The following is a 144,179-nucleotide window of genomic DNA, read 5'->3' as shown; positions in this document are numbered from 1 at the left end:
GGAGTGGACAAGATTTCTGTTCCAGAGAGCCCTGAAAACCGTTGCACCCCGGACCCAGAGCAGAGCCCAGCCCTGCCTTGGCCACGCAGCACCAAGAGGAGCAGATCTGAGCAGGCTTCAGGGACAGAATCTCCAGCGGCCACACAGGTCCCTCCACCCACAGGTGACAAGGGTCGGTGAGAGGGTCTCTTTGGCTGGTCCAGAGGGGAGAGGGGTGTCCCCCTTGGGAGGCAGCAGGCGGGGGGGGGGGGCAGCAGCAGACAGGGGCTCCCCAAGCAGGCAGGAGCCCAGATTCATTGTTGAAGGTCTCTGCATAAACCCCCTGAGGGAACTGAGCCCCAAGTGGTGGCCCTGCCCCCACCTGAGCACCTAAACTTAATCTCACACTGAATAGCAGCCCCACCCCCGCCCAAAGCCCTGAGGCTGGGAAGCAGCATTTGAATCTCAGACCCCAAGTGCTGGCTGGGAGGATCTGGAGGTGAAGTGGGTGTGAAGAGAATATTCAGAAGTCAAGTCACTGGCTGGGAAAATGCCCAGAAAAGGGAAAAAAAATAAGACTACAGAAGGCTACTTTCTTGGTGAACAGATAATTCCTCCCTTCCTTTCTGATGAGGAAGAACAATGCTTACCATCAGGGAAAGACACAGAAGTCAAGACTTCTGTATCCCACACATCCAAAATAAATATACCATGGGCTCAGGCCATGGAAGAGCTCAAAAAGGATTTTGAAAATCAAGTAAGAGAGGTGGAGGGAAAACTGGGAAGAGAAATGAGAGAGATGCAAGAAAAACATGAAAAGCAGGTCTACACCTTGCTAAAGGAGACCCAAAAAAATGCTGAAGAAAATAACACCTTGAGAAATAGGCTAACTCAATTGGCAAAAGAGGTTCAAAAAGCCAATGAGGAGAAGAATGCTTTAAAAAGCAGAATTAGCCAAATAGAAAAGGAGGTTCAAAAGCTCACTGAAGAAAATAATTCTTTCAAAATTAGAATGGAACAGATGGAGGCTAATGACTTTATGAGAAACCAAGAAATCACAAAACAAAACCAAAAGACTGAAAAAATGGAAGATAATGTGAAACATCTCATTGGAAAAACAACTGACCTGGAAAATAGATCCAGGAGAGACAATTTAAAAATTATGGGACTACCTGAAAGCCATGATCAAAAAAAGAGCCTAGACATCATCTTTCATGAAATTATCAAGGAAAACCACCCTGAGATTCTAGAACCAGAGGGCAAAATAAGTATTCAAGGAATCCACAGATCACCATCTGAAAGAGATCCAAAAAGAGAAACTCCTAGGAACATTGTGGCCAAATTCCAGAGTTCCCTGGTCAAGGAGAAAATATTGCAAGCAGCTAGAAAGAAACAATTCAAGTACTGTGGAAATACAATCAGGATAACACAAGATCTAGCAGCTTCTACATTAAGGCATTGAAGGGCGTGGAATATGATCTTCCAGAAGTCAAAGGAACTAGGACTAAAACTAAGAATCACCTACCCAGCAAAACTGAGTATAATACTTCAGGGGAAAAAATGGTCTTTCAACGAAACTGGGGACTTTCAAGCATTCTTGATGAAAAGACCAGAGCTGAAAAGAAAATTTGACTTTCAAACACAAGAATGAAGAGAAGCATGAAAAGGTAAACAGCAAAGAGAAGTCATAAGGGACTTACTAAAGCTGAACTGTTTACATTCCTACATGGAAAGAAAATATTTGTAACTCTTGAAACTTTTCAGTATCTGGGTGGTGGGTGGGATTACACACACACACACATACACACACACACAGAGAGAGAGAGAGACAGAGAGCACAGAGTAAATTGAATAGGATGGGATCATATCTTAAAAAAATGAAATTAAGAGGTGAGAGAGAAATATATTGGGAGGAGAAAGGGAGAAATGGAATGGGGCAAATTATCACTCATAAAAGAGGCAAGCAAAAGACTTTTCAGTTTACTCTCATCACATTCGACTGAAGGAAGGAATAAAATGCACACTCATTTTGGTATGAAAACCTATCTTACAATACAGGAAAGTGGGGGAGAAGGGGATAAGCAGGGTGGGGGGGAGGATGGAAGGGAGGGCAATGGGAGGAGGGAGCAATTTGAAGTCAACACTCTTGGGGAGGGACAGGATCAAAAGAGAGAATAGAAGCAATAGGGGGCAGGATAGGATGGAGGGAAATATAGTTAGTCTTACACAACACAACTATTATGGAAGTCATTTGCAAAACTACACAGATTTGGCCTATATTGAATTGCTTGCCTTCCCAAAGGGAATGGGTGGGGAGGGAGGGATGAAGGAAGTTGGAACTCAAAAGTTTTAGGAACAACTGTCGAGTACTGTTCTTGCTACTAGGAAATAAGAAATACAGGTAAAGGGGTATAGAAAGTTATCTGGCCCTACAGGACAAAAGAGAAGATGGGAACAAGGGAAGGGAGGGATGATAGAAGAGAGGGCAGATTGGTGATAGAGGCAATTAGAATGCTTGGTGTTTTGGGGTCGGGGAAGGGGACAAATGGGGAGAAAATTTAGAACCCAAAATTTTGTGAAAATGAATGTTAAAAGTTAAATAAAATTAATTAAATAAAAAAAGAAACTCCAATGATTTCCAACTTTCTAGGTGAAAATGTAACTCCTCTGTTGACACTGAAAATCTCACAATTCAGTGCCAATCTATTTTTCTTGACTGATTTCACATTAATTCATCACGTGAACTCTATGTTCCAGCCAAATTCACATATCTAGTATTTCTGCAACAGAACATTTCACCAGTTGTGCCCTTGTACAGAATGTTCATATCTGGAATGTCCTCTTGCCTCACCTCTACCTCTCCAAGTGCCTAGATCTGTTCGAGGATCAGCTAAGGTCCCACCTCCTACACGTGATCTTTCTAGTACTTAGTACTCTTCTCATCTAATAAATATAATACGTATATTATGTACACATACTATATTTACTTATTTATATACATATTGCATCAACACTAGTAAACTCTAAGCTCCTTGAGGATAGGAACTGTTGGTTGGAAAAAAAAATCAGTAAAAACAAAACAAAGAAAAGAAAGGTATTTCTGGAAATCTCATTATTGAATGGGATAATATCTATAAAGTGCTTAACGCAGTGCCTGGCACATAGTAAAGACTTAAGAAATGCTCATTTCCTTTCCTCTCTCCCCCAGGGAAATTTCTATTAAAGGCCTACTGAAGCAAACGGTGCATTCTCACCACCATTTCCCTCTAACTCCAATTGGTCATTTTAACAGATCATGTGATAGGGGAGGAGATGAAAATGTCTGGAGGATGCGGATTTAAGAAATATTAACCAGACACTATTTTCTAAATGCCTACAGAGAAATGAAAATGCATGTATTTGGGGGCCAGGTTATTCAGTTGAAAAGCGATGTAGTACATGGGCAGGGCTCTGTGGAGAATAAATTGCCTTTAGACATCTGAAACTGCTATTCAGGGTCTTGTGGGAAGCAAAGGTCAGACTGAGGAGGCCTGCTGATGATATGGGCACAGTATAATCCTAAATCCTCTAGTTAATTAATTAACATGGGGCTTAAAACAAGGTTGATTTAGCATAAATAACAATATACATCAAGTGTTTTCCAGGAAAGTACCTTCTAGGGACCCAGCACCTGGGCTATCTTCTCTCTCAGATACAAAGAGTCAATAAGACAGGGTCTCTAACCTCATGGAACTCACAATCTAATAGTGGATGTGATATACATAACAGTTTTTAAAATAGTCAGATTGGTTATTTGGGGTTCACCAAATAATGATGGGTTGACAGCTGGTTACTCTCTGTCCCCCAAGATACAACTGTGTGTTCTATTATCTCTCAAACTTCTCTCTTTCCAGTAAACATTCAATCTACTAAGCTTTAAGTACCCACTATGTTCCAAGCACTGTGCTAAACTCTGATGATGAAATTAATAAAAACAAAGTCCTTGCCCTCAAGGAGCTTATTACAGTCTAATGGGGAATGGGGAGGCAGGGTAGAGAAACAGTACACAAAAAGAAGCCAAGAAAGGAATTTCTGGGAGAACACTTTCTATGAGTGCGAGCAGCCTCTTTCCATTGGCTATGAAAAGGCTATATCTTTAAACTACCAGACTGGTCCAATCTCAGTCTCCCTTTCTGTTGTTGTCTGAGTTTAAAGACCTCATTTTCTTACACCATGGGTATGGCGTCCTAAACTGGGTGTGTGTAGGGAAAGAGTCACTCCCATTTTTCTTTCCCTTAATCCCTGTGGCCTCAGAAAAGGGCTTGGAGTTTCTGGTCTGTTTCAATTGTCCTTTTATGGAGAACTCCCACGGGGCAGGCAATCACATGGTGGTCAGAAGAGGTGATACAAGGACACTCTCAAGGTCTCTCTCAAGAACTTTGGAATTGTGTGACATGGGAGACACTGGCACAGGAACTCTCAGCATGGCATGCCCACATCAGAGAAGGTGCTGTGCTCCATGAGCAAAGCAGAATTGAAACAGCTCAAAGGAAACGTAAGATGAGCAAATTTAGAGAATCTACCACAAAAGTTCACAGGGACTATTTGTGCCCAACCTGTAGTAGGGCATTCTGAGCTCGTATTGGTCTGATCAGCCGTAGTTGGACACAGTGAAACTTTACTCTAGTGAAGTGATGTCATTTTGGTCCTCTTCGAGAACGAAGGACAACAGCCAGCATGTGGTAGAGGGGACTTGGGAGTTCCAGTCATGGAGACCTTGGAGCCGCACCCAGCAGGGAAGCCTTAAAAGGGAGGGAGTAGGGATAGGAAAAAGGAGCTTTCTATTTAGAATTTGCTGGAATTATCCTATATAGGAACTGAGTTAAACTTTGATCCTAATCTCGCTCCCCACCTCAGAAGCTGAGGAGATGCAGGGGAAAATCTGCCCCCTAGGTGTTGGGGTGGGGTAGGGCAGAGAAAAGGATGTTTCTTTTTGCTTTGCCTTTGAGGTAAACATTCCTTTGTAAAAAGCTAATCTGATTAAGTGGTTATAGGGAACTAGGGTGCTTGTAACTTTCCAATCATTTCCTAGTCTTTCTGACCCCATTTGGAATTTTTTTGGCAAAGATATTGGAGTGGTTTACCATTTCCTTCTCCAACTCATTTTACAGATGAGGAAACTAAGGCAAAACAGGATTAAGTGACTTGCCCAGGGTCATATAGCTAGTTAGTGTCTGAGGCTGGATTTGAAATAAGGAACATGAGTTCCTGACTCCAGGTTCAGCACTCTATCCGCAGTACCACCAAACTGTCCCCAATTTTGTTCTCCTTCAGTCATGTCCAACTCTTTGTGACCTCATTTAAGGGTTTCTTGGCAAGGATACTGGAGTAATTTTTCATTTCTTTCTCCAACTCATTTCACAGATGAGAAAACTGAGGCAAAGAGGACTAAGTGATTTGCCCAGGGTCACACAGCTAGTATGTGTCTGAGGCTAGATTTGAACTCTGGTATTCCTGACTCCAGGCCCAGTACTCTATCCACTGTGCCATCTAGCTGCACAGCCAGGGGGCCAGAGATGCCTAAATTGAGGGCACATAATCAGTGGGGTCTTGAATCAATGGCAGAGGTTAGCTATTTCCTCCAAATCCCTTAAGGTTTCCTAAGAATACTGGAGCAGGGTTGAACTGTAACACACTAGAACTTCAGGGGCAGAGTAGTCACTGATACATATAGCTGAGAAGAATAAAGTTCGTAGAGGTTTAACTAAGGTACCCAAAGTCCTAGGTAATAGGGAACAAAGCTGAGATAAGAGTTCAGGCTCCCTGCCCATAAATTCAGTGCTCTTTCCACTATGCCAAAATGAAGACTGATATTGTGTTCCCCTAAATCTACTCTTCAGGTTATTCATCTTTAGGTCTATCCTCATCATACTCTAATTTCCATATTGGCAGGGATTATGTGTTGCCTAATAACTCACTATCTAATAGCACCTGAAGGCATTTGCCTCCTGCTGCGTAGAGAGCTGAATCATTCAAGCATTATTATCTTTCTTTGACAGATAAGAACACACATGCCTGGAGAGGATAAGTGATTTGCCCAAGATCATACAACTGGGAAATATGAGAGGCAGGATTCAAAACCAGGTCTGACTCTGGAGTCAGAGAGCTTGGGTTCAAATCCCACCCCTGTCACTTAGTATCAGTGCAATCTTAGATAAATCACTTAACCCCTCTGGGCATCAATTTCCTCATTTGTAAAAGAAAAAAATGAAGAGTTTGGATTAAGTGATCTCTCAAATCCATTATACTCTAGATCAATGATTATATGACTCACTTTGGTATCAGAGAAGAAACAATGATCCTGAAATTAGACAATGTGACTCTGGTGTTCCTTAGACCTATGTGGTCTTCAGCAAGTCACTAAACCTAGTGGAGATTCAATTTTCCCACCTGCAAAATTCGAGGGATGGACAGATGGCCTCTGAGGTCCCTTGTAGCTCTAAGTTTATGTTTCTAGTACTCTAAGTGTAACACTCGTGCCTGATTCTCAATTTTTCCTTTCCTCATTTGATTATCTACTGCCCAATAGCGCTTGATTGTGTTCATCCTTCATTGCCAAAGAAGACCATGCCATCAGAGAAACGATGACATGACTTGCACTTGACTTTGTTTTGAGTGAGGGAGGGCTGTGCAGGTCACCAGTCTCACTTCTTCAGAGCCATCTGAATCCAGTGATCTGATATTCCTCTGGATGAGTGGAGAGAAGAAGAGAGGAGAGGAGAGGAGACGGAAGAATTTGTGGAAGCAAATTGAATTTGGCACTGAGGAAATAATAGTTAACCTAGAATCTAGCAGCCTTTCCACATGGCAAGTCCTCTGTACTAAGAGCAAAAAATTCTTCCAGTCTATGATGACATCTGAGGATACCCTAAAAGGAAAAAAAAATGAGTTGAGCAAAGCTGCCCACAATTGCCCAAGTCTTGAGCAATGTTGTCAGGGTAGAGAATAAGGAGAAATTGCTACAGGAGATGTTGTTGAGTTGAGTCTGACTCTTCATGACCCTGTTTGGGGTTTTCTTGGTAAAGATATTGGAATGGTTTGCCATTTCCTTCTCCAGCTGAGGAAACTGAGGATGAGGAATGAGGAAACTGAGCCAAATAGGGTTAGTGACTTACCCAGGGTCACACAGTTAGTAAGTATTTGAGATCAGATTTGAACTACGGAAGAGGAGTCTTCCTGACTTCAGGCCCCATACTCTATCCATTGTACCATCTTGCTGCCCAAGACTTTTCTCTTGGAGAATTGCTTGACCTGATGTCTTCAGAATATTAGTTCCAGGAAAGAAGCCAAGGTGGAACTTCCCACTCCCACCACCAGGAAGTGATCAGAAACATTCTTATTGGCCTTTGCGTAATCTACATTGTTTTTCTTGTAGAATAGCCATGCGCTGGCCTCCCTCCTTCTTACCATACTTCATGCATGTACCAGACAAGTCAAACCACCACAACCAGCACTTTCACTTTTCAAAGCATAAGCCTAAAAGTCTTGGGAATAGCGATGCTTCCAGCCCACTGGCTACAGCTGTCATCCTGGGAAACAATCCCTGGGGAGATGCAGCTGCTTCTGCAGGTGTTATCACTGCAGTTATTGAAGACCCAGAAAAGAATGTTCTTATGCCCAAGTCCTTTGGCTCTGTGAAATGGTTCTACATCAGAAACTGATATCATTTTATTAGTGTAAATGACATTTAAAAAGAGGTGTGTCTTTCTGCTTTGCCACTGCACTTAAGGACCATGTGACGTTAACATCTGACTTGCAGCTGAAAACTTCCATGAATGTCTTCTCTATTAGGATGTAATCTCATTGAGAGCTGGGGGTGCCTTACTTTTTTCTATTTGTTTCACCAGGGTTTAGCATAGTACTTTACACATAATAAGCACTTAATAAACACTTTCCTCCTTCCTCTCTCAGTCCCTTTTCCTCTTCCTCCCTTCCTTCCTTCTTTCCTTCCTCCCTTCCTTCCTCTCTCCCACTCTCCCTCTCTTCCTTCTTTCTTTCCTTCCTCCTTCCTTCCTTCCTCCCTCCTTCCTCCCTTCCTCTTTCTTTCCTTCTCTTTCCCCCTCCCCTCAGTCTGCTGCTTTTCTTCTTTGTTTTTATTTCATCTCTTGCTAGGGAAGTACAACATTCTAAGGTCACCCTTCACCTTTTCCCAGAACTGTCAAAATACCTTTCTGGAAGGCAAATACAGGGAAAGAGCAACAACAGCTCTCAATTTCTTGGAAACTCTTATCCCCGGATCTTCAAGCATGGAGTCAAACTCAAAAAGAAACAAAGGATCCCTTTACTGATTTATAAAACCACATATTAACATGATCTGTGTTGTATTTAATCACATTTTAATCTTGTTGGAGGCCACTATGGCCTTGGGCAATGAGTTTGACTACTCTAATTTTGTTTTAATTCCACTAAATCTGTCTTCTTACCTCCCCTTTCCATTGAGAACACAAGAAAAACCTAATCCTTTACAAACATGTATCAATCAAGATCATGTAATCAATCAAAACAACTTTCCACATTAGCCATGTCCAAATAAATATTTTTTCCTTCTTAATCAATTTTCTTCTCTATCAGGAGATGTGTAGCATGTAACATTATTGATCCTCTGGAACTGTGGATGGTTATACCACTGATAGGAATTCAGCACAATTTTATTCCAAAACATGTATAATACTACAATTTGTTCATTGATTCCTTAATTTATGAGTACCCCATAAGATTCCCATTCTTTGCCACCTCAAAAAGAGCTATAAATATTTTAATATATTCTTAGAGTTTGTTTGCTTAAAACTAATTTCTCCCTTAATCTACCCTTCCTCTAAGTCCCCTTTCCTGCTTTTTCCTTTTCTCTCCTATTTCTTTGTTAACTGAAAAGTTTTCTGGTACACAGCCATGCATGTGTATACATTCTTCTTTCTTTTGGTCAGTCCAGATGAGAGTGAGGTTCAGGTGTCAGCCACTCCTCCCCATCCCCTCCTCCTTGTTTGTATAGAAGTCTACTTGTACACATCGATTATGGGAAATCATTTTTCCTAACCTTCCTTTTCCTTCTGGTTATCTTCCTATCTCTTTCCATTCTTAAGATCATCAAGACATAACAGAACCACTTCCAGGCCTTGTCTAATTGACCCTCCCCCTATGACCCTTGAGAATGTTAGGATTCAGAGGTGACACATGTGTCATCATTCTCATATTTGAATGTAAGCAGTTTATTCCATTTTAATCTCTTTGTCATTGTTCATTCATGTTTCTCTTTTTATGCTTCTCTTTACTCCTGTATTTGAACTTCAAAGTTTCTGCATAGCTGTGGGCTTTTCATCAGGAATAGGTGGAAGTTCTCTGATTCATTAAAGATCCATTTTCCCCCTGTAGTATCATACTCAATTTTGCTAGGTAAGTCATTCTTGGCAGTAACTCAGTATCATTTGCCTTCTGGTATATTATATTCCAAGTATTCCTCTCCTTTATAAGGTTAGCTACCAGATTCCTTAGGATTTGAATTCTTTCTTTCTGGTTACTTGCAGATTTTTTCCTTTGACTCCAAAATGCTAGATTTGGTTATAATATTACCAGGAGTTTTCATTTGGGTGTTTCTTTCAGGAAATAACCAATGGATTTTTTCTATTTCTACTTTGTGTTCTGTTTTTTTGTTTGTTTGTTTGTTTTTTAATTTCTTGAAATAAGTATCTAGGCTCTTTTTGTGGTCATGACTTTCAAATAGGCCAATGACTTTTTATTTTTTTTTCTCCTTGATCTCTTTTCCAGGTCAGTCATTGTTTCTATGAAATACTTTAGACTTTTTATTTTTTTCCTAGTCTTTTGACTTGGTTTTTATATTTCTTGTTGCTACATGGAGTCCTTGGATTCTTTTTGGTATATTCTAATTTGCAGGGAGTTTGTTGCTTGGGGAAGGTTGTGTATCTCTTTTGTCAAGCTGTTAATTCCTTTTCCAATTCTTTCTTTCATAGATTTCATTTTTTTCCCCTCAAGAGCCCTCATTCCATTTATAAAAACATTTAAAAACTCTTTTAAAAAACTTTTGCATCATCTCTTTCAAGAATTTAAGTTAAATATGTGCCCAAGCTGTGTTTTCCTCTGAGGTTTTGCTTGTAGATGTTTTGGAGTGATTCTCTTTCTTTGAGTTTGTGTCTTAAATTTAAAGAACCACAATAGCTCTTTATGATGGAGTTCTTTTTTGTTTGATCTCTCTTCTAGCTTCCTTCTTATGTTAAACTTGAGGTTAGGACTGTGGCACTTCTGGAAGGAAGGTTGGGGAAGGTTCTGTTGCCACTTTCGTGCAGTATTGAATGTAGTGTTATTCCAGAATTTCAGTGACATGCTGAGTAAAGTTTCAGTGCTCCTAAAGTTGTCTGATCCAGGGCAAAATCTGATTGCTGGCTCCCTGGTCTAAGTTCTTCAAATGCTTTAAAAAAATTAATATTTAATTTTTTCCCCAATTACATGTAAAAATAATTTTTAACATTTGGCTTTAAAATTTAAAGTTCCAAATTCTCTCTTTCCCTCCCCTCTTTGCTCCCTAAGACAGTAAGTAATTTTATATAGGTTATACATGTGCAATCATGCAAAACGTATTTTCATATTAGTCATGTTGTGAAAGAAAAAACTCCTTTCTCCCTCAAAAAAACCCACATGAAAAATAAAGAAAATTTTAAAAAATGCATGCTTTGATCTGTGTTCAGATTCCATCAGTTCTTTCTCTGGAGATAAATAGTATTTTCATCATGAATCTTATGGAATTGTTTTGGATCGTTGTATTGCTGAGAATAGATAAGTCATTCACAGTTCATCATTGTACGATATTTGTTACTGTTTGCAATGTTCTCTTGGTTCTTCTCATTTCATTTTGCATTAGTTCTTGTAAGTCTTTCCAGGTTTTCCTGAGAGCATCCTGCACATCATTTCTTATAGTACAATAGTATTCCATCACAATCACATACCACAACTTGTTCAGCCATTCCCCAAATGATGGACACCCCCTCAATTTCCAATTCTTTCCCACCACTAAAAGAGCTGTTATAAATATTTGTGAACATATTGGTCTTTTTCTTTTTTGCTTTTTATCTCTTGGAAATTCAGACTAAGTATTGGGATTGCTGGCTCAAAGGGTATGCATGGTTTTATAGTCCTTTGGGCCTAGTTGCAAATTGCTTTCCAGAATGGTTGAATCGGTTCATAACTTGACAGACAAATGCATTAGTGTCTCAGTTTCCCCATATCTCCTCCTCTGCAAGTTTTTCAACTAGGTTTGAGTTTGAGGAAGAGTAGACTGTTGTTGGATTCTGCCCCTATCAACTAACTGGAAAACTTAAAGAGTAGCAGAACTGAAGGTTCACTTTTGGTTTTCAGTTCCTCTCGTGGTTATTCCCTAGCAGGAGGGGTTAGATGCAAGAAACAAGACCTTGCTCTGCACCTGGGGTCTGAGCCACACTGCTGGTACTGTCACTACTGCTGGCTTCTGAATTTCTTCCTTTCTTACTATTCTATCCAGGGCCTCCCTCCCTCCCTATCTTGGAATTTCACCTCTATGTACAGATCTCCTTCTCAGTCTGCTCTGTGACCCAGCACCGGGTACTGGACAACAAAGCTGTCAGTTGGAGCCTGTCCCCCTAACTGGGCCTCAGTATGGGTCTAGTGCTGCCTTGTATGGGGTCTGAGACCTTCTCTTACACTGGTGCAGTCTCTTGCTGGGTGTGGGAGTGCTCCATAACCAGCAAGCTCCCTGCTTTTCCCATCCCTGCCCATCTTTCTATGTCAAGCTTAGCTGGACAAATGACTCACTGTGACTTTTTCTAGATTTCTCCATCAGGATTTCATCTGGTACATTTTCAAGATCCTTTTAGAGGAGTTTTTTGGCAGGGAGCTTACCACATGATCTTCTGATTCTTACCACTCCATGATCTTGAATCCATCCCCTCATCTATTATTATATTATTTTTATATAATATATTACATTATTATAGAGAGGAGGTGCTAGATCAGCTCTCAATCATCACTGTGGATGAAACAAGAGGAAATGGCATGGTCACGCATAGGATCCTAACATTTGTAGCTGGAAGTGTTCTTAGAGATCACTGAATTCAACTTTCTATTTTGCAGACCAGGGAAGTAAAGTAAAGTGTCTTGCCTGTGGTCATACTGGTAGTTGTGACAACAACAGGTAGAAATGAAATCAGACAAGAAGAATTTGATGATGATGGAGATTGAAGAAGGATTGTAAGGTCCAGAATTCCCCTGACTGGGGAACTCCATACTTCCTCCTTAACTTTTGATACCAAAGGAAGAGACCACAGAGCTCTAGAGTGATTGTAGGTAGCATTTTAATCATTCATTATGAATACTTAAAAAACAGGGGCAATCTTCACTCTGGGGCGGCAGCCAGATAGTTCTGTGGATTCCTGAAATCCCCATGGTAATTATAGAAAACAAAGGCAAGAGGAGCGAGAGAGTGCATCACCACTGATTGGTAGATATTTTTGGTTTTCTGCTTAGTAATGAGCTTGGAAGTTAAGCCAATGTTATACCCAAACATCAGTTTGTGTATTGATCATATCCCAGTCACAGTATTCCTGTTTTGGCTTTCATAGGTCATAGTATCTTAAGTTTTGATTCAGTGTCTAAGTTATGGTTTAATATCTAAGTTACCATTTGTAAATAGATCACCATGTTTGAGTTTTCACCTTTCATGGAGTTTAAGTTTTATGGCTTTTTCCTTGTTAGTGTATTTTAGGGCTTTTTCTCAATGGGGACCCCAAAAGGACCAAAGAGGGCTGTGGAATCTACTTGGACAGTGACCTTTGGCAAGTCACTTGGCCAGTCTGGGGATGGTTTTGAAGTTTTCTTATACCTTTTAAATATATGCTCTTTTAATCTCTATACTTCAAAGAGATGTAATTTTTTCAGCTCAAGTGCTTTCTCTCCTGACATATGTGATTGCCCTCTATGACTTGGTAGATGGACTTCAAAATCTTTCAGGTTAAAATATTCATTACCTTGTGGCTAACTTTGTGATAAGACCCTCAAGCCCAGGTGAGCTGGTTCTCTGGTAGACAATCTATTACTGGGGCTCTACTAGCTTCGTAGGCTCCAATAGAACTTATTCTCTGCTGCCAAAGCCTTCAAGAACCAAGGAATCATGGAATGACTTGTATGAAATAATGAAGAGAGAAATGAACAGAAGCAAGACAACGTTGTATACGGTAACAGCAACATTGTTTTAAAAATGACTTTGAGCAAATAAGTTATTTTGACTATTAAAAATACCCATATTAACTATACAGAACATATGAAGAAAGAAGATATCTACATCCAGAGAAAACTTGTGAATAGAACTGTGTATAGAATAATTTTACATATATATAAAATACATATTTATATACTTTATATAATATATGTATATATTTATAAAATGTTATATGTATATATATACAATATATGTATATATAATATATGTGTGTATATGTGTATATACATATTTATGTGTGTGTGTATACATGTATATATATGTATATGTGTGTACATATATACATAAACCTATTTGTATATAATGGTAGCCATCTCGAGGGCAGGGGGGAGGGAAGAAAAAAAAGGATAAAAATTTACTTGATAATTTTGTTGTATGTTTGAAAGCAATAGCAAGTTGTACATAGCAGATTTGCAGTTTCATGTGCTGCAATCCTTTTTTTAATTATACTATGTTATGGAAAAGCTTGTTTTATTCCATAAATTAAAAATAAAATAAATTTTTAAAAAAGAACCCAGGAGTCACTGTAATACCGCAGTGAAATTTTGGAGGAGGGCTTTTGTACAGGACAGAAGAAAAGAGAGTGAAAATTCAAATTAATGTTACATAATTTCAACTTGACCCTCCCTATACCCAGGTAATCCTTTTTCACATCCCTATCAACTAGCTATCCTTCTTACCACAGTGAAAGTCCCAAACCTTTTCAACTCTCCTTAGCCTCTTCCCATTCCAGTCCTCTCATGTGAGAACCTCATTTTATACTTCAATGAAAAAATGAAGGGCATTCATTAGGCATTCCCTCTTCTCTCCTGCTCCTCATTTCAAACTACTCAGATGTCTTCCTCTACTATCTCCTCCTTTATCCCTCTCTTATACGAAAAGGTGGTTCTCCTTGAAAAAACAAATCCCTCTACATGCATCCTTGATCCATCCTGTCTTCTCCAGTATATCATCCCATCGACCATCCTCACTCTTTCACTCTCTTTGTTTACTACTGGTTGCTTCCCTACTGCCTACAAACATGCCCATGTCCTCATGTTTAAAAAACCCTCACATGATCAGTCCATCATTGGTAGCTATCATCTTATATCTCTCCTTCCCTTCCCTAAACTCCAGTCAATAAAAGGAGCCTCCACTTCCTCTCCTCTCGCTCCCTTCCAAGCCTCTGCAGTCTGGCTTCCAATCCCATCTTTTAATGGAACTGCTCATGTCAAAGTTACCAATGATCTCCTAACTGCCAGATCAGATGGTCTTTTTTCCATCTTCATCCTTCTTGATTACTCTACACTCTTTGATACTGTGGACCAGCCTCTCTCTCCTGGTACTCTTCTTCACCTTCAGCCACTCTTACTTCTCCTTGGCTGGATCTTCATCTAGATCATGTCCACTAACTATGAGCGACCTTCAACAATTTGTTCTTGGCCTTCTTATCTCTATATACCATCTTACTTGGTGACCATATTGGTTCTCATGGATTCCATTATCAAGCCTTTGCTGATGATTCTTAGATCCATTAATACAACCCTAACCTCTTCACATATCCAATCTATTGCCACATCTTGTCATCTCACCTTTACAGTACCTCATCACATATAACCTCTTCTCTCTACCCACACAGTTGGCACCATGACATAGGCTTTCATTACCTCCTTCCTTATTGCAACAGTCTAAATGATTTTTCTCAACTCTATTCAACTGCCAAGGTGATCCTCTTAAAGCATAACCCTGACTACATCATTCTCTTACTCAGTGGTTCCCTATTACTTCCAAAATCAAATATAAAATCCTCTGTTTGACTTTTAGAGCCCTTTATAATCTATCATCCTGCCTTTCCTGTTACCTCCATTACTCCCTTTTACATACTTTCTAGTCCAGTGATACTGGCCCTTTTGCTGTTCCTTGCTGGAGATAACTCTTATCTTATCATTGGCTGTCTCCTGAAGGAGAAATAAAATAAAATAAACTAGGTAAGGACACAGTAAAGCTAATGAATTCACCCACTGTTGCAAAAATTCTTTGTTATCTTTGGAAAAATGATACCTGTAGCTTTGTAAAAATGGTTACCTCAACACTGCTGCCTTGGATCAGATGAACTTCTTTAATAGCTATGAAAGTTGGGGGCAGAGCCAAGATGGCAGAGTAACAGCATGAACTTTCTAGAGTGCTTCTACCAAACCAACCCAAGTACCTGTAAAAAATGACTATAAACAAAAATTCTGGAGCTACAGAATCCACAGAATGGTCAAGTGAAGCAAATCTCCAGCCCAAGACAGTCTGGAAGGTTGCCAGGAAGTGTCTATCATGCCATACTGAAAGCAGAGAGCAGTGTGGGCTGTATCAGCACAGAAGGAACCTGAGCAGGCCTTGTGGGGACTGAATCTCTCACACCTGTGGTGGTTTCCAGACTTCATGACCCCAAAATACTGAGGACAAATTGGAAAGACAGTGGAAAAAGACTGTGGGAACAGTGCAGGAGAGTGGAGTGGTCTGGCCCCAGCCCCAGGGCGCAGAGTGGGGAGGAGATAGGGAATCTGCAGCAACCACAGCAATAGCAGGGACAGCTGCAGCCACTGTTTCTAGAGCTCTAGGCCTACAGATTGTGAGGGGATTGAGCAGCTGACAGTACACCCCCACCCCACTGGAATCAGAGAACTACATTGACAAAGAGTTCAAAAGTCAAGTAAATGGATGGGGAAATGAGCAAAACCTGGAAAAGGAATCAGACTATAGAATCTTACTTTGGTGACAAGGAAGACCAAAACATGCAAACAGAAGAAAAAAAAGTCAAAGCTCTTCTATACAAAGCTTCCAAGAAAAATATGAATTGGTCTCAGACCATGGAAGAGCTCAAAAAGGATTCTCAAAATCAAGTAAGAGAAGTACAGCAAAAATTGGGAAGAGAAATGAGAGTAATACAAGAAAATCATGAAAAGGGAGCCAAGATGGTGGACTAGAAAGACACACTTACACAGGGTCCTCCCCACAGCCCATAAAATACCTGCAGAGCAGGACTCTCAACAAATTTTGGAGCAGCAGAAGTGGAGAACAACAGAGTGGAGGGGATTTCCAGCCCACGGTGACCTGAAAGGCCCACGGAAACATCAATTGCAGTGGACACAGAGCCAAGCATGGAGCCCAGCCCAGCCTTGGCTGAGTGGCGCAGTGTGAGGAGACTCTGGGAGGAGGACACCTTGGGGGCAGAATCTCCAGTCCCAGCAGCAAGCCCTCAGATCCCTGGTCCCACAGGCACCAAAGGTCAGTGATGGGGTTTTATCAGCTCGCCAGGAAGGGAGAAGGGCCTTCCCATAGCTCCAGCAGCAGGCAGCGCCACAGAGCCTACAGCAGCCCATACAGAAGCTCCATTGTTGGAGCTTAAAAACCCCTGGGGGCATTGAAGAGCTGAGTCTTACCTCAGCCCTGGGTGGAGGCCCTGGGAGAGCTGGTCTTTGTCTCACACTGAATGGTGGCCCTGCCCATCCAGCTTATCTGAAAATCAGCTCCCAGTGCTGGCTTGGGAACTGAAGGCCAGGAGGCTGTGGAGAGGTAACTGCTAAAATTCTGGGCATAAAAATCCCTCTCTGAGTCCAGACCAGTACACGCTTGATTGTGCCACCTTGGAGGAACAGAGATCTCAGATTCCCAGAGTATACCCTACTCTTGACAATGGACCCAAATGTCAAGTAACTGGTTGGGAAAATGCCCAAAAAAGGGGAAAAAAAAAATAAGACCATAGAACGTTACTTTCTTGGTGAACAGATATCTCCTTTCGGATGAGGAAGAAGAAAATCATGAAAAACAAGTCAACTGCTTGCTAAAGGAGACCCAAAAAAATGCTGAAGAAAATGACACTTTAAAAAATAGACTAGCTCAAGTGACAAAACAGATCCAAAAAGCCAATGGGGAAAAGAATGCCCTACAAAGCAGAATTGGCCAGATGGAAAAGGAGATCCAAAAGTTCACTGAAGAAAATAATTCCTTAAAGATTAGAATGGAGCACATGGAAGCTAATGACTTTAGGAAAAATCAAGAAATTATAAAACAAAACCAAAGGAATGAAAAAATAGCAGATAATGTGAAATATTTCATTGGAAAAATAACTGACCTGGAAAATAGATGCAGGGGAGACAATTTAAAAATTATGGAACTACCTGAAAGCCATGATCAAAAAAAGAGCCTAGACATCATCTTTCATAAAATATCAAGGAAAACTGTCCTGTTATTCTAGACCCAGAGGGTAAAATAAATATTGAAAGAATTCACTGATCACTTCCTGAAAGAGATTCCAAAAAGAAAACTTTTAGGAATATTGTAGCCTAATTCCAGAGTTCCCAGGTCAAGGAGAAAATATTGCAAGCAGCCAGAAAGAAACAATTTGAGTACTGTAGAAATACAAGCAGGATAACACAAGATCTAGCAGCTTTTACATTAAGGGATTGAATGGCTTGTAATATGATCTTCCAGAAGTCAAAGGAGCTAGGATTAAAACCAAGAATCACCTAGCCAGCAAAACTGGGTATAATACTTCAGGGGAAAAATGGTCATTCAATAAAATAGAGGGTATATATATATATATATATATATATATATATATATATATATATATATATATATATATATATATATATATATATATATATATGTATATATGTATATATTTATCTATATCTATATATATGTACACACACACAGAAGGCACAGAGTGAGTTGAATAGGAAGGGATGATATCTAAAAAAATAAAATTAAGGGATGAGAGAGGAATATGTTGGGAGGGGTAAGGGAGAAATAGAATGGGGCAAATTATCTCTCATAAAAGAGGCAAGAAAAATCTTTTTCAATGGAGGGGAAAAGGGGGAGGTGAGAGGGAAAGAGTGAAGCTTACTCTCATCACATTTGGCTTAAGAAGGGAATAACATGCACACTCTATTTGGTAGGAAAATCTATCTTACACTACAGGAAAGTAGAGGAGAAGGGAATAAGTGGGATGTGGGGGGATGATAGAAGGGAGGCCAAATGGGAGGAAAGGGTAGTTAGAAGGAAACGCTTTTGGGGAGGGACAAGGTCTAAAGAGAGAATAGAATAAATGGGGGGCAGGATAGGATGGAGGGAAATATAGTTAGTCTTCCACAACATGATTTTTGTAGAAATCTTTTGCATAACTACACATGTATAACCTATATTAAATTGCTTGCCTTCTTAGTGGGAACAGGTGGGAAGCGAGAAAGGGAGAGAAGTTGGAACTCAAAGTTTTAAAAATTAATATTAAAAATTGTTTTCACATGCAACTGAGAAATAAGAAATACAGGTATTGGGGTACAGAAGTCTATCTTGCCTTACAAGAAAATAGAGAAGATGGGGATAAAGGAAGGGCGGGATGTGATGGAAGGGAGGACAGATTGGGGGAAATGGTAATCAGAATGCATGGTGTCTTGGGATGGGGGGAGGGGAGAGATGGGGAGAAAATTTGGAACTCAAAATCTTGTGGAAATTAATGTTGAAAACTAAAATAAATTTTAAAATAAAAATAAATAAAATTAAAAAAATTTAAAAAACAGTTATGAAAGTTTATACTTTAATCTATTCCTTCCTGGAATATTTTTTTTCATTCTAATAAGAAATACTGCTAGATTCATGGCAAATATTCCTCCTCCCCTTAACAAATTTCCTCCTTTTTCTATCCATCTTTCTTGTGTGAAAGATATTTCTTTCCTTCTTTCTCTCTTTTCCTTCTTTCCTTCCTTTCTTTCTTCATTTGTTAATAATAATTTATTTGTTTTCAGTTTTCAACAATCACTTCCCTAATATTTACATTTTTCTCCCCCTCCCTCCATCTTCCCTTCCCACAACAGCATGCAATCTTATGTGGATTCTACACATACATTCTTATTAAATGTATTTTCACATTAGTCATCCTTCCTTCCTTTTTGGTAAAGCATTTTGCAAATTTCATTTTTTTCTTATAGTGCTATAACTTTTTAAAAAATTATTAATTTTAACATTCTTTTTAAAAAAAGATTTGGATTCCAAATTATCTCCTTTCCTGATGCTCCTCCCCCACTAATTGAGAAGACAAACAATATATCAATTATATATGTGAAATCAAGCAAAACATATTTCCACATTAGCCATGTCTCAAAAAAATCAAGAAAATGAAGGTAAAAAGCACTGTTATTCAATATTGTTTCAGATCATTTAAAATACACAGACAGTATAAAATACTGGAGTATGTACCTGCCAAACAGACACAGAGGAACTATATGAATATAAACATAAAATAACTTTTTATACAAATAAACTCAGATTTAAATAAATGAAATATTATTTATTGTTCATAGGTAGGTAAAGTCAATATAATTTCTAAAATGACAATTTTACCTAACTAACCTAATTATGTAATGTCATCTCAATTAAATTACTAAAAAATTATTTTACTAAGGTAGAAAAAAATAACAAGGTTCATTTGGAAGAAAAAAGATCAGGAACTTCAAAGAGATCAGGCAAAAAAATGTAAAGGACATAGATTCAGCAGTATCAGACCATAAGGTATTACATAAGGTGACAGAATTGTTGAAATGTAAAAGAAGACTTTTGATTTTTTAAAAATAATTTTTTTATATAAATGAAATCTATGTAACCAAGAATAGAAGAAATACAGAAAATTGAGGGATGAGGGAACTTTTATAGACAATCTCTTAGATAGGATGTGTTTGGGTTGGAATACTGCTGTGGTGTAGGAAATGATGAGCTGGTTGATTTGGAAAAACATGGAAAGATTTGGACTTATGAAGGAAGATGCTATCCATTTTAGAGAAATAGATGATAGGAGAAAATAAGCATAGTACAGTCTTACATATAAATATGTATATGTATATATATATGAGTTTGTATGTTTATAGATATCTCTATATATGTAGATATATTCGCATTTCTTTAGAGTGATGGAGGGGGGAGGGGAAAAATAAATTAAAAAGTGCAATCCGAGAACAAAAGAAAACCAGTAAGGAAGCAAAGAAATGCTGGGAAACTTTGAAAACAAAGTGTAGTATCTTTTATATAGATTCTCTTGAAATGGAAATGTATTGTTTTATATTGCATCCTTTCTTATGGTCTGCTATTTACGTGGCAATTTTTTTCTTTTCTCATTTTATATTTAAGTTTAAATGTTTAAAATTATAAATAAAGAAAAAGAAGGTAAAAAAATACATTTCAATTTGCACTCAGAGTTCATCAGTTCTCCCTCTGGAGAACCATGATATTTCTTCTCTTCATGAGTCCTTGGAAAAATCTTGGTTCATTTCATAGATCAGAATAGTTAAGGTGTTTTTTATCTATCCTAAATTGCCACAGAATGCTATTGATTATCTGTATACTTTAAATGGGCCTGAAAAGTTGTACAAACCAAATCAGAACCCTAGGAAGCTGAGCAGCCTTCTTTAATATGGGGATGACTCTTTTCCTTTCAGTAGTTATGTGATCCCTAATCAGATCAAGCTGATGGGGCAGCAACCAAACAAACATCCCATTCCTAAAATGCTCTCCTTCCTTACCTGTGCCCCTGGCTTCCCCGGCTACCTTCCTTTGACTCAGATCAGCTTCAGCCTTCTATCTTATCCGCTTTCAGCTAATGTCTACCCCTCTGAGATTATCTCCCATTCATACTGTACATACATATTTGTATGTTCTGTCCCCTGTTAGAATGTGAACTCCTTAAAGTCAGGGATCATGCTTTTGTCTTTTAAAATTTTTATCCCCTGAGGAGGGGAGAGATGGGGAGAAAATTTGGAACTCAAAATTTTGTGGAAATGAATGTTGAAAACTTAAAATAAATAAATAAATTAAATTTTTTTTTTAGCCCCAGCATTCAGCTCAGTGCTTGACACATTTTTATTGTGGTTCAGTTGCTTTTCAGTCTTGATCAACTTTTCATGAAGCCATTTGGGGTTTTCTTGGCAAAGATACTGGAGCGGTTTGCCATTTCCTTCTCCAGCTTCTTTTACAGATGAAGAAACTGAGGCAAACAGGGTTGAGTGACTTGCCTAAAGTCACATAGCTAGTAAATATCTGAGGCCAGATTTGAACTCAGGAAGAGGAGTCTTTCTGTCGCCAGGCCCAGCACTCTCTCAGCTGTACCACTTGACTGCCCTTGCACATAGTGGGCTCTTAATAAATACTTATTGACTGACAACTGGAAAGGAGAAAAACATGGATATTGTGTAATTATGATGGTCAAGCTTGCCTCTCACCACCCTAGTTGAGAAAATACATCTCCCTCCCTTTGGAGAGAGGGACTATGGATGTGAAAGACTGCATAGATTGTAGACTCGCATGCTGAACCAATCTTTTTCTCTTTCTTTTTCATTTTTCATTACAAGAGAAGATAAAGAAGGGATACATTTGGAAGTAAACATGATGTCAAAGCAAAAGATATCAAATTTATAAAGGGAGGAAAGATTACTATGTCTATATGTATATGTAGATAAACCTATCAGTCCTGAAAGAGTTTAAATATCTTTTTGATTTGAAAATAGGGAAGGAAAGCAAATAGTAGGTGATGTAAAATCTTAAGAGTTAGAGATGGAAGGAATCTGAGTGATCCAGTGCAATCCCCTTTTTACCCAAACTGAGATTATGCAGATAAGGAACCTAAGGTGATGAGAAATTAAGTCTGCCCAAGGTTGTATGGAGAGTGAGTGGGCAGAGGAGAGAGCTGGGCTCATCATGTCCACTTGGCACACTGTGTTGACAATAAAAGTGTTAGAGACAATGAGCTCAAGTCTCATGTACTGAAAGCCAGAGGAGAATGTAAGTGAACAGAAATAATGTTTGTATCTGGTTTCAGGAGGTCCTCTGTACTTTGGTTCAAGTCTTACCCCAGAGTATCTTGGCAGAAATCCTTGTGTTAGTTACACAATCTCTTTGCCTAACCCATGCAAACATTTGCTAAAGTTTAGACTCCCTGAAAAGGGCACTGCCCATTGGTCAAGAAAATAAAGTGCCCTGCTTAATGAGCTTAAAGTAGAGATGGTGTGATTATAGTTCACTTAGAGAAGATAGAAGTCTTTTTGTTCTGAGGAGTTGATTTTTGGTGCTGATTAACTGGTCAACCTTCAGTTTGTCTTCTTAATCTAATGGGGAAAAAATCTGGTTTGAATACAGGGAATGTGGCATTTTTATTTTATAAGGGTGTAGGAGGCAGTGTGATATTGTGGATAGACAATCAGCCTTGGAGTTGACAGAGTTTTTTTCTTTGGGTTTAGTTCCTGACTGTGATATATACTGTGTAACTTTGGTTAAATCATTTAACTTCTCAATGCGTTGTGCATTCTCTAAGAATACACATTTTAGAGAAGGTGACAACTTGCAGTGAGAAGTGGAGAGGGAGAGTTTCTTCACAGGCACTTGCCTGCAACAATGAAATCGGATCTAAAATGAAAGGTGCTTAAAATGAATGTTTGCAAAATATTGAGTTGATTTCATTTAGGGAAGAACACCTGTTGAATGGAGGAATGTTTTCATTTCATAGATCAACAAGTATTGTTCTAGTGCCTACTCTATGCAAGTCACTGGAGAGCATTGTAAGGCACAATTTCGCAAAGAGTTTAGAATCTATCTGAGACAGGGGTGGGAAACTTTGGATTCAGTCAAAGGGTCACACTTGAGGACCTAGAGGGCCACATGTGGTCTCGAGGTTCCCCACCCCAGATTTGAAGAGATAAGAATGGAAAAGACAGCAATAGAAAAGAATGTACATTATGTTTCAAGAAGATGTACAGAGCTAAGATTTGAGATGGGTCTTTAAAAGATGCGTATGATTTAGATAGATATCCTGGGTGATGGTGGAATAGACGTAGGCTAGGCTAACTGGGTCCAACAGTCCAGAAGTTCATGTGTGAGAAATAAACCCAGAAAGTAAGAGTGAGGATAGACTATGGTCACTCTTTTTCAAGTCTTTCCCTTCCCCAATCTGCCCTTCAATACCAGCTGCCAACATGATATTCCCAAAGCTTTGGTCTGATCATGTCACACGGCTCCACAAACTCCATTAATTCTCTATTAGTTCTTAAAGCTCTTGCTCACTTTGTCAGACTTATATGACATCGCTCTTCATGAATTCTTTGGTCCATACTGACTGTCTTGTTCCTCACTTGGAACAGTCCTACCTTCTCTGTGCTTTTGCACAAGCTGTCCTCCCTGCCTTATATGTACCTTTTAGAATATCTAGCATTCTTCAAAACAGCTCTCCCACGAAGCCTTTCCTCACCCTTTGAGCTGCTGATGCTTCTCTGTTAAAACTACCTTCAAATAGTATTTATTTTGTTCATCTTTGCATACATTTTCCCTTGTTAAGATCCTTGAAAGTAATGACTTTTATTTTTGTCTTTGTAACCCCGGTGCTTAGTATAGTGCCTAACACATAGCAGGGGCATAATAACTGTTGACTAACTGATAAACTGGAGAATATCCTATAGAGAGGCATCATTTCATAGAGGATTGAGAGCTAGCCTCTGAACTAGACCTGCAGTTAATTTTTGTCTCTGACACCTACTGACTGCACAAGGCACTTATCTTCTCAGTGCTCAAAAATCATAACTAATATTTAAAAGTCCTTACTATGTGCCAGGAGGGCAGTTAGGTGGCACAGTGGGAACCAGGGAAGACTCGTCTTCCTGAATTAAAATTTGGCCTCAGGCATTTTACTAGCTGTGCAACCCTAAGCAAATCACTTAACCTTGTTTGTCTCGATTTCCTCATCTGTAAAATGAGCTAGAGAAAGAAAAGGCAAGCCATTTCAATGTCTTTGCCAAGAAAACCTTAAATGGGGTCATGGAGAGTTGGACATGACTCAACAACAACCATAACAAATGTGCCAGGTCCTGTGCTAAGCACTTTACAAAAATTATCTCATTTGGTTCTTATAACAACCTTGGGAGACAGGTACTATTACTATTCCCATTTTACAGATGAGGAAACTCAGGCACACAGAGGTTAACTGACTTGCACAAACATTTAGTGAGTTTTTGAGGCTAGATTCAGCAGCTCTCTAATACTAGGAATTGCAGAGAAAGTGCCAACATGTATCAGTAGGGAAAATTCCACATCAGGACTTCCCTCCATTAGTGAAATCTCATATCCAACTATTACTCCTACTAATATTTATATAATGCCTTCTGTGTGCCAGGTACTGTGCTTTACAACTATTCTATCATTTGATCCTCACAACAACGCTGGGAGATAGGGAATGTTATTATCTGCATTTTACTGTTGAGGAAACTGAGGCTGTAATGTATCTTGGGGAGTACCTCACGCAACCACTTTATTTTACAATAGGAATAAGTGAATGTACAGCAGGGTCTGTAGTGAGTTCACATCCAGTCTCAGATACTTACTAGCTATGTGAGCCTAGGCAAGTCATCTTGTTGAGGTCTGGGATGTGCTGGGAGACCCCAAAATACCTACACACCAGGTCCTGCTCAAATGAATTTGACACAAGCCTTCTTAAAGCCAAAGAAAACAAAGTTTATTAAAGATTAACCAGTGAGTTGACTCTTAAGGAGCCTAAGCATTGTATTCACAAGCAGGCCAGATAGAATCTCAGCTAGACAGAGTCTGAGCTGGATTGAATCTGAGCGCCTTCATGGAGGCGAAATGGAATTTAAATACAGAAAAGACTGTAGGAGGGATCTGGGGGTGGTCTGGTAATCTAGGGTGATGAGAGGAGGGGTTTAGAGAGGATCTTCAGGAGAAGTCCCAGGAAGACCTCAATGGGACTGGGGTGACTGGTCAAGGGCTGGAAATAGCTGGAGGCAATCAGGAGATTTCACACAATGGAGGGCTTGGGTGGGAAGCAGGTGGGGCAATCCAGAGGTCTTGATGGGAATGACTAGTACCCTCGGGTGAATACAGATCCAATCTAGGAAGGATCTTGATTGGAGTGGTCAGCAGCTTGGGGAATGGGGTTTTGATAGGATCAAGGGTGGTGAGTACAACAGAGACCTGGGCATAGCAATAACAAAAAGCCCTTGGGCTTCCAGAGACTGCCTGATCAAATGGGAAGATTAGCTTTGAGTAAGAAAGGCCAGATCAAATGGGAAGATTCAAGGAGGACTCAAGGAGGTTCCAAGAGTCTGTACCTCATCAATCTTATTGTATTTGCTTCAGTTTCCTCAAATGTAAAATGGAGCTAATAGCAGCACCTACCTCCTAGAGTTGTTGTGAGGATCAAATGTGATAATATTTAAGTACTAAACACAGTGCCTGGAATAATAGACATATAATAAATGCTTGTTCTCTCTCTCTCTCTCTCTCTTTTCCTCACTCTTTCCTCTCCTTCCTTCCCTCCTTCACTTCCTCTTTTGACTATTTCCACTGTACCACACTGTCTTTCACTACTTTATTGCTGGATGGTACAGTAGATAGAGCCCTAGTGTTGGATCCAGGAAGACCTGAGTTCAAATTCTGTTGTACTTACTAGCTCTGTAAACCCAAGTATTTCAATTCTCTCAGCCTAGGTTTCCTCATTTGTAAAATTGGGATAATTAATCTCACTACTTAGTTGTTGGGCTGGATCAAATGGCATAATATACATAAGGCACTTTGAAACCCTTAAATCCTATATAAAAGTTAGCTGTTATTATGAGAGAGGCCTTATAATCTTTAATAGTCTCTTGGGCACCTCATTATTCATGACTGTGTTCTTCTAGTTCTTTGTGCCCTCAATTAGGGCCTGAGGGCAAGTAATTATCAAAACTATCAAATTCTTCTTTTGTATTCTCCCCAGCTTGGCACAATACCATACCCTTGATACTCTCAGGTTTTGTACTTTTTTTTTTTTTAAATTCATAATGCTTAAGCACTGCCATGGCCTGAGGGCCTGGAGACTTCTGGATAGCCTGGCATAATGGAAATCTGACTGCTCTTTCTGAGACCTGGTGGGGCAAGTATGAATTTCTACCATAGGCTAAGCCTCATGATGGGTCTGAAGGTTCCTGTTTTAGGTGGGATTAAGTACTGGCAGAGCTTGCTACAGGTTTGATGTGGGAAGTGTCCAAAGGGAAAAGGAGCAATCTTGCTTTTGACCTCAGAACTTCCATCCCCTGCTGCTTCTGGCCCTTGAGGAAAGACAGTGAGGACCTGAGATTTCTATTTCCCGTTTCGCAGGTTGGACTGCCATCTACTACTACACCATCTCCTGAGTAATCTTTATCCTTCAGAGGGAAGAGAAGCAGTGAAATAGGGCCTCCTATCTGACCATTGGATCACATGCTTTTTATTTCATGATTTACTTGTCCTCTGATTGATCTCCAGGCTTCTTCTTAGTGGTGCCCTCTACACGAAGATGAAAATTCTCATATCTGGTCATGTCCTACATATTCCAGTAACTCTGAACCCCAGTAAGTCACCATCCCAACCCCATTCCCTATTTCCTGTCACCCAATTCCTTATTCTTACTTCCCTCAACCTATCCACTACTCAGTCCCAATCAAACATGCCTCCTGCTCCTTCCACTATGCCCTATGGAATGCCTGTTCCATTGGCAACAAACTTCTCTTCATTCTAAATCTTTTCCTCTCTCATTCCTTTCATATTCTAGTACTCAATGGAGGTTGTTCTCCTCTGATGACACAGGCTTTCTGGTCACTTTTTTCGTTACTGGTTTCACCTTCTCTTATCCCTTTCAGTGCACTGGTTGGGTGGAATACTCCTTGCTCCCCATTGCCACTTCCAAGTTCTCTCTCTGCCTCCATCACCCAAAAACTTCCCCTCCTTTGGGATTCATTCAAATTATATCGACTGCCTGATCAAAATCCTGGTAGCTATTGTCTACCTCTAAATCATTCATTTCTTTTCTCAATAAGGTCAGTACCTAATTCACAATTTTTCTCTCTTTCCCTTATGCCACAGGACTTCAACATACACACTGACTCTTCCTCAAACCCCCTAACCACTCAGTTCCTTAGCCTTCTCATTTTCTATAAACTTATTTCTCCACCTCAGCCACACACAAAAATTGTCATACCCTTGACCTTGTCATCGTCTTTAAATGCACCATCTCCAAGAATTCTGAAATCCCTTTGTCTGACCATAATCTACTGACTTTCTACCTTTTCCTCTGTCTTTCATTACCAGACTCTATTCTTTGTCCACCCTGTGACCTCCAATGCCTTGACCCCTTAGTTCTCCCAGGCCATCTCCCCTGCACTAACCACTCTCTCCTTTCCTCCCTATCTTGGCCTCTTGGTGAACCGGTTCAATTCTCTACTGCCCTCTTCTCTTGAGTCCCTACTCCCCCTTATCCTATCACTGATAGTGCCCTGCAAAATCTCAGCCTTGGATGACTCCCACCATCTTCTGCCTTCACTCCTACATGTGTGCTTCTGAACAAAGATAGAGAAAATCATCCAGTGATTCTGAGTCTACTACAAATTTCTGTTACACAATCTAAACTGGACTCTCACCACTATTAGGTAATTCTATTACACCTCTCTTATCAGCCCACTGTCCCGTTCTCTGCAGTGGCTCTTCTGGACCTTTTCATCCCTTCTCAAATCTCCGATGGTTCCCTGGTTCCCCCTACCCACTCTTCGCTGAGAATCTCTCTAACATAATGACTCCTCTGTCATTCCCATTCTGTAATTTATCTTCAATCTCTTCTTATCTACTGGCTCTTTCCCTACTGTCTGTAAACATGTTCATGTCTCCCTCATTCTCAAAAAATCCTCACTTAATCCAGTCATCTCTGCTTTCTTTCTATATCTATTCTTGCCTTTTGTGGTCAAACTCCTTGAAAAGGTTTATTTACAATAAAAATCTCTACTTTCTCTTCTTCTACTCACTTTTTAATTCCTTACAGTCTTGTGTGGTATTGCTCGGATCCCTAATTAAATTAATTACTCAGAGGCCTCTCAAAATGATGACAGAAAGATTTATTCTATTCTCGAGAAGCAGGACAATTCCTGTACCAGTTCACCTGGGGCAGGAAAAGCCGAAGACAAAGGAGAAGCAATGATATATATAGACTCTAACGCAAGCCCTACCTCCCTCCACTGACCATTATCCTCATTGGCTGACAATATGATCTTACATTCTAGATGCGAAATCTAACCAATCCCTTTTGAAATGAAGACATCGAAGAATTATGAAAGTTTCATCCAATCATTGAGACCCTAATGTACTACACAGTTTTATATCCTTATATGGAATTATTCCACTCTAAAAATATTGTAACCTTGAGCCTCTCGGTCCTACCTCACCCCTGGGAGAAGAATTACAATCTGAGAAGTCTTCACTAAACCTATTCCACTCAGTCTGGTTTCTGACCTCATCATTTCACTGAAACTGCTCTCTTGAAAGTTACTGGTGATCTCTTAATTGCCAAATCCAATGGCCTTTTCTCAATCCTCATTCTCCTTGACCTCTCTTCAACTTTTTACACTATTGTTCACTTATTTATACTCTCTTCTCTCTAGATTTTTTGAACATCATTCTCTCTTTGTTCCCCTCCTACCTATCAAACCATTCCTTCTCAGCCTCCTTGGCTAGATTCTCATCTATGTTATATCTTCTGACCCTACATGTCTCACAGGGTTCTGTCTTGGACCCTCTTCTCTTCTCTCTCTGTACTCTTTCACTTGGTGATCTCATCATTTCCCATAGATTTGATGACCATCTCTATGCTGATGATCTACCTGTCCTTCTCCAAACTCCCTGTTGACTTCCAATCTTACATTTCTGATGTCTTTTTAGACATCTTGAATTGTATGTCCAATAAGCATCTTAAACTTAAGATGTCCAAAACTGAATCTTTGTCTCTAAATCTACATACACACACATGTGCGTGCACACACACACACACACACACACACACACACACACACACACACACCCCACTTTCCTTAGTACTGTAAAAGATAAAACCATCATCGCAGAAACTTCTCAGAGTTTACTACAGTGCCTGGCATTTAGTAAATGCTTAATAAATGTTTACTGACTCACTAACAATAGCTGGTCACTATCAAAGTGCTTGGAAACACAACTTCATCCTTCACTGGAACATTTCAGGGAAGGAAGTGAGGTACCATAGAAAACATCCAGAAGACTGACTGTACTGGACTTCCTATTATTGGACTGACAGTCCAAATGGATTACAAACTCCATGAAGACAGGGACAGTTTTTCCTTTTGTCTTTATGTTCCAATCAGCTAGGCAAAGAACATACCTTGCTCATCTAATACATTCTCATTGGATTGAATTTAATCTAGGGAATTCTTGTCTTTATGTCCTGTCTGATTTTTAAGATGGACTCACTCAACTGCTGCCAGTGATTATCATTATGAATTAAATGTTAGGAAAGAATGACACAAGAAGACCTCCTAGAAACATTAACCTTAGTGTTTTTGTGAAGAGGCAGACAGACAGCACATATGTCGAGGAAAGAAGAAATCTGCTAAGAGGACAGCCAAAAGACCAAAAAAAAAAAAAGTGGTAAGAAAAGACAAAAATCAGTTAGAGACAGAAAGGATACCCAGAGAGTAACAGACCCTGAGAAAAAGTGGGAATGAATATCAAAGAAGCAGAGGGAAAGAGCTAGTCTTCCAGGGAGGGACCTCCCAGATGTGTGACCCTAATTGTGGTTGCCAAATTTTATAGTGCTTGTGATTGGATTAATTAATCATTCAGTGATAATTGTTCTTCAGACATGTTAGCATTCAATGCTAATCACTTAATTACTTGGCTTTTTGCTTCTGGAGGAGGTCTGCTCCTCCTAATTAGATTCTTAAGCCATGGGTCCAGCAGTCACTGAGTCTCCTCATGGTAGTCTGCAGCATGTCAGATCCTGGAGACAGTGATGCCTTCTGACGACCTTCTGCTTGCTGTTACCTTTCATCATCTCAGTGGTTCTGGAACAACCAATGGTCTAGCTTGTTTTAGGTGGTTCTTGTCTTAGTAATCATGTTATGGGATTTATCTGGGGGGTGGGTCATGTGATTAGAATGAGTTCCTATCACAAACCAAAGGCTGAGAAGGAAAGGTCATGGAACTATGTGATAGAGAGACAGTGTTGAATTAGGGGAAAGAGAACAAGTTTCTGAGCAAGAAAAACCAGGGTTTAAATTCTGCCTCTGACACATGCTGGTTGTGTGGGCAAATCATTTAACCTCTAAGTGTTCTAGGAAACTAGACCCGGAGAAGGTGCCATTACCTTGCTAAGGAGGAATACACATCTTACCAATGAAATCAAAGCTCCTGTTCCTCTTTTATAATCTAATGTAACTTAGAAGGAAGAGAAACTTGGGTTCTTTTGTCTTCTGGAAGAAGTCACTCTACCTTACTGGCCTCAGCTGAAAATGGAACCATACTACCCCTCCCTCCCCTCCATTGTAGAGTTCATAGCTAAATAAACTAAATGCAAAGGGGCTCAAGCTCTCCAGAAGAGAGTCATCCACCAAAGGTTAGCTATGCAAATGTATGTATGGATTTATTTCCCTGGGATGCAGGAATTCATTAGGATTGCAGTAGAAAATTATTTGGGGGGATTCTCAGCTCCTTTGGTGAAATGGGGAATTCTCAGCTCTCCTTTGGTGAGAAAGGCTAGCCCTAGGCATATTGAAAAATCTTTTGCTATAGGCTAGTGAGGGAGGGGTATCCCCCTTGCTAATTACAAGTTAAATGCAGCCAGGCAACATGTACTGTGGTGCAGAAGGGTCTCCAACCAGCAAGAACTCAGAGGAGTGTGAAAATAATGATCTTAGCAATTCACAGGTTTTCAATAACATTGCTTAGTAACAGGCTGAGTGTCTTGCCTTGGTGACCCCCTTTCCCTCCCTCCCTCCTCCTATGTAACAAACCAGAGAGCAGACAGACAACTGAAGGAAGACTGTCTGGAGAAAGAAGGGAAAATCTAGATGTGATGCAGAGAGAAAAAGACAATGAAACCTTGAAGTTAGTTTTTAGTTTTAACTTTTAGATTTAACTTGAGCTTAATTCAATTCCCACCATGAAACAACAAAAAAGTAGTCTTTAAAATTCAATTTAATGAACAATTAGCAAGCTCCTACTAAAGGGAAAAGCAGTGGGGAGACACAAAGATGGAGTCCATGCAGCCCTACTGTCAAAGAGCTTATGATCTAAGTGTGTGTGTGTGTGTGTGTGTGTGTGTGTGTGTGTGTGTGTGTGTGTGTGTGTGTGTATGGGGGAAGAGTGGGGTTTGAGATAGAGGTGAGGAGGACAAGGGCAAGCATTCAAGTAACAGAAAATTCAGGCACTCCCCACAGAAAAGGTGCTTATCTTTACTTCTACCCCCTCCTCATCTTTTCTCACCATTCCTACCAATTACATCGTTTTCAGCTGGGAGAAAAAAACAAAGGGGTCTCACATCTCATGCACTTTGAAAGTTTTGGCTCTGGACTTGAGGGAAATTTATCAGCATGATCCTCAGAATACAGCCAACTCAGTAGGTAATGCCACTAAGCCAGGAACCCAGGTTCAAGATAAGCAGCTTCCTGAACCAAACAGAATGTTCCTATAAAGAGTAAGGAAACATATTACCACCATCTAAAAGTCCGGAAACCCTTTCAAATTCTGCTTCTTTTTCCTTGTCAATGTCCTGATTGGAAAAACAATTTGTCAGTCTCTACCTAAGTGATTCACATCAGTAGTTCGCTATCGATGGTGTCAAAGAAAAAAATTAATATTAATAATGTACTCTGTGATTCAGGTTCAAATCTGTCAGGAACAATTTTACTTCATGTAAATCTATATCCAAGCCACTTTTAGTTTGGGGAAAGGAATGTCCAAACTTGCAAAGTCCCTCCACATGTGACTCTGCCCCAAGATTTCAGGTAATAATAGGAAACTTGAACAAGGATCAGATATTTAAAAATATAGTCTGGGTTAACATTCCAGAATTGATCAAGTCATAATCCTGTTCCTATTCCCACACAGTCCTGCTACTGCTAGGTGACACAGTGGATAGAGTGCCAGGCATGGAGTCAGGAAGTCTCATCTTTCTGAATTCAAATCTGGTCTCAGACACTGACTAGTTTTATGACCCTGAGCAAGTCACTCAATCCTGTTTGCCTCAGTTTCTTCATCTGTAAAATGAGCTAGAGAAGGAAATTGCAAACCTCTCCACTACAGTCTCTTTGCCCAGGAAACTCCAAATGGAGTCACAAAGAGTCAGATACAACTGAAACTCAACAACAACACCACATTTCTAGAGTTAAACAAAGGGACTTTCTCCCTTCCTTCTTTATTAATTCTTTCTCAATGGAGAAGGATAGCTTCTAGCACCAATCACTTCAGATGGGTAGGGAGGCTCTTAGGTGAACACTACAAGAATTAAATTTGGTTATTACTCTTAATCTATATCCCTAAGAAAAGTCTTTTATGTCCTGGATCTATCAATCACTTTTCTAAGGATAAGAAAGGCTTCAGAGGAAAATATTATGACTTAACATTTCTAAAGAAACTAAAAAGGTTTTAAATATGCTTCCACAATGGTCATAGGATTCAGAGCCAGAAGAAGCCTTAAAGATCATCTGTTCCTTCCTGCATACCTCTTTACTTCTATAAAAGAGGAAGTCAAATCTTAGAGAGCTTAAGTAATTGGCTCAAGACCACACAACTGAGTAGATTTGTTGTTCAGTCATGTCTGACTCTTCATGAACCCGTCTTGTTTGGGTTTTTTGGGGGGCAAAATTACTGGAGTGGTTTGCCATTCCTTTTCCAGTTCATTTTACCAATGAGGAAACCTAGGCAAACAGGATTAAGTGAGTTACCCAGGCTCACACAGCTAGTAAGTGTCTGAGGCCAGATTTGAACTCAGGAAGATGAGTCTTCCTAGCTCCAGGTCAGTCCTGTAATGCACCCAGTTGGTCAATAAGTAAGTAGCAGAGACAGAATTTGAACCTTTGTCATTCAGTGAATCATAGTCCAGTGGCAGGACAGAGTCAAGATGGCTGGCAGAGGCTCAGGATGCAGTGGATGACCTTGGCGTCTTCAGTGTCTAAACAAGCTCTAAGCGCTCCACATCACCTGCTTTAGCTGCCTTCATGGCCATTGGAACAAATTGTTCTCATCTGCCCATTCCACCAGAGGAAGTCTTCACATGCTTGGGGTAGACACCCCCCTAACTCACCAATGAGTTTGAGAACCCTTGGTTACCCTCAACCTGATTTGGCCCATTTGCTGAAATGGTTTACCAGGGTGTGGCCACTGTGCATGCTACAGCTTCTTGGAGGCACAAGTGAGAGTTAGGTGGGGCAGGTGGACACTAAAGGTTGGAAAGAGCCCCGAAAAGGGCTCAGCAGCCATCACACCAAATGTACTGCTCATCCCTGAACACACTCTATACCCCAAGTATTCAAACTATGCTTCAGAGAGCGCAACTCTGATGGGCTGGCTACATTGCTCTAATGCAAAATGTACGTTTGCCAAAAAGACTATTTTATGAAGAATTTGAATGGGGCAAGTGATCACATAGTGGCTAGAAGAAACGATACAAGGACACTCTCAAGGTCTCTCTCAAGAACTTTGGATTTGACTATGCAACATGGGAGACGCTGGCACAGGACCACCTAGCATGGTATGCCCACCTCAGAAAGGGTACTGTGCTCTTTGAGCAAAGCAGAATTGAAACAGCACAAAATAAACACAGGATATGCAAATTTGGGATATCCACCCCAAATATTCACACAGACTATCTGTGCCCAACCTGTGGTAGAGCTTTCTGAGCTCATATTGGTTTGATCAGCCACAGTCAGATACACTGAAATTTCACTTTATCATGGTGATGTCACTTTGGTCCTCTTCGAAGATGAAGGACAACAACCAACCAAGCATTTATTAAGTGCCTAGTATGTACCAGGCACCTCCCAGTATATCATGCTATTTACATGCTAGGAAATACTATACATGTCCTTCCCATGGAGGGCAGAAAAATACTCCTGACCTTTTTCATATTACTGATACAGTTGTACCCATCAGGCTGGTTTACTTGTTCTAGACTTGGAAGGGCTCTATCATGTACTCCAGCTTTGTAGTATCACCTTTACTGAATCAAACACCTTGTTGTCAGCAGAAAATAGATTACATAGAAGTTAGGATGGGTGGAGAAAGCAAATGACCAGATTCTTCACCTCATAAATTCCTTGATCTAAGAAATCAAAAACTACTCCAGAACTAAATGGGAATCTTAAAGTAAAGGCTTTATAGCACCTTATTACAAGGTGCTGTATTATATCTTATTACAGTGGGAATGGGTCTTAACCCTTGGGAAAACTGGATTGTTGAAGCAGAGAATGTCAAATTTGCAGAACAGATCTAAGAGGTCTTTTGAAAACAAAAGAGAACCTCTAGGGAACCCTCCCCCTTTATTACAAGGGGTCTTCCCAAAGGCTGGAAGCAGCCTGTCTTTCTTTAAGATTCTTTTTCCTATTTCTACCCAGCTCTCATTTTTCATCTTCTTGTGGAATTATGACTTTTATAATAATTGATCTGATATGAACCTGTTAACATCGTTCTGGCCCCCCAATAAATGTGGTCTGTTGGTGTGTGTCTATCTTTGAGATTTTTCTGACCACTTGATTTTTTAAAAAATTGGGCAAAGGGATTTGGGAGAGGATGTCATCTTTAATTAATGGTCATGAGTTAGGGATAGCAATCTCTTTCTCGGAAAAAAGCTAGAACCAAAGGGATGGATAAAGTTGGAGCAAGCCTGCTTATCACCTCCAGCATTATCATGGTATCCAGACCTCTAGAGGACATAAGCCCTTGCTGGTCACTCAAGTGGACCAAGAAGAGATTGAGATGCCCTTCAGAAAGGCAGAGAAACTGAAAATCTCTGGGAACGGCAGGGTCAAGAAAGGGAGGAGAAGTGAAAAAGAAGCCAGATTGTGACCTTGTGGTCTTTGATGTAGTTTCTCTTGTACAACTCAGCCCAAGGACAGAGTCACATCCATTAAGATTTGAACAGCAGACATAAGGCAAGGCAAGAGGAACAAAAATAAACCCGTGGTCCCCCGGCACCTTTGTTGTTTAGTCCTTTCAGTTGTGTCTGACTCTGCATTTTAGTTGTGTCTGACCCCACTTGGGGTTTTCTTGGCAAAGATACTGAAGTGGTTTGCCATTGCTGGCAGCCTACTTGGTCAATTACTGAGTTAGAAAAAAAACCCTCATCTTCAGGGAGGCCCCTAGAGAGGAGGGGTAGAATGGGGTTTTCCAGAGAAGCTTTTTTGATCTCTTCCTCTTAGCCTCAAACTATTAAAAGCCTCTGGGATTCCCCTGTATCTCCTACTGAGTCCTTCATCTCTGCAGAAACCTTGTGATATGGTGCAAAGATTTCAGCCCTAATCTGCTCTTACTAAGTAAAAGAACAAATCAGTTAAACTTTGGGAGTCTCTTGTTTTCCTATCTGCAAAATGGGGCTAATAATACTTACACTATCTGACTCTGGAGATGGTAGTGAAGATCAAATGAATTAATCTGCCCGGGAGAGAGCACTTTGTAAAAATAAAGGCCCCATACAAAGGTAAATTGTTTTCCTTTTACCTTGGACAGAAGAGACACACTGGTCAGGAAGGGTGCTGGGGTAGGTAGCCTAAGAGCCTACCTGGAACTCTGGTGCTTGGACTCCAAATGCAGGGCTCTTTCTTTGGTGTCATGTAATGAGCTTTTAATATCATTATCAATTGCTCACATTTATGTAACTTTCTTCGATGATAGGAGCCATTCAAACCCACTGATGGTCGAAGGTGCCCAGGAGAGGGGAAAGTCACTAGACAGGATGGGGGGGGGGGGGAGGCGGGGCGAGGATCCGATGCCAATGCTTGTCACTTCCCTACTTCCTTAAACCCACCCTCAGCCTGGGAAGGAAGAAGGCTAAGGCTTACACCATATGCCTTTGACACGTCCTAAGTGTCCTATGGAAAGGTCGGGGCTATTTGGTCTTTCATGAGGACAGCCAGCAAAACCAAAACTTGTGGGGATAGGGGGAGGAGACCTCAGCACACGAGGCACCCAAGGGAGGGTGAGGCCTGGTTTAGAAGCCGACAGCCAAATCCCTGCCCCCTCCCCCTCCCTCCATCCAGCTCCCCTCATCCCAACCTAACTAGCCCTTTCGGTCGGCAGTCAAAAAGTCCCAGCTGCCAAACGCCCTCCCCTTTAACGGGAGCGCTGCACCCGGCTCAGGCGACTGGGAAGCTTCGGGGAGTCGGAGCATCCCCCCTGCAGTAGCAGCGGCGGCGGCGGCAGCAGCAGAGGAGCGGCGTCCGCTGCTGCTGCAGCCTCCCCCTCCCCGCTCCTCGCGGCCCGAGCCGGCGGCGTGCGCCCGGTCTAGGGGCCAGCGGGCAGGCTGAAGGGCTCGGATGCGGAGGCGGGGAGGGGGCCGGCGAGGCTGAGCCGGTGACCGGCGAGCAGCACTGCAGCAGCCGTGGGGGAGCTGGGGACGCCGCGCCGGGCTGCGGGGCGGCGTGGGCTCGTGCCTCGCCAGCTCGTGCTCAGTGCCCGCTGCGGCCCCGGCGGGCGGCCGGGATGGAGAGGGAGCGGGGGCGCCGGCGGCTGGGGGCTGGCCGCCGCAGCCGGGGCTGAAGACACCCGCCCCTAGCGGGGCTCCCTAGAACGAGGGGGACCCAGAAAGACAGCAGTCCGGCCAGAGGAAGGGAGGCGAAGTGCCCCGAGCCCCTCTCCCGTATCCAGGTCCTAGGGCCTGCAGTGGGCAGCTCCCGGGGCTCCGTGGCCTCTTGTTGCCTCTTCCCTACCCCCGCCGACGGGCATTGCGCCTCAGTCCCTGCCAGGATGAGGAGGTTGCGGCGTCTGGTGCATCTGGTTCTCTTCTGCCCACTGACCAAGGGCTTGCAGGTAAGGCCAAGCAAGCAGCAGCACGCTGGTGGCCAGAAGTTTGGGAAGAGGGAAGGGTAGTTGGCCCGTTCCCAAGTCAGGGGATCGGGTCTGGGCAGAGGGGGAAGGGTCGCCACAGCTAGGAAGGAGCCGTCAGAGGGGCTACTTTCCTTTTATTTCTCGGAACCATTCTTCGGAGTGTATGCTGTGCAACGGGGAAAGTCATCAGTCAACAATAGGAGATCCTTAGTTTTCTACCTTTCCAACCCACTCCCCCTCCCCCAAATTGGTATCACCCGGGAAATTGGGTACGGCCAAAGTTGTTTCTTCTTATTCCTTCCAGGAAGGGGAAAAAAGGAAGGTACATAACATACTCCCTTCAGCTCCACTCTCCATCCATGGCAAAATCTTTATACCCCTTGCCTTCTTCCAAGCTGTGTAGCCTTGCCAGTCTGCCCAGCCCCACCCCAACCACGATTCTTCCTCAGGCCATGGAGTGAGGAGGGCAAGCCATCACCCAGACTAGTTCTTCTGTTGTCCCTCACTTAGGAGCTAGATTGTGGATACAGCTAGCTGATGGGAAAGACACCTCAGGCTAAGATGGAAATGCTGCCCTCTGCCAGGTCAGATACATTTCCCAGGCTGCAGAAAGGGCACAAGTATTCATTGGCAGCATGTCCTCTAGGTTTGCAAGAGATGCCCCCTGCCTCTGACATGCTTGCTCTTCTGCCTCCCCTTCTGCCTTGTTTTAGAAAAGAAATCTGTGTTATGTTTCATCCAGGTAGGAGCATGGACCCTTAGCACAGACGTTTCCTTTCCCTCTGGCTTAGCTTGTGAGTGGCATTGCAAAAACAGACTCTCTGGAGGGAAGTAGGAGGGAACAGAAAAATAACTGCTGTCATTGGGGCCCTTTTGCTCCTAAAGGCTGAATTCAAGTCTATATTGATGGATGAAGAAGGAGGGAAAGGAAATGATTTGAGAAAATAATTGTGAGGTATGTAAAGTACAGGTAAAGTACAAAAGTTGAGGAGGTATCTCTCACTTACTCTAAGTTTGACAGAGAGGTGAATTGTGTGTTGCAGGGACCTGGTGTAGACTATACAACGAGAGAGGACAAACATCCTCTGATATTTAGTGCTTTCCTACAAAAAGGGGTTGAAGCTTTCTGATTTTTTTTAGTTTTTGAATACTTGTGATAACTAAATAGCCAGAAATCAACCCAACTAGGCAGGGTTGGCAGAGGGACATTGTTCACAGGTTGGTTGCCATGATAGAGATCAATCTAATACATTTTGTATGATTTTACATGTATGACTGATATAATGTTGCTTCCCTTCTTAATAGGTGGGGGATGGGTTGAAGGGAAAGAGAATTTGGCTCATCCTAACCCTTTAGGGGCCAGACCATGAGGAAAGTACCCAGTGCAGGAATGGTTCTGACCAATAAGCCTTCCTGGCACATACATTTCCTCCACTTCTCCTGTTAGAGAAGAGAAGAAGGCAAAAGTATAGTGGGATCCAGGGAGCCCTCTTTTGTGCCCCATACTCTCATATACTGGGGAGAGGGCTTGATATGATTGAAAGCTTTTACAAAATTTTATTTTTATTTTGAACAGCTAACATCAAATAAAGTGTGCATTTTCATATACACTATAGTATAGAAGCAGGAGGGGCTTATACGTGAAACTGTAAATTTCTATTATGTACAGCTTACCTTTCTTTCAAGTATGTAATAAATTCAACGAGTAACTTCCAAAGGTGTCCTATTTTATCAACGATTCCTTATAACTTTCCTTCTGTTTTCTTTCCACTTCTTTTTTTTTGGTTGGGGGAATCCTATCCATACCTTCCCTATCTCTCCTACCACCCCCAATTGAAAGAAAAGTTAAAGGCTTGCAACAAATATTCAGACAGACAAAATGATTTCATATTGGTCATGTGCAAAATGAATGCCTCATTCTGCACCTCTGTATGTTTGAAGGTTTTCCATTGAGGTGTATGTCTATGCTGGCTTCCTAAATCAAGCATCATTAAGCACCCATTATGTGTCAGGCACTGTGCTAAGCACTGGAGATAGGAAGAAAAAGTAGAAAAACAGCCTTTGCTCTCAAGGAGTTCATAATCTAATGGGAAAGATAACATGTACATAACTGGGGCTACAAAGGAACGTGGCCAGCTAGGTGGCACAATGGATAGAGTGCCCAGCCTTTAGTCAGAAAGACCAGAATTCAAATTCAGCCTCAGTTACTTAATAGCTGTGTGACCCTGGGCAAGTCACTTAACTCAGTTTGCCTCAGTTTTATCATCTGTGAAATGACCTGGAGAAGGAAATGACAAACCACTACAGTATCTTTGCCAAGATGGTGTCACCAAGAGTCAGACACAACTGAAATGACTGAACAGCAATAGGGACATAAGGTACATACAGAGTCTGTAGAAGGTCACTTTAGAGAGACAGGGAACTGGGGGGACCTGGGAAGGTCTGCTACAGAGGGTGGTGTAAGAGTGTTGAAGAAAGCCAGGGATTCTAAGAATGGGTTGTGAGGAGGGAGAGCCAGACCAGGGCACAGACAACGAATGCAAAGGCATTGAATGGAGAGATAAATTGTGATGTGTAATGAACAAGGAGAAGACAATTGTAGCTGTTGGCTTACAGAGCAGGTGGAAGGGAATGAGTCAAAACACTAGAAATACAGAACATTTCACATGTACGGCAACCAAACCCCACTCCAGCTCCAAGTTTCAAGAGCAGATGAACTTTCTCTAAGTCAGAGAGGGTGAAGAGGGCACCAGTGCTGATGGGCATTTAAAGGCCTCACGCTGCATTCAGGGCTGAGTAAGCACCAGGACGTATAGGCAGATGAGGAGTCTAACCACCTCTGGGCCAGAGAGCCAATGAGACAATTTCAGTCGCCCATTTCTAATTCCTTTGATTTCTATCAGCCTCTGAGCTGCCAGCTGTGCAGCCTGAATGGCATGGAGAGGAGCTCTCATGGTACGTGGGTTGGTATGCTTCTTTATCTCTTAGGTATTTCCACCTCTAGCCTCACCCTAGTAGGTGAGGCTGCAGGAAGAACATTGCTCTGAGGACCTACCTGCTCATCTTGTTCACTGACTGGAAGGGAAGCTGTGTATACTGGATATGAATCTGCATTGTCTCAGGTTACCAATGAAGCAAGGATCCTGTAGGAGTCAAATCCTTGTAATTTTTTGCCACTTTGGACACTGGCTTCCTGGGCCTCCTGTTGGAGGCAACAGGGATGTGTTCCCAGGCTAGTGGCACTTCAGTGATAGTAGGGCTGGGGGAGAAGGAAAGAGGCTTGGCAGGCTGATTATCCTAGGCTAAGCCTAATTAACTCAGTCTTTGCCTCCATAATGAAAGACTGAGGGCAAGCTGTCAGGAAGAGACCTTAGGGATACAAGAGAATCAGCTAGAGCTACTTGTCTACCAGAAAAAACAAGCAGATAAGGAAAATATACAAGCATCAGACTGGGCAGCCCCCTACCCTTTCACCCCTTCCCATGTTCAAGTCCTGCCTTGGCATTTCAAACCTGAGAAGGCAGACAGGTTTGTGCTTAGCCTGACAGGTGGAGTAGAGCTGTGGCAAAAGATAGAGAAGAGACCAGCTGCCAGGAAATACAGTTCGATGATATGAGAAAACAGTCACACTCCCCCACCCCCATCCCTTTAGCCAGTTACAAATGCTCCTTCATGGCTGGCTGCAAACTGAGCACTCACCTGGTGCTAAGTCACTCCACAACAAAGGCAAGAGGTACAAGCAGGGGCCCTCAAGAACATCCACATGTGCCTCTGAAGAAGCTACAAGCCACGAATACTAAATTCCCCGTATTTCCTTTGGGACTCTGACCACCACAGGGGCCTAAATTCCAGGCCTCTCTCTGGCCCACCCAGGAGGAGCAGTGCAGATCTAACCAGTAGGAAGGAGTCTTTATCCTAGGATGGGTTTTCCTCTTGGCCCCAGCCTGCCCCGTTTTGAATCTTCGAAGCACTGGGGTTCTTGCCACTTTCCTTGGAAGAAAGCCTGCTCTCTAATGAAATGACTGGCTTTTCTCTCCTCTGGATCATTAGCCACCCCTTCCCATTCCTTGCCTTGTATCGTGTTCTTTTCTGGCATTGTTCGCAATAACCATAGGGATGTTAGCTTAGCTTCTCTCTCCTTGGTCAGTTTCCTTAAGCCTCCTGAATCTCATTTATTTGTTTAATAGGCATTCACCTGGTGTCTGTGAATGCACAATATGGGGCTGGTTTTGGAGGGGGTGGAGCAAAAAGATGAGAGCTGTCCTAGTTGCCTAAAAGCTCCAGCACTTTCATGTCAATCAAACCCTACTTGCCATTGTGCTTATGTGTAGAGAGGCAGGTTCTCTTTGATCCAGGAGATTAGTCAGTTCGTCAAGATGCACTTTGCATAGTGGCCCATTTCTCCTGGATTCTGACAGTAGGAAGAGCCACTGAAAACCACAGAAATAAAAGGAACCCTTTCTCCTCAACATAAAATTCTTATTAAGCCTCTCTTTCCTCCAGCTTCCCATAGATATTTCCCAGGATTCATTTGACTTCACGGGCAGAGCATTTTGTCCAAAGGGGCACTAACCAACTATGAGTTAGAGAGTTAGTTAATTGGTTCCAACCCCCTCATTTTATAGTTAGGGAAACTGAGGCTTAAAGAAGAAAAATGGCTTCTCTGAAGTCCTGTGGGAGGATAGTGGTAGGACCAGGACAAGAAGTCAAGGGCTCTTTCCTCCTTTCACCTAAAATGACAGAGAATTTCAGAAAAGTTAAGTAAAGTAACTGAGCATTTATTAAGTACCTATTATCTTCCAGGCACTTTGCTGAGTACTGAAGAGGCAAAGAAAGGCAAAATCAGTCCCTGTTTTCAAGGAGTTCATAGTCTGTTGGCAGAGACAACAAACAAACAGCTATGTGCAAATAAGATACATACTGGATAAATTGTATATATCCCTCAGTGGGAAGGCACTCAAAGAGGAAATATCTACTTTGGGGAAATGGAAACTGCTACATTTCTGTGTTTTGATGTAATCAAAGGCCCTTGATCCTTGACAGAAAATTTCATCCATTACATAGTGAGAAAGGATAGAAGCAGTGCTATGCGGTAGGCAGCTTGTAGAGGCTTTTGAAAGCTGATTATTAAATTTTCAGTGCAAGCACTTAATGCTATGGAAACAGACAAATGCAACAAAGCAGGGCTTAATTTATTGGTTTGTTGATTGCTTAAACTTAAGAAAGTGATGGAGAAAATGTTTAAAATGTAGATTAAATTTGAAAGTGTATTGGTTGTACAATCCCCCACCCTCCACCCTGCCCTGAGCCAGTTGTTAAACATTTCCTGGCATGCCACTGGATAGAAAGTATAAACATAAGCAGCATTCAACTTTGTGAAACTGTGGGCACTTAGCTCCCTGCTCCACCCTATCAGCTTATTGTTTTTAGCCAATTAGATTGTGACTCACCAAAAAAAAAAAAGTGTCACTATTCCCCTAAGTCTCTGTATTTCTTGCTTTCCTGTTTTTTTAGACAACAGAATCATGGGGAAACAGGAGTTAGTGCTCATGGAGATGACGGGGCTGTGCACAACGATTAGCACTGTGCACTGAATCCTAGAGGCATTCTGAGAATCTTGAAACAAGGCTTCTCAGCACAGCCCACCCTTTGCCATTGCGTGTTGGAGGCACACACTGCCTCTGTTACCTACACACATCTTTGCCTGTGCTGAGGGGGTGGGTGGGTTTGACTGCTAACATCCTCCCTGAAACTGCAAATAATACAGCTAGGGATTTACCTAGCACCTTTCCCTCAGAGCTCCTGGCACATATCCTGTATCTATAATCTCCTACATCCCCACAGATGTTGAATTTCAACCTCTGGCAGGGATGACTCAGCACCCCAGAAGGAAGGGGAGGAGAAGTCAGTGATTCAGCTTCATAAGACAGACACACAGAAGGTTAAGGGACTTGTGCAAGGTCATAGAGGGCTTGAAGTCCGACCTCTCGCCTCGTTCCCCCAACTGTCTCATTCTGCCTTTGACAGGTAGGGAAGGAGAGGAAATTATTTTGACTAGAGTCTAATGAGGGGAAATGAAACTAGAAGCTAGGTTTCAGGCCACTCCATGCTGGTCATCAAGTCATACTGCCTTCCTCAAAATGTGGTTTGGGGAACCTCTTACGGTATTTCTTTCATTTGCTCCTGTCACTTATGCATCCTTAGAATTTAGAGATAAGGCCAGTGATTGGCAGGGAAGTCAAGGTCTGTGTTTATCAGAAGAAAGGTAGGACCCAGTGGTAGGTCAAGGAGCTGATGTTCCCTAGCCCTCTGGGGGAAACCCAGGCCCCAGGCATCATCAGAACATGATACTTTGGCCAGGTGCTGCTGGGAGAACAGACGTGGTTTTTCTTTAGGACTTTGAAGTCTTTCAGTCCAAGAAAGTCTGAGGCTTTTCCATTTGACAAGACCTCTGTGTAATTAGATTCTCCCTTTGGCAGGCATCAGTGTAGGACACAGTTTTTGGGATAAGGCTGACCCACAATGGCACTCGGTGATTTGCATTTGGAGACTGGAATTAGCTTCCAGTTGGGTTATGATATAATTCCCTCAGGCCTCATGTATTGGGATGGGAGGAGGGAGTCTAGTAAGTGGATACCCACTACCTTTACACAGAGAAAAGACTTCTGGGAAGCTCAGTTTGCCCTAGTTACTGCAACAGGGAGGACCTGAAGCTAATTCCAAATGACAATCCAATCCTGAAGGTCTTTCTTTTTCATTTCCATCAAGGGAAAGCCAATCTTCTCTCCCCCAAACAAAAAATTTCTCTAATAGGAAAAGTCCAGTATGTTACAGATTATTTCCCTGATGGGCAGGGGTAGTAGCTATCTGGGAATTTGTGAGGGAGAAGAACTTGACTCTGATTCTAAATAAGGTATCCACCACTATATAATAAAGAAGTGACTGTACTTTTGTTTATTAAAAATGCCATTTGTTCTTTTTACAGAATCGTCTACCTGGCATCAAGGTGAAATACCTCTTCCTGGCATGGCTGGGCATCTTTGTAGGCAGCTGGGTGGTGTACATGCATTACTCTTCATACTCGGAACTCTGTCGAGGGCATGTCTGTCAAATGATTATTGTAAGTGTTGCTTTCCCCCCCCTCAATTCTCCTGAGCATTTTCTCTCTGTCTTCTCTCTCTCTCTCTCTCTCTCTCTCTCTCTCTCTCTCTCTCTCTCTCTCTCTCTCTCTCTCTCTCTCCCTCCCTCCCTCTCGGAAAGAGAGGATGGAGCTCCAGAGAATGGAGCTGTATTAAAAAAATTATTAGACCCACCTCATTTGTGATCTAGATATCATTTCATCTGGTCTGTAGACAGTTGCCCTTCTGGGAGGATAGATGATTTTTGCCCATGATGGTCTGGGGTAAAAGTACTGGGCAGGGTCCTTATCATGGCTTTGTCATCATCTGACCATGTGATGTTTCCAACATAAGAAATTAAATTGATCTCTGGGCACTGATTTCCTCACCTGAAATGAACTAAGGGGCTTTTCAGGTATCTCCAAATTCTAATATTCTATGAGAGTGATTTTTCAAGTTCTCAGTCAATGGAAGGACCTCATCCTTCTTGACTGGGGAAGCAACTGAATCAGTGAATAGGGTGGAGGGAGAGAGAGGACAGGAAAGAATTGTATGCTATCCGGACTGGCTCAAGGTAGATTTAAAGGGTTAATGCTTTAGGTCTGGAGGGACAGAACAGAGGGGTGTGAATGGGATGGTGAGGAGAGGAGAGAGAGAGACAGAGATAGAGACACATAGAGACAGAGACACTGGATTGGTTCTTCAACCTCTCGGTCAATGGGTTTGATTTCAATTCCTGGTAAAATTCTAGTAGATATTGTTAAAAGGATAGTTTTTGAACATTTAAGGGGGAAGCAGTCAAATGATCATTGTAAGTGTTGTTTTCCCCCCATCTTTGCAATTCTCCTGAGCATTCTCTCAGGAGCAGCACAGATTTGCCCAGAATGGGTCATGCTATAGATAGAATATATGTGGATCTTAGCATGGAATTTAACTATTACATGATATCCTTGTGGATGGGATGGAAAGATATGGACTACATGTTAGTAAAGGGTTTGTTTTTCCCAGACCTATGATTTCATTGCTGAAGGAAACTCCTAGGGAGGCAACTTTCTTTACAAAAGCAAATCAGCAATTTGTCTACCATGGATCCTTGTGGTGAGTCACCTGGGGCATTGAGAGGTTAAGTAACCATTCTCAGTGCTGTGGGTCAGTCAGGTCTTTCACTGAATCCAGTGATTCAGACTTGGCATTTGAAACTAATAAGGTAATTGTGGACCATAAAATACAATAAAAACAACTTTACTTGTGATAAGATTAAAAAGGATACAAGTCCTAATTAAATTCAAACAAAAAGCCTTTCCCCATAGCAGTCCACAACATTCACTTAGGAAGGCATCCTGCTGAAACCTCTGGAGTACTAATTTACCATAGGCTGGTCTTCTTCTGTCTCTGGGGGGCACATAGCCATTTGTCAGAGGTGTGCCTGTTTAGATACAACTTAGACTTAAAGGCCTCTGAGGTCCCTCTGAGGCTGAATAGTCAGTGATTCACTTGCCTTTGCTATGAAGCCTCAGTGGCCTAATGTCCCTAGTTCTCTCCAGGCTCACATCAGGTTCTGTGTCCTGAAATTAAAGCTCTTTATCCTGCCTTTCTTCTCCTTAGAGTGGGCCAGGTCAACCATTGAGGGAATAAACATTTATACAGAGCCTACTACGTGCCATAATTTGATCCTCATGATAGCCCTGTGAGGTACATACTGTTATTATTCCCATCTTACAGTTGAAGGAACTGAGACAAACAAACTGAGAAGTGAAATAATGATTCCACCAGGATCCCATAGCCAGCAAATGTCTGAGGTCAAATTTGAACTCGGGTCTTCCAGATTTCAGGCCCACTGTTCTATCCTCTGTTCCACTTAGCTGCCTCTTGCTGGATGTTAATGGAAGTTGCTCTGTAAAGAGGGTTCCCTAAGCTCCAGGCTCTTGATAAAACCAATTCCCACCACCTAATTTGTCTACCAGACCAGAACCAGTCTCTAACCTGGGGGTGACTGAAACACAGCAGACCAGAGACAGGAGAGTCAGGACACAGACAGAAATTTAATTAATTTCAGAATGAGGAAAATGACATTTGTAAACAGAGGCTACTCTCCCCGCCCTCCTTTCCCCCCCCCAAGATGGAGGGCTTAACATGATGGACCAAAGGCAGGTCTTATACATAAAAACCACAAGTGGGCTGGGCCATGACATAATCACTTTTAAGTCTAGAGTTACTATTACCATGGGCCCTATGGGAACAATATTATCTCACGTCTTGGGGGTTGTGTTTGCTTATGGGATGTAGAATCAGAGTTCTGTGACAAGAACAGGAGTACAGTACCTGTCAATGACAAGAAACAGGGATTTCATATATGTGATATATGGTCCTGGGAAATGGGGAACTAAATCCCTCAGTGAATACCTGGTGCTGGTCCAAGCACTACATTTTGCCAGAGGGTGAGATCATTCCAGAATGCAAAGGATTATTGTTACGTCAAGCTTAGGGCACAGCCTGCTTGCCCAGCCTTCGCTGTGGATAACTGGGTATCTCCAAAATATTTTGACAAATTAATGAAGCTCAGTCTAGCATTGCCTTCTAAGCCCCTGCCACTCACACAGGGAAGAGGAGAACTTTCAGGACTGCTTGCCATTGCCCTGACCCAAGGGAAGCTCTAGTTAACAGATTGAATCTCCCTAGAGTTTTGCCTACACTGGGGTGGAAAATGTGTGGTGCAAGAGATTTAAATGGGCAACTCTGTGGCTGGGGCAATAAGGGGGTGGGGTGTGGGACTGGAACAAGGTCATCTGATGCCAGTAGGTCCAGCAAAAGAACACAGAGCAGTGCTAGGCTGAGACACATGCTTACCGCAAGTTTTCTTGGTGTTTATTAATAGACATAATTACAGAGAACACTTAAAAAAAATCTTCCAACCCAGATGCTAACCAGCTTTTCCCATCCCCCCCTCTCAGCACTGCAGACTTCCTACCTGCTAAGGACAAACCTACTTAGCATTCACCCCATTGCTGTAATTAGTGGAAAATCAGAGATTTCACATGGCATGGTTAGCATAAAGAAGGCTGGGCAGTAGAGTGGTGCATCAGGCACAAGCTGAGACTTCTCAGCTGCTTCTCCAACCCTCTTTCACTCTCTGCCTGCTTCCAACAACCACAAGACTTCTCTATGGGGGACATAATCTGATGAGAAAAACCACTCTGAGTACCCAGGGGTGTCAGAGCATGGGGTAGGAGGACCTGTGTGTGGGAAGGCTTTGCAGGTGTCAAAATACCAAAATTCAGCTTTTCTGAGGAAGGTCAGAAAGCCTTAGAGAAGGTGAGGATTTGACCACAGGAATACCATAGATACTCATTGTCACTTGGCTGCAATCTTATGAGAATCTGAGTGAGATCAGGGACACCAGAGGAGAGGAGGGGGATGGAGAGGAGAAGGATGGAAGAAGGAAGCTAGGAAAGAGGAGGAGGGAGGGGGAGCAGATTTGAGAAAATGTTAGAATCTGTCATCTGGCTGTCAGATGGAGCTCTCTGTTTCAGCTGGGCAAGCAGATAAGCCATTTAATATAAAGAGGGTTGATTAAGGGGAAAGAGAAAGAAAATGAAAGTGAAGCTTTTTTTTTTCATTTAATTTGTCAGTTGATAAACATTTATTACTTGCCTACTATGTACTAGACAGTGTGCTTAGCGTTGAAGATGCAAAGGAAACCAGAATACAGTTCCTGTCCTTGAGAAGCTTAGGATAACATGGAAGACAACATATTAAGAACCAAGTACAAACTAGCTACATACAGGATAAATAGGAAATAATCAGCAGAGGGAAGGTACTAGAATTAAGGGAGATTGGGACAGGCTTCTTGCAGAAGCTTGGATTTTAGCAGGCACTTGGAAGAAACCAGGAAAGCTAGGAGATAGATTTAATTATTCCTAAATACTAATCCCTGGCTTGTTTTTTCCCAAGACCCATCTCAATCACCACTTCCTCCCTTCCCATCCAGCTACTGGAGCCTTCTCCCCTTAGGTTACCTCCCACCCGCCTATATATATATATCTATATATATCTATATAAACACATGCTATTTCCCTTCTTAGAATATAAGCTCTTTGAGGGGAGGCTTTTTCTTTGTATCTCCATCACCTAACACAGTGACTGACCCATAGGAAATCCTTAATAAAGGCTTGTTGGAATTACTTTGGTTCTCCTCAAATTTAGAAATGGCTGCTAGTGAGCTACTGCCCAGGTAGTTCAATGAGTAAGACAAGTGTCATATCATCATAGCTCTTATATAATAATATACTTATAAAATTGATTATACTTATATATACTTATCATATTTAGAAATTTATAAAATCATAATTTTGCTCTGCTCCCTAGCCACAGGCTGAATCCTAATTTTGGTCAGACATCTTGCAAAAGCATGCCAGTGTCCATAAGGAGGACCAGCTAATGAGGTCTAGGTGATTTATAGAGGCAGCATAGAATAATGAACATTTTCTAGCTCTGTGATCATAAGAAAGTCATTTAACCTCCCTGTGCCTCAGCTTCCTCATCTGAAGTGTGGGGAAGAAAGCATTTTGCAAATCTTGAAGCATTTTCTAGAAGAGCAAGTTATGGGTACTGTATGTGCAGTACAGCCCCATAGCTGGGAAGACACCCTGAAGTACCATGATGCTCTTGACAGATGCTTGCCCCAGGCCTGTCCCAACTGTCTCGCAGAAGGTGAGCTCTGCAGGAAGTGCTAATTCTTGTCTTTCAGAACTCAGATTCTACAGAACCACTAAAGACTCCTATCCTCCTACAGAGCACTGTACAAAACAGAAAATAGGAGACAAAACAGACAAAAATGAATGGTAAAGATAATGGGACTAAGTATTCTTAATTACTCTGCTTTAGGTCTAGTAGGACAGATTTCCTGTCAGGAGTCTATGTTGGCAACACAGTCAGGAAACCTGGGTTCAAATCCAGCCTCAGATACTTGCTAGCTGTGTGACCTCAGATAAACCACCTAACTTCTTGTCTGCCTCAATTTCCTCCACTATAAAATGGGGATGATAATAGCACCATACTTCTCAGGGCTCTTGGAAAGATAAGATGAAGTGTCATTTTTAAAGCTTTATATAAATGTTAGCTTTTAATATTTCCATTTTAAATTTTGTATTTTATTCCTCCACTCTGTATTCTGTGGTTCAATGACTTTGGTCTGCTTCCTGGACACTCCGATCTGGCATTTTTATTGGCTGTTTTTCATGCCTGGAATTCCTTCTCTCCTAATCTCTGCCTCTGGCTTCCCTGGCTTCCTTCAAATCTCAGCTAAAATCTTGTTTTCTGTCAGAAGCCTGTCCCATCTCCTGAGTGACTTATTTCTGGGATTATCTTCAGTGTAGTCTTATTTGCATATAGAAGTTTGCATTTTGTCTTCCCCCATTAGATTTCGACCTTCTTGAGGGCAGAGACTTTCTTTTTTTTTTACCTTTCATTGTGTCCCCATGCTGGGGACATAGTAGGTACTTAATAAAATGTATATTGACTTGACAGCATTGAACTAGCCAGATTCTGCAGCTAGGAGTTAAAACATTTCTGGTTACTTGTTGGGAAATCCAGTGCCCTGGAAAGAGAATGAAGGTCCCTGAGGGATGAACGAGAATGTCAGACCCTCCACATCCTTCTTTCCTCTGCCTCACTTGCTCTGGAATTTCTCCCGCTAGCAGATCTGTTTCTATCTGTCTCTGCCAGTGCTTCATTTAGCATATGTAATAGATTTGGATCAGTGTGCCTTTATCATGACTACCAGCTTGGCCCTGACCCTGGCTTTGGCCCTGCTCTAGCCTTCTTTTGACATGGGCTGATTTAATGATGATAATAATGATAATTAACATTTGCAGTTTTGTACTAAGCAGTTTGCAAACATTCCATCATTTGATCATTACAACAATCTTGGGAAGTAGGAGCTGTTATGTTTTCCATTTTATAGTTGAAGAAACTGAGGCAAGAGAGGTTAATTGATTTGCCTAGGATCACCCAGCTAGTAAGTGTCTGAGGCTGAATTTGAACTCAGATGTTCCTGACTCCAAGTCTTGCACTCTAATCACTGTTTCCCCTAGCTGCCTCTGATTTGACTGGGACAGTGCCATGCTAAGTGAACTTTCTCACTCAAAAAGAAGGGGCCTGGGGAGAGCCACAGCAAAGTGCAGAAGATACAAATATTAAAAAAAAAAAAAAGAAAAAATGAAAGAAAAGAAGCAATCTCTTCTCATAATAAGCTGATGTTCTAATAGGGAAGACAAGTCCATATGAAAATATTTGCAGAATGCAGTTAATAAAGAGAAAAACAAAGTTAAATACAAGGTGGTTTGAGAGGGAGGGTCCCAGTGGTGAAGGGGATCAGGAAAGGCTTTATGCAGAAGATGGTACTTGAGCTGCATCTCAGGGAATTAAGGGAAGAGGAGCTTGAGGCAGAGGTGAGGAGGGGGCACATTGTAGGCATGGAGAATGTCTAGTGCCAAGCTACGGAGGTTGAAGATAGAGTGTAGTCAGAAACAGAGGGAAGGTCACTTTGGTGAGATTGAAAGATGTGAAACACAGAGTAAAGTCCATTGAAGTTGGAAGGATAGGTTGGGGTCATACGTAAAGGCATTAAAAGCCAAACAGAGTAGTTTGTATTTTGTCCTAGACACAACAGGAAGTCACTAAAATTGGTTGACTAGGGAAGACTGAAACTATCCCCTCCCCAGGCTGAATAAATCCTGTGAGTATAGTTAACTTGGCAAGTTTATGGGGTAGAGGGTCTTAACTTGGGATCCATTAACTTATGTTTTTTAAATATATATTTTGATAGCTATATTTTAATATGGGGCAGCTAGATGGTACAGCGGATAGAGCACTGGTCCTAACGTCAAGAAGACATGAATTCAAACCTGGCCTCAGGCCCTTACTAGCTATGTGACCCTGGGCAAGTCATTTAACTCTTTTTGCCTCAGTTTCCTCATCTGTAAAATAAACTGGAGAAAGAAATGGCAAACCACTCCAGTATATTTGCCAAGAAAATCCTAAATGAGATCATGAAGTGTCGGACATGACTGAACAATAATAAACAACATATTTTAATACAATTTATTTCCTTTCTAATCCTCTGTATCTTATTTTAAGCATTTTAAAATACCTTTTTTTGAGAAGTGGTCCACAGGCTTCAACAGATTACCCAATGAGCTCCCTAGCCACAACAAGACCTAATAATCTTTGATGTAGAGATTTTTATGGAATGATCAAGGCCCATGATCAAGTCTCTTTTTGTCTCTAGTAGCCAAGGACCTGAGAACAAAGCTGACTGGTGGGACAAATAAACTGTCAGGGGTTTCTTAATCTCCTCTTCTAAAGGTGTTCGGGCCTTCCCCTCCCTCCCCTTTGAAATTACTTTTCATTTATCTTGTGGTATGTTTTGTGTTCACACATCTGTGTTACTTTTCCATTAGAATGTAAACTCCTAGAAGTGAAGGATAAGAGTAACTTGCTTTTATTTTTGTAGCACAGTGTCTTGTATATAGTATCATGTGTTCAATAAGTGCCTATTGAATTAAATTGCGTTCTGCACTAGTGAAGGGCTACTCACATCTGTGAGACCACATATGCATTGGCATACTGGAATAGGTATTTAACAGGCCCTTTCCTGGGAGCAGGTTTTGATAGTGATTGGTGGGGCCTGGGGAGAGCAGGAAGCCCTTGGGCCCCTGAAGCAATTGGGGTAGGGAGCTTTATAGTTTTGCCAGGTCTGGTCCTGAGGACTTTCTTTAGAAGAGTCAGGTGATCCTTGCTATATTAATATATATATATATATATGTATATATATATATGTACACATGTGCACACATTCACACAGCCACTGAACATAAAGAGGACAGCCCATCTGCAGTTGAGAGCATTTGGTAGACTGTCTTCTGGCCATTTAATTAATCAACCTGTGAGCATTTATTAAGTACCTGCTACATATCAGATACTTTGCTAAATACTGGAGAAACAAAGCCAGAAATCAAAATGGCCCCTGCTCCCAAGGGGGAGAAAGAAATACTTTACGCAAATATTGTCATCTGAAGTTGCTTCTTCTTGGCTGTGAAATGACATTAAAGGTGAGAGCCCTTTCTTTCCTTCCCTATAGGTGTTTCTATATGATGCGTACCAAGATAATAGGACCGCTCTTCCATGGCAGCTAAAGGGTTAGGCACACTCATTTTCTTAATCCCTGGCCAGACTATGTTGGCTGCATGCTGGCTGGCATAGATGAAGCCTCTGAAGAGGTTTCCTATATGTTCAATATGAATGCCAGAAAACTATATTATGAATCATGGTTTCCATAAACACAGAGGGAATTCACAGCATTGGAGGAAAACATCAAGCCAGCTTAGTTTCCCTTTGCCCAAGTGTCATTTGGTGAGTCAGCAATTCGGTGAAGAGTCGCCATTGATGTAGTTCTAGATCCAAGATTTCTTTGGCTTCATTGGCTCACTGTTTCAGGCCTCTGTGGCACCCTCATACCAAGAGAGTCACCAAACCACTGCATTCATGACATTGACAGACTGGCATGACTGGAAGCAGAATGCATGTATTTAGACTTGTGACCATAAGTCTAAATACATGAGGCTGAGGCTAGTACAAAAATACAGGTGAGATACTTGTAACTTAAGCCCTAGAGTGGAAGAATCCCTCGATATAGGATGACTGGCTTGGCCAGACTCTAGATAACATGTGCCAGTCTCCGGTGCTAATACTTTATCCATATGTCCTAGCACCTTCTGAAGATGTATCTACCTATTTTGTCACTGAAGGGCTATGATCTATACAGTGAAGAGTACCCACACCTATGAAACCATGAAGCCTAGAATGATCAAAATATCAATGAGTGCCACGGACTGCTTTTGTTGTTGTTCATTTGCTTTTTTCAGTTGTGTCTGACCCTTCATGACCTCATTTAGGGCTTTCCTGTTGAAGATACTCAAGTGGTTGGCCATTTCCTTGTCTAGCTCATTTTATAGATGAGGAAACAGGGTTAAGTGACTTGTCCAGGGTCACACAGCTAAAAGTGTCTGAGGCCAGATTTGAACTCATGAAGATGAGTCTTCCTGATTCCAAGCCCAGTACTGTATCTACTACACTATCTACCTGCCCTGTAGTGGTTTTATTAAGTGGAATTGACAGTCAGGGAGAGAATATATGAATTTAATTTATGAGACTTTGATTAACAAACTAAATTTTTATACAACTTGATTTGTATCTAAGGGTAAAAAATTTGGTGTACTGTTTTGTTGGCAGTTGTTATTAGGAGCTACCTGAGAGATTGTCTTCAGGGGATCCCCTAGAATGAGTGAAGGCCAAAATCTGCCTGCTTCTAGATAATGTAATTTAGCAACAACTTACTTTCCTTAGAGACCAGGATGGACTGATTCCAAGGGTCACTTTGCTGTTTGGCCTCCTGAGCCTAGCCAGCACTTAGCTCTGAAGCTGAGGTCCAGTTCCTGAGCTACCTTCTTCTTTGTCAGAGCAGCTGAAGGCTTGGCTCTCTCTCCTGACTTATTTCTTCCCTTCCTCCTTCCTTAAGTTCTTATTCTTGGAACAGGACATTTCAGTTCCAGAAACACTGTCATAGCAACTGCTAGTGTCCATTCAAGAATTCACCTAACGCATGATTTGAACAATGAATGACTTTCACCCAATGGGAGAAAAGAACATAGCTGGTTTTTCTCCTTCCTCCATCACAACTCAGCCCTCTCTTCTGTGTGTTCAAGAGTCACAGCACAGGTTATGGAGGTAGGGGTGCAGGGGAAGAGGGAGGAGAGGGGTGCAGCTGGTCATAGGGGAAGGTAAATATCATGGGCTGTCCTTTGCCAGCTGACCCCCATTAGAGAAAAAGCCAAATAGCTGAGACGTGCCATTCAGAGCTTGGGGAAGGGGTGCTAATTGTTTCCTATGCCTTGATTTAATTACCGTTAAGAGTTTCTTCTTTTGTGCCTAGCTTGGAGGAGAGACAAGAGGGTGACAGCAGGCTAGATGTTCCTAGGGGTTATTCCATATTTTCTGATCTAAATGACATAGAGATAATAATGGGATAATATTTATAAAGTGCTTTGCAAACCTTAAAGTGCTGGATAAATGTTAGGTATTCTTGTTACTATTTTAGAATGTAGCTATTTATTCCATGAGTCAGTTTGTAAAGAAGGTGGAATATGGAGTCACAGGATCTGAATTTAATCTTCATTCTGTCATTTATCACTGTTGCAGCCTTGGGCAAGTCAGCTAACCCCTCTGGGTCTCCATCTTCTCATCTGTAAAATGAGGAGATTAGACTAGTTGATTTCCACATTCCCTTCCAGCTATGATCCTGACCCATACCAGTTATGAACCTGAGAGTATCCCTCTTCCTCCTCTGTGTCTTCAGAGAAGTGTTCACTCATTGAAATGGGAGCCTATGGCCCACACAGGATCTCCTTACTCTGTGGTGTCCAGTCCAGAAATGAAAACAACCCAGAAGTAGACCTTTAGGGGATGGGTAGTACAAACCAAAGGAGCCAAGCCTGGGTATCCATCAAGCTTGAATTCTTGGGATGACCAGGAAAACACAACTCTAAGAGACTGTGATTCTAGGATTCTATAAAGAACCCCAGGTCTGATCTTTGAATTGGGAGCTACTCAGGAGAGGCTGGATTGATGCTAGAAGATTTCTGTAGATGTTTCCTAACCTGCCCTTCTGTCTCTAGGCATCCCAGAAAGCCTGATTTTTGTCTTTAAATATTTCTAGCCATCTCCTCCTTTAGTGACATGATTTAGTGCCATTTTGTCTCTAAAATGTTCTCTAAAAATGTATTACAATGATGATAGTGTTTGATTCCCACCATCATTAGGGTGAATAGTTTAGTAATGGGGCTGAGCTGCACTGAGCCATCCATACTCTCTCACCCAGTTCCCCTTCTGATTGGCAGCTTGCACTTATAGAATGACCAGTCATAGTTAGGGGTTAGACTGTGGCTCTGAAGAACAAAATGAAATGCTCCACATGGGGATAAATCCCATGATCTCAGCCCAAGTCATACCTAACTGAGCCAGTCTTTACTTTTTTTAACTTAGAAGTTTTTACATTTGTCTAACTTAAATCTGTCCTGCGGCAACTTGAATAGGGCCATTTGGAAGTAGGAAATGAGTGAGCTCAAGGTGAGAAAGGCACTATTCTCCATCAGCTTTCCCATCTTTTCTCTTTTCCTTCTAATTGAAGGGACACACAAATCCAAAGAGGTATGATGGAGGTGAACCCAGGATAAGACAGTTTTTACAGGATGAAGAGAAAAAGACTCATTTACTTAGACTGAAAGATCATAGACATTAAGAAAACTCAAGCAGAAAACTAAGTGGAAGAGAGAAACCAAAACATGATCAGAACCAATTCATAGACAAGAAGCTTCTGAGAGGCAACACATGGATAAATCTAGTGAGCTGCTCTACTGGCAGACATCACTGTACTTCACCTAGTAGGGAGCTTGTGATGGGACTTGCTGAAGGGATTCCTGGTCCTCATAGAAGGAATGGAGAAGTGTTTGCATGAAGCTGGGCCACAAGGAGAGTAGAGTCTCTTGTTTGCTGAGTTCAGGGTTTTCTAAGTGGACCTATCTCTATGGGACCCACCTTGGCAAAATCTGGCTATTTTAGCAGCCATACTAAAGTAAGTGTGGGTAGACAGAATGGGAAAACCTTGTTGAGGAGTGTCAGGAGACTTTTCTTGATCTCATAACTTCTCTTCCTTTGTCAATAGAAGGGCAAGCACCACTGTCTTCTAGTCAGTTAGCATGCCTCATAAACCAGTGTCTACAATGTCCAGCTTCTTAACTTCTGATGCAGCAAGTTAATGAAAAATTTAATAAGCACCTACTATGTGCCAGGCACTGTGCTGAGCATTGGGGATGCAAAGAAAGGCAAAAATGATTCCTTCTCTCAAGGAGTTCATTGAATAATGGAGAAGATAAATAGCAAACAATTATGTACTACATATCTGAATATATGATACAATATCATATGCTTAGAAGTTTATACTTTTGTCTAACCTATATCTGTCTTGCAGCAATTTGGATAGGGGATAGTCAAGTTATATGTGCTATAATATAATTGTTTTATATAATATATAATTATATATGTAACATATATATAATTATATATAAATATATATCATATATAAATATGACATGACTCTCAATTGTCCCTATATGATAAATTGGAGATAATCAGTAGAAGGAATGCACCACCATTAAGGAGAATCAGAAAAAACTTCTTGTAGACGATGGGATTTTAATTGGGACTTGAAGGAAGCCAGGGAAGCCAAGAGGCAAAGACAAGAAGGGAGAGCGTTTCAGGCATGAGGGACAGCCAGCCAGAGAAAATGCCCAGAGCTGAAGTGTCTTGTTCAAGAAACTGTCAGGAGGTCAGTGTCACTGGATCACAGAGACCACAGTGGAGAAAATCTTCTGTCATCTCCACTCCTCTTTCCCATTTGATCACAGTCCAGTCTCTTCATTTACTGATGAGAAAACCAGCCTAAGACTTGCCAAAAGTCATACAGCTTGTGGGTGGCAGAACTGGAACTAAAACCCAGGTTTTCTAACTTCTAGTTCATTGGGGACTTAGGGGAAAGCAGGGTTGTATAAGTATTTTAATGGTAAATTATTTTTGTATATAAGTATTTTATGAACATTTAAAAATGTACTTTATTTTTACACAACCCACATTTCCCACTGTTTCTACCTTCCCCCTCCCAAAAAACTATCTCATATGAGAAAAAGAAAAACAATTTAGCAAAACTAAGTAATATAATGTTGAACCATGTTCAAGATCATAAGCAACATTGCACATCCATAATGCTCTACCTCTGCAAGGAAGAGAGGGAGGTATGTTTTAATACCTCTTCTTGGCGGGGGGGACGGGCAAGTTTGGCTTTAATAATTTCAGTGTTCAGTTTCCATTGTTTTATTGCTTCCATTTACACCATTGTAATCACTGTGAATATTGTTTTCCTGGTTATCTTTACTTCATTTTGCATCAGTTTATATATGTCTTCCTGTGCTTCTCAGTATCCCTCGTATTCATTGTTTCTTATACTATAACCATATCCCATTATGTTCATGTACCACAGATGGTTTAGCCATTCCTCAGTCAATGGGCATCTGCTTTGTTTTTAGCTCTTTGTTACTACAAAAAGTGCTGCTGTAAATATTTTGATGTATGTGCCACTGATAGTGCAATTTGGCTTTTCTTATTATTATTGACCTATGTGTGGGGTATATGACTAGCAGCAGGCTCTCTGGACAAGGACATTTGAGTCTCTTTCTGCTCATAATTCTGAATAACTTTCCCATGTAATTGTGCTAAATTTGCAGTTTCACCAACAGTATGTATGCACCCTTGTCTGTGTGTATCTTTCTAACATTGATTATTCCCATATTTTGTCATTTCTGTCAGTTTTCTGGGAGTGAGGAGAACCAATATTGCTTTCATCTATAATCTGCAGGAAAGTAGAGTCTTTGTATTCATACGTGTTCACGGATTTGTATAACCCAATTCCTCTTAAGAGCTCAGTTACTCCCTTTTGGTCTTCTGACCCTTGTAAAGCAAAGAAAGGGAAGAAATCATTTATTAATCTCCTCTCATTCCTCAGCAACTACTAAATTTACATTGGGGGACACTGAGTCTTCCCCCTTCCCGATGATTTATCCAAGACTACACAGCCTTTTTGTATTTAAGCTAGGAAGTCCTTTTTGACTCATTTGCCTCATTTCAAGCAAAACCTTTTTTTTTTTTTTTTTTTGCTTAAGGTTCAAAAAGTAAGACACCTAATAGACTGGGGCGGGAGGGGGGGGAGATTCTACTTGCCCTGGGACTGACCACCTAAGAAATAGCACTTTATTTTTAACTTCAGAATTATTATCGATATCAGAATAATATCCTAGAAACATCTTAGAAATGATATTTATGTTCATTATAATATTCGAATTATATTTATTCTTACAGCATTTTCTATCCTAAATGTTCAGGGAACTTTATTTAACATTAGGTTTTATTTTGGTTTGGGTTTTCTTTTGGAGGGCAGGGTTGGGTGGAATCTGGATCTGTGATTTCACTAATGGAAGGAATTGTCAATGTGGAAACAACCTCCAGTGATATAGCTTGTCAACTCCTTCTGTAACTTACAGTCTTGGAGAGTTGCCTGGGCACCAGCTGGTTAAGTGTGGGTACTTGCACAGCTGGTATGTGTCAGGACTTGAACCCAGATTTTTTCTGACTCCCAGACCAACTCTCTAAACCCTGTGTCAGGCTTCCATCACAACAAAGTCCTGTAGGCAACAGAGACACAGAAATAGAAACACTTGAAGCTAATTGCTCGGTATGGGGGTAAGTGGGCAGTGGAGCTTTTCATTCCCAGGAAATGGAGTTTTCTTATATGTGCTAAGGGGAGGGAACTAAGTGGTGGTGTACCTCTCTCGGCACCTGTTGCTATCTTTTAAGTTTGAGGACTATATTAAAAGCATAAAAATTGTGCCTGGCTATGCACCTGCATTTCCCATTTGATCAATTGACTTTGGAATTATGGTTCCAACTGTCCTGCACACTCTAGCCCACTCTTCTGGGGGACAGATAGCACATTTTTGTGAAATAGACTATATATCCCTGGGATAAGGGGTACAGTCTGTGACCAGGAAATTGCACAAGTTCATTGGCCTGTATGAGAATGGAACCTCTGCCTTTATTATTACCAGGACCATGCTGTAATAAGCCAGATTTTTGTAGCTCTTATCTCAACACCTCATAGTATTCTTTATTACTCTTTGGAGCTTGCCTAGCCATCTCATTTGCTGCATTGGGAAAGATGATCTATTCTAAGAATACCAAGTGCCTTACTACTCGATCATTTTTATCCTAGTAAGTAAATGGCCAGTTAGTGGGGTCAAGAACTCATAAAAATTGGCTCTTGGCCTTTTTCCCACCTTTTGACCAATTCAACCTGGTTTCTATCAGGACCATTCAGCTCTTGATCTTGTGTTTTTGGAAGGAAAAAGAAGAGAGAGATTGATTTCTCCTTGGTTCAGCACTGCTGATGGATAGCAAGCTTCCAGAAGCAAAAACCTGTTAATGTTAGTAGTCACTGGAAAAGCTCTTGTATACTGCTAACTTTTGCAAATAGAAACTCCACTCAACAGGCAGTTATTAAGCACCTGTTATGTACATGTTGGGTACAGTGCTAGGTGCTGGGGATTCCAAGGTAGAAACAAAATAGTCAATGACCTCAATGTTACATTCTACTGGAGGGGGTACATGTCCTTAAATAGATAAATACAAAGTAATTTGGGAAGCGAGAAAGAAACTAACACCTGGGGAAATTGGTAAAGGCTACTTGTAGCAGGTGGCATCTGAATTGAGACCCTGAAAAAAGCTGGATTTATATGGTTCCTTTTTTCTGATGCTCTGGATTTATTCTGGGGAAGAAGAGTATTTGGAGACTGGCTTTGTGGTTGTGCCACGTTAGGACATTGTGCCAACCATCTTGTATGACTTTAGAACTAAACTGTACAAGGTCTTTTCCCCTCTCTGCCAGTTTTGGTTCTTGAGTTTGCTGTTCTGTGATCACTTAGGAAAAAAAATCTGATAAAGTTTGACTTAATGCTGATGGTGCTTAAAAAACAAACCAACAAAAAGGTTGAATAACTAACTCCATAGCAGGTATGAGGATAAGATCAAAAATCTTAGTTGTAAGGAGGACATCATATCATATACCAGAAAATTAGAACTACCATCATTTATAAAGATTTTCATAGTCTTTGCTAGTAAAAAAATATAAAGCAACTGATTGAATTTGGAACCTGGTGGGTTCCCTGTGTTTCATCACTTAGCTTTCTTTCTCTTTCTTAAAGAAACTATAGCTAAAAGCAGAAAAGAAAATGAAAAGATAATTATTTTTTAGATGTGAATTGAAATTTTAGTAACCTACAAAAGTTTCCTTTTAAGACTTTTCCAAGACTTTCTTTTCTCTAATTGAGGGGGATCAGGTTGATCTGCAAAGTTTCTCCTTCCACAAGAATTAAAATAGCTACGTATTTTACTTGAGATAGTGCTGTTTTGGGGGAATATATCAACGATTTTAAACTAAATCCAATAGTTAGATTAATAGAGAAAATACCTCTATAGAGTGTCAAGGTAAGGGAAATGAATCTACTAAAAACCTGCAGCTTTGTTATGAGCAGATGTATAGAGTGTGTCTGCCATGTCTAGACACTATAATGTTAGAAAAAAGTGCACTTTTGTGTCTAATTTTTAATCTAAGATCATTTGTTAATTTAGAAAAAAAATTACATTTAGTTATTTTGATTTCTTTGGTTTGGTGAATTTTGATTGAGGCAAACAAATATTTTGTTTAAAAAAATTCTTGCAGGAGGGGGTGTGTGTGTGTGTGTGTGTGTGTGTGTGTGTGTCTCTCTGTGTGTGTGTCTCTCTGTGTGTGTGTCTGTGTGTGTGTGTGTGTGTGTCTGTGTGTGTGTCTCTGTCTGTGTGTGTCTGTGTGTGTCTGTGTGTGTCTGTGTGTCTGTGTGTGTGTGTGTGTGTGTGTGTGTGTGTGTAGGGGGTGGCCCTTGCCCCTGGTTTGTTGAATATATAATAATGGTCATAATTGACTATTGCTGCCTTCATGACTGAGAGGCATGTCTTGTCTGCCAGCTCTGGTTTGTATATGACTAGGATCTTGCGTCTCTCTCGTCCAGATGCAGAAATAAACCCAGAGACAAATGTAGAGTTTAGATGGCCTGATTCTCCTGTCTGGTCTTGGGCTTTTCATCTGTCAAAGCTTTCATCATGAAGAGTGATCCAGTCTTCTTTGTTTTAACTATTTCCATCTCCAGAGAGGTTGGACTAGACATCAGGGGTCCAGGGTAAAGGTGAGACCTGGCCCTTGATTTCAAGTAATTTTCATTGTGTAACATAAGGTAGGTAGGCATATGAGAAAGCTGATGAATAATTATACTAGCAGGAGTTACTCTTGTAATTTAGAACTTTTGCTTTGAATAACAACACCTTCCCTGCACCCCCACTGCCCTTTATAATGAGAGGACAAGGCAACTTTATAATATGATGTTTAAAGATTCTGCCAAGAGGATCAGCACCAGCTTTGTAGCTGCATCAGCGACTGAAATTACTGCCTTTGCCAATCCTAGATACCTTGCGTTTGCATCTAATGGCTACTCACTCTTTATTTTCTCTTATTTTCTTTTTTATCATTAGCAATTATGTTGCCTGAAACTGGATGATACTTTAGAGATAAGAGCCAGGTCCCCTTGTTTTATTTTCAATTTTATTGATACCTTGGTTCAGAGGCGGGGAACCTATGGCCTTGAGGCCATATGTGACCCTCTAGGTGCTTGGGTGCAGTCTTTTGATTGAGTCCAAGTTTTACAGAACAAATCCTCTTATTAAGGGGATTTGTTCTGTGAAGTTTGGATTCAGTCAAAGGGCCGCACTTGAGGATCTGGAGGGCCACATGTGGCCTCAAGGCCTCTGGCTCCCTCCCCCTGCTGGATGAAGCAAAAACAGTTTTTTGTAGGGATCATATATGACATTCATAATCTTCCACCTTTGATGAGAAAAGGGAATTGTTCAACTGTTCTCTGGAACCAGTACTGGACGTTGCCTCAAATATGTGTTCAGCTGTGGTTTTGTTTTCATTCTTATTATTATGGTTATACGGATTGTTCTCCTATTTCTGCTTTCTCTGTTCTTCATAAGCCAATAAAGGAGTTCCCATATTTCTTTGTACACATATTTTCATTTCTTATGATTCAACAGTATTCCATTACAATCACATACCACAATTTATGCAGCCATTCCTTAATTGATGGATAACCAATTTGTTTCCAATTATTTGCTACAATGACAAGTGTTATGAATAGTTTGGTGTATACAAGCCATATCATAGACCTTGCAGTTTATATCAGGTAGTAAGATTTCTCGGTCAAAGGGTATAAATAGTTGATAACTTTGGTAGCATCCTTCTCCATTGATTTCCAGAATGGCAGGACCAAGTTTTAGTACTCCACCAACAAACAGTGCACTAATATGCCTGTCTTCCCTTAGCATTAGTGGATAGGGTGTTGGACTTCAAGTCAGGAGGACTTGAGTTCAAATCTTGTCTCAGATACTGACTAGCTGTATGAATTTGGGCCAGTCACTTGACTTCTCTCAGGCTCAGTTTCCTCATCTATAAAACTGGGATAATAACAGCACCTACCTGCCTTACAAAGTTTTTGTGAGGATAAAATCAGTTATTTGTAAAGCTCTACGCAAATGCTGCCAAAAAGTAGAAGTGAGCTAGAAAGCATTCCAGGCATGGAGGCAGCCTGTACAAAGTCAAGGAGGTAGGAAGGGGGGCAAGTAGTTCATTGTGATTGGTACACAGAGTTCAAGGGGAGAAATAGAGTGAAATGAGTCTGGAAAGATAAGTTGGGGTAAGATTATAAAGGACTTACTTACAATGGCAAGCCAGAGGGGTTTTCATTTTATCCTAGAATCAACAGGAAGTTTCTTGACTGGAGAAGGACATAATCAGACCTATGTTTAGGCAGTTCAGTTTGGCAGTCGTTTAGTGATGGGTTGGAAAAGGGAGACACTGGGAGGAGGGAGATCAGTGGGAAGACTATTGGCCAGAGACAATCAAAGAAGGCCTGAACTGGGTGTTAGTATAGGTGTAAAGAAAAAGGAATAGATTTAAGAGAGTTGTGAAATAGGCTCGATAAGACAAGGTATATTAGGGAGTCTCTCTTGGTCATCCTCCTTCCATTGCTTCTCAATCTCCTTTGCTGGGTCTTCATCCAGGTCATGCCTGCTAACTACAAGTGTTCCCCCAGAGTTCTGTCCTGGATCCTCTTCTCTTCTCCTGTACTGTTTTACTTGGTGCTCTATCTCATCAGCTTCTATGGATTCGATTATTATTTTAGGTGGATGATTCTAAGATCTCTTTGTCCAGTGCTAGCTGACCCAAATTCAAATTCAGCCTCAGATGCTAATTAGCTATGTGACCCTGGGCAAGTCAGCTGACCTCTGCTTCAGTTTCCTCATCTGTAAAATAAGGATAATAATAGCACCTACCTCCCAGTGTCAAAAAAAAATTTAAGCATAACATGAGACAATATTTGTAAAGCACTTTGCAAATCTTAGAGTGCTGTATGAACATTAGTTATATGAAATTTTTTTTTTAAAAAAGAAACCACTCCATGGGAATTGGAATTACTTTCTTTTTTCTCAAAGAAAATTGGAAGGGTGAGGTACTCCATAAAAAGCTAATCCCTCTCTCCCAACTACCCGTGTTTCTGGGGTTTTTGTTTTGTTTTGTTTTTTTTCTCTGTGTTTTCACATCTCTAAGCCAAAGGTGCTTGTTTCCTTCTCTTAGGCCCAAGTGTCTGGCATTAAGATCTCTTAATAGTTTCCCTTTGGGTACTGTACTTATGAAATTTCTTCACCCTATCCCCGTGGACTGGCATATCTAGCTCTAGCCTTCTCAAAGGTTCTTTTCCCCTCTGTCCTGATCTTTCTTTTTTTTCCTCTTATAAATGTTTTATTGGTACTTTCATTTTCCAGTGGTTTCCCTACTAGATTCCTCCCTGGTGCCAAAAAAATCCAGGACTCTCTTTAAAGCCAATATAGGAAGAAAGGCTAGATATTAGTCTTGATACAGAGGAGCCCTGTGTCCTCACAGGCATCTTGTCTGATAGGTCCCAGTCCTTGCCTGGGAACCAAGAACTCCTACTTTCCTGGTCTACCTCTGCCCTGGTTGTCTTTGGTTGTCTTCATTCTCTCACTCACTCTATCCCCTATTACCCTTCTTTCCCCACCCCTTCCCAGTCCACCCTTATTTCCAGGCTTGATGAATATTTCCTTTCCTTTGCTCAACCTAAGGAAGACAATCTTCTTCCCTGTGCACAGTTGGGTTCAATGAATATTTGTTGATGACTTGATCCCTCCCAGTTCTTAACCAAATTTGAGAATGGTCATTTCTTTCCTAGCATTTCCCCAGCGAATTCTTTTTTTCCCCCTTTTTAGAATTCTGAGCTTCAATGCCAAAGAAGAGCCTTTTCATATACAATAGATCACAAAAAGTAGATTCTTTTTAGAAAAAAATTTATTCACTTTGAACTTAAATACAAAAAGACAAAAAAGAAAAAATATTTCCACATACACAGCAAAAAGATGATTCAATAAAAAAGCATGAATTTCCATTTCACACCATTGACTTCTTTTTGAAAAACTAAGTAATAAATACTACACATTTTTTTCAACATTACCCTGCTTTTCTGTGCTTCCAAGTTTCCTGTTGTTTGCTATGTACTTTTTTCTTTCTCCCTCCTCACCCTGCTCTAGAGAAGGTTATCATTAGACATCAATATGTATGTATATGTAGATATATATGTGTGTATATGTATATATACATATGTGTGTATATATACATATGCATATATATGTAAAACCATACTATATATACTTTTCTTTATCGGTTCTTTCTTATAGCATCTTCCTTCATAGGTCCTTTGTAGTTGATTTGAATATTTATATTACTCAAAATTACTTAGTCCTTAAAAAGTAGATTCTATAAAATAAGTATATGATAAATTATACACATTCCTTCCAAAACGGTCCTACTCATCTGTTCTGCTTTCTTGTGTGTTAAAAAAAGTTTCAGTGGCCATCTTTTTTTTTTTTTGACATCACTATTTCTAAATTTCCTTCCCCTTAGCACCTCCTCAAGTAAATAATTAAGAAAAAGAGGAGGGAACCCTTGCAATAAATAAGCATGATCCATCAAAACAAATTTACACAACAGCCTTGTCCAAAAATAGGTGTCTCTTTCTGCACCTTGAGTCCTTTACCTCTATGTCAGGAGGTGAGTGGCATGCTTCAGTATAGGTCTTTTTAGAGACATGGTTGGTCACTCCATCGATCAGAGTCCACAGCTTATCCTAAAAGCTCTTTCAGTTTGCCCTCCCCACTCTCCCCCAAACCAGCATCCCCTTGGGACATCTAGTTACTTTCTCAATTTCGCCACAACTCCAGCCAGACACACTAAGCATTGTGGCCCCTGACTGCACAGAAGCAACATCAGACACTCTGGGGAGAGGGACAAAGGGCCTTGTGTGTGACTGTGGGTTACGGGGAGAGGCAGGCGCCATGGGGCAGGGAGCTATTCTCTTTCAAGTTTCCTTTTGGGATTTGCTTCTCACCTTCCCAAATTCTCTTTGACTCCTCATGAAGTTCAAATGGTTGCCCTTCAGCGACTTTTCCTAAGATCTCCATCCTTTACATTCTTCTCAGACTCTGTAGGGGTTTCTACCACTAGCTAGCCTGGAAGCCAGGATCTGCCTATCTTGGTTATAGAGGAAAGCCTGGGGACAGTCTGCAAGAGAGCTTCCCAGAACCGACCCTCCACATTGGTCCTGTTGAGGAAGGAACTGCTGGCACACAATTTGTGGGGTCCTAGGGTACCAAAAGAACAAGGCAGCAGTAACTGGGAGGTATGCACACCAATATGTTGTCCTTCCACCTTAGGCCCTGCTCCATTTTGCTTTTCTCTACCTGCAATCAAAAATCTAGGTAGCTGACAATGTGAGGATTCAATTGGTGAAAAGAAATGAAGTACAGGTATAAACGACCGACAAACAGACTTTATCTTCTGAGGAAAGAATGGACTTGCAGTAAGGGAGAAGGTATTTGGAAATCTTCTACCTATGTTTCTGATTTATTTTTCTCCATGTCTTCACATTTCTAAGCCCAGGGTACTTGTCCCTGTCCCTTGGGCTTAAGTGTCAAAATAGTGAGGTGTTCTGCAGGCACAGGATTTTTAGCCTTTTTTGTGTCATGGACCTATTTGGGAGTCTAGTGAAGCCTATGGACCCCTTCTCAGAATGACGCTATTAAATTAATAAAATAAAAGACATTCAATTACAAAGGAAACCAATTATATCAAAAATAAAGTAAGTATATTGATAAAAATATTTTTTAAAAATAAATGAAGAAAGACACCATCTGTGTCCAGAGAAAGAACTGATAAATAGAAGTATGTATAAAATGGTTTTACATATATACACCTATTTGTGTCTAATGGTAGCCATCTGTTGGGAGAATAAAAAGAATTTACATGATAATTTTGTTGTATATTTGAAAGGGATAGAATGTTGTACATGGTAGATTTGCAGTTTCATGTACAATCATCTTTTTTATTGTATTATGTTATGGAAATGCTTCCTTTATTCCATAAATTAAAAACATTTTTAAAAGTAAGTTAATGGACTTGAGGTTAAGAACTGGATTCTAGGACTAAAGCCAGGCTTCCCCTTGCCCACCAGCCCAAATAAAAAGGATAAAATACTTGGAATTAGCATTGTTTAGCAACATAAAGTTACACACCACTTACATGGATTCTCACAGCTGCAATGAAAAAAAGCTAAAACTTGAGTAGTTTTCCCTCCTCACATTCCAGCTGGTCAGACACACTGAAGCCCAGAGACTTGATCCAGGTCACTAGGCCAGTCAGTGGCGAAGCTTGGGATTAAGAATTTTCAGTCCAGTACTCTATCCTGTCCTGTTCTCCTCTCAAGGAAACTCCCAATTGGTGTCACTCAAAAGAAAATCTTCTGAGTAAAAGCATCTCCCCACCTTTGCTTGTGACTCTGCACCTCTTGGGATTCAATTAAAACCCCTGATGGAGGATAGTGTGGGTTGGTACCATAATAGAAAGAAAATCTTAAAAAAAGCATCTAAAGATATAGAGGGTTTCCTGAATGCCAGAAGCTCTTGGTCCTGGTCCTTGTATGGGGGACGCCATATAAGGCAGTTGGACTTTGCCTGCCGGGGTTTGGGTTTAGCTACCAGCTGGGGTAATCCATGAGATATTAACTAGAGGTAGTCTCACATATGAGTTAGTATAACTGCACAGACTCAAGGGACACCATTTCAGTGATGTCAATAATTTACATATTCTTATTGGTTTTAAGTAAGTACTCTAGGAGCACAGGGGAGAGAGAGGTCACTGTGTGCTGGAATGGTTAGAGAAGCCTTGCTGGGGATGTAGAGCTTAAGATGGACTTACTACATAAGGTGTGGTCAGGTAGAGGGGATTTTCTGGCAGAGGAAATGACCATAAGCTAAGACAACAAATGATGGGAGATAAAAGAGCCTACTTGCTCCTCCTTTCTCTGCTCATCCTCTCTCTAAAGTAATTCTGTACCTAGAAATACTATCCTTCCTCCCTCCCCCCCTAATCTTTATCCCTCCTCTTCCCACAAGGCAATGGGGTTTTTAACTGTCTCTCCCTCTGACCCTACCAGATAGTGGGCTCATTAGCACAAGCTTCTTGCAACCACATTTTAATTAAGGTCCTGACTCCATCTGTCAAACAGAAGCTGTTGAGTGATAACTAAGTATTGACCATCTCCCTGCTGGGACTAATTTATTTATCTTGCTGTTAGATCTTTACTGTTTGTAGCAATGGGAAATGCAGGATGTGCAGCTTTCAGGAAGGTTTAAAGGAGTCATCTAGAGAGACAGTCAGTGGGATCTCTGTTACTACTCCTCTGCAGAGGTGTGAAGCATGTTGGGAGAAAGGGCAGGGCCTTGACCCCTCAGCCCAGAGGTGTCTGTGGCGTCAGCATGTGATGAATGTGAATGGAAATATGGGGAATTTGACTGGTATAATGGGAGCATGAGATGTACAGAAATATTGGGGTCACTTGTGTCCATCAACAAGAATTTATTAAGTGTGGCTTTAATGCCAGGCACCATGCTAAACACTGATGATGATAGAAAGACCCAAAGCAATGTTCCCTCTCTCAAGGAGACACTTTATAATGAGGGAGATAACACATCAATAGCTAGGTACATTCAACACACACGCATGTGCATATACACACACACACATACATACATGAGTATATGGAAAGCCATTGAAAAAGGAGGCATTTACATCTCAGGAGTCCAGTAAAGCCTCTTGCAGGGGAACTATAGGTTGAGTCTTTTTTTAAATTTAATTTTTTTGTTACATTTTAAGTTCTACTCGGTTTTCCTCCATCCCTTCCCACTCTGCACAAGAGAAGGCCACCACTGACAGATTTATAAATACGTGTAAAACTGTATTAGGTGTGATTCTATTTGTCAGTTCTTTTCTGGAGGTAGAGAGCATCTTCCTTCCTTCATAGGTGCTTTGTAATTGTTTTATGTATTTATAACATTCACATTTAATATTAATATTTAAGTATTTATAATATAATAACACATAAATGTAATATGTTTATAATATAATTGTAAGTATTTATAACATTGGTTGTTCACACGTATTATTTAACAATATTGCTGTTACTGTGTACAACATTCTCGTGGTTCTGCTCATTGTATTTTTCATTATTTCATGCCAGTCTTTCCACGGTTTTCTAAAAATCAACCAGCTCCTCATTTCTTACAGACAGTACTATTCCATCACAATCACATACCACAACTTGTTTAGTCATTCTGAAATTGATTGGGCTCAATCTTGAAGGAAGACCAGGAAACTAAAAAGCAGAAGTGAGGAGGAAGGGCATTCCAGGCATGGGGAACAGCTTGTGCAAAGGTATGGAGATAGGGATAAGGGTTATATTTGAGGAACTACAAGTAGACCAGTGTCACTAGACCATAGAGAAGGAGGGGGAATAAATCTGTAAGACTGGAAAGTAGGAAGAAGCCAGGTTATAAAGAGTTTTAATGACCAAACAAAAGAGTTTAAATTTGATCCTGGAGGTAATAGGGAGCCACTGGAGTTCAGTGAGCAGAAAGGGTGATATGGTCAACCCTCCTTTAGAAAAATCACTTTGGTAGCTGAGTAGAGGATGAATTGGAATAGGGAGAGAATTGAGGTAAGGAGACTAATCAGGAGACCCAGGTGATAGCCCAGGTGAGAGGTGACATGGGCTCAAACTAGGCTTGTGTCTGTGAATGGAGAGAGAGGGACATATGTGAGTGTTGTGAAATTAAAAACAACAAGATTTGGGAACAGATTGGATATGTGGAGTGAGTGACAGTGAGACAAGCCTTGAGTGGTTGGGAAGCTGATGGTCCCAGTAACAGGGAAGTTCAGAGGGAGACTTTGGAGGAAAAATAATGAATTCTCTTTGGGACATATTGAGTTGGAGACACTTATGGGACATCTCTTTCAAGATGTGCAGGAAGAAGCTGGAGAGCTCTAGTTACCAGGTGCCTCTGTAGTAAACGATGATAAAGTTTTGATTCCTTGGAGAATTTCCCTATAACATTGTGTATTACATTATAGGATTTGGTATGAAGTGGATATCTCTTGCCTAATTAATATCTAATACTAGATTAGCTACTAAAAGGTACTAACCAAAACCTTCTCCTTAAGCACTCCCATATGGGGCCTACAGTACTATCCAACCCACCTTAAAGGCTAAAACAAGGTTTCCCCCTGAGACTAATCCTTAGGCAATCTCTTTCTTGAGAAACTCTGAGGGTCTCCCCCTCCCAGACTGATTCTTTTGTGAAGGCAAACTAGGGCCATCTTTTGCTTCCATTCTTACCTAGCCTTCAATTACTGAATGGGTGTTGCCTCAGACCAGACCTGGGAAAGACCTTAGCTTTAAAAGGCCAGACTGTGTCGAAGGCCATCCCTAGTCATCTTGACCTATGTTTTGTTATTGGACTCTGATGATTGTGGAGGAAAGAGCGGGGCTGATGACTTTGCATGGCCCTGCCTCACTCAGATCCGATTCACTTAGAAGTCAAGACATTACCCCCCTGATGTCAATAATTTTCTTTGAGAATGAAAGATCACCACCACCAACAGCAACAAGTAATCTTAGACACTTTCCTCCCCCTTGAAAGACTCCCTAGACGTAAGAACCACCAATTCAGGGCCCCATTTTTATTTCCTCCCTCAAATTCTGACAAGATGCAGTTTTATCTGCCATACCTATAATTAAATATTTCTAACTGAAAACTTACTTCTGATGAAAGCCCCATTAAACAATGTATTTGCTGGATGTAGAATTTGAGTTACTTTCTGGCATTCTTGGTCAGCAAGTAATTCCACAGAAATACGGTCTCATGATGCCTTAAAACAATCATTTTAACCCTCACTCAGCAACCTGAGTGCTTTGTAGAAAGTTAAGCAAACTGTGTCTACTGCAGGGATGGGAAAACAGAGGAAAAGAAAGCTTGCAGCCCTTGCATATTGTTACATACAAAGCCAGTGGCATAGCTGGACCAAGAATCTCTTACTGGTTCTGAACCAAAGTCTTGACATCAATCTCCCAGGGAGCTGAAAAGGAAGAGTTCAGGACCTGGGGGTGTCGTGCACTGCCAGGTGGTACATCCCAGGGACCTCTGTCTCAAGTTCTGGTTCTTTTTGGAACTGCTTTCTCTTTTGACCTTATTAATTTCCCATACCTCTCTGGTCCTCCTACCATTCCTTTTTTCCTTAACCGTCTTTGTCTTGCCCACTCCAAAATTTTATCCTGTTAACCAATCAGTTGACCAGGATGCAATTGGAACTTACTCTGCACAAAGCTTTGTTGGGGAGACAGAATACCTCAACTCGTAGTCAGGAAGATTGGATACATACAACTCACCATAAACAATAACAATAGTAAATAAATAACATAGTATAATAAATATAGAAATATAAATAATGATGATGATGATAGGATTTATATAGTACCTACTATTATCCTTCTCTTAGCTACCAGTCTCCCCCTGCTCCAAATCCATTCTCCACTCTGTCAAGGTAATTTTTCTAACAAGTAGGTCTGCTCACGTCCCCTCCCCACCCCTCTACCTTGTTCAGTGACCTCAGTGATGCCCTCCTACTTCTAGGATCAGAAATAGTCTTCTGTTTGGCATTTAAGGCTCCTCATAACCCAGCCCCTTGCTCCTTTCCAGTTTTCTTAAACCTCATCCCCATCTACCATTCTGAAGTCTAGCTATTCTGGCTTTCTTGAATGGAACCCTCCATTTCTTATCTCCATTCTGGCTATTTCCATACTGTTCTGCCCCATCACTTCTACTCTTGGTTTCCATGCCTTCTTTAAACACTCACCTCAAAGCTCACTTCCCACAGGAGGGCTTTCTGGTCCCCTAGCTGCTAATGCTTCCCTTTTGGGATTACTTTGTAGCTTCTCTCTCTCTCTCTCTCTCTCTCTCTCTCTCTCTCTCTCTCTCTCTCTCTCTCTCTCTCTCCCTCTCTCCCTCTCTCCCTCTCTCTCTCTTTCTGTCTGTCTCTCTTTCTGTATGTCTCTGTCTCTTTCTCTGTCTCTCTCTCTGACTCTCTTTATGTCTGTCTTTCTCTGTCTCTGTCTCTCTTTTTCTCTTTATGCCTCTCTCTCTCTTTCTCTTTCTGTCTCTCTGTCTCTTTCTTCTGCATCTCTCTCTTGCATCTACATGGTATATATCTGAAATATGTCTACTAATTTACATGCTGACTCCCCCCATTAGAATATATGCTCCATGAGGGAAGAGGTTGTGGGTTTTTCTGTTTCTTTGCCTTTCTTTATATTCCAAGCACTTGGCACATGCCTAGCAGGTACAAACACTTAAAACATGCCTGTTGACTAACTCTTAAGTGTTACCTTGCACATGAATCCTTTCCTGACTCCTCCTCAGCTGCTAATGCTTCTCCCCTCTTTCTCTTTTCTTTATTTTAAACTTCTGTACATATCATCTCTCCCAATAACATAGAAGCTCCTTTGGGGTAGGGGCTATTATCATACTTCTGTCTTTCTATCCCCAGGGCCTACCATAGTAATGAATGCTCAATAAATGCTGGCTGATTGAATGGTCTCCAAGGAAGATGTTTGGGAAGAAATGGGACTTGATCTGTCTTAAGACACTTTTAGCTTTTGAAAAGGCAGAGGGGCTGGGGAAGGGTATTTCAGGCAGGGAAATGGAAGGGCCAAAGCTTCTGAGGTGGAAAAGGACAGGGTGGCTTGGGGATGGTGAGTTCTTCTCCTAGAAAATGTCCTAGAGATCTAGGGGATGTATTCATTTCGGGTAGGGAGTTTGGAATAGTGAGCTTTGCTCCTTCTTCAGTAGTTTTGGCTATAATCCAAATGTGTCTCTATTTTCTACTGCCCTAATCCACCCCCTCTTTCTCTCCTCACAGTGTGATCAGTACAAGAAGGGGATCATTTCTGGTTCTGCCTGTTCCAATCTGTGTGATGAGCACACCCTGGTGTTCCAGCAATGTCTCTCCCCATCTCCCACGAAGCAGGTAAGGCAAGATAGGGCCAGGAGAGCTCAGGGCAAAGCTGTCTACAAAAAGAAGTTAGCTGGGGATTGCAGACTTTTCAGACAGGGAAAAGATAGATGCCTAAGGCACAAAAAAGTCCTCAGTCCCTAACAGATGGGGGTGGTGATGGAAGCCTATGTCAGAACTTGAAAGGATTTCCTTGGCTTTTTGCCTTCAGTTTCTTGGGATGACTAAAGTTAATGGGGATGAATGTTGAAAGTCACTGACTCAGTCTCCATGTGGTTGTACTCCCAATCTCAGAAACAGACTAAGCCCCATACTCAGATATAGGCTGAGTCCTGACCTTGGCCACAAACTAATCCCTAGCTTCATCCCCATGGATTCTTACCTCTCACCACAGACTTACCTTACATAATTTGTCCTCTACCACTGACCAAAAGTAGGGTCCTGATTAGAGACCATATAGCTGACTGCCAAAAGGAACTCAAAGCCCATGTCATACTTGTCTGATGCTGGGTCAAGAGCCTCATTATACTGTAGCAAGGATACCCAACTAATCTCAGACTGCTGTTCCAAGAATGAGTCCTGATCCTTGTGGGCTTGGAGACCTAATGCTTTGCCCTGGGGATTGCCTCTCACTGTCTTGATTTTCCTTACTAGATGCTAGCAAGAGAAAGGAAGGCTGCAGAAGGAGGTTCTTGGGGACTGAAAGGTTTAATCTCTGTATAGATCATATATCCTTACTCAGAGGGAAGAAAAATCAGGAGAATCTGTGTTCCTGATGGGCCCTGCTATCCATTAATAGTCCTCCTTATTACTCATCATTCAGCTCTGGGGTTGGAAGTTATTTGGAATATATCCAGTGATTCTCATAGGTGCTTTTTCTCAAGGTCTGCTTTGGTGGGTGTGAAGGGAGAAAACTTTCCTACCTGGAGGGTTCCTCAACTCTTTTTTTTTTTTTTCTTTTTGGTATCAGGTGTACAGTGGGGTTTGGAAGGGGAAAGCAGTGATCATCAAATGTAGCATCACAGAGGCCTTGAAAGCTGAGAACAATCCTGACACAGCCCCCCGAAGAGAACTGGTTCTGTTTGATAAGCCAACAAGAGGCACTTCAATGGACGAATTCAGGGAGATGCTTCTGAATTTTCTCAAAGTTAGTAGGTTTACTGGGGCTGAAGATCTGTCTTTTGCTTTTCTGTTAAGGGCTGAGCACTTGACCCTGGGCATTTGGGTTTGGGAATCTGTGCCTCAGGACAGACCGAAAAGATGATCTTAGGCTCTCTAAAGAACCCAGCACAAGTCATTTAACCCTCTTGCCTTGCCTCCCTTCCTTCAAAAAGAAAAAAAGGAACCCAGGGCCAGAGCTAGGTTTGTTTGTGCTTGGGGCATCTCTCATCTCCTGCTTTCTTAATTTGTAACCTCCACTGTCTCTGATCTTTTCCCTCTCTGATCTGTGTTTCTTCTGTCCTATTTGATATTAGTCTCCTCCCCCTGTTGTATCTATCCCTGACCTTTACAGCTGTCCCAGTGACACTGCTAGTTATTCTACTGCCTGAGTCTTTGTCTTTAAATGAATGAATGAATCAATCACCCAGGATATGTTTAGGTAACACTGACTTGGTGAAAGGCCAGCAGAACCTAAACAAAGCTGGTCATCAGAGGCAAAAAGGTCCATCTAGTGTCTCTGGCATTGACTGAATAGTTTCTAGGGAGGCAGATTTATAAACTGTTGGAGCTAAAGAGCACTTCAGAAATTGCCTAGTTCAACCTCTTCTCTATAGATGAGGAAATGGACACTCAGAGAGATAATGTGACTTACCTAAGGTTATATAGTGAATTAGCATCACATTTGGAACTGGAACCCAGTAGGTCCTGAGGGCTAGTCCAGGGCTTTCTGCCACGTTTCCTCTTACTAAAATATGCACAGTCACTTCTGGTTTTACCTGCTTTATGGCAAGGCATGGGGAATATGGGAAGCACTTTCTCAACAGCAGTTCATTATTATTTTTTTCAATTATTTATTTTCTATCTTTCCTACCTCCTTTACCCTTTTGGAAAAGGAAGGAAGGAAGGAGAGGGAGGAGGGAGAAAAAAGGAAGGAAGAAGAGAGGGAAGAAAGGAGAGAGGGAAAGAAGGGAAGGATGGAAGGGAGGAAAAAAAGGGAGAGAGGGAAGGAAGGAAGAAGGAAGGAAACACCTTTGCCACAAATATGCTTATTAAAAAAAATTCCCACATTAGCCATATCAAAAAGCATGTGTATTCCACATCTTGAGTCCGTGACTTCTCTCTTAGGAGGTCGATAGCATTTATCATTACTGGGTCCCCTGGAATCATGATTGGTCATTGCATTGATCAGAGTTCTTAAGGCTTTCAAAATGTTTGTCTTTACAGTGGGTTGTTATCGTATAAATTATTCTCTTAGTTCTTACCTCACTCTGTATCAGTTCATGCCTTCCCAGGTTTCTCTGAAACAGTTTCTTTCATCATTTCTCATGGAAAAATAGTATTCCATTACATTCATAGATGATAATTTGTATAGTCAAACCCTCAATTTTCCAATTCTGTTCCACTATAAAGAGCTGCTATGAATATATTCGTCCATATGGGCCCTTTGCTGTTTCTTTCATCTTTTCAGGATTTAGGCCTAGTACTGGTAGCAGCTGGTCAAGGGTATGCATGGTTTTGTGACTTTGGGGGCATAGCTCTTAATTATCTTTCACACTAGTTATATCAATTCATAGCTCCACCAAATGTGCCTGTTGACCCTCTGTCTTTTTTCCTTTTTGGTAATCTAGTGGGTAGGAGCTAGAACCTCAGAATTACTTATATTTGTATATCTATAATTATTAGAAATTTGGAGCACTTTAAAATATAATTATTTAAGGCTTGGGTTTCTAAGAACAGTCCATTCTAAGGACACTTTTGAGATCTTGGGAAAAAAAATTCTCTGGTGTAGTAGAGAGAGCATTTTAAGAATGTTAGAAATGAAAGAGACCTTTCAGATTGTCTAGTATGATGATTAGCCAGGAAAGACTCAGCTGCTCTGATCAATGCAATGAACCAAGACAATTCCAAAAGACTCATAATGAAAAATGCCACCCACCTCCAGACAGAACTGATGAACTGAGTGCAAACTGAAGTATAATTTTTTTATTTTCTTTTTCTTGCTTTTTTTTATAAGATGGTTAATATGGAAATGTTTTGCATGATTTCACATGTATAATTAATATCATTATTTACCTTCTCAATGGGTAGAGGAAGGGCTGGAGGAAATTTAGAACTCAAAATTAAAAATAAATGAATATTGAAAATAAAAAATATTTTTTAAAAAAGATCCTCTAGTATAATACCCTCATTTTGCAAATGAGGAAATGAAGGCTGAGAGAGGAAATGGGAGTAACTTATCCAAAGGCATTCATTAAATTGATCAGAGGCAGAACTACAACCCAATTATCAGGACTTACAGTCCAGTGTAGCATTATCTACTTTTTCATTGTTTTTTTTTTTTCCTTTCTCCCCTACCAGACTATGTACTCCTTGAGGTGAGAGTTTATCCTTTTAATCTCTATTATCTGCCACAATGCGGAGAACAAGGGGCTGCTCTTAGTAGGCATGCAAGAAATCCTGTTTACTGGCTGATAGGTTGGGTGGGTCTAAGCTATGGAGGGCCTGGGAAGCCAGGCAGAGGCTACTCGGCCTGGGAAGCCAGGCAGAGGCTACTCTGCCTGGTTTCTTAATCTTCTTGGCTCTTGTCCACTGTACGGCTTTAACTACATTAGAAATAATTTGGTTTCTTTGGCTCCATCCGGCAGGCTAACCTTGGAGATCAGCCTTCCCTCACTGGCCTGGTTGGCCAGATCATCACCATGGCAGATGTCAACCAGGATGGAAAAGTGTCTCTTGCAGAAGCCAAGTCCATCTGGGCCCTGCTGCAGCTCAATGAGTTTCTACTCATGCTCTCTCTGCATGAGAAAGAGCATACATCCAAACTCCTAGGACACTGTGGGGATCTATACCTCACGGAGAAGATCCCCCATAGCTCCTTGTATGGCACTGAGGTGCCTCCCTTTCTGAGGCCGCTGCTGCCCTCTGCCATCCACAGGATCATCCAGCAGTGGTTTGCACCAGCTTGGCCTCGAAGGGCCAAGATTGCCATTGGTCTCTTGGAATTTGTGGAGGAGGTCTTTCATGGCACCTATGGGGTCTTCTACATCTGTGAGACCAGTTCTGCCAACGTGGGCTACAATGCCAAGTATGACTTTAAAATGGCTGACCTGGGGAAGGTGGCCCCGGAGGCAGCAGTACGGGCCTTTCTCAAAGGCCGCCACTGTGAGCAGAACGCTGACTGCACTTATGGCCAGGACTGCATGGCTCCATGTGATAGGCTCATGAAGCAATGTAAGAGTGACCTGATCCAACCCAACCTAGCTAAAGTGTGTGGGTTGCTGAAGGATTACCTGCTGTCAGGCACTCCTGCAGACCTCAAGGATGAGCTCCAAAAGGAGCTCCAGATATGTATGACTCTGAGTGGCCTGGCCAGCCAGATGGAGGTGCACCATTCGTTAGTGCTCAGTAACCTCAAGACCTTGCTCTGGAAAAAGATATCCAATACCAAATATTCCTGAAGGGATAAGGGCTTGTTCTAGTCACAGCCCACCTCTGCTGTCCTTTGTGGGTGAAATCTCATTACCACAAAGGGTTCTGTAGGACAAACATTTCCACATCCCAGTGGATAGCCCATGGTAACAGAGCTCTGTTGCTTGGCTATAACGAAATCTATGCCACAAGTAGATTAAGTGCTTTCTCTAATGTTTATCCACACCATTAGCTACTTTCTATCAGGAAAGGTTTTGGTTATCCACTGTTAGGAGAGAAGACCAAACTCTTGTCTTTTCTTTCGTTCTGTTGTCCAAATAGCAGTTGTTATTTCCACAACTGTGGCAAGCACCTAACGAAACTCATCCAAACTCCCCAAACACAATTTGAAACAAAACTAGAGTTTGAGAACCTAAAAAACCAGAAGGAAGGGATGGGATATGTGAACTTTCTTACCCCCACCTCATCCTCTCCTTTCTGGTTCTGAATACAAAACATTTGCCACATGCTAGAGGTCAGCTTTCATCTCCAGCTCCAGAAGACATTGATTTTTAACAAAAATTGAATAAAAACAGTTAGGACCCCTTCTCGGCCCTCTATTCACAAAAATGCATTATTTATCTGTCTCTGCTTCCCCCTCTTCTCCTTTACTAGAGAAAGCTCTCCACCAATAGGAGGTTTTCATAAGTTATAACACCTTTTCATCCATGGAAAAATGTACCTGTAATCCCTACAAGATTATTACCCCAAGCTGTTCAGATACTGAGGTCAATGGTGTGAGAACTTGGCAACCATAGCTAAAAGGCTGGTGTAGGAAGTAGAAATCAACTGTGCAGAGGAATTAGTCTTAACTGTGCAATCTTTCCTCATTAAGGAAGGATCTGTATTAGTATAGACCAAGGGAACCATAATTCTGTTTTTACAAAAAAAATTTTTTTGTTGAATACCGATGTAAATAAATAGCTTTTATGTGACTGCCACTGGTATATCTGAGCTGCTACCACTGTTTGGGACAATTGCTCCTAGGGTTTTTCTTGGGGATGTCACTGTTCTTTTAATCACTGTGGGTAAGCTGTCTTATCCAGAGGTACCTGACATGCCATAATGGCATTCCCTTCCACCTAGTTTTCCTTGTTTTGGGTCATTCAGGGGACTCATGTGGGTTGGAGCGTTAAGTTGTAACTTTAGGACCCCAGTGTCTTCCCCATTCCATCCCAGTACCTTATTGTTGGCAAACACTTTCCCTCAACTGGGCAACTCTCTTCAGCTCCCCTTGCTTGACTCGTTTGCCCAGTCTTTGGGAAAGGTTAACTAGGTACCTCCAAATCCGTCCAGGGTTCTCTGAAAAATCTGAATTGGGTACATCTGTAGTCTCTTGTTGTGGTAGTTTCAGCCATCACTAAATGGGGCTTATAGATACAACTGACGTCCAAGCAACTTGGTGTATCCTCAAAAGGAGAGGGAACCTTCCTAACAGTCATGTTTGGAGGTGAGGATGTTTGGGGAAGGGATGGGAGTTCACCAAGTTTTGCATGAAGATACAGAATAGAAACTTTTTCCCATTAGCTAGGAGGATTAATAATAATAAAGTCCTTTTTACATCACTCAAGATATTATACAAATTTAAATCTTGATTTTAAAATGATTAGATCCATTCATCTCAACTGCAGTGACCTATAGGGAGACTGATGGCCTCTACCTACTCCTTGTACAATAATGTAGAATCAGAGTTGAATACAAAGCAACATTATAGATTTGAGCCAGTCTCCCTTCCCCCCATTTTTGGTACTTTTTCTCCTTTGCTTCCTTAATGCTTCCCCTGCCCCTCCCCTCCACCCTCCCCCCCCACTTCCTCTCCATTTGTGGAGCCTCCAGGTTCTCAAGGATGAGGAACCACACAGTGGCTATGCTTCTACATAAACAGCTTGCTGCAATGAGGCTGAGATACTACCATGGAAAGCTCTTTGAATGCACTCTAAGGTAAAGTCAGATGATTAAGGTAAAAAAATCTAAGTTAGGAGCTATTCAGATGGTGAACTTTCACTTTCCAAATTCTGCTAAGACCATTATTAAATATCTTCAGCATTATTTATGGGTTTTGTGTTAATGACAACTCCCATCTTAAATCTACTGGGTAGGAAGTAGAACCAGCTCCATTTAGAAAGACGAGCACTGGAAAAGTAACTGGCTCCTCTAGCAAGGAAGAAGAGTCCTACTCTGAGGGTGATCACCATCTGGGTGATGTTTCACAGACTAAAGATTTTCTAATAAAGCCTATGTGCTCAAAACAAGGGTGGAGGCCAGTGAAGGGGCCTGCAGAAGGCTGCCTTGGACAACATTAGACTGAATTGAAAAGGCTGGACTGAGACCATTGGTATAATCTCATTATTTCCCTCATCATGACTACTATGGCAATGTCTAAGGCACTGACAAGGAATCACTTCATTTGTCCAAGGAAAACTTGTATACAATAGACTAACAAACAAGAAAAAACAAAAAACCCCAAACTTGTTGGACTTAATACAGAACCCACTAGAGATATAGTGGAAAGCACTGGACTTGGGGTCCAAAGCTGTTGTTGAATTTTGCCTGCCCTGCCGCATTTGGGATTTTCTTGACAAAGATACTAGAATAGTTTGCCATTAACTTCTCCAGTTTATTTTACAGATGAGGAACTGAGGGCAAACGGGTGAAGTGACTTGCCCAAGGTCACACAGCCAGTGAGTGTCTGAAGCAGGGTTTGAACCCATGAAAATGCTTCCTGCTTCCAAACCTAGTGTTCTAATCATTGTACCACTTAGTTACCTGGGCTCCAAAGACAAGTTCAAAACTCATATCTGCTGCTTACTATGTGTGACTTTGAAGAAGACACTTAATCTTGCTGGGTAGTGGGTTTCCTTATCTGTAATGAGCTCTAAAATCTGAACGAATATTCATTCTAGTAGTGATAACTATTAAACAGTTTCTACATTTTGGGCCCTGCAGGGCTCCACCCTTAGTTGATCTAATTTGAGGGCAGTTAGGTGTGAAGTGGATAGAATAAGGGGCCCAAAAATCAGGATGACATGAGTACAAATGTAACCTCACAGACTTACTAAGCTGTGTGACCCTGGACAAGTCAGTTATTCCTGTTTGCCTCAGTTTCCTTATCTGTAAAAGGAGCTAGAAAAGGAAATGGCAAACCATGCCAGTATCTTTGCCAAGAAAACCTCAAATGGCATCACAAAGAGTAGGACGCAAGTGAAATTGAATGACAGTCTCCTCTGAAAACCTGCAATCTACATGTGATCCATAGTCACACCTCCCCCCCAACAAATACACATTATATGCAAAAACATATTACAATACTTGGATAGTAAGATGATCCGTGCTCTGGGTGAAAATTTGGGTCTTAAAATATTCTCTGATTCTGTAGTCTCATCTTTCTCTGAACTGAGAAAGCATTCATTAGGTAATTTTTTTTTGGACTTTTAACTACTAGTTAATGTAAAATTTATGAGCCAGGAATACTAAATACATATATGTACACATACGTGGTGACAAAACTTTTTCCTTTTCCCACCCTTCTAATGGTCCTTCAAGGACACAATTTTAGTAAGCCATACTCAAGTCATTCCATGATGACGTTTATTTTATTTTTCGCTTCTATTTGGTAAACTGTGTTTAACTCCTTTCCCAATAAGATACATACAGATACAATCGTGGGAGAGGTGTGAGGACTATCCCCACCCCACGGAGCAAGCTGTTTGTTCCGTACTGACTCAATTCATCAAATTGTAAAGATAATTTAAAGCAAGATGCAAAGGACCAATTTACTCTACAGTTTTGCCAACTTTAAAATATAAATGCTTCTTCCTTGGAGGAAAAATACACTAAACACATTTCTTCCATTTTCTTTAATACTTTAAACCTAAAATCACAAGAACTAGCTTTTTTTTAAAAAAAAATTTAAAAGCTTCAAAGTACTTCTTGGAAATTTCAATACAATTCAAATATAAAAACTCATTAGCTATCTATTATGTTGAATGCTGGTCAGTCCAAAATTCTGCTTATCATACATCTGGTTGGTTACCCGCACTCAAAGGATTAGAAAAGTAGGCTGAGATACAGTACAAGAGAAGTACAATCCTAGCAGAATAATGGCTTCTTTAAAGCAGATGGGGATATGCATAACTTCTCTCTGTAATTGGCTATCTCATGGCACTAGGCTACGGATATTGTGTACACTCAGCTCACAAATACCTAACAAATACCAATGATCACTTTATGTAACTCAGACACTTAACTGTGACCAATCACTTTTGCAAGTGAGGATGCAGATTAGGAGGAAATTAGCGCTTTTTTGTGTTTTTTTTTTAGAGAAATTCTTATCACTTCCATCCTTCGTATAAATATAGAATACCAGACATGCAACTGCATGGGCTCTTGGGGAACGTAACAGGATTGCCTTTCTGCAAGCTTGTAAGAATTGAATCAAAAGCAAAAACAGCATCTCCCCAAAGTCATCATTGTACTTAGTCATCTTTGGGATATGAAATGTAACAGTATCCTCAAGGTCACCTTCAGCCCACTGGTCTATCAATTTCCTTAGGTTTGTCAACTGGGGATGGAGGATTCTTTTATGATTTCATGGCACTGTGCCAAAGTCTCCCCACCCCTAAACTCTCAAATTCCTTTGCAGACATTTCTGAAAACATTTCCAGAGGCCACATTTCCTCCAGACTCTCAAGGTTCCACTTGTAACAGAATTCCTAGCATAAGCAACATTAAAAATGGTATCTTTTATGCTGTAACAAGATGGAAAGTCTGCCTGACTGCCTTCATAATTTATCAGTGAACCCCAGGGAATCTTGTAGGTAATAACACTCCACATTCTAAATAATGCCCTAGTCTGTAGGTTTAATTAATGAGAGTATGTGGCAGATAAAAAGTTGGCTGCACAATAGTGGAGTATTCTGGGACCCACAGGCAGCAGTAGCCAACCACCCCTAAAGAGCCCATTGCTCTTTCTTGGCCTAGGGCTGCTATAAATGAGCAATACTGTGTATTTGGCCTGGTGAGAGGCACCAATGACTAGTGAGGTAATGAATTGAGGGGAAAAGGCCACCTAGAACTTCCAATGGCTCACCTTCTATCCTAGATTGTGCAAAGAACTCAAAATGGCTATGGAATTCTCCTGACACAAGGCTAGGTCAGAGGAACAAAGTGGATTCCTGGTGTGGGTGGAAGAACTGGAGATCTCATTGCAACCGGGTAGAAAAGATGGTAGGGGAGTCTGGGAAACTGAGACAGGTCCAAGTTTATTATTTTAAGGGTAAACAAAAACTGGTTATCTGGGTGAATGGGATGGTGAAAAAAGCATAGCACACATAAGTAATTGAGAATTAGGATACAACTTGTGGGACAGCAGGTTGTCAAGGGTTTGGGCATCACAGGGGACATGGGGACCATGAAATAATGAATCTGAGATCTTAAACAATGTAATGAACTTGTTTCCCTTCAGATGTCAGTTTCCAGATTTGGGGACTGGTAGGGTAAGGGTATCTTATCCTTAAAAGATCTGACCCTTATGAGGTCATACAGCCCCTTCATAGGTCAAAGGAGATTGTTTGTGCAATGTGGACAGGTGGTCCTTTCTGATGGAATCTCCTAATAGTCTGTAGGTCTTCCAAGGCCCAATCCAGTTTTAAGCCTTATATACTGTGTGGAAAACCCTGAGAGATCTCACCCTAGTAAATCAATGGGGGTACCTGGGTTCATGCAGAATTTTGATTGTTCTTCCTGGTATAAAGCCACTGTTTTCTCTGAGAGCTCTGAATCTGGAAGTAATAGCTCCAAGGAGGGTCATCCTTCTGGATAAATAGCCTATCTCACCCCAATCTGCCTCCTGGTGGAACATTTCTGAGAGCTTCAATGAACTTGGCCTGAGTTTCCCTGATCTGATGAAGATTTCTCAGGTAAGCAGGAATTTCTATGGGCCACCCTAACTTGTCCTGTAGTAGGTCCTAATCAATCTCTTTCCACAGATGGAAATAGAAGTTTGTTGTTCCATCATTTCAACTCTTCATAATCCCATTTGGGGTTTTCTTGGCAGCTACTACAGTGGTTTGCCATTTCCTTCTCCAGTTCATTTTTACAGATGAAGAAACTGAAGCAAAAAGGGTTACATAGCTTGAAAGTGAGGCTAGATTTGAACTCAAAATGAGGTTTCTTGACTCTGTGGTATGCTTCAAAAATTCATTTGGCTCATCATGGGTTTTTGGGAAGTGACTTCCAATAGGTAAGTTACATAGATGAATTTTGATGGACTCTTAAAAAATCTAAGTATCTTTCAAGGGGCTCATCAGATCAGTTATTTTCTTTTGCAGTCTGCCCCTTAGGTCTTTTTTCATTTCAAAGGAGCCATCCTCAGGTAACTGGAAAGTGGGATTCTCCAAGATATTAAAAAACACTATATCCCTGGATGTGCCCAGGAAGACCTAATTAAATTTCTCTTTAATCTGGGGTAACCTATATGTGGGAGCATAGGACTGGTGGAACTGATGGGGTTGTACTCAATCATCTAATGTAGCACAGGATCCAATAGGACAAGACACTGAAACACCAGAGGGATTGGTTACCCTTAGTATGTAGTCTCATACTGGGTACCAAGTTAATATTTAATAGTCACAGGAGGGTTGAGGGGAGAAAAGGAGGAAGATTTGCTGGACTAGCTGCACTGAACAGATTGCAACTTGCTACCAGGATCCTTGGGTGATTAGTTTCAGAGGACTACTCATTTGCAAATAAGGTCAGTTAGGCTATTTTAAAACTGCCCAAGGTAGCCCCCCAGTCAAGGAGTCAGTCTCCTAGCTGCCTGGTTACCCAGAGTTGTTAGTCCTGGGGTGACTTGACTATGTCCCCCTCCTTGAATCCCAGGGCACTCATTGCCTTTTTGCTGATGGATGCAGGTTGTTTCAGCCTGCCTTTGTCTGTCTTGTAGACTCATTCACCATTTTGGGTCTCAGTGGTTCCTTGCTTTGACCATGAGGTACCCTTCTGACACCATGTCATCAGCAGAAAATGGACTCAAAACATTAAAGTTTTAGAAAACAAGTTTATTAGGTACCCCCTCCCCAGCAGAGGGGAGAGCCGAAGTTGGGGACCAGCTCCCCCAATCAGTTGGAGTTTTATATTATAGACATTTTAAGTGGGAAAATCAAAAAACTGAGTTGGCACATAGGCCCATCCAAATATGGCATGCTAAACATTAAAGGCAAATATAATTCCATTGGCACTTCAAAAAATTATTGGGAAATCCTTTATAGTACTTGTAGAGCAAAGCCTTCCTCTTCTAGTTCTGCACTTATCACAGGCCCTCATTCCAAAAGGTTCTTTAGCTGCAAGAACAAAATCATAATTATGCCTTGTGTCTTGTAAACAGGTAAATGTGCAGCACCTTAGAAAGATTTGGATTCTCCAATCACCAGGAATCTGATCTTATATGGTCTCAAAGAATTTGAGCACTTAAGCAGTCAATCTGCAGTTTGGTTAAAAACAGTAGCACTATATTCACTAGGCCCTGAGGGAATGTAATTTTGCAAACAGTGGCCTGTTTCATCAGCATTAAAAAATGTACTCAGGAGACAGAGCAGAGCCTGTTTAGCAACTAAATATACAAAAATTTAATTAAAACCACCACCACCATCAAAAACCCAAACACTCCAGAAATATACTTTTTTGCTCTGGGCCAAATCTTTAGCTTCCAGTGGAGCTTCCTGATGCCACCGTGAAGTTTCAAAACATGCAAGTCATTCATCAGAAAGCACACAAGGTTCATCAACTGCATTCTCATGATATTCTTTGGCCTTCACACTCAGTCAGTGACAGGGGCTCCCTGAGAGCTTTAACAAAAACCATTCCAGCTGTTCTAAATGAGGTGTGTGCAGTGTATAGCAAATCAAGTAACATTTCTTAAGTGCCTGCTATGTGCCAGGCACCATGCTAAGCATTAGGCAGCAAAGCATCTAATAACTTTATTTCACTCAGAACTAATCAACTATTTGAACAGCTGTACTTTCTGAGCCTTGATATCATGTGTTTTGGATACTCTTGCATCAAGATATTCCTATTCTCATCCCTTTCTTAGGAGTATGCAATTACCTATTTTCTCCTTTAATGTGTCAACACAACTTATTTCCCCATCTTGGGCTTTTTTCCTGGTATCTTGGATATCACAATGAGAATATGACATAATAAAGAATTGTTTTATTTTATGATAGCTCTCAGAATACCTAGGTCCCGAATAACTTTAGGATAAAGGTTCTGATTACTACTAAAAATTTATTGATGAAGTGTTGAATACAACTTTCAACTATTTAGAGGTTCTAAACACAGTGTGCTTTACTACCGAAGTGGGGGCAGAAGGCAGAATGATTCTGCAAATTGGAAAATAGAATGCCTCAGAAAACAATCTATTAATGTAGAGTAACTATTAAAAAGCCCCAAAATACTCAAGCTCTCATTCTCCTGAAGAGATACAAGCATATACAAAAATGTCAAGCCTATCACCATGAGCTTTGCTAAAGTCATCCATGAAATAGCCCAACTGGTACTCTAACCTACATGACAATTTGATTGCTATCCAAGCTGTCATTTCCTTGACAGGGTAGAAAGGGTCTCCAGAGGTCTGGGATACAATACTTTGGATAAAGGTGGCAAAAAAAATTAAAAAAATCATGTCACTTAGGACAGAACCTGGCTCCAGGGGCTAAAAATAGATGCAAGTCTACTGACAATGCAGAGTCCTATTTAGAAACTAATCAGAGATCATCTAGGTCACTTCTCTTCTATTTGTCCTGGACACATAGTATTCTCTTCACTGTAATATTCCATTTCAGGGGTATTGCTGACTGGTTTACCCTCTCTACCTATACTGAAGAGGCCCATTGACAAAAGACTGGGAATTATCACTCACCTCTGAGTTACCCAGAGGGGCATGTACTGCTTGATTTCCAAGTTTCCACAGCCCCTGTCACCTCAAGTCTGGAATTTAATAGTCTAAATAAGCAAAAACAGACAAGGTATTTGGGCTATTTTTATCACAGCTAACACAAAATTAAAATCATAAAATCAAATTTAGTTTTATTTTGACCTTTTTTCTTTGTGCATTTGAATGTTTGCTTACTGATGGTTTTAAAAAGGATTTAGTAGCTGATAGGAGAAATACTACAGGGGACATCTGACTTTGTATTAGTTGTATGTATTCGAAGTCTCCTTTGGTCTTAATCACCACACAGGACTGTTGTGGGTTAATAATATATGTACAATGTTTACATTTGTAAAGTGGCAGAAATGTAAGCTGGGAACAGCCAAAAGACTGAAATTCTCACTACGACTCATTAAAAGAACAATACATTTCTAGGGAACCAAGTTTAGGTTTGGGTGAGAAAATGTTCAGGCAACAAATACTTAAAGATTTCTATTTTACTGGATCTAGTTCTTAACAACAAACTCAATATGCAATCTATACAATAGCTACTTTGTAAACTATGCTTGGAAAATGTTACACCAGGCAGTCAACATCATCCTTTTATCATACAAAGGTATGTGGAAGTTTAGAAGAAAAAAAATAAATCTAACATCTCCCAACAATTTAAGTGGAGAACTAGTATGCTGTAAAATAATGAAACATGCACTAAGGGGAAAGTCTTAACTTTTTTTATGGGGAAAACAGTATAACCCTTCCCCGTCTACCTCACAGGGCAATTTTGGAAGACCAATGAAAATGACATATAGAACAACTCTGCAAACTAGTACACAAACATAAGACAGTGGACCACAAGGGATATCTTGATTATATAAATATCTGTCTGTATAAAGTCATAAAATCCTCCTCCCAACCTCCATTGTCTGTGTGCTGGCTTCTTAAGAACCACAATTTTCTTAGTTCTCTCTTAAGAAGCTATTATTAGGTAATGCCTCTGGCCAACTAAATGACTCATTTTCCAGCCAGTTACCTACTTGGCTAATGATACCTCTGGTCATAATAATGCCCACTTAATGAGAAAATTCCCCGTCAATAAAATTCACAGAAGCCTCTTTTGGTCACCTCACAGCTGAGGCTTCCCATAGCAATTACAGGACATTCAAAAGTCCTAAGAGTAGTTTAAAGATATTAAAGCTTAAAACTTTAGAGACACCCAGTGGAGTCACAATATTGGTGAATTCTTCTCTTAAATAGAACAAAGGGCTTGGTCTTTGGTTCCTGGATAAGTGAGAGCTACTGTCAACAAAAACAAAGTACCTGATAAATCCCTTCCATACAATCAATACCTTAGTTTTCTAAGAATGTTTATTTCTCTGCTCAAGTAACCATTTTCTTTTGCATGTAAAAAGTCACTCTATAATCTTGTACTTTTTAAATTATGAATAAAATCTATCCTTCTGTTAACTGTTAACATGTATTATCATCTATAAAGCTATATAGCTAAACCCAACTCTTAACTGACATAGCCATTAGTCACACGTATTCATGCCTTACCAAATACTTAGCTAAATGTGGACAAAGGTAGGTCTTTTATTTCAGATTTTGTCCAAGTTCAGAAAGTCACATTCATAACAATTGCTATTCCAGTTTAATGAATACTTTCCTCCAAAACAAAAAGCTCCAACTTGGGAGCTAGGGCGCTACTGAGACAAACTCTGGTTTGGGTATGAGGAATGTTTATGTTAAGAGCATTTTATGTAGGAAATGTATTCAAATACAGCATATCTCCTACCTATGCTATATTTTGCTGGATGCCAAATATAGCTTATTTCTCCCTGACTCAATATAACTACTGAGAATTTTACATGGCAGGCAGTACTTGGGAAAGACAACTTGTGATGGTTAAATAGCCAGCAATAATTTCTGGTTTCTTCTCTTAAAACAAAAACTCCACACGAGAAAACTATTAGGTATTTGACAAGTTTATGCTTCCTAAGTGTAGTTGCAAATACAGTATCCTGATGCATAAAGGTAAGACTAACTGAAACCTAAAATAGTTTAGCTAAGTGCTGTGGGAAAACCTTTTATTGTATTATCTGAACCTAGTCCCGCATGGCTGAGAAAACAGATCTGTTGCTTAGAGACCAGATTCATTTAATGCTTAACTCAGGACCTAGGTTATGTTGACAAGAAATCCAGTCAGATCTGAAGACTGATACAAGTGAGGAGTTTTTTCCCATTATACATCTCAAGCAACCCACAAATATGTCTTTTATCTGGCACCTGTTTCCCTGCTGGCCAACTGGCTCCAGTTTCTTTGAATGCTATATAAAGTATTATTTACAGACACATGGAGGTAGTGGACTACCTTTTTTTTTTGGCTCTACCCTCTGCTGAATAGCTTAAAACTTCTTTGTAAATTATTTCAGTTTAGAAATATTTTGTTCCCAGCTTACAGCATTTATTGTAATTTCCAAGTTTTGCGAGCCACTCTAAACAATCAAATTAATGTCCTTTACTGGTCTTGTTTTCCTGGCAATAGACAGACACCTTGTTGGATATAAAAACACACCTGACTGACCATCATTTATGAGAAGGAAAAATTCAGAACATCAGCCTAGTGGCTTAGGGTGTTGGAATCTGACAATGGAGCCTAAATAAGTTTCAGTCAAACAGGTTACTCAGGCCCCAAAGACCTAAGACCTGCATTCGTAAGCTGCTTTTACTATCCAAATTCCCCACACTGGCAAATTGTACCCCTGAATCAGACTCCTAAGTGAATTTTATTGATTTGTCTAGTTTCTGAAACAAAACCTTTAAAGGCAATTTTACTGCATAAATGAGTTAATCTTTAGCTACGAAAATTCAAATAACCAGAATCATTTTTGTCCTAAGAATCACTTTGCTTATGGGATTTAACTATAGTAACAAGCAAGTGTAGAAAGACAGAGGTTCTCTATCACCACTGACATCCCTTTGTTTAATTGGAAAAACCAACACACAATACAAAGAAAAACTATGAGGCTATTAATCATTCTAAGTGCTCACAAATTTAAGAACACTGAGCGTAGACGTAGCCTTTTGCTCTCTGCCACCTCATTACAAATAGGACACAGCAGTCATATCTGTAATGCCTCGAGGGGCAGAACAATTGGCTTTCACACTGTACTCACCTATGCCTGACGCCTGAAGCACTGATCCCATGGATGGTGTGCTGACAAACAGCAAGAAATCCAACCTAAACAAAAGCCACATGGGCTTCACTTTGGCACTGTCAACAAAACAAGTCAGATATGCACATTAGCCACCTACATTCCACAAAAGGGAAAAATGAAATTGTTTTTAAAAAGACTCTTTAGCCTTGTCTGGGAAGCCACAAAGCTTAATTCTAGTAGGTCAAGCCTTTTCATATCATCATGACAATACTTTCATAAAGGAATGTTTTGATCTCTATCCCAACTTTCTATAGATGTACTGAAGGGATGTTCCTCATCATCAAATCAATAAAAATGCACCTGGAAGTCTTCCTTGTCAACATCTCACTATCAACAATCCAATCTGACATACCTGTGATCCAAATGACTCTAGATGTTGAGTTAATCTAGTGGGGGACACAACAAGTTACAAGACCTAAATAAAAGTTTAGTCCCAAATGTCCAAATGATTTAAATAACTCTGTGCTAAACAATGAGGATAGGAAGCTACTGCACTAGTCTTTGTGTCCTAGCATATAACCAATGCCTCGCATGGCAGGTGATACTCATTTAACAATAGTTCATGAGAAAGGGCACTGAGTAAATGTCAAACTCCATATAGATTATACTTTCTATATGATGCCAGTTTGCTTACTAATGCAAATTCAACACCTCATTCTCACTAGATGAACTGCATCTGCCCAATTTTTGTTTTGGAAGTAATGTAGTCAAGGCCACCAGGATCAGGGATGCATAAGTATATTTTTTAGAAAGCATCTATAATTGGGAAACACAGAAAAATGTAAGGCAATCAACCATTCTTAGTGCTCACAGATTTCTGAACACTGAGCGTAGAAAAAGCCAGTTCCTCTTTGCTACCTAAGGACACAGGTACAGCCCAACACTGCAGCAGCAGCAGCTGTATCTGTAATGGTACCGGCAGCATTTTTCATTATTAGCAATAATCCAGGATTTGTTATTTGGAAAAATACTAACACTTGTGACCTCAGTACTTTTCCAAATGGGCAATATTATCAAATACAATAACAATGCTATAGTTTACACATCCTCCTTTGAACCTTGAATTTGAGAGATAGCAACATAAACTGGCTTACAACACAAATCTTTATCCAGATGGAATCCCCATGCCATTTCCGCTCTCCATTTAGGCACATCTGCTCAAGTATGGCTTGTTTCTTTCATTTCCTCTTGCCAAAAAAGCCATGAAAACAGTTTGTTAAAATTTTAGCACAATGAGAACCTGAAAGAGTTGAAAAGTCAAGTTGCAAGAGGATTCAAGTTATCAATAAAACACAAGAAAATGCCAAAATATTTCACCAAGTGTCAGGCTATTAATCATTCTGAGTGCTCACTGGGTCAGAGCACTGAGCGTAGACATAGTCTCTTTCTCTTTGCCACCTAATGACACAAATGAGGCACAGCAGCCTCAATTGTAACGCCTCTAGGGGCAATTTATGGTCGCCATTAAGACAGGAAGTTTCTCTTCTCTGTATATGGTTGCAGTTCTGATAAGGATCCTACAATGTGTCTTGAACTATAATGTTCATTTGCTTGTCTCAGCAAAAACTCCAGCACCAATTTGTAAACCCACTCAACTCGCAAAGCTGATCTCCAGGATCTCTCTAATGGACACCAAGTACATACAAATCTTAAACTTCTTGCAGTTTGAGAAGGTTAAGGGGGAATGGAAGGGGAAAGAGTGTAAGTCAGATTAATCTGTTACAACCTCTTGATGCTGATCTCATGAATTAAATATCAAGATTCAAGGGTCTAATAAACTTACACAGTCTAGAGAAATCAAATTTTTGGAACCTATTAATGATTGAGATAGTTTATAGGACTCCTGAACTTACTTGCCTCACTTCCCTGAGGGCACATTCTGTGGATCCATGGCTTTCCCATTCCACTAGAGAAAGGAGGAAAATCAAGCAAATCGGTAAGTTAGTCTCACTAAGAGATATGATAAAGAATTGTGCATCAGTATGATATAAAAAAAGCATTTCACACTATCTCCAAGTTCTCATTCATTAATATACACTAAAAGCAAAATAAATGTATTAACATCTTATGCCCATTTCAGCAAGACCTGCAACAGAATCAATCAGTCAAGGCATCTGATTTTGTAGGATCAAATTTAGAGCTAGAATGGATGTCAGAAGTCACATTTTCCAACTGCATCATCTCACAAACGAACAAACTGAAGCTAGGTTTAAAAAAGTGATTTCTCCAATGTCATATTGTGAAAAAGCTGCAGAGTTGAAGTTTGAATACAAATCTTTTGACTGAAAAAGCTTTAGTATAGAAATTTCAAAACTAAAATTTTTGATATTTAATAAAAGCAATCCCATCACTCCATGTTAGAAGTAATTAACTGTATTCCAGACACTGTAGATACAAATTAACTGAATTCCTAACTGAAAAAAGTTTACATTTTTAGGGGACTCCCTTCTTTTTACTCCATACTCATTAGGTCTTCTGGATTCAATAATTGTTGAAGTTCAGTTGATTCAGCTGTGCCTTACTCTTCAAGACCACTGGAACCACACTGCCACTGGAGTTTTCTTGGCAAAGATACTGGAGTGGTTTGCCATATTTTCTTCTCCAGTGGATTAAAGGAGAGGTTAAATCACTTGCCCAGGGTCACAGTGACTGTGCCCATATTTGAACTCAGGTCTTGCCAACTCTAGGCCCCTGGCTGTACCTGCTGTGCCACCTAATTGCCTATTCACATGGATAAAAAAGTCATTTAACCTATCTTATCTCAGTTTCCTCATTTGTGAAATAGAGATGATAATAATCGGAGTAGTGAGGATCAAATGAGAAATCTCGGAAAAGCACTTTGCTGTCAAATCTGGATCGTGTCTAGGAAATATATATATATATACATATATACAGGCTGCTGGCTTTTGTAAAGGAAAACTCTAATTTCATGAGATCTGGTTATTACATAAATAATTATCACCATCGAGCTGTTACAGTCCCTTCATTTGTTAAACTGAGATATGTGTAAAACGTTTTGCAAACCTTAAAGCATCGTATAAACGCTAACCATCCTTACTGCATAGGGATGGGAGAATACGTAGTGATAAAGTCATACAAATATTGTATTCGGTTATTATTGTAAGCAAGTGCTGCCATCTAGAGCTAGAAACAGTTAAAGCTAGCAACGTCACAAACGAAATGAAAAAACCTCAATTCCTTCAGTCGAGTGTGGAGAGAAAGCGGGATTTAGATTGTTACGAAACTAAAGCACGATGGAGAAAATATAAAAACATGAAAAGGAAAACGGAAGCCTAAAGGATTAACAAGATCACCGAGTTCTTAGCTGCTTCCCCCAAGTAAAGAAACCCTGCTGTGAGTCCTCCGGGGCAAGCTTGGGAACGCACCAGGGGGCCAAATCTGGACAAGCGAGACGAGGGCACCACAAGCTGGTCCTTAACTAACTTAGCTTTACAGCTTCCTATCATTTCACTAAAAATGCCACGACTGGGTGGGGTAGGGCGCGACAGGGGTTAAGGACAAAATTCTAGGTTGACCCTGGTGCCCCTAACTCCCGACCGGCCAAGGAGGAAATGGAGGGCCGGGCACGTGGCGGAAGCCCGGGAGCAGGAAAAACACTTCCAAGAGATCGGGGGTGTTACATATCAAGGCAAATGCGAGGAAACGATTCGGAGAAAGTGGACTGTAAGTGGGTCCGGGCCCGGGGAAGGGGGGTAGGCAGGGCGGCGCCTCAGCCCAGGGGAGGCTAGGCCGTTCACCTTACCGATAAGGCCGCAGCAGCCGCTTCATTCGTTCAGAGAGGACGGGACCGTCCACGCCACCGCCTTTTATAGCCCCTACGGCGGCCTGCATGGGACACAGCAGCAAACGCACGCGCATTCCGCGCTCTCCGCTGCTCCGCCCCTCGCCACCCTGTTCCCCTAGAGCGCCTGCGCAGTCCTAGTATCGCTGCTTGCCTAGTTTGCCCGGGATTCCGCCGAGACTAGTCCGCGAGAAACAGGTGAGCCGCGTCTGAGGTTCTTCCTCGTCTTTCTGTCTGAAGGCAGTTATAGCAAGCCTGCATTATGGAATGTGCCGTCCTTGGGGACAGATGAGAACCTGGAAGCCCTGGACTTTTAAATAAGCAAAATCTTTCCGGACATTTAGGCTTACCTAGCGTTTTTTATGGACTAAATATTTTATGGGTGTTTCATTTTTGTTGGGTCGTTTCAGTCATGTCGGACTCCGTGACCCCGTCTGGAGTTTTGGCAAAGATACTGGAGAGGTTTGCCATTCACTGGACAGATGGGACACTGAGGCCAACAGACCCACCGCTAGTAAGTGTCTGAGGCCGGATCTGAACTCACGAAGATGGTCTTCCTGAGTCCAGGCCCGGCGCGCCCCCTAGCGGCCCACATTCGTCCTGTCCCCTTACTTATCTTACGTATTAAATAATGCCGTTTGCCATTTTGTTCTTTCATTTCCACGGCAAGAGTCGTCCTTCTTGGTAGAAAAAAAAACTGAAATAGGAATCGGGCAGTTCTGCCTTCTCTACAATCCCTTATCCTTTACTTGTTTCTCCTTTTCCAGTAATATAGTTAAAAAAACAGAACGAACCCATTTTGTTGTCCTCAGCTTTACCAGTTTCAGCCCACTCAACTTTAGCATCCCTGAGAGTTTAAAATTTTTTTAATGGACTTTTTTTTTTACACCACCTTCATTTCCTAATGTACTCATCCTGTTTTCTCCTGGAGAACTATCAGTTATAATAAAAAAATTTAAAAAATCAGAAAAAAATTCTGCAAAAGTAACAAATACAACAAAGTCTGACGTTATATACCGCACTTCACACTCTAGCAATAATATTCCATTATGTTGATTTTCCATGATTTGACGATTCCCCAGTGGATCAGCATCTCATCATTTCCTTTGCCACTACAAGTGCCATTAAATATTCTGACACATAGAAGATCTTTCTATCACTGACATTGAAGTCTAGTTTATGCCTGGCAGGTGTGCTGGACAAAGGGCATGGTCATTTTGGTCACCTTCTTAGCATAATTCTAAATTGTTCTCAGAATGGTTGGACTAATTCACTGTTCCACCAACAGTGGAACAGGAGTATCCTGCCTTTCTACAACGTTACCAATATTAACTATTCCCATCTTTTGTCTTTGCCAATTTGCTAGTCATGAGGTAAATATCAGAACTGCTTCATTTTACATTTCTCTTGTGATTTGTAGTACTCTTTCATGTAGTTATTATCTTAAAATTGTTCGTAACCTTTGACCACTAGCCCATTTGAAAATGGATCTTGATATATGTTAGTTTCCTATGAATTGGATGTCATTCTTATCAGAAATACTTGATAAAAAGCTCTTGCCTAATCATTTCCTGTTTTATAACAGTTGTACTAATTTTGTCGATACAAATGGTTTTCAATTCCATGTAACTAAGATAATCTATTTTGTCTTTTGTGATCATCTCTATCACTTGTTTAAGAATTCTAGCCAGGGCTGTGGAACATATCTGATTTGGGTCCAATTTTTTTTTTTTTTTACAATATGGACCATTCATCAAACCATGTTTTATAGTATACAGTGTAAGAGTTGAACTAAACCAAATTTCTGTCAAACTGCTTTCTGGTTTTCCCATTAATTCCTATCCCAGTAGCTGTTTTCCACATTGTTTTCCCAGGACCATGCCGTGCTCATATTCATCTTATCTGCCACTGCTTTCATCTTCTATACATTTCTTTTTAAATCTAAGCTGTTGAGGTCCCTGTGCATCCACTGGTCTTTTCAGGTAACTCCTATTTTCCCTCCTCATTGTAATTGTTTCCTTTTGTCTTCAGAATTATGAGTATCACCTAACACCTTAGAGTTGACTTTTCCTAAAGACTTTGAGCCAAAGAGAGTGGTTACTTCCCCTTATTTCAACCTCAGGAAACACTGCCTCCTTGTTAGTGAGAATAAAAGCCAGTATTAAAATTCCTTTTTTTGAAGGATCAAATTATCATTGAGGCAAATGAAGCACTTAACTACTCTTCTTTTGATAGAACACTGACAGCTGTGTGGATAACTGAAGTTCTTCTGAAGATGTCTAGATAACTGATGTCTTCCACAACTATTATGTCATATTTCTGTGCCAGACTTGTAATGTTTCCCAAACTCATCTGTTTCCACTTTCAATTCAGCAGACTATTCTGTGATAAAAATCACTCTATTCTTGCTACACTGATCTCCATGTAAATACTTTCCATCTATGCTACTCCCCTCTGGTTCCTCAATTTTCTCATGTAGACCACTAATATGTATTATTGAGATCCTCAAAGCACATGTTATTCTCTGGCTTTCCCCCAGCTGAATTTATTCAGCTTATCTCTTCCATTGTCATAATTTAAAATGAGTCTTATATCCCCTCAACAGTGAGTCCAACATAACTATAGGAGATATTGTCATTATACTGCAATATGTACTAGATGAAGAATTAGAAATCTGCGTTCTAATCCTGGCTCTGTCATTATTCATCTGTTATCTGACCTTGAATAAGTCATTCTTTCACCTGGACTTCAGCTTCCTTTTCTGTAAAATGAATGTAATACCATTTCCCCAAGCTAGCTCAAAGGGTTATTAGGAGGATCAAATGAGATAATGAATATGAAAACACTACAAAAAATATGAAATTACATTTAAGGATAAAACAATGACTATTATTAGATAGCAAAAATATTTTCCTTCTTTTTCAGCTTAGTGTACACGGATAGGAGAGAATTTTGGTTTTAAGAACTAGGAGATAGTCAGGTCCAGTTTTTATTTTGGTAGAAGTCAGGTGACCTTTTACAAAACTTGGCTTTTTCAGTCCATCACAGTCTACGTTCTTGAGCAGGGCCTGGGGGCTGCTGATATGTGTCTCCGGTCTTGTCAGCCATCTGTTTGCTCTGCTGGCTATAGAGGAATTCCATTTGCTTCCTCTTTGCCTTAGCTCGTTTGATGGTTGTTCCAAAGAGATGGCAGAAGAGTTTGATAGAGTCAGGGGAATCGTCATTTCCAGGGATGGGGTATGAAATGAGGCATGGGTTGCAGTTTGTGTCCACAATGCCCACAGTAGGGATGTTCATCTTGGCAGCATCCCTCACAGCCACATGTGGCTCAAAGACATTGTTCAAGGTATGGAAGAATATTATCAGATCTGGGAGACGGACCTCAGGGCCAAACTGGACAGGGGCATTGGTCAGCAAGCCCCCTTTAAAATATCTGGTGTGGGCATACTCTCCACAGTCCACTGCCAATTTTTCTATTAGGTGGGTGAACTGCCGGTTCCGGCTCACGAACAAAATAATTCCTTTCCGATAGGCTAAGTGGGCAGTAAAGTTCAGAGCCAGCTGGAGATGCTTGACCGTTTGGTCCAAGTCAATGATGTCTTGCTCTAGGCGGGTCCCAAAGATGTATGGTTCCATAAACCTGTACAAGGCATACCATTTAAACATAAAGTATATAGAGTCAACTCTCAATCCCAGCAGCAGCCAATATTTATTAAGTACTAACTATGTGGCTTCTAGGGCAGCTAGGTGGTATAGCAGGTAAGAGTACTGGGCTTGGAGTCAGAAGACCAGAGATCAAATCAGACCTTAGACGCTAACTAGCTGTGTGATTTTGAGCAAGTCACTTAACTTGTTTGCCTCAGGTTTTTTTCCCCTCATTTTAAAAATGCATTATATTAATTTCTAGGCGGTTTAGTAAAGACACCAAATATGAGAGATGAATACTTAGAAGAAGAGGTGTATGGATCTCAACCTCCAGCCATGTCTGCTGGAGATGAGCCCATGACTCCTAAACTAGCCTTTCTGAGAAGGGAGTCAGTTTTGCTCTTTACGATATAGTTCCATTGTCATTCACAACAGCTAGGGATACATCAACAGTCTCACAAAATAAAAAAGAATTCAGGCTACCTCTGAAGGTGGAGAAAAAACCATAATCCAACCCAGTCCCATGAAAGGATCAAAAACAATTCTTCTCTTATGGGGGCATTATCAGGGCAAGAATTCACCTAGAAAGTGCTACTCCCCCTACCCCTTGCATTTCACAGGGGCCACACTAGGGAAAAACAGTCTATTTCCAGAAACATGGAGTTTGAAAATGAGTGAGGGTACGCAATATGCCAAACACAGAAATAAAAGTAAAAGTAACAGTGCTTGACCTTCAGAAGCTTACAGGGTGAGGGAAGACATGCACAAAATAATAATAACAAAAGCTAAAATTTACATAGTGCTTACTATTTGTCTGGCACTGTGCTATGCACTTTAAAATTCTTTTATTTGATTTTCATTACTACAGGGACATAGGTGCTATTATTATTCCCATTTTACAAATGAAGAAACAGAAGCAAACAGAGCTTAAGTGACTTACCCAGCACTTTATCTACTGAATCATCAAGCAAAAGAAATAACCACAATAGAAAACAGTATATAAGTGCTCAATGAGTAAAACAGATGCTTTATAAACACCTACTGAACTAATCTGGAAAAACCTGGAAAATTACTACAAATGATTAAACCTGAGACTCTAAAAGTACTTCTTGAAATCCCACCTACATTCACTTGCTATGGCTTTTTTATATTGGGAACACAGCAAAGAAGGCTGAGCATACCTGTGACGACAACCTTTTTTATGTCCTAAATGTACTCTGGCATCAAAAAGAGTTTTGAGGGAAAACAGTTCCTTTACATTAAAGAAATCAGAGTGTTTGAGGGGTTCAGTCAAAATCTTGTCACTGAGATCTAGAGGAAGAAAAATGAACACTGGTGAATTTTAAAATATACGAAACAGAGTTGTTTACTACACTAACATCGATTTTTGAAAATTGACAAGAGCATCCTCTTTCAGAACCACCCTTTGGAAGGAAGATACGGCAGGCATTTGACTTCATGGTTTAATCAGAAAGTTCCTTGCTTACCTCTAACACAAACTCCCTGTATGACTTTGGTCTGCTTTATTTGCCATAGTCTCATAGAGGATTTCTTAAGCTTTTATCAATTCTAATTCCTATGATCCCATGTTTTCTAAAACAGGATATCCCACTCCTCTGAAAATACCTCACTGTACCTAAAGAGCATAAATCAATAACCTATTTCAGGAAAACTAATGGCTGGATTTGGAATCTGTCACAAATTAACTGTCTGATTTAAGGCTAATCCCTTCCCTTTCTAGGTTTCAGTTTACTCAGTAAAATGCAGGAATACATCAACTCCAAGATTCCTTCCAGTTCTAAGTTTTATGATGGCACCGTAGAAAGGGCAATGACGATGGAACTGATTCTCAGAAAATTTGAGTTCAAAATCTGGCCTTGCTACTTACTAGCATTACGACTTTAGGTAATTTAGAGAAGTGTATGTGGTATAATGGAAAGAAGACTAGAAGTGGAGCTGGAAGACTTGGTTCAAGTCTGAGCTCTGTAAATTACTACCTGTGACTCTTGGCAAATCATGTTCACTTTCTGTGCCTCAGTTTCCTCATCCATAAAGGGGAAGGGAAGGGGGAAAGCATTTACAGAGTGTTTACTCATGTGATCCTCAAAACAACCCTGTGAAGTGGATGCCGTTATTATCTTCGTTTTGTGGATGGGGAAACATAGGCATTTGGAGATTAAGTGACTTGCTCAGGGTCACAGAGCTAGTAAGGCCAGACTGGAACTCAAGTGGTTCCTGACTCCAGGCCTACGCTCTATTTACTCTAACACCTAGCTGCCTAAAAGCCTGTGTGCCAGGCACTGTGTTCAATGCTAGAAAGTGCCCACTGGCATGGAGATGGAAGTACTCCACTTAGAATTACAGATCTATATGGAACTTAGATGGAAATGAGGGGAAGAGGGGACTTCCCAAGCATCACCGGCCAGCTGGGATGGGTCCAGGACTGAGATCCCAGACAAGGCATCTAAGAACACCCAACCCCCTCACTGCCCACGGGCATGCATGCAGCAAGCAGCAGAGCGGAGTTCAAGTGCAGGGCGGTGACACCCACTGTGCGGCCACTGGGGGCATCCCTCCTTCCCTCCCTCCTCAAGAAGAAGGGGGTTCCTACGGAGGGCTCCCGTTTTCCTGCTTACCCGGGACATTCCCACCGTTATCCTCCCGTTGGACGATGGCTGCGGCGGGAACGCTTCCGTGCATCCGAAGGCCGAGCCGGGAAGCCCGTGGCGAGGCCTTGCCAAGGACGTCCAGCCAAGGAAACCTGGGCAGACTGCCTGGGGAAGGAACAGGGGGCTGGCTTCCAGATCCGGACCTCCTGGACCCGTGGGCCGTCTGACCGAGCCTACGGGGCCCTGCTCAGAATGGCGTGTTTAAATACGCGAGACACACCCAAAATCATGCTGAAGTACAGTTGTGAAAAGGACGAAACCCCTGGGTTAAGAACCGCTGGTCTCTAATTAATCAGGGTCCCGCGGTCCCCCCAGCCCCAAGCCCTTCTCCCCTCCCCCTCGTCCCCAGGACCTGCCTGTCCTCCTCCCGGCTTCTCTCCTCCCGTTTCCCCTCCCGCTTCGCCCTCCTTTCCCTTCTTTCTCCCGTCTCCTCGCCGAGTCCTCCCCTCCCCCTCTCCGTTCTCCCTCCTGCCTGGTCCCCCCGCCCCCGCCCGCTTCTCCCCCAGCTCCCCAAGGCCGGGCCCTCCGGCGGCGCTGTGCACGGAGGGCCCGGGCCACAGCAGAGTGGTTCGCGCCGCTCTGTCTATTCGCTCACCCGCCCGGAGCAGCGACAGCGGGGCCGGAGCCGGAGCCATGCCGCTCCACCAGTCCTGCGTCGCCGCAGAGGAACAGCGTGGCGCTAGCTGGCCCGGAGAGAGGGCCCCTTCCCTCGGCCGCGTTCCCGACAGCGCCACCTGCAGCTCAGGCGGAACCAGTGCAGGCTCCCACACCGAGGAGGGAGGGGAGTGTCCCCAAATGATACATGTAAATAAATGTATTTATACAGGGTAATGTAACAGTGATACATATTATCTAACACAACATAATTATGTATTATAAAATAGAACGTAGTTTCATACAATTTACATTTATATGTGAAATGAAGATTAAAACCTTTTTCTTAACACTTTGCTGTAAAAGCACCCGCTTCCGTCCTTCACTCTGAGCTAGCTATCTCTGCCAATGGAAAGTAAATAATTTTTCTATGGTAGAAGGTATAGTTCCTTGAAAGCAGAGATTTTTCACTTTTTTCCCCTCCTCCCTGTCTCACCCGGCCTCTCTTTCCTCTCCCTACCTCCCCCTTCTCCTTCCCTCTTCTCCACTCCCCCCATGCCCACCTCCATCCAGCCCTACAGCCTTCCTTGCACAGAATGCTCTTACTGAAGGCTTACTGATTGGTGATATCAACGAAGTGCAGAGGGATTCCAGACCGGGATCTCATTTCTATTAGGGTCCTGCTTAAATTCAGATGTGAGAGGCTCCCAGCGGATATCAGTTTTACCTGAAGGACCACGGAGGGAGGAGGAGCCCAGGACTGAGAGGCAAGGGGGTCATTTAGGTGTTTCTTCCCATCATCTTCAAAGCCTTATCTCCCCCCTTCCCAAAGAAAGATTATTGGCTGATTAGAGGATGTCAGCATCTCCTTTCTCCCTTTATTAGATACTTTGTTTAACAGAAGATGCTTGTTTGAGTTAAGTTGATCCAAGAGTTAGACTGATGTTAACAGGCCTCTATTAAGCATTTACTATGTGCCAGGCCCTGTGGGCTAAGCACTAGGGATACCAAAAAAAAAAAAAAGTGAAAAGCAGGCCCTGGACTCAAGAAGTTCACATTCTAATCTGAGAGGCAATATGCAAACATCTGTGTACAAACCAGATGTATTCAAGGAGATCATATCAAAGGGAAGGCACTAGCACTGAAGGGGACTGGAAGGAAGGAAACATAATGTGCCAGACACTGTACTAAAGACTTTTTGCAGAAGATGGAATTTCACTGGATCTTTGAAGGAAGCTGGGGAAGCAAAGAAGTAGTGCATTTCAGCCAGTGAAAAAGTAGGGACCCAAGAGTGTCTTCTAGGAGAAACAGCTAGGAAGCCAGTGTCTTCAGATCATAGAGTATGTGGAAGGTAGCAAGGTCTAAGAAGACTGGAAAGGTAGAAAAAAGCCAGGTTAAGAAGGGCTTTTAAAAACTAGAGGATTTTATATTTGATCCTGGAGGTAATAGGGAGCCATTTGACTTTATTGAGTAGGGGGAAAGGGGAAACCTCATTTGAATTGGTGATTTAGTCAGGTTTTAGGAAGATCACTTTGGCAGGTGAGTAGAAGATGGACTGGAGTGAGAAGGCAAAATATTTTTGCAAAGTGTTCCATATCTCACCAATTCAGAAAGTGATACTTAAAAACAAAATTTAATAACCATCTTGTAAAATTATGAACTTGACATGCATTAACAAACATGAATATCTACGTAGAACAGAAAATGAGAACTGCAAATAAAAGTTTATTTTGATGAACAACTTTTAAAAAAAGTCCATGTTAAATTCGACACAATAATATCAACACTTTATACAAAACAGTCTGTACACGTCAGTAAAATGAAAGAGTTGGGTTAAATTAGACTTTTATTAAGGGAATTTATTCCTTATTCCTTTTATAAAATTTTATAAAGTCCTTTTATTAAGAGTATTTGTTTGAAGAAGTTTGAATTCAGTCAAAAGACCACACTTGAGGACCTAGAGGGTCATGTGTGGCCTTGGTTACTCACCTCTGGCTAAGTTATTCTTTCTTTGAAAGCTCGGCTCCAGTGTCACATCTGCTATAGCCCCCATTCTCATGTTACCTTGCAATTATTACATACTCATACCTTTATGAGTACATGTTGTTTGCTTAGATAAAATATAACCTCCTTGAGGTCAGGGACAGTTTCATTTTTATCTTTATATCCCTAGTGCCTAGCACATAGAAGGGTATTAATAAGTGCTTATTGATTGATTAATAATCCCTTTATTGCTCTAGATACTGTGTGCACGATTGGAGAAGCATAAAAGGATGTAAAAGTTTCTGCTCTGATGGTACATATAATGATGTGGTTAGGGAACACAGATATTAATTCATTAAACAGCTAGAGAATATAAACCAGAGGACAGCTGTCAAAATGTGTAATAGAAATAATCAAGACCTATGGAAGGATAGAAAAGGAAGGGACCAGTATCAACAGAAAGAGGCAAAAAGCAATTCTTAATGACTTACCATGTGCTGAATTCTCTGCTAATCACTAGAGATACAAAGAAGGGCAAAAATGTGTCCTCCACTCTCAAGGGGCTTGTATTCTAAAGGCGAAGACAATATTCAAGATATATACAATATAAAAAGAAGGCATTCTTAGGGAAAAAACTTGTAGTGCAGGAAGGGAGGATGGAGAAATCCTCTGGAGATTTGAATGGAGGCTTGAAGGAAGCTAAGAAAACTAGGAATCAGATAAAGAAAAATGCTTTGAACATGGGGATAGTCAATGCAAAAACAATGGAATTGAGAAAGTATTCTGTGTGAGCAACAGTAAGGAGGCCATATTAGTTAGATGACAGAGTCAATGAAGGGGAGTAAAGAAGAAGACCAGAAAGGGATAGGTCAGGAAACATTTACTAAGTACTTACTCTTTGCCAGGGTTTGCTAGGTGTCTCAGTGAATAGAGCACCAGATCTTGAGTCAGGAAGACTTCTCTTCCTGTGTTCAAATCTGGCCTCAAATACTTACTAGTTGTGCATCCCTAGGCAAGTCACTTAACCCCATTTGCCTCAGTTTCCTCATCTGTAAAATGAGCTGGAGAAGGAAATGGTAAACCACTCCAGTATCTTTGTATAAAGAGTCAGACATGACTGAAAAGTGACTAAACAACATTTGCCTGAAACTGTGCCAAGTTCTAGAGATATAAAGAAAGGCAAAAGACAGTCCCTGCCCTGAAGGAGCTCACAGTCTAAGGGAGGACAGACAATAGGCAAACAACTACCTACAAAAAAAGCTATAGGCAGGATAAATTGGAAATAATCAACAGAGGAAAGGCACCAACATTCAGGGGAATCAGTAAAGAATTCTTACAAAACTTGAGCTGGAACTTGAAGGAAGCCAAAGGAGGCAAAGATGAGGAAGGAGAGAATTCCAGGCATGAAAGACAGCCAATGAAAATGGCCAGAGTAGAAAAATGGCAAATCTTATTTAAGGAAAAGCAAGGAGGCCAGTGTCACTGGATTTTAGAGTGGATGTTGAGTGGGGGGGGAGAGTAAGGTATAAAATGATTGGAATGGTGTTGAGGTACAAGTTGTGAAGAGTTCTGAATGCCAGATAAAAGATTTTATATTTGATCCTAGAGGAGAAAGGGAGTTAAGAGAGAGAGAGAGAGAGAGAGAGAGAGAGAGAGAGAGAGAGAGAGAGAGAGTGTGTTTGTGTGTTTGTGTGTGTGTCTGATGGGGAAGGAGAAATGTGATCAGCTGTTAGCAAGTTAGGAAGATTGGTTTGCCTGCTAAATGGAGGATGGAGTAGTGGAGAGAGATTTGAGGCAGGGAGATATACTAATGGTCTATCTCTGAAGAAGTAAGAGGCTGTAACAGAGCAGTGGCAGCATCAGAGAAGAGAGGTGGGCATATATGAGAGATGTTGTGAAGGTAAAATTGTCAGGTCTTTGGCAACACATTGAATATGTAGGGTGAGAGACAATGACAAGTTGAGAATGACATCTAGATCAAAAGCCTGGATGACTGGGAGGATGCTGGTGTCCTTGACAGTAATAGGGAAGTTAAGGAGAGGGGAAGGTTTAGGGAAAAAGAGAATGAGGTCAGTTCTGGACACATTGAGTTTAAGATGTTTAATAGACATCCAGTGGGAGATGTCAATGTTACATGGAGGTGTGAAACTGGAGGATGAGAGAGGTTAGAGGTGGATATGTAGATATGAGAATCATTACATTGGGAGGGTAATTCAATCTATGGAAATTTATGAGATCGCCATGTGAAATAGTATGGCGAGAAAAGAGAAAAGGGCTCAGGACAGAGTTGTGTGGGAGATCCATGGTTAGTGGATGAGGTCTGGATGAAGATCCAACAGAGAAGCTGAGAAAAAGTGGACAGAGGGGTAAGAGGAGGACCAGGAGACAGCAGTGTCATGAAAACCTAGAATGAAGAAATTATCAAACATAAGAGGATGATAAAGAGTATCAAAGGCTGCAGAGGTCAAGGATGAGAATTGAGGAAAGGCAATTAGATATAAGATCATTGTGAGGGGCTTAAAAAGCCAAACAAGATTTCATATTTGAACCTGGAGGTAATATTGAGCCACTGGAGTTTACAGAGTGTGTAAGGAGGTGATGTGGTCAGTCCTGTGCTTTTGCTCTCTTTGGCAGCTAGTTGGAGAATAAATTGGAGTGGGTAGAGAGTTGAAGAAGATGAATCGTGGTTCAGGAGTGAGGTATAAAGCCTTGTACCAGTGTGGCAGCTGTGTAAGTAGAGGGAAGGGACACGTGTGAGGAGTGTGAAGGTTAAAATGACAATATCTGACCACAGATTGGATATGTGGGGTGAGTACTAGAGAGGGTTTGATTATGTTATTTAGCTTATAAGCCTAGGTGACCGGAAGAATAATATTGTCTTGGGCAGCAATAGGGACAGTAAGATGGGAAGAGGAGAAGGTTTGGTGGGGAAGATTGGAGCAGCTAGGTAGCACAGTGGATAGAGTGCTGAGCCCAGAGTAAAAAAAAAAAAAAAATGACTCATCTTGCTGAATTCAAATCTGGCCTCAGACACTTATTAGCTATGGAATCCTGGGTAAATCACTTAATCCTATTTGCCTCAGTTTTCTCATCTGTAAAATGAGCTGGACAAGGAAACAATAAACCACTCCAGTATGAGTATCTCCAGAAAACCCCAAATGAGGTCATGAAACATTAGACACTGAAAATGAGTGAATAGCAATAGCATTTGGAGATGTTGAGTTTAAGATGCTTATTATTAATTTGAGGTGTGTAAGAGATAGCTGGTAATGTGATTCTGGTAAAATAAGGGCTGAATATAGAGTTCTAGGAAAGGAATAATTTGCATAGAAATGATAGTTTAACCCATGGGAGTTGATGAAATTACTGAGCCAGATAGGATATAGGAAAAAGAGAAATAGGTTCAGGTTAGAGCCATGGGGGATACCTGCCAAGCCTAGAGGCCTGTATTGGGCTACCCGAGTCTTTCTTACCTGTCCAGGTCTTCGGCTGGCCACGCCGGATGCACATATGAGAGAAAGGACGTTCCAGAGTCAAACAGGGGTTGAGCTTTATTACAGGGTTTCGGTTACAAGTGCAGGGGCTCTTCTTTCTTAGGACGAAGAGGGGGAGATTTCCTAAGAAGGCTAAGCTTAAGGGAATGGAAGTAGAAGTACAAGCGGGGGAGAGAGGGGGAGGGGAGAGAGGAAAGAAAAGAAGCGGAGCCCTACTTTTCTCTTTGGCTCCACACGTGCTAAGAGCGCTTTTAGGCTTCCTGAATCCTACTTAATCTTCAGCCACACAGTTTGCATCTCAATACCATGCTGTTAGGTAACTAGGTGTGCTCCAATCCGGGACGACCTCGAGGGCAGGGAGACTCCACCCATCAGGTATCTCCGGGGGAGAGGCGGAAATACCCGAGCTAGCCGAGCTAGCTCGGTCTGACCTTCTCGAACCCCCGCTGTTCATGGAGGGCCTCGTAAGACTCTAAGATTTAGAAGTCCCACTTTTACCTGCCCGAGACTGTCCACACGGAATTGAGCTTCCAGTCCCAACATATCCCCTTCTTTGTTATGCGCGGAGCGCACCTGGCTCTAGAGCAAACAGTGGCTGGAGGCTGAGTGGATTAGGAAGGCCTTTAGCATATGAGTACCTTACAACAAGACTTCATTCACACAGAAATCTGCAGCTAGCACAACTGACAAAGGGAGGCATCAAATAAAACAAAGATGAAACTAAATGGCTGAGTTACAACTGGGGAAGTGCAATCAACTAAAATCCCAAAGCATATTTTAAGAGAAGCAGGTGGTGTAGGCGCCTTACACCACCACTCCCTTAATCTTGCAAATGGATCTATACAGGTGGAAAATTGGTCACCTCCTCCCCACCCAAGTGTCCTGGGTTTGTGATATCAAAGTCCTCATTCAGCTGGTGAAAAAAGGATGCCTAGATGGGAAACTGTCAGCAGCAGTGTCTGCGGTTGTGATGAGGGCTGCCTCCTCTCTGGGCAGCAAGGTTAAAGCTGTCAGCAGCAGGCTCAGGTGGTGTATGATCCTTCTCCGGGGTCTCCGTCGTCTCCGACCTCGGTTCCCACCTACGGATCCTTCTAATGGGAATCCATGCATCACTTTTTCCTGTGGAGACACAAACATACCCTCGACCCCCTATTAGTATCTTAAAATGTCTCATAGCTGGAGTAGTATGTGCGTTCCTTGAGACAGCTGTATCAGGCTCTGATTGTATTAGGCCTCTTGATCTTAGCTCTGATTGTATTAGGCCTCTTAATCTTAGCTCTGATTGTATTAGGCGACCTTTTCCCCTTCTTTGTTTAGCGAGGATCGCCTTTAAGGTAAAATTGATAAGAATGCATAGTGGCTGGTTACTTTGGTATAGCAGCTGCCAGGAGCTTACAAATGCTTGATTAACATCTGTAAGGAACCTGAACTTTACTGATTTTTTCTTTATAACAAACACAGAAGCATTCCAGGGTGCTAATTGCTCCTTAACCAGTATTTGTAATGCCTGGAGTTTTTCTGAAGTCAGAGACCATTGCTCCACCCAAATCGGGGTGTCTGACTTCCAATTCAAGGGTGGGGACTCCAGTACAACTGCAATGGCCCTTACTAAAAATTTGATAGCTTCATCCCGAGGCGGCTCATAATGTCCCTGCCCCAGATGTTAAAACTAAGTCCTGGAATCACCAACGGCCATACGGTCCTTTGGCGATCCTCTGCCTCCCACTTTACTGGGTGCATTGTCTCTAAGGTATTTTGGCACCCTCCTATTCCCCACACTGGTCTCTGGCTTTCTTTAAGCTTCCAGTGCCTTAAGGGAAGGGCAATAGCTATGGGAAGCTGATCCTGGCCCCTCCCTGTACTTATTTCTTTCTGCCCAGGGGTAAGGCAGGCTCTAGCTAAGCTCTTCCAGTCATTAGGAGTCAGAACGAACTGACCGCTGAGAGTTTCAAGCATGGCTATAACAAAGGGTGAATTAGGGCCATGCTTGGTACAAGCCTCTTTAAGAGTCGCCACTCTCTTCCACTCTATAGGTATGTGGCTCCTCCGAACCCCACCAGGGACACTGGGGTCCGCTATTTCTAACACAGGAAATGTCCCTACATCTGCTCCATTCTCTATAGCCTTTCCCATTCCTTCTTCCAAACTGGACTGTGGCCCTGAACTGTCCGACCAATGGAGCAGGTTATAAGGAGGCGCGGAGGGAAGGCACGGCGTATTCTCCCCTGCCTCGCCTTTCCCATCCTCTAGATGGAGCTCCGAACCTATTTTTTCTCTACACTCCTTAACTTTCTGCTCGCCAGGGTTCTGCTCGCCAAGGTCCTCCCCTCCCCTCTCTCCGCTTCCACTCTTATTCCAATCCCGCCCTGGCCTCTCCGGCCCTTCCTTACAAAATTCTCGGAGGTCGTTTAACTCTATTGTGACCCCCGCCTCCCTGCATTCCCTGTGAAGTTTCTCAGCCCAGACCTCCTGTTCCTCTGGCTTTATTACTGGCAATTGATTCCTCATCCCTGCCCTTTTCCCAGGGGTTTGGGAAGCTTCTCTCCCCTTTCTCTCCTTCCGAATCTAGGATTCGGGACTCGCTTCTTTCACAGCCCCTTCCGGGTGTACCCCAAAAGCACCCAGGATTATCTACGCTCCCAATCCCTGTTGGGGCGACAACTGCCAAACCTAGAGGCCTGTATTGGGCTACCCGAGTCTTTCTTACCTGTCCAGGTCTTCGGCTGGCCACGCCGGATGCACATATGAGAGAAAGGACGTTCCAGAGTCAAACAGGGGTTGAGCTTTATTACAGGGTTTCGGTTACAAGTGCAGGGGCTCTTCTTTCTTAGGACGAAGAGGGGGAGATTTCCTAAGAAGGCTAAGCTTAAGGGAATGGAAGTAGAAGTACAAGCGGGGGAGAGAGGGGGAGGGGAGAGAGGAAAGAAAAGAAGCGGAGCCCTACTTTTCTCTTTGGCTCCACACGTGCTAAGAGCGCTTTTAGGCTTCCTGAATCCTACTTAATCTTCAGCCACACAGTTTGCATCTCAATACCATGCTGTTAGGTAACTAGGTGTGCTCCAATCCGGGACGACCTCGAGGGCAGGGAGACTCCACCCATCAGGTATCTCCGGGGGAGAGGCGGAAATACCCGAGCTAGCCGAGCTAGCTCGGTCTGACCTTCTCGAACCCCCGCTGTTCATGGAGGGCCTCGTAAGACTCTAAGATTTAGAAGTCCCACTTTTACCTGCCCGAGACTGTCCACACGGAATTGAGCTTCCAGTCCCAACAGATACCTACAGCAAAATGGGCATAATCTGGATGAAGGATCATCAAAGGAAACTAGAAAGAAGCAGTTAGGTAGGTAGAAGGAGACTAGGGAGAGAGCAGTATCTCCATACCTAGAGAGGAGAAAGGACTCAGGAGGAGAGGTTGCTTGACAGTGTCAAAGGCTGCAGGGAGCTCAAGAAGATTGAGTTGGGTCTTGAAAAGTGAGATTTGTATACCTGGGGTTGGAATTAAAGAATTGTGGAAACTCAGAGCTGGAAGGGATGTTAGAAATTTATCTCCTCATAGGTGGCTAGCGTAAGTGGATTCAACAGGGCACACTTAGTTTTAATGAGTTAATGTACCAGCCATCTGAGTGTATGGTGAGTTGTAAAACACATAACATATACAATAAAAACAAAAACAATGTAGGGAGAAGGGTTTTTTGGTGGCCAAAGTACAGATATGCATGATAAAAACTAGAATATGGGCTAGGTGGGCAGATAATACAAACCTTATCTCCTTAGGTTATCTTCTATCCTGGTTTAAATTTATTTGTAACTAAGCCAGAGAGGATCTTGGGGATCTGTAAGAGTGGCTAACCCTATTAGGTTGTTATCTGTATCAGAAAGCTTTGATCTCTGACTCAGAGGGCACTCTGCCTGGATTTTATTAACCCTTTGTGGTGACTGAAGAACTCAGAGCAAACTCTGGGGGGAGTAGTAGAAGGTTCTAGCCACTACACCCTAACACAGGAGTTTTTAACTGAGGGGTCCATGCACTCATAGATTTATGGGGGGGGAGTCTCTGAACTTGGGTGTTTGAAAAACATTCATTTTCACTAATCTCTAACTGAAATGTAATATTGTTTTCAATTATGAATGTATGCAACAAATATCCTGAGGAGGGTTACTCATGTTTCACCAGGCTACCAAAGGGCTTCATGACACACAAAAAAGCTAAGATCACCTGCTTCAGCAGACTGAAGACTAGAAGGCAGAAATGTCACATGCAGCAGAAAGGGGCCCCACGAGCTCTGAAGGGATACCAAACAAGGGGGAAGCCCAGAGGAGGGTTGCACCCAAAGGCCCAGAAGAAGTGCTTTGGCATGGAGGAGCAGATTGAGCACACGTACTTTGTCCCATATGTGGATCATTAAACTTTGTTTTCAACTAACTTTCATATGACAGAGTAGAGGAAAAACAGACACATTTGTGGAGGATCATGATCTATTTTTATTTTTGTGGATGTGAACCCAGAAAACATTTTGAACCTGGGGTAGCTATTCTGGGAAAACTGTGAATGAGAGCGGGGTGCCAGAGGTGCTACAATGAAGACGATGGTGAACTGGTCACGTAAAGCTAGTGATTTTGGTGACTTGGCATTTACAACTTCACTGGATTTCTTAAGGAATAAGGAATTATACTGGAGTATCTATCCAGAGAACTGTCTTATAGATGTGTGTCATATCACTGGGAGAGTTCCATCCTCAAAACAAAGGACATTAATATACTCGGCTATTTGGGCCCACAGAATCATAGAGTCTTAATACAAAAATGAGCAATATTAATTTTTAAATGGACTTATAGTTCCTTGATTCCATAAATGTTTAATGGGTTCCTATGTGCATTTTCTCCAAGGAACAAAAAAAAGATTATTATTACACCCTTTTAAAGAACACAGCTTGTCAATCTAAAACAAAAATGAATTCTGTTACATAAATGGAGTTCTGAAAATAGCATGGAATTGTATTGTACCTTTAAGAACAAGGTACTTTCAAGTCAAGTTCTAGGTTGCTTAGCAACAGAATGTTTGCTGCCCTGGAAAACTCAGCTTAATTTTGCTCTGACTCTTTCTTGTGTTTCCTCCCAAACTGTTGCTCTGTTCCCGGGAGGGGAAATGCCCCAGGAAGCCCCTCAACAGTCTTCTGATCAAGACGAACACAAGGCAGAAGGTTATTTGGAGAAAACCAGTGATTATTACCGAGTGAGCCACAATCTGCCGGCCAGGTTCAATAACCCTGGGTGGTTTCGGGGCTACAGGTGAGACAGGGAACCTTATGGAGATAGTATCGTAAAGAGGTGGGAGGAAGGAAGGGTTTACAGAATAGGAACTAGTGGTAAGATCTTCAGAAGCAAAATGCCATAGTCTAGACTAGAGATTCCCCACCTAACATGCCTAGGCTGCCTAATTAGGACCCAGAAATAACATGATGAAAACCACGCGTCTAAATTAAGGGAATTGTTAGGGGCCTCAGCCTGTTTCCATAGTGGCTGCATTTAAGCCACGCTATACAGGCTCCAAATATAACCCTCCTTGAAGTAGCCCCTGAAAAGGCTCTGAAGTTTAAGGGGCCAATAGATCAACCTGGAAGCCTGTCCAGAAGCTGTGGATATCAGCTCTGACCTAGTAATCCAGAATTCTGCCTCTCTGAGGAAAAATATATCTATGGAGTGTTCTCAGAGTCTTCCAGGAAGACATTGCATTTTACATCCAATACTCGCCTGAGCTAATCTCTATAAATTTAAGGGGTGCGGAGGGAAGGCTGGCTTGGGTGGGTGGAGAATAACTGGGGCTCTGCCATTTGGCTTGTTTAGGTTATTGGAGGTAAGGGTGGGGGTGGGGAAGAGTACTAGAAACCAAACCGGGCATCAGGAGAGATAAGCTGCCTCCTTTCTTTTTCTTCTGGGAAATCAGTACTGCACTATGGTAGTTCTCAACTTCCCTCCCTTCCTCTTGAAGGGATCCCTCTAGGAGATTCGCCTATTGTTATTCTAGACAAAAAACCTGTCCCTAAAGTGATCTGAGATATGACTTAGATAGGATAATAGGATGCATTGTAAAATTGTTTTTTTAAAACATTATTTAATAGGACTAAGGAAACTCATCCAGTGTACAGGACATCTAATCAAACCTATGGTAGCAGGGCACCTACTGTACATGAAATGCCTGTAAGTATGAGATGGGCTCAGGAGAGACATTAGGTTTCTGTGGGAGAAGATACTAAAAAATTTAGGCATTTTTTTTAAGAAGAGACAAATTGGGCGGGGGTGGGGGGTGGGTAAGAGAAGATGGCAGGTGGAAATTACAAAAAGTGGTAACATGAAAGGAGTGGTATAGTGGGCAAGAGCCCAGAACGGGAGACTGGACATCCAGATTCTGCCCCTGGTTTTGACCCTGGCTCATTCTGTAATTCCGCCTCCTCACCACCGCCACCCTCCCCCACTCCAAAGGGAAGGCCAATGAGCCCTCCTTGACTGTTTCCTTGTCTGAATTACTCTTTGCTTTCAAGCCAAGTAAAACATAACAGCATAGAGACCACTCAAGCAAGCAAGCAAGCCAAGCATTTGTTAAGTACCTACTGTGTATCAGGCACTGTGCTATTATTTGAGTTATTCATAATAAAGACACTGAATTAAATGATCTTTGAGATCTTGACTGAAAATTCCAAAAGATTGAAAAAATGTAAATAGTGAAAGATTCCCTTAAAAAAAAACTACATTCACATAATAGTTGCTCTTTTTTTCCCACAAATATATGGAGGGATAGTGTTGAATAGAGAATTTACTAACAAGCCTAAGAGAGAAAGTTTGTGGTTTGCTATTGTCCAACGAGGCTGGTGTCTTTGTTTTCAAAGTTCCCTCTCTCTATATATGAAAATAGGAAATAAAAATGTGCTGTACAAAAAAAAAATAGGTTCACAGAGGGTTGCTCTCTGCTGTTTTGTGACTTGGGAGACAAAATATTATATAGGCTACTTAAGAACCATTTAGAGAACCGATATAAAAATAATATAATGGAGTGAATAGAGACCACTTTCTTGTTCAGAAATTGAGCTCCTTGGCCTATCATTCCCAGGTTTCTTCTATAATCTGGCATCACCCTACCTTTTTAGACTTAAACTGATAAATTCCATCTCTCATCTTTGTGCCATTGCATTAGCTTTCTCCCATGTCTGGAGCACTTGGCCTCCTGACTTCTACTTAGTAGTTTTCAAGGCTTCTCTCAAAACCCAGCTCAACTCCCACCTTCTACTGGAAACGTTTCCCATTCTCATTCCTTTCCCCACCCCAACCCCCTTGTGCTTTCCCTTCAGAAACTACCTTCCATCTACCCTGTATATATCTTGTATGTACCCAGTTATTTACATGTTGCTTCCTTCATTACACGGGGAATGATTATGATTGCTATTTTTTAGCCTTTCTCTTTGTAGCACATAGTAAGCACTTAATAAATCCTCTTTGTTTGACTTATCAGGAGGGCAGGCACCATGTTACTTAAACTTTGCATCTCTCTCAGTAATAGTCATGATTTTTCTTAAAAACAGTCTATTGAATATACCATCTGGGTAAAACATCTGATAAAGGTCAGCACCACTTACTTTAATAGGCCTGGTAAATAATCAGTCATTTTTCATTCATGACCTCATTTGGAGTTTTCTTGGCAAAGATAGGAGTGATTTACACTTACTAGGGTCCTTACCTTTAATACCTGTCAACATAGGTGCTATATGCCTAGGGGAAAGGGTTGTGGTGAAAGAAGTGCTTTGCAAAGCACTATAAAGAAACTGTTAATCCTTACTAATTAAAGTTTTCTTTTTTTTTTAATTTCAGAAAAGTTTTCACACTGCACCACATACATTTTCTCGACATTATGAAAATTGTGGGGTATACAGAAACAACGGTTTCAATGTCTACACTGACAAGAGCATTGTGACGGGTCCTGATAATTTCATCACATATTATGATCGATTGAACTTCCATCCCAGTTACAATGTTAATAAACCATCAATCTGTGATTAATGAGCACTCTCCCTCTCTCAATGGTAATCCTGTTTCAAGACTGCAGTATTCTGAACAATCAGTGTAATCTCTTCCTGTTAAAAATGAATTTAAAAAAAAAAAATACAGCTATACTGAACTTTCCTAAAAATTTCTGCATCTTTTTGAGGCAGTAAAATGTACAAAGCACCAGTTATCTTGTTTTAATCTCATTGTTATTTTGGGTGTCAAAGAAAATAACCTTTTACTAAACATTTCAACTAAGATGAGAATCAGTAGAAATATGTTGATTCTATGAACTAACTGAAATGGATAATGAAGATACAGGGTCTTACACAGGACTTGGTTCTTTAGTTGATAAATGGATATGTAATGGCAACTACTCTCTGTAGTGTTACCTGATAACATTTTCATGGTCATATGGAACTGCTACTGAAGATTAAGCATAATGGGCAGGTTCTGGATGATTTCCTGCCACTCACATTCTACTTGAGTGCTTCCTGTTAGCATGGCAGCCAGTGGAGCTGTGGCAGTGGCAGGGTCTGCCAAGCTAAAGGCTTGTGTCTCTTGTTGGAAGACTAGCCTTGCCAAGTTTGGAAAGGCTTGTGTTCATCTTTCGTTTTTTTTCGAAGAAGACCATGACATCAGATAAATGATGACATGACTTGCACTTGACTTTGCTTTGAGTGAGGGAGGGCTGTGCAAGGTCACCAACCTCACTTTCTCCTCCTGAGCCATCTGGGAGATGCTTTGTATAATAATCAAGCCTCACAATAACTCTGAGGTAGTTACTACAGGCATTATCTCCATTTTACAGAAGACAAAACAGAGACTCAGAGGACAGGTGACTTATTTGTGGTCAGACAGCTAGTAAGTGCCAGAAGTAGGATTAGAACCCTTGACTACCTAGGTCCAAGTGACATTTTGCTTTCTATAAAGAGAAACAACTCCCTAGGTTTCCCTAAATCCTATTAAAAATAGTAACACCTGAAAAAATAATCACTGGATGAGTTACACATATCTACTGCCAAGTTAGAAAATAATGGAATAGAAATGTACTGGATTCTATTCACATCTGGAGTACTGAGTCAATGACCCTGACTAAATCATAAGGGAAAACTGCTACTACCAATTTCTAAAGAAAAGTTGTACTGATTTCTCCTAGGTTAGTGGCAATTGGAACTTGCTACTTGTTTAACCCACTGGTACTTATGATATATTAGTAATATGTTATCCAAATTCTTTTCTCACCTCTATAAAGAGCGTATATACCTATGCAGTTTTTGCTAAAAAATGTTTTTGATAGGGGAGAGTGGCTTGGTACGATGCCCTAAGAACATTAAAAACTAAAAATTTCTTTACAAGGGAAGGCCTTTTGGATTAAGTGATTGATGACTGGGTCCCAGAAAAGATTATTGGTAGGATTCTTTTTTTGGAGAAGAGGGGAGTGGTCATAGGAAAAAAAAGACCCACTTCCCCTTACCCTGATTAAAAATCTTCTAGATGCACAGATATAGAATAGGTCTAAATACAGAGTACATTAGCTACCCATCAACTGCTTGCTAAATATCTCAACTTGTAAGACCCACATGGATTTCAACTAGATTATACCCAGACAGAATTCATTAAACCCCAAGCCCATCCCTTTTCCAAATTTCCTATTTCCAAGGAGGATACCATCCTTCTAATTCCTCTAGGTACACAATGATGAGTTACCCTACATTCTTTCTCCAAACTACCCCCACTAAATATCTAATCAGATGCCAAGTCTTATCTATTCTACCTGTATAACATTTATTGTATTGGTCCCCTCTTTTGCTCTCACACAGCTACCACACTAGTTTAGGTCCTTGTCATCTCTAGTGGAATCAGGCTGTCTTCATTGTATGGAGAAGTGAATTCAAGAAAAACCCACTGCAGAAAGAAAGTTCCTTCCGCCTCTTTATTGCCAGAGTTCCTAATTGGTATCTACTTATTTCCAATCTCTTTGCCTCTATCATCCATTCTACATTACTGCCAAAATAATATTCCAAAGACACAGATTAGATTACGTTACTCCACAACTAAAAAGTCTTCAATGTGTCCCTAGTTCTTTTAGCATAAAATGCAAGTTTGGCATTGAATCCCTTTACAATTTCATTTCAGCCTACTTTCCTAGACATTTCATATTGCTTTCTCCAGGTATTCTATGTTAAAACCTATGTTCCAGGGTCAACTATATGCTAGGCACTGTGTTAGGCATTAAGATGACATACTAACAACAGTAGCTAACATTTACATAGCCAGGCACTTGCTAAGTGCTTTACAATTATCATTTCATTTGATCCATACAACAATCCTGGGAGGTAGGCACTATTATCATCCCCATTTTGTAGATGAGGAAACTGAGATAAACAGAGATTAAGTGATTTGCCCAAGGTCACACAGTTAAGAAGTGTCTCAGGCTGGATTTGAACTCAGGTCCCTCCAGACTGAGGACTAGGACTCTATCCACCATGTCACCCAGATGCCTAGTTGAGATAAAGACAAAAATGAAAGTCTCTTCTCTCAAGGGATCTCCCTAACAAAGGAGACAGCATTTGTATGTATAAGCAAATAAAGAATAAACACAAAATAAATTTAAGGTAGTTTAGGAAGGGAAGGCACTAGCAGTCATTGAAAGAGCACAAAAGGCTTCAGGTAGAAGTATTTGAGCTAAGTCTCAAAAGAAGTTTTCATTGTTGTTCAGTCATTTTTCAGTTGTGTCTGATTTTTCGTGACTCAATTTGGGGTGTTCTTGGCAAAAAATACTGGAGTGATTTGCCCTTTATTTCTTCTAGCTCATTTTACAGATAAAGAATGGAGAGAAACAGCGTTAAGTAATTTGCCCAGGGTCATACATCTAGTAAGTATCAAGTCCAAATCTGAATTCATGAAAAGGAGTCTTCTTGACTCCAGGTCCAACACTCTATCCACTGCACCACCGAGCTGCCCCTTACTTGAAAGAAGTAAGGAATTCTATAAAGCAGAGGTGAAGAGTAAGAGTATTCCAGGTCTCTAGGCAGCAGGTCTCTAGGCAAAAGACAAAGGTCTGGAGCCTGGAGATGAGTGCAGTGTGTAATGAACAAGAAGGCCAGTTTGGCTAGACTACAGAGCAAGAGTTCTTATTTTTTGGTCATAGGCCCATTGGGCTGTCTGCTAGTTTACTATTTTCATAACTGAAGAAAATGCTACAATTCAATTAGAGGCTAGTGAAAATAACATTAAGTTGAGAGCCCCCTTCAATCTTTCTAGGGACCCCCCACTTAAGAACTACTGCCTTAGAATTTGGAAAGGAGGGGATTATAATAACAACATTTATAGGGTTTATAAAATATTTTACAAATATCACTTTATTTGAGACTCAAAACAACCCTGGAAGGTAGGTGCTGCTATCTCTATTTTACATATGAGGAAATTGAGGAAGACAGCAGTTAAGTTACTTGCTAGGATCACATAGCGAGTAAATGTGCAAAGCCTTATTTGTATTCAGATGTTCCTGACTGCAGGTCCAGCGCTCTAACCCCTACACTACCAAGCAGGAGTGTGGAGAGAGAGGAGAAATGGAAAGCTAAATTTTCTGTAGAGAAAATATATTGCTTTAAAAATTAGCTAAATATTTTCTATTCAGCAAAGTCCTTTTTTTTAAAAAAAAATTTATTTATTTTTAGTTTTCAACATTCACTTCCATAAGAGCAAAGTTCTTTTAAAGAGAGAGTAATTGTTACATTCACTAGACTTGCTTGAGCTAGATGAAAACCAAGAAATGCTTTTTGATCACTAGCTTTGTATTTTTACTACTGTTCAAGAAAATATCTTAAATAAGCTTTAACTACTAAGTGTGTTCTTTGTGAAAACAAAACAGAAACAAAAAAATGTTACAACAGAAGCTATTTAATGTCACTTAATTTGGTGGCAAAGTGGATACAGAGCTGGATCTGGAGTCAAGAAGACCTGAGTTCAAATTCATAATCAGATATCAACTAGCTATGTGATCCCGGATAAGTCATTTAATCTCTGTCTTGTCTTAGTTTCTTCATCTGTAAAATGGAAATAAGAATAGCACCTATTAATAGCACAGGATTGTTGTGAGGATCAAATGAGATAATATTTGTAAAGTCCTTTGTAAACTTTAAAGGACTAAATAGTTGCTAGCTGCAATGATAATGATGGTGGTGGTCACTTTGTTACAGATAGTTTCTCTTGCCAGTAAAGTATAGAAGTTTAAATTAAGTGTATGAAAACAGGGACAATAAAAAAAGAAACAAGGAGGAAGAGTTAGATATTAGTGAAGAAGATTTTCCTCTATTCCTATCTTGTTGGATAAATCAGTCTGCTAACTTCATATCTTGGTGTTCTTGTAGCTAACTGCCATGGAAGGTGGGTAAAGGGTAAAGGAAAATTCAGTGGGAAAAATTAAATTATATTCACTACATTAAGGTGAGAAAGGCTTATCACCAGGTTAACTGCAGGGGGATGGATTTTTCTGCCATAGTAAATGGTCTTTCAGAGTTGCTAAGCTGTAGAGGGTTTACAATCTGAATGCTCGAAGATGATGAAATAACAGATCCTTAAAGTATAAAAAACAGAAAGATACAGCATAGGGGCTGGATTTTGGGCTTGGCTTAGTTTCGTTTGACCGTCAAGGTGATACTGTTGTGGTCATTGTTCCTGCAACCCAGAGGATAATTGTAGAGGGTGGGATGGTTGGGGAATAGGAAATGGAAGGGAGCTGATATTAAAAAAATTTTTTTTTGTTTTATATTCTTAAGTAACAGGCGAATGCAACAGTTTAAATTAAATTAAAAAGGAATCCTTGATATTAATGGCCTTTGATAAATATGAAAAGTTTTTCTATTATATTTTATTATTGTGAATATGATGTTTAAAGAAAGTATTTCCTTTAAAAGACTTGTCACTGAAAAAGATAAGAAGAAATCAAACACTGTGGCTGACCACTTTTTGCTAATCTTTTATTAATACATAGAAAAACAGATTTTGGAAACTTTAAAGTCCAATATGAGGTAGAAACTGTTTAAATTTCTATAAGGTCTGCAGGGAAAACAAAAACTACAAGTGAAGGTTTTATAATTAGAATCAATTCAAATAGATGATACATAAAAACAGAATTTGAAATCAGATTTCATATACATGCATATATACATACATGCATACACACATATATGGTACAAAATAAAATGTATTCCATCTCTTTCTGGTTGAAAAACAGTTCAAACATCAACCACTGAACCAAAATTATTTTTAAAAATTTATTTATTCATATTATCAAATAAAATTTCAACACTTCTATTTTTAGTCTCTATTCAAATTATAAAGACCAAATGTAAAAAATTAAGTTACTGTCAAAGTTTCCAAAATATTTCCTTAACATTAGAAATCCAAATAGTAACAAGTGATTCTGAGAACTGTTATCACCTTAAAAGAATGAAGTCAATAGGAAAATCAATATTCTTTTAATCTAAACTGACTAAATAATTATTGCACTGCACTGTGTTGAGGGAGAGAGTTGATGCAGTCTTTGAAATAAAAGGGAAAATAAATAAAACTGGGAGTTATGTAAATAATTCAAGCAAAATCCTTGTTTCCTTCTGGAAGTAAGCCTTGTGTATTATGGAGACTTGATTTAAGTTTTTAACATTAGTTTAATTTTTATTCCCAATCAAAACCTTTAAATCCAAGTGTTCATATTTCTGTTTGGTTTCATAGAATGAAAATTGGCCATATTAAAATAGCTAATGATCTCTAGCATACTAGTGACAATATTCCATTTCTGGTTAATGGAATATAAACCTAACGAGTTAATACTAAGTTATCTCAGATTCCTTATAACTTAATACTTATATTTCTCATAAATACAGTATTTTGGAAAGCTGTTATGAAAAAACAAAAATAATAATCTCTCACATCACACATTTTTGTTTTCCTAAATGTAGAGATTACATTTTAAGTTGCCTGTATTTCTACTGTGGGTTATCTGATAGAATGTATATGACAGTAATGTTAAATAATTCTAAAAGGGTAATGCAAGGAAATATACCAAGTTATAACAGTAAGTTTCCTATACTAAAATTTCCATAGTGTAGCTCTTAACAACTGGCATAAACACTGGTAATTATGTTTTGAGAATTTTATTTTCTTAAAGTATCTGTAGTAAGCATATCTTTAAGTGCCAAGAAGTAAATGTTTAACTTAAATGAATGTGTACTTAAAATAATGAAGGAATACTCTGGTCAATTTGTAGCCATGATTTCTAAAAGAAAATAAAAAAAAGTAGAATAAGGTAGTTGTCAGGAAAATGCATATATTGTAAGAGCAAAATATTCTGAGTCCACAACACTAACTTTCCCAAAGAACTCCACTCTGTGCTCCTTGCTACAAAGGCAGTCCAACATCACATCCCACCTTATTATGTGGTATTTGTATACTTGTTTTCTCTCTAGCACTAGACTATAAACTTCAAGTCAGGAACTATCTTTCTTATATTTCTTGAGTTCTCAGTATTTAGCACAGTGACTTTTCAGTAGGCATAGAATTTGAGTGGGGAACCTGTGGCCTCAATGCCACATGTGGCCTTCTAAGTCCTTGGTTGTGGCCTTTTGACTTTTATTAAGGGGATTTGTGCTGTGAAGTTTGGATTCAATTAAAGGGATGCACTTGAGGACCTACAGGGTCATATGCAGCCTCAAGGTACAGGCTCCACATCCCTGGCATAGAATAGTAATTTCTATTCTAAGAATATCAATCAAGGAGTATATATGGTATTAGATCATATACATTACTGGAATAGCATTCCCTCAAAATGGGCAGCTGGTGGTGCAGTAGATAAAGTACCAGGCCTGGAATCAGGAAGATGCCTCTTCCTGAGTTCAGATGTGACCTGGGCAAATCACTCAACCCTGTTTGCCTCAGTTTCCTTATCTGTCAAATGAGCTGGAGAAGGAAATGGCAAACCACTCCAGTACCTTTGCCAAGAAAACCCCAAATAGAGCCACGAAGAGTTGGACAGGACTGAAAAAGACTGAACAACAACTTTCCCTCAAAACAGTAAAGAAGATCCTACTGGAGAGGAATGCTTGATTGTAGTTTGGCCCAGCACTACTTTATCAGACAAGCATTAAATACAGAACAGGCCTGCATGACCTGCAGCCCTCAGGCCAGTCACTTGCTGCAGGATTTCAGGTGGCCCTCGAAGGAAATCCTTTGCTGTTCTGCAGTTTGTGCAGGCCTGATTTAGAACAATGCTTTTTTCCTTTCCTAATTTAGAAGAGAATCTACATTAAAAGAAGTAATATAAAAATATCACCAATAATTAATGGAAATGTCATATCCCTGACAGTATAACAACTAAACATAACTGTCTTGAAGACATGAAGATTCAAAAAACCAAAACAAACTTGACTCTTATGTGTGACTTCCTGCAAGGTTATTCTAATTATGGACTTCAAAGAGATTCATTTGGTGAAGCAGAATCTATCTGTCAAGTTTTCCATTGAGTGGCTGGCATTTAAACTTCTAACACAGCACCTCTGAGGACATGATGACAAAAGGCTCCAGAATCAAGAGAAGTGGGAGGTAAGGAGCTGTACAACATACAAGGGAAACACCAGTCACTGATAAGTGTAAGGTAAATATTTTGCTAGAGAGGAAACGATAAGCCTTAATTACATAATACAGTAACTTGTGGGATAGAAAAATGAAGATCCTGGGATTTTCTTCTCTAAAAACAGAGAATTTGGTCAAGGTTGTATCCTCCAACTTGAAACTTTAACATCTGAAAAAATGTTAACTATGATAGAAGGTGCCAGGGGTGGTGGGGGGTAGGGTGAGGTGGTGGTTGGTGGTGGTTGGTGGTGGTGGTTGTGGGAGGAAGTCATCTGTAAAAGTTAATAACAACCATTCCTGTAGTGTCTAATGATGATGATGATGTACTTATATGGTACTTTATGGTTTGTAAAACCTTAGGCAGCTAGGTGGTACAATGGATAAAGCTCTCAGTCAGCAAGATCTGAATTCAAATCCAGCCTCAGACATGTACTAGCTGTGCGACTTGGGGCAAGTCACTTAATTTCTGTTTGCTTCAGTTTCTTTGACTATAAAATGTGGATGATAATAGCACCTACCTCACAGGACTATTTTGAAGATCAAATAAGTTGATTTATAAAAAGTACTTAGTATCTGGCACAGGCACATGGTTGGCACTCTATAAATGCTATTTATTACTCTAATTACTTTATAAATTATCTCATTTGATCCTCACAACAACCCTGTGAGATAGATACCATTTCCATTTTATGGAGGAGGAAACTGAGGCTGAGGAATGACTTCTCCTGGGTTACACACTGTTAGTAAATGTCTGAAGCAGGATTAGAATTTAGGTCTTCTTGACTCCAGGTCCAGCAGTCTCACTCATGGCACCATCTAGATACCCTGTACTGTTAACCAAATAAGAGGTCAAAAGTTTGTCAGACGTAAGGACAACTACATCACCATGCCAATGAGTTAACTTTTTCTACCTAAGTTACCACCAGAATCAGAAAGAAAATGAGGTACAAGGGAGCTTCAGAGTAGGTAAAAACCCCAACACATCCATTCGAAGAAAAATTATTCCAACAAGTGCTATCTAGTGGGAAAGATAATGGTCCCACCATATTTTCCCAGTCTTACCTCCTCCACAGCAGTCTATTTAAACTATTTGCTGAATTCTCCCTGCACTTTCCTGTCTTTATCCTTTTGTTCATGTTGTTCATTCCACCTAAAATTTGCTGTCTGAATATTTAGCTATTCTGTACTCCAAGAGTCTAATTAAATGCTTCCTCCTCCATTATTCTTAGACCCTCTCAATACCTTATGTGATTTTTACTTTCTCTTGACATCAGTAATATTATATATTTTATGACATCACATCACATTCACCTCACGTGTTGTTGGTCTATCTTAAAAACAGCAAAAACCTAGCAGACTGTAAGCTTCTGAGCACAAGCATGTCTTCCTCATTGTATTCCCCGGAAAATAGTTAAGATACTCAATAAAACTTTGTTGAACTGTTCATCAGCCATCCAAACCTTCCATTTCCTTCAAGACCTAACTAAAGTTTCACCTTCCTTAAGTGGTCTTCTTCATTGATCTCCTTTGGTCCCCACCTCTACCCCAAATCTTTGCCTAATTTATTTTCTTAGCACTGAGATCTTTCATAATATTAGCCCTACCTCTGCATATGATATCAATTTATATAGAACATGACATCTGGAAGACACCTTGGAGATCACCTATTTCAACTCCCTTATTTTAAAGATTCTATTTTTAAAAAGATTCATTAAATGCCTATCAGTCAAATCAAACATTTTTCTAAGTGTCTATTATAGGATAGGTACTGTGCTAGGTAGTCTGCACATATAAATACCAAGAATTTACATTCTAATGGGGGAGATAACAAATACACATATAAGTATATTCAGGATAACTGAAGATAGAATGCCATATATGGTGAACAGGAAACAGGTCAGTTTTGATGGGCACAGAGAGTATCATAGGCTCTTTTTGTTTTTTGTTTTTCTCTTAGGTAACTTTATATTATTAAGGATGTGATGAGCTTATTTTATTTTGGTATTTTAAAACCCTTATTAGGACGATTCTGCTTTGTGATTATTGCTAGCTGTTTCATCTATATCTTGCCTTTTCTACTAGACAATAAATTCCTGGGGGGAAATGACTTTGACTTTGACTTATTTTATATTCTTCATGGTGTCTAGCACAGTGTTGTGCAGGAATAAATTTTTCTAAAAATGCTGGTTGAGTGAAGAAGCAATGTGCAGAATTAAAGAGGTCAATATGAGATAGAAGTTGGTTTTACCTTGTTTCTTCATTCACTGCACTGGGACAGCTTTTGTTTGTTTACTGTTAAGACCTTAATGTTGAGAGATACTAAATAATACTCAAAGTATTATGCTGTTTTTTACTCTGTGACCTTTGAGATTGGTCAAGTAAGATCCCAAGTGTAAAGATTCTTATGACATACCTTAATTAACTAGGATTTTTACTGTGGATAGGCTTTTAACGTAAAACTTAAAATTACCTTCTGAGATAACATAAAGCACATTAAAACTGATTTTTATGGTTCATGAACAGTCATCAGTTTATTAGTTTTTAAAACTTATGAATTTATACCATTTCTTATATACAAAACAAGTTGATTTTTGTTTTTAATTTAAAAAGTGCTCTTTAAAAATGAAATGACATTTAAAGCACAGATTACATGGGTTTGCATTTTACTTGGAAGCACTTAAGTGAACCAATATCCTACCAAAAAAAATGATATAAACACACAGACACCAACTGGAGCATCAGATAGAAATTCCAATTCTAAAATTGTTTTACCAAAATTTTTCAATAAGGACACATTCAACACAAATGGTACCTTGTTTCATATTCAGGTATTAATATGCATTACTGCTTAAACTTGTGGAAAAACAACATAGAGAAAAACTCACCTGAATTTTAAAATATCAACTAACTCCAATTCTAAACTTAGGACAAAACACTGTTCTAGGCACACCATAATGAAGTCCAGTCAAAAGCTTTTAAAAATGAAATGTTCTACAAAATTCTGGTCAGACAACAAAAATTTAGTATTGACCTATATAAGGTTGATAAATGAATAAATGCCCATAATTTAAATGTCCTAACATGTTGATGCCCTGCAGCCCTAAACCTTCAATGGAAGTAGAAAAGTTGCTATGTCTTTCACTATAATACTATATGACTAATACCATTCTATCTCATTTCAACAGTCTATAATCCATTGGCAGAATACCACCCCATCAATACATGATGAAATGAAGAAATTCTCTTCGACTCCATTTCTTTTATTATGGAAGCCCATTGTCCTCATCAAATAGCGGAGTCACTGTACAAAGAGCTTTGAAAGGCAATTGGTATGATACTGAATTATGGTTTGAAAATAATTTCTAATATAAGGAAGACATACTTACATACCTGGTTGTAAGTTCCATGAGGGTAAGGATTTTGCCTTAGTTATCTCTGTATTTCTTTTAGCACCTAGCACAGTGCTTTACAGATTGAAGGTGCTTACTAAATGATTGCTAAATGGATGTATAGCATGTATCTCAAGACAATATATACATATAGCCTCTGTGTGTACGTAGATACACACATATAATTGACTTGGGACACAGAAAATATTTGATAGTAGCTCATAATGCCCCAGGAAATTATTCAAAACATGTTATATGTGTTTCAAGTGTTTTAGGTTTTCTATATCCACCTAGATTTAAGTTCATTTAAAGGTAAGAGCTGAGCTTTCATTTCTTATTAATCCCTTCCACAATATCTAATATTGTATTATGCACACTGCTGGTGCTCAATAAATGTTTGGTGATTGACTTTCCTAAAGCAACTATAAACAGTGCTTATTTTATTGCACATATCAAGAAAAGGGGATGAAATTTAAAATACATACATAACGTTCATATTTTACAAGCACTATTAAAAAAATTTTAAAAAGTAGCTCCAATACAAAAAGTAGTTAATTTAGATTTTATAATTGTCCTGTTATGGAACAAGATTATATATTAGAAAACTTCTGATGACTTTTATCAGACATACTTTGGAAATATGAATTGTTTGGTAGCTATAATACTGCCACTGAAATAATTTTACTTGGGATTTTTCAGCTTAAAAGTGGAGAGCTCAAACAATTGTTCAATTGTACTTGTGCTTTGAAACATTAACTGTTCAAAAGTTCTCCCTCTCCCCCTTTTTGACTTATGAATTCATCAGTAGGGGGAAATCCTACAAGGGATAAATGAGGAATTCCCCTCATATCAATACAGACATCACCTGCTTTTAGAGAACTTCTTTGAGTTAGCGGAAGAGTTGACATAAAATATACTTAGGGGTTTGTTGAGATTAATGGAATCTATATTTAACAAGTTATGTCCCCCAAATCTATTTTACTGTAGATAGAAAAATGTTTTTACTGAAGTTTTAAGAAGTTTTACTGACATGATAACCTTTGCCGTGAACCACCACAAGAATCTGCTACTTCAAGAGTCTCATCAATGACTTTTTTAGGCCTCCAAAATTTGATATCTAAAAATTTTCATCAGTAATTAGTCAAATGTTACATATACTTAAAGCTGGCAGTGTTAGTAATTACTGGAGAAGCCTAGGTTCGTCCATTCTACTTTGGGTCCCTCACAATCACTAGTTCCATGTGGGTGTTTTCCCATCTATAATAATACATGACCAGAGAATATTGTAGTCATACATATTCTAGAAAATTAAACTACTAGATTTAAAAAAAATATTTCATTACTGCACTTTAAAATAACTTATAAAATGCTACAAATTTATATTTACCCAGGACACACCTGTTAATAGAAACATTTGTTCCACATTAGTATACATATGTACATGTGAATGCACATTAGCAACTCCAGACAACTGCTTTTCCCCTTTTTAAATATCAAGCTCTCTAAATAAATGTTGAGCTCTATTTAGCAGTTCTAGTTCTCTATCTACACTCATTTATTTTATACAAAGACTCATGAAAACTATGGGAAAATGTACTTACAAATTTATGATCTTTCCCTTTACTAATGAACTTCTGCTTTCCTCTATGGAGGTGTCATTAAATTCATTGGAATCATTCTCGAATACTTTTTGATCTTGGGCATCTTTATCAACAATCCTTCTATTTCTTAAATCTAGTATTTTCCCTTCTGAATTGAATTTCTTTACTTCATGCATGTTTAATTCTGCCTGTGTCTTTCTATTTTGCCAGTCAGACCCTTCCTTCTTCAAAAGCAAGTATGAGCTTCCAAATAGTCCTGAATCTTTCCTCAATTTGTTCTCTTTTAATGAGGTGAAGAGGGGCACCTGCAAAGGGACTGCCTGGTTTGAATCTAAAAGACTTATTTGTTTGCTACCTTGAGATGTACTCTTTCCAAAATTAAATACTCCAGTTGAAATTGGAGAATGAAATCCAGTCAAATGTAAACTTTGCTGATGATCTACTGCACAATTTGTAGAACTCTTTGTTTGATCCTTTAATCTTTTTTCTCTTTCCTTCCTATGATTCCCTTTCTGTACTGTTTCTCTGCCTTCTGCATTAAGTACACAAATATTCTGAAACACTCCTTCGTGGACAAAATCACTCTGAAGAGTATACTGTCTGTTGTTTATAAGTAAATGCCTCTCTTTTTCAGGTACAAATTTTTGATCACATGTACTTTTGCTGTACCATTTTCCCTGAAAAGTGCTATTTTTTTCTGGAGTGGTAATATCAGTAATACAGTAGTTCTGCAACCTACTGACAACATTTTCTGTATCAGTGGGTTCGGGACTTTTTTGACTTTGGTCTTCGATACAGATATTTCTCTTGTCTATTGTTAGTTCCTTTACAGATAAATTGCTGCAGTAACTTTTAGGTGTCACTGTCTCACGTTTTGTTTTTACAGCCAAAGTAGAATGGAGGTAGATATTCCCAGGACAGGATGTACTTTTCCTATCATCATTTAAAATATTTATTGCACTCGGTATTACAGTTTTATCAGAGATTTTTAGGTCCTCGGCTTTCTGAGAAACTATCTTATTCTTTTGACTTTGGCTGGATAACAAGACAGGCTGATGTCCCACAGATGGATGCTTTCCTTTTCCACTAACAATTTCAGGCTTAGAAACTCCCCCTATCCCAAGAGCTGTTGTCATGTTACCCTTCTGAATTTCTGAACTGTTCATGGAATATTTGGCTTTTTCAGCCAAAAACTTTCTAATTTCTTGTTCAATGCTATCATCGCTATCCACTGAACTACTGTCATCAGAGAGCGAGATTGTATTGATTGCAGAGTTCTGATTTTCACTAATTTCCATATCATTTGAAATTAACATAGGCTTTGAGAAAATTTTTTTCTCTAATTGGAATGCCAGCTGTAGATCCTCCTGCTTTTTTTCCTGTTTCGCTCTTTCTGTTCTGTTGTTACAAGTGTTCAAAGGCTTCTTTACTGTATTCTCCCTATTGTCTCTTTTAGATCCTGGGAGACAGCTTTTCAGCAAGTGAGGACTCTTATCTTTCCAGTGTTTTTGGAGCTTATTAAATTTATCTAAAAATTGGGTTCCTGTGCTACTAAGCTTAACCTTTTTTTTACAGTGAGGTTTGGGGTCCCTGCATCTTTTCTTTAATTTACGCTTTGATCTTAATAGGTCCTTAATAGCTGTATCAAGGTCTTCATCACTGTCCAAAGAGCTACTTTTATCACCAGACCCAGGCCTCTCTTGTTCCAAATTTCTCCCCTGTGGTACTTTACTGTGGGCTTGTGATAAACTACTTCTCAGGTCTAAGGCAATGTGCTCATCAATAAGCCCAACTAAATTGGAAGAGAGGAACTCACAAGTCATCTCATCCTTCCTGTTTTCAGATTTACAGATTTTAACCTGACTGCTCAACTCTTTTTTTTCTTGGAACATATGAATTTTCCCCTGACCATACTCAGTTTCCCGTGGGTATTCTCTTTCTAACCCTTTAGTTTTCTTCGGTGTTAGTTGTTTTACTACTTTCCTTTCCCCTTTAAGTTTCCTTTTGCAACACAGTGATAACTTCAGTGTCTTAGAAAGAGGGACTTTGGGGCTATTGCCCTGATTATTATGTTCAGGCAATAGTGGTCCCTGCACAGACTTGGAAAGGTTTTCCGGTTTGGCCAGTAAACATTCTGATTGTGCCTTAAGGGCCAAAAAAGTTCTTATTTCTTGTTCAATGCTATCATCACTGTCTACCAAGCTGCTATCACTGTCAGGGTGGGAAGGCACATTTTGGGAAGAGAAGAGAGGGTTTGTAGAAAGTGATCTGTCATTGCTTTCCACATGGGAAGGCATGATTGTTTTGTAAATGTCAAGGATAGCTTCTGCACACATTAACTCAGCAGATGTTTCAGCCTGGAATGAGGGTTGTACTGTAAACTCACATTTGGCAATTGTATTTATGGGAGGTGTAGAAACTTTGGTTTCTTTCAGTGGTTTAAAGAGTTTGTTGGAGTCACAGCTACTATTGCTCAGTTCTGTAGCCTTTGTAGCAGTTTGTTTCCTCTTGCTATTCAATGTCTTTTTGTGGCTTTCAAGCAAGGCACTTTTTGAAGAACCAACTGCAATACTTGTAGTAAAGTTTGATACTTTGTCATCTCTGGGCTGCGTTTTCTGCAATAGGTTCCTATCCACTGTAGAACTCGCCTCCTTTCTTGTTTTCTCCAGTTGGTACATCTGAATGGCTTCTTCAATGCCATCATCACTACTTGAATCAGATATCTCATATACAAGAGCTGCACTTTTGATTCTTTGTTCCCTTTTGTTTGCCCAGGAATGCTTTTTCTCTACACCTTTATTTTGTGCTGTTTCTAAAGGATGGCACGTACCTGCCAGTTTAGGAGATGCCAGCCTTGTATTAGTAAAGTTTTCAGATTTTGTGCTGATTTTAGGCTTGAAGCACTTCAGCTGTGCATTAGTCTTCCCCAATTCTGGATTCTGTTTGAAGATTAGCTCCTTACATCCCTGCTTTAAATCTTGGCGATTTGATTTGACGATGGATTCTTTATTGGATTTAGATACTGCTTTCACCAAGGCTTCTTTTTGCTCTGTTCTTTTTTCCAAGGGGATACTGCACTTATGCACCCCTTGTTGCTTTTTCTCATTCAGGAACTGTTCTATTTCAGCTTGTATGCTTTGCTCAAAAGAGTCATCACTACTTACACTAAGAGGAGAACTAGTTCTTGGCTTATCATGGATTCCCTTGGGATTACAAATGATAGCTGCTGATACCACATCAGACTTCAATTTCACAGGAGGTAGGTGAGTGGTCACATTGTTCTGAGGGAAATCTTGTTTGACTCTGTTATTTCCACCTGTTGTACCAAAACAAGTTGCATTGCTGCTGGGTAATGACTGAATAGTGTTGCTTTTCTCCTTTAGATATTCCTGTATTGCTTGCTCTATCTCTCGGTCCACAGAATCATCACTATCTGATTCCAATACAAGAGGTCTGAAATCAGAGGAGTCATCTTCCATGTGGTCAAATTCAGTAGATAATTCACTTTTGGCATATGTAGAGTGCTCCTTAAGCACAATCATATTAGCAGCTGCAATTCTGGCTCCTTTGTATTTACCTCCCCTTTGATTTTTCTGCATAATGTACTCATTGTTCATACCCAAGGAAGCCTCCTCACTTTGTAGGTTGTTTATGATCATTTGAACTTTTGCACTTACAGACGCTCTAGCAATATCCTCTTCAGATTCTGAGAAACACACAGGAAATCTAAAACTCCCCGACTGTCCAAATGACTCCCATTTTGACTGTAGAGCAATCACAGGAGGGGCATTCATTAGAAACATTCTAGCAGACAATGATAGGGTGTGCAAAGGGATGATTTTTTATATTTATATCTGCTTCACATCCTGTGAGGAAACAAAGAAAGGGACATTTATATTCTAAACACAAGAAACCCATCATGTTAATAAACAGCATGACTGAATTGGTAATATCTTCTTATGGTATTTCAATTTTGCCATAAATATTACAATTTCCTAAAAATGTGTTATAATTCCCTTATAAACAATTCCCTGAAAGTACATCAAGAAAAAAAATCCAGAAACTTGTAAACTAGTATTTGACTACTTCTATTACCTCCTATGGTCATATTTAATTTGTAAAGATAGCTACCACCAATTCAGCTCAGGAGAAAGTCACACCATTTTTAATCCTGTGGTGGCATGGAATGGCATGGAATACTGCAACATATCAAATCAAACGAGTTATTTATGTAATATTATCAAATTGGTGGACTCTTCCATTGATTCAATTTATTTGTGTATTTCTTTTAGTTAAAAGTAGTTATATATAAAAGTGATTTGATATATCATTCTATTTAGCAAACCTATGGAATCCAGAAGTATCAGATATGTTATAAAAATAGTACAGGTCACATAAAAATTAAATGTAAAAAATCAGAGTATACTAATGTTAACAATAAATTTAATTTTTTAATCACTGGGGTGATTTATAAATATGTGGCAAGGCTCTGTTATAGTTTACACAGATGTGGAATAATTTGGTAACCTTACTACTATAGGAGAAAAAATTGAAATTTTTCATTGTGACTAGGCTTAGACTCATAAAATTTGAGAACTAGAAGGCAACATTAGAATTCAGCTAATTTGACCTTTTCATTGTGGAAATGCAGAAATAAAGGCCCAGAAAGGAGAAGAGTAAGTTAGTGATAGAGCTGGGATTAGTGATGAGGTAACTGACTTTTACTTTGGGGAACATTCCATTAATAAATCATATTGCCAACTCCATTGAGGAGGATGTAACACTGTGACCTACAAAATGAATAGGGAAACTGAGCTGAATAGCAAGCAAAATAGCTTGCAGCTACTACTACAGATTTTGAAATTTTAGATTTGAGTTTTCTCCATTATAATGCCAAATTTCCCTTTAAACTAGTGTTTAAGCTAGTTATTTGGTATTTGGAGGTCTACAACATAGACTCCTTCCAAAGAGGAAATGAAATACCAAACATATATACACATATATAGACTAGAAGATCATAAAAAGGGGTAAGATGTTCTTGAAAACAAAAACAGTTCTGGAGCAGTGGTTTGGAGTTGGAACACCTGTATTCAAATCCTAGCCCCGAAACTTGCTACCCCACCTCATATGATTTTGTCAATTTATTTAACCTTTCTGAGCCAGGGTCTTGTCTGTAAATTGAAGGGAATGGACTAGATGACCTTTGAGATTCCTTCTATGTCTAATGCTATAATTCTATCATCCTCTGAATAATTAGCAGTTGCAAAAAGAAAATTATGAAGTAAATGAAATGATTTATATTCCAAGTGTGAAACTATAATGTCACAATTTAAATGCAATTACTTGAAGAGGTTCTCCTTAGGAGTGAATCCTATGACATTGAAAAGTTGATTTAGTTTTAAAAATGCATCAGACCTTATTCTTAATTGTTTCATCTACTTGTCCTTTTAACTTCTTCTTACCTCTCTCTTTAAAGATTTATCACAGCTGCACCTTTTCAGTATCATATTTTTTTCCCCAATTTGGAAAATAAAAAAATGATCTATATTAAAATGACAGAAGAATCACCAGAGTTTAATAACTTGTAATGCAATTCCCCTACTTGCTACCTTCCCTGAAATAAAAGGATCAAGAAAATTTGCCTTCCTTCTGACATAAGAGCAAGGAAATGGCTTCTTTGTGAACTCTCTTGTGTGGTGGAAATGGAACATTTAAAAAGTGTTTAATATTTTGTTATTCTCAAACATACTTTTTTTGGTCTAAATCTGTGATTCCACTAGGGTACACGGGGAAGCCTTGGTGTGGAAACCTTCAGCAACTTAAGAGTATGAATGTTGTATGAAAGTACTGAGTTATCCTAGGCCACACAGCTAGTATATGTCATGGGCTCCAAGGCTGACCCTCTCTATCTTCTACGTCACAAGGTTCTCAAATAGTTCTTGAGCTCTACATCTAGGACTACACGAATTGAACTAAGATTTCACCTTTTCCCTTTCCACTAAAAGGAACTATGGTCCAAAGTGGAAATCTGAAAAAAGTCTGCAGGCCAAATGTATGCATTGGATGAGTTAGTATAGCTTGGAATACTAAAGTTTTAGAACCATAGTAATATAAAGTTCAGTTAAAGATAAAAACAAAAATAAACTATGGTCCATGAAATTTGGCAGGAAGAACATGCTTGATGAAGATGATTAAAAAATGAAAGATTTTTGTAACACAATGAACTGGTTTAACCATACAGAGAACAATTTGGAACTATAACCAAAGGGCTATAAAACAGTACATATCCTTTGACCCAACAATACCGTTACTAGGTCTATACCTCAAACAGATCAAAGAAAAGGAAGAGGACTCCCAATTACAAAAATATTTATAGTAACTTTTTTGTGGTGGCAAAGAATTGGAAACTAAGAGGATGATGATCAATTGGCGAATGGCTGAGCAAGTGGTGGTATATGATCATGATGGAATACTATTGTGTTTTAAGAAAGGACAAAGGAGGTGGTTTCAGAAAAAAACTTAGGAAGACATATGAGTTGATGTGAAGTGAAGGGAGCAGAACTATAATATTCTACACAACAGCAACACTGAAATGTCAATCAACTGTGAAAGACTTAGTTTCTCTAATTCCAAAGGAATCATGATGAAATATACTCTCTATCTCCAGAGAGAGAACTTCAGAACTGGGAGTGCAGAGTTAAGCATATTGTCTTTATCTTTCCTCCCCTGTTTCTCCGCCCTCCCTCCTAACATGGCTAATGAGGAATTATGTTTTGCAGACTTCATATGTATAATGGGTATCTTATTTCTTGCTTTCTCAATTGGTGGGGAAAGGGCAGGAATGAGGGAGAGAATTTGAAACTGGATATAAAAATGAAAAAAAAAGAACATACGCTGGAACACAATGTACTTGTTCACAGTTAACTTATAGTATTATGTTTTAAATAAAAATTGACATAAGGAGATACATTCTTGGGGAAATGATATGTCTCCGTACATAATAGAGGTTTGTGATTTCATATAAAATCTGTTTTTCTGTGTAGATGGAAAGGTTGATATTTGTTGATGTTTTTCAAGTCTATAATAAAAAAGAAAAATTTTAGAAAGGGAACAGAAAAGAATATGAGCTCTATGTGGTCAATGATTTCTACTTGCATAAACTATGCCATCCTATTCTGATAAAGAAATTGATGTGGGTTTTTTAAGAATGCTTAATATGGTTTGGATTACATATGAGTTTTCTACACTGTTTAACAATCTAGTTCAAGAATCAACTTAAAAAAAGACAACCCAAAACATCCAGGATGAAATCTCTAAGCACATTTCTCTTGGCAACATCTTACTGTTTTGATATTGTCAACTGTAGTTAAAACAGACCTTAAACATCAGATGAATCATTCTTTAAAACTGTACTGGGAATTCATGAGGCTTTTTTGAGGCAAAATAAAAGTGGGCTTTGCCAAAACATAGTACCCACTGTAAATGCAACTGAATTGGAAGCAGAGTGCAGTCATTGTGAATATTGCACACCTGCACTTAAAAGCAAAATACAAGCTTCAACAAAAGAAATTCTTTATGGGGGGGGGGGAGGAAGAAAGCACCTTAATCTCATTTCAGCCCCAAAGTTAAGAATAAATGAAAAGACTCATGGATTAAGGTAGCAACAACACAATTTAGGAAGGAAAAACAAAGATAAAAAATGGTCTAAATTTTATCAAGTTGTTAAAAATCAATTTTTATCACAGTTTCCTATCAATCTAGAACCTAGCACAGTGTTTTGCACATAATAAGCACTGATTTAATAAACATCTGTTGAATTGCTGAACCTGGCTCTGTCCCTATGAAGGGATCAGACTTTACATCTCACCAAAGTGCTCTGGAATAGGAGTAGTCCAGTTCTGGTCTTTACTATATATTATGCTTGAGTTTTTTTCCTTATTTTTTTTAAATGAAATTTTGACTTCAGTTTCAAAAAACAAGAGGAAGAGTTAGTAGTATTTCAAGAATCTCCTTGTTCCTAATTCAGAACCATGGTGACTCAGATCCCTTTCTCCCGACAGTTACAAGGGTTGTGGTTGCCCTACAAGTAGGGCGTGTACTGTATATTTATGGACGAGTAATCCTGACACTATTAACATCACCACAACAGTTTTCCTACTTTTAACAGATAAAGCTGCAGTAAGATTTACAGTAACTGTTGTTAGGATGGGAACCACAAAGAAACAGGATGTTACTCTACTATGGGTTCCTTGAACTTGAAATCTGGATGGCGGGGGGATATTTTCTTGATTCTCCATCTTTGCTTTGTCAGGCATTCATTAGAGACCTACTATGTGCAAGAATATGGAGTTCAATATTAATCAATTGCAATCAGTCTTCCATCTTTAGCAATGACTCCGAAAGAAAAAGAAATGCCAGCTCTCCGGGGGATTTACTCGGTCCACAGAAAGTGTGCAAACAGATCATTGCACTTTGAGTGGCTTTTAATGCTCAAAAGGCTGGGACAGCTAAGACTTCATTTGGGATATTAGGGTGGAAGAAATTGCTGTCCTTTTTACAAAGGAAGAAACTAAGGTATCGAGAGATCGTATATGTTCCCCTCTTTGGTTCCGAAAATCACACTCCCTTCACCTCCACATCCCCCAGGCTAATCTCTACAGAGGGACAATAAAAAACTCTTGTCCCAAACATTAGCCCCCGACCCTCCAAACCCCTCCATCAACTCCCTGAAGTATTAGGTCCCTCCCCTTTCACCTCTGGGAGACTTCTCCAAGGGGCAACCCTCCCTTCCCAACCCCCGCCTCCCAGGGATAACTGCATTCCCCCGGGGAAGGCCCTCTCTCCACACCCTGGTACGGGAGGGCAGCACATCCTCCGGCAGGCCCGACCCAGCCACCTTCCCAGGCCGCGATGGACGCCGGCTTCTGGGCCCACTTTCTGACCCCCGTCTCCCGGTGCCTCCCCGGGCCCTGCCGCGTTGCCCGAGGCTCACCTTAGCCGAGACCCGGTCCGGCCGGGGTGTGAGGCGGCGCGGAGCCGGCCCAAGGGACGGAACCTCCAGGGGCCCGGGGCCTCCAGGGCCGTGGCTCCGCCCGCTCGGCCTCCCAGCTGAGCCGTGGCTCGCTCGGGAGGGCGCAGGGCGCCGCCTCCTCTCCCTCCGCCTGCCGCTGCCGCAGCCGCCGCCGCCGCCACCGCGGACGGTCCGGTCAGCCCCCGAAGCCCCCTCCCCTTCCTCGGGGGAGGAGGCGGGAGGGCCGCGGGGCCAGAGTGCTCCCCCCCAGCCGAACCCCAAGCCACCTCCCCGCGCGCGCGCCCCTTCCTCGCGCCCTACCCCTCCCACCGCCCCTCCGGTCCGGGTTCCCTCCGGGCGCGCGCTGAGGGAGTTAAGCGAGAAGGGCCCGGCCCCCTGCACCCAACTCGGCTGGATTTATGCTCTAGCAGCTGGAAGACAGGGAACGGGTGGAAGGTAGCCTCCTAGTCCGGCAACGACGGCGATCCCTAAGGGCTCTCCCAGTCCTGACATTTTATGCGTTTATTATTCGGGGGCCAGGGTCTCCCACGTTCCCCCTTTCCTGTTTCTGCCCACCTCCCCCCCGGAGCGCTCCTGCTATCCAGCGTGGATGGACCTCGAGGCTTGTGCACGCGCAACGGGCTTCCCTTCGAGGCTGGGTGCGCGCTACGTGCTGCCAGGGGACCCTTTGTGCGCGCGCTGTGGTTTTGGGGGTGGGGTTTTTTGTTTGTTTTTTCACATTTTTTCTACTAGGTATATTTGCATCCACCATTCCCGTGCATACAGCGCTACAGCTTTGGGGGCTGCTCTAAACCCTTCCTCCCTCCCCAACAAGACAGGGCGCTCGCTTCCTCTGTGGCTCTCCTCCTCCTCTCCCCCACCTCCCTCCCCGAGCTCATCCTATTAGCTGCTCAATACTCTACCGTGTTCCCGAGGGTTGGGTAGGTTGGTGTGCTCAATCGCCGGCGTGGGCGCAGGACGGGAAAGATGCTCTCCGTGCATGCGCTGCTGGGGAACGGGAGGGGGGGAGGAAGCACCGGTATGTTGTCTGTGAAGGAGAAGGGGCGGCGATGTAGCTTTCGGGGTGTGCATGCACCCAGAGAGGCGGGAGCCGGGTGCCGGGGTTATGAGAGGTTGGGGTGGTTGGGGACCACCGAGGGGTGGGGGCGGGGAGTGTGTGTAGTGCGCCTGTCCAGCCACCAACCTGCAAATCCCGACCTCAGATGAGGATGAAGCTTGCAAGATAACTAACCGCTTGCTTCCCAGCCCTCCCAACGATTTCTCACCTACTCTGCGGACCCCTTCTCGGATTCCTACTACCCCCTTCCAAAGGGGGCAGGGAAGCACAGCAGTTGTTGGAGCCTCTGGAAACTGCCTAGTACTTTGGCATCTAGGGGAGCGCATTCCTGCACTTCAGTAAAGTTCTAGGGCTCGGAATTTGGAAATACACTTGTAGCAGAGTGCTACCTTTGATCCATCCCAAATTCTAGAACAGAGATCACTTTTTCTCCTTGATTTGAACTTATTGGAGCTGTCCCAGGGATATTATAGGTTGAAATTTTGGGCTAAGTTCCGCAGTCCTTGTCATGTCCGAGTGAATCCCCTTCTCTACTGGGGTCTCCATCATCCTGTGACAGCCCAGAAGGTCAAAGGGACAAGATTAACAAAGGGGACCAGGAAAGCTTTCAGGCAGAAGGTGATACTTGAGTTGAATCTTGAAGGAAACTGGATTCCAGAATAGAAGTGAGGAGGGGGAATGGCAATGTGCTGTGGCATGGCAAGGGCGTGGGACATGGAGTCAGAGAATCTGGGCTGAAATCCCAGTTCTACCTCTTATTACTTGTGTGATCTGAGCATGTCACTTATCCTCTATGGGCCTCAGCTTCCTTATCTGTAAAATGAAGGAGTTGAAGATGTCTTAAGTCCTATTCAGCTTTAAATCTATGAGTCTATGTTGTGACTTCATTCCAGGCATAGGAGATAACCAATGCAAAGATATAGAGATGGGAGATAGAGTTTTTTGTGTCAGGAAAAGCAAACCATCTCCAACCTCTGTTAAAGTGTCTCTTTTCTTTTAAGGCCCCGACTCAGACGCTACCTCTTCCCTTAAGTATTCATCGACCACTTCTTTCTTCTGAACCAGAGAAAGTGAGTTCTCTCTTCTTAAGTTTCTGATAATCCCTTGCCTGGCCAGCAGCTTTGCACTTATCTCATTCTCCCTTTTCTCACAGTTCATAGGATCATACCTTGAGAACTCGGAGGGACCGTAGGGATCATCTATTTCCTCACTTTACAGATAGAAAACAGGACCAGAGAAGTTAAAGGATTTGCCCAAAGTCACATAGGAAGTAGGTGGCAGGTCCAGGTGCTCTGACTTCAAATACAGTGATCTATCCAAGGTCCTACTCTATCTCCCATTGTGTGTGATTGCCCCCTTAGGCTGTAAGCAGGGACTATGTCATAGCTATCTTTTTATTCTCAATCTGCTACACAGGGGTTTTGCCCATCACAGATTCCTCATAAACGTCCATTTAATTGAATCTAATTGAATTGAAGCACCTAAGTTCTGTCTCTCTTCTGATGCCTAATAGAATATTATAAACACAGTATACTGCAATTTATGTGAGATGTCATCAATGTAGATAGTCTCTCCAGCAAATTGGATAGCAGTCCATCTGTGCTTGTCTTTCTTGTGCAACTCTTGTATGGATCCTTCTATAAGTTTGCAAAAAAGTGGTCTACCCAGTGTAGTATAGTGTAGACCACTATACTATTTGGGTATAGCACCTCTTTTGACATCTAACTACCAATGGAGGGGCTGATGTTCAGAGAGGACTAGCCCCTCTGGTGTGAGGGCTTACTGAGTCCTTTTCAGGGCTGCTCATCCACCTTTGGTGTCCACCTTCAGTCAATTCTTACCTATGACTCTGGGGCAGCTAGGTGGTGCGGTGGATAGAGCACCAGTGCAGCAGTCAGGAGGACCTGCGTTCAAGTCTCATCTCAGACACTTGACACTCACTAGCTGTGTGACCTTGGGCAAGTCACTTAACCCCAATTGCCTCATCCTGGATCATCTCCAGTCATCCTGATGAATATGTGGTCACTGGATTCAGATGGCTATGGAGAAGTGAGGCTGGTGACCTGCACAGCCCTCCCTCCCTCAAAACAAAGTCAAGTGCAAGTCATGTCATTATTTCTCTGATAGCATGGTCTTCTTTGGCAATGAAAGACAAACACAAACATGAAGGACTCCAAGAAGCTATAGCATGCAGAGTAAAACTGTCTTAGCAGATGGGCTAAACCAGGTTGATGGTAACCAATAGGTAAACCCGTGGGTGAGTTAGGGGGATGTCTATTCCAAGCATGTAAAGACTTCACCCAGCTGAATGGTTAGATGAAAACAGTTTGTTCCAACACCATGCAGTTGGCAGAAACAGGCACTGTAGGGCACTTAGAGTTTGGTCAGACATCAGAGATGCTAAGATCATCCACTGAATGCCAGGCCATTGTCAGTCATCTTGACTTTTGTCTTGCCACAGAACTTCAGTGACTCTGAAAGAGAGAGTGAGGGTGATGACTTTGCTCAACTCTGCCTCACTTAAATTCAGTTCATAAGTAAGTCAAGACATCACCCATACCCCAACATTATCATGTCATTCGCCCTGTTCCAAAACAAAGGACAAAAAACAAATACTAACGGATCATATGAGCTACACATAGTAGCCACTTAATGCATTAATTGAATTTGAGAAGAACACTGGTGAGAGAGACCCAGCCATAACACCCACAAAGGCAGTGCTGAACTCAAAAAAGTCCATAGAAAGTTGGCCACCTGGGAAAGGTAAAGAGGATGATCAGGGGAATCTGGATCAATCCCCTTCATTCTTCCTCCAAAGCCACAATAAACCAGGAAATTGGAGAATGTTGCACCTACTTTAACCTTCTTTAGTGTTGTGGGTTATTTGGGATGATGTGTGGATAGAACTATTCTCCTGCATAATCTTTAAGTTGGAAGTCACCTCAGAGGCCATTCTTGCTGAACTTGTACCTAACCAAGAATCCCCAACAAGTGGCCACTCAGCCTTAGCTTGGAGACCTCCTCCTGAAGCAGGCTATGCCACTTTTGGACAGCTATAATTATTAGGAAAATTTCCATTACATTCTAACCTAAATCGATTTCTCTGCAACTCCTACCCATTGCTTCCAGTTTTATCTTCTTAGTCCAATGTGTGTGTTCATTCTTTGTTGCCGAAGAAGATGATGCCATCAGAGAAATGATGACATGACTTGCACTTGACTTTGTTTTGAGGGAGGGAGGGAGGGCTGTGCAGGTCACCAGGCTCACTTCTCCTCCATAGCCATCTGAATCCAGTGACCAGGTATTCATCAGGATGACTGGAGATGACCCAGGATGAGGCAGTTGGGGTTAAGTGACTTGCCCAAAGTCACACAGCTAGTGAGTATCAAGTGTCTGAGGTGAGATTTGAACTCAGGTCTTCCTAACTCCTGCACTGGTGTTCTATCTACTGCACCACCTAGCTGCCCTTCTTAGTCCAATATCCTTTATGAAAAGGACTTGAAATAGTGGGGTGTCCCTAGCAGAGTCTTGGTGAAACCTTAATCACCGACTGATCCCTGGAAAGCCTAGTTAGCTGTTCCCATCTGGTCAAATCAGGTAGTTGTTCAAGTCCAGAGATACTTGAGGCAAAACTCTGAATTGGTCTGCCAAACGACAGATTGCCAAAATGTGCGTGTTCTGAGGATTAGTCCTCTAACTTATTCTATCCACCCTGTGAATTTGCTTGCCACAAGTCCTTGGATGGATAGATAACAAAGTTTTCCTAAGTTTCAGATATGGAGATCAGTTCATATGAAGGCACAGAGGAAGGAGATGGAATAATGAACGGTCCACTTGGGTAGAATGGAGAGTTTATGATGGGAAATAATGTGAAGCAAATTTGGAAAGGTAGGTCAGATTTTCATTGTTGAAAGCCAGGCTGAGGAGTTTTCATTTTATCCTAGATGAAATAGGGAGCCAATCCAATGTAATTCAATAACTATGTGTTAAGGGCCTCCTATGTTCAAGGCACTGTGTGTAAGGTACTGGGGATAAAAAAGATAAAAAACAGTTTTTGTCCTCAAATAGCTTATATTCTGTTGTTGGACTCAACAGGTATTGAGCAGGGATACCTTTAATTAATTTTGGTATAAAGATAATATGTGTTTATGTAGATATTATACTTTTAAAATTTCCATTAGATTGCATTCTCTTCGAGGTAATAGACTATTTTGTTTCTTTCATTTTTGGAAAGGGAGGCAGTCAGTGTGCTCAGGCATGCCTAAGAATTTTTTCACTTTGGGTAAAGGTAGTAGGTAGTAGAGTAGTAGGTATAATCATGCTGGCAATGGTGCCAGGAAAGGAATTGGTCTGACTCTCACCCCAGTAAGTGCTGGGAGGAAAGGTGGGAGCTTAGAGGTGTGCCATGATGATGGAACTCTAGGTGTGGCAGCACAATGGTAGTTCAACCACTTGTTGGCTTAGGCTATCAGAGGATGTGGAAGTAAGGTGGGGGTGGCAGTAGCAATGAGACTAAGCAGGTCTCCACCCTTGGGATGTTGATGCCCTAGAACAAAGTCCTGTTTGTTCTATGCTAATTTAATTTCTGATTGCAGTGTAGTGTAAGAGCTCGTACGGTAACCTGGTCAACAAAGACCCAAGTCAAGCTCACTGTTAGGAGATGAATTAACTTGCCTTCTCTTATAATTCCTGTTTTTTTTTTTTTTTACAGGGTTATTGTGAAGCTCAAAGGAGATAACATGAAATAATGTATGTAAAGTGCTTTGCAAATCTTAAAGTTTTATATATATATATATATATATATATATCAATTATATTATTATTATTATCACTATTATTTGTTTTCCCCATTGCTTAGTTTAGTGTTTTAATGGGCAAGGCATTGTTTCAAATAGGAGACTTGAATCTTCATGATTACTGTTACTCTACTCCCCCCTGCTGGTAAAATGAATCAAGAAAACTTTCCATGAGCAATAGTCATGAATATTTTTATGCATAGGATAAAATAATTTAAAGCTGAAAGAGACCTTAGGTCAAGTCCAACTTTCCTCATTGAGGAGGCCCAGGAGACACAAGTGGCAGAACTGGGATTTGAACCTGGGTATTTTGATAATAATCTTGGATTTGAGGGCTTTCTATGGACTCAAGCAAATGCTATCCTGGAATTGACCAATTTCTTTGAACTTGACTTTGGATGATTCTGGGACAAGGAACTTGGAAGAGGTGCCACTAATAGGGTTGAACCTCATCTGATTTGTAGATGATTTCTTCTGCCTTTTTCCTCTGGGACTCTAGTGGGATGCAGCAGTAAGATAAGATAATTTCAACCAGCCTCACCCTACTTCCTGCTTATTTAAAGGAGGAATAGACAGAAATATGACTCCAAATGGTATGTGTTCATTTACGTTGTTTACTTTCTCACTGGGCATCACCCTCCACATTGTCATGGCTGTACTATCATATTATAAACAAAGATAATCTAGAGGCTACCAAATCCTTGTCTGGCATGAATAATGTTGCTTCAGATAGGGATTTGGGGGAAAGTTTTTGTTCCTTTAGGCAGATGGATGACACATCCTTGTTTCATCCTAGGCTGAAGCACAAGTGGGCTCTGATCCCTTTGGAATATCCACATTCAAGATAGATGTTTATAATCGAAAGGGATTATGTAGACTGCATAGTACTTTTACTTTAGGTTCGGATCTTAAGATACAATGACATGCACTAAAACAAGCTTAATAGGCAATTTAGTTTTATTACTACAAATAGTGCAAGTTAGCTAGTGTATGTATATAAACAATAGAAAACAGTTAAGACAGAATAGAAAAAGAAAAAGTGTACATCACCAGCTAAATCTGAGCTCCAACACTTTGGCACAGCTGAGGATGCTGAAAGCGGGGAACAGTTGGAAAAGGTCCTGCCTGGGAGAACAGAAGCAAGCTTCCCCACTTCTGCAGCAAAATACCTCCAAAGATCCATCTCTCACTTAGTCCCTTTATACATGTAACTTCAGGGAAAAGAGGACTGTTAGAACAAAGAAGAACTCTGGCCAAAAGTTCTAGCTGTTGACTTTGATGTATGTGCTCAAGGACTGGCCAGATCCTTGAACACAGACACCTCCTTCCTTAAGGAGTTTTATGATAAGTGTCTTAAGATAAGTGTCTCTTCTCCCTGGCTACATGGTTCATTAATTCTACTGCTTCCCCTGGCATTCCCAGTTAAGCATGTCAACTTTAAGTTAGTTATACTCCTTATGTTAGGTCATGTGGTGGTCATGCAAGGGACTGGGGAGATTTTTCCTCAATTTCCCCACAATGTACTAATATCATACTCCCAGGCAAGTATAATTTTCCAATAAATAGAACATGTAGTTAGAGAGTCAATGTGAAAAGTCATGATCAACTTCCCATGGGGTATTTGTATTCCATGGAAATGGTACTGCCTTGTACATAAATTACTGGTTGGACACCTCATACTTTGTTTATACATGGTCTCACTACAAGTGGTCTACCCCACTCAACTTCTTCATGTAAAATTTAGGGAATACAATACTAGAGTTATTGATTGGTACTAAGATAGACCTGTTGAGTCATCAGTATTTTATCTCTGTGATTGAAGAGTTGTAAGATGCAATAGTGGGAAGAACACTGGCTCTTCAATCAGGGGATCTGGGTTCAAATCCCAGCTCTGCTACTGACCCTTGTTGAGGGTCTTAGTGTTCTAATTTGTAAAATGAAGGGGTTGAAGTAGATGTTCTAGAGGTCAGAGATGTTCTTTGATCTCTAAAACCTATGAGGCTTGAGTTCTAATCCTTGCTTCGCCACTAACTAGTTTTGTAGCCTTTGACTGGTAATGTAATCTTTCTAGGTTTCAGTTTCCTTGTTTGTGAAATTAGGGGGTTGGATTAGAATAATAGAATTTAGTCAGAAGAAGTGTTAGAAGCCATCAAAGGATTTCAGAGGCCAATAGTAAAAGGTAATCCTGGATCCTTGCTTTCTATGCCACCAGTGGGCAACTTCTGGAAGTCATTCACCAAAATGCCAGGGTCTCCCCAGCATGTGAATCTTGATGTCTGCCCTGTTGTCATGCTAGTCTGTTCTTCTCTTCCTCACCTCTCCCTGCTCCATTTGCTTTTAGCCACTTGCTGAGGGATAGGGATAGGAACTGGACCTGTGATAATGTTGGTGTAGGGAATTCCCAGGTGAGGAAATCATAAACTTCTCTGCAACTAAGTCTTACAGGTTTGCCAAAAACACTTGGAGGTTAATTAAATTACTTGCATAGGTCCACACAGTCAAGTGTGGACTGACTTCAAGTAGCCTGTAGCCAAGTAGCCTGACTTCAAGGCTAGCTTGCTGTCCATTCTACCATGCTACCCAACAAGGAACAGTAATCAAATCAATATTACCATTGCTAATATAAAGGACTTGGCAATCTTTTCTCCTTTGGCTCCTTTCATAAACTGTGATTGCTGGACCAGAGCTTTCTGCTCTGGCTCTGCTTCCTAATATGTAGTGTATTTTTCTACACTACATATAGTGTAGAGATACTATACCATCTCTACTATAGTAGCATCCCAGTAAATGTGGTAAAAATAGACAGCTGTATGATCTGCGGGTACATTGGAGATATCAAAAGATCTCAGCACATTGGGTAGACACCCTGTATCCAAATTAAAGGAAGATATGGAGAAGAATTTCCTTGAGGGTAGGTTCTGTCTTACTTCTGTATTTGTATCCCTAGTACCTTGCATAGTGCCTACCACATAGTAGGTGCTGAATAAGTGTTTTTTGATTGAATTTCTATCATGCTAAGAAGACTTTGCATTTGGTCCTAGCAACAGACTACATGGACTTTCTGAATAACAGTCTAGTTAAATATGGAGAAGCTTAGTACCAGTAGGCTGGCCACCTAGTCAAGAATTCA

The 144,179-nt window shown here is 40.8% G+C and overlaps 4 protein-coding genes and 3 non-coding genes across 13 annotated transcripts; 2 read left to right on the top strand and 5 right to left on the bottom strand.

The window, feature by feature from the left end:
- Positions 1 to 36,152: 36,152 nt before the first annotated feature.
- DIPK1B (divergent protein kinase domain 1B) lies at positions 36,153 to 78,117 on the top strand. Its single transcript, XM_072632917.1, has 5 exons — positions 36,153 to 37,129; positions 44,133 to 44,267; positions 72,455 to 72,562; positions 73,518 to 73,694; positions 76,354 to 78,117. Exons 1-5 carry the CDS (start codon positions 37,067 to 37,069, stop codon positions 77,164 to 77,166), a joined length of 1,296 nt encoding a protein of 431 aa, XP_072489018.1. The 5' UTR covers positions 36,153 to 37,066; the 3' UTR covers positions 77,167 to 78,117.
- A 6,096-nt stretch (positions 78,118 to 84,213) lies between these two features.
- Positions 84,214 to 100,666, bottom strand: MRPS2 (mitochondrial ribosomal protein S2). 7 transcript variants are annotated; one of them, XM_072632918.1, is made up of 9 exons: positions 100,032 to 100,666; positions 99,404 to 99,541; positions 97,949 to 98,078; positions 93,084 to 96,762; positions 91,174 to 91,226; positions 90,415 to 90,560; positions 89,279 to 89,376; positions 86,094 to 86,176; positions 84,214 to 84,516 (listed from the first exon to the last, which is right to left on the bottom strand). In XM_072632918.1, exons 1-4 carry the CDS (start codon positions 100,069 to 100,071, stop codon positions 96,165 to 96,167), a joined length of 906 nt encoding a protein of 301 aa, XP_072489019.1. In that variant the 5' UTR covers positions 100,072 to 100,666; the 3' UTR covers positions 84,214 to 84,516; positions 86,094 to 86,176; positions 89,279 to 89,376; positions 90,415 to 90,560; positions 91,174 to 91,226; positions 93,084 to 96,164. The 7 variants fall into 7 exon arrangements, with proteins under 7 accessions (XP_072489019.1, XP_072489020.1, XP_072489026.1 ...); XM_072632919.1 differs by having other exon boundaries at positions 91,178 to 91,226; XM_072632925.1 differs by having other exon boundaries at positions 99,404 to 99,537; positions 100,032 to 100,223.
- LOC140521868 (small nucleolar RNA SNORA43) lies at positions 89,120 to 89,252 on the bottom strand. The gene has a single exon (XR_011973147.1). It is a non-coding gene; the product is annotated as a small nucleolar RNA SNORA43 (small nucleolar RNA).
- On the bottom strand, positions 90,098 to 90,246 carry LOC140521867 (small nucleolar RNA SNORA43). Its single transcript, XR_011973146.1, has one exon. It is a non-coding gene; the product is annotated as a small nucleolar RNA SNORA43 (small nucleolar RNA).
- On the bottom strand, positions 90,640 to 90,772 carry LOC140521870 (small nucleolar RNA SNORA17). The gene has a single exon (XR_011973149.1). It is a non-coding gene; the product is annotated as a small nucleolar RNA SNORA17 (small nucleolar RNA).
- Positions 100,667 to 110,535: 9,869 nt separating the features above from the next.
- PIERCE1 (piercer of microtubule wall 1) lies at positions 110,536 to 113,734 on the top strand. Its single transcript, XM_072632926.1, has 3 exons — positions 110,536 to 110,795; positions 111,626 to 111,704; positions 113,367 to 113,734. The coding sequence occupies exons 1-3, from the start codon at positions 110,653 to 110,655 to the stop codon at positions 113,553 to 113,555; spliced, it is 411 nt and encodes a 136-aa protein (XP_072489027.1). The 5' UTR covers positions 110,536 to 110,652; the 3' UTR covers positions 113,556 to 113,734.
- Positions 113,735 to 126,156: 12,422 nt separating this feature from the next.
- Positions 126,157 to 135,493, bottom strand: PPP1R26 (protein phosphatase 1 regulatory subunit 26). The gene is made up of 2 exons (XM_072632916.1): positions 135,158 to 135,493; positions 126,157 to 130,031 (listed from the first exon to the last, which is right to left on the bottom strand). Exon 2 carries the CDS (start codon positions 129,966 to 129,968, stop codon positions 126,162 to 126,164), a length of 3,807 nt encoding a protein of 1,268 aa, XP_072489017.1. The 5' UTR covers positions 129,969 to 130,031; positions 135,158 to 135,493; the 3' UTR covers positions 126,157 to 126,161.
- Positions 135,494 to 144,179: the final 8,686 nt, after the last annotated feature.

The sequence above is a fragment of the Notamacropus eugenii genome, chromosome 1 (genome assembly GCF_028372415.1).
Source record: "Notamacropus eugenii isolate mMacEug1 chromosome 1, mMacEug1.pri_v2, whole genome shotgun sequence".
NCBI lineage: Eukaryota > Metazoa > Chordata > Mammalia > Diprotodontia > Macropodidae > Notamacropus > Notamacropus eugenii.
This window is presented reverse-complemented; position numbering and strand designations above follow the sequence as displayed.

What these genes read in the sequence shown, in the direction of transcription:
- DIPK1B (XM_072632917.1), top strand. Translation starts at nt 37,067, where the DNA reads ATGAGGAGGTTGCGGCGTCTGGTGCATCTGGTTCTCTTCTGCCCACTG. An exon ending in ATGTCTGTCAAATGATTATT is followed by an intron (nt 44,268 to 72,454) that starts GTAAGTGTTGCT and finishes CTCTCCTCACAG; the next exon opens with TGTGATCAGTACAAGAAGGG. An exon ending in CCCCATCTCCCACGAAGCAG is followed by an intron (nt 72,563 to 73,517) that starts GTAAGGCAAGAT and finishes TTTTGGTATCAG; the next exon opens with GTGTACAGTGGGGTTTGGAA.
- MRPS2 (XM_072632918.1), bottom strand. Translation starts at nt 100,071, where the DNA reads ATGGCTCCGGCTCCGGCCCCGCTGTCGCTGCTCCGGGCGG. An exon ending in TAACGGTGGGAATGTCCCGG is followed by an intron (nt 98,079 to 99,403) that starts GTAAGCAGGAAA and finishes TTCTTCCTCTAG; the next exon opens with ATCTCAGTGACAAGATTTTG. An exon ending in AAAAAAGGTTGTCGTCACAG is followed by an intron (nt 96,763 to 97,948) that starts GTATGCTCAGCC and finishes TGCCTTGTACAG; the next exon opens with GTTTATGGAACCATACATCT.
- PIERCE1 (XM_072632926.1), top strand. Translation starts at nt 110,653, where the DNA reads ATGCCCCAGGAAGCCCCTCAACAGTCTTCTGATCAAGACGAACACAAG. An exon ending in GGGTGGTTTCGGGGCTACAG is followed by an intron (nt 110,796 to 111,625) that starts GTGAGACAGGGA and finishes ATTATTTAATAG; the next exon opens with GACTAAGGAAACTCATCCAG. An exon ending in CTACTGTACATGAAATGCCT is followed by an intron (nt 111,705 to 113,366) that starts GTAAGTATGAGA and finishes TTTTAATTTCAG; the next exon opens with AAAAGTTTTCACACTGCACC.
- PPP1R26 (XM_072632916.1), bottom strand. Translation starts at nt 129,968, where the DNA reads ATGTTTCTAATGAATGCCCCTCCTGTGATTGCTCTACAGTCAAAATGG.